The following is a 144179-nucleotide window of genomic DNA, read 5'->3' as shown; positions in this document are numbered from 1 at the left end:
CAACATTACAAGGTATTGTTCAAAATTCATGTATAACTCTGATCCACCTCAGTTGCATTTAGCAGATTAGAGTCGGCCGATAATATAGTAAAAGTCCCCCTGCGGTGAAAATCAAGTTTTTAATGTTGTTTATGTGTCTATGTGGTGTTTTTAATATGCTTTAAGACAAACCATGTGTAAATTCATAATTCGACAGCATTGCTGAGTATTTTGTCCTTAAAACTGCAGTGAACCAAAGACAGTCTCAAAAACACGGTTTGAAATCGCTGGTGTTTCGGACGATACACAAACTACCTTGTAACCAATCAGATCAACGTGTGATCGTCAACGAGTGGATCTCTGAGCTGAGTGTGTGATTAGAGGCGGGGCTCATTTGCATATTCATAGAACCGCACATGCACTAAATGAGGGAAGTGGAGTTACATTTAAGATATTTTAAGGCATGAATAAATCTTTTACAAGGAAAAAAACATTTAAATATGTAATTTTGGTGATTAAAAATTAGTTTTAAGGGATAAAACTATTGACTACAGGGGGACTTTAAATTTTGCAATGATAAACAATCAAGCAGTTGAGATTTATTATATTATATATCGCTTAACATGAGTAAATTTTGCAATGATAAACAATCAAGCAGTTTAGATTTATTATGTTATATATCGCTTAACATGAGTATATACTGTATGTATGGAGATAAAGTTGAACATACATAAATAGCTTTATGTACGTGTACTGCATGTATTCAGATAAAGTTGGATTTAATATATGTCCAACTTTATATAGAGCTGTGCAATAATACAGTTTACATTTTGCAACTATATAAACAACCACGCAGCAAAGATTTGCTATATAATATATATTGCTCTATACAGAGTTTTTTGTGAGACTATGGACAATAACATATATTGTAAAACAACACAGTCAAAAGTATTGCAATTTCCCTATTGAATTTTGAAGTAAAATAATTAAAAAAAATTTTTTTTTACTAATTTCTTCACTTGTAGGAAGATAAACCCTTGAGCTTTAACTTTGGCGGAAAACACCATATAAGTTAATGAATGCTGTCTAGAGATCCTGGTACCATTATTGTGTTTTAAAAACCATTAAAAACCAAAGAAAAATAAATAAATGAATAAAAAAATGATAAAAAAAATAACAGTGTTTGTTCTGTCGCTTACCAGATTATCCAGCATCCTCATCAAGGCCTCAAACTCCTGCTCCCCGATCTGCCACTTCGGGTGCGAGCTCGACCCGTCTCCAGCCGGCTCCAGGTGGCGTGGGCGAGATTTATACTTGCTTGGGTCCAACATAACCAGGTTATCAGGACCGCCCGCACTGGCCAGGGTGCGGACCTGGAAATTCAGACCGGAAAAATGGACATTTAACCCTATAAAGCTTAGTGCATCAACTAAGGTGATCAAAGCTTTGCTGTAAAACCTGTTGCACACAATCTACTACATTCCTTCTGTTGTCTGATTAAATAGTTTAGCCGTTTTCTAGCAGGTAAAAGGCCTTTAGTATAATTTCCTGCTTGTGGCTCACGTGCCTTTTTGCTGTGATTTTTATACAGTAAACAAAATAATAACTTCGATATTGTTAGTAATATTACAAGATGAACACTTAATGGACTGAAGAAACTTTGGTTTACTTGATGATCCATACATCATTTTTAGTATCAAATATGATCATCAGGATTTTGAGGAGGGTTTATTTGTTTATCGCTCAATCATCATTATATTTCACAGCATTATGTGTTTTAAAACTACAGAGATTTGAAACTAAGCACTTAAATATCATCTTACTAAATATATATATATCTTACTTGTATATATAAAATGTCATGCAAGTAGTTTGCTGTTATAAAGATCTCATTAATTTACATTACAAGCCAAAGAATCATCTTTTTGTTCAATAAATATCAGCATCTGCAACAAATTACATATATTTACTCAGGTTGGGCCATATAAAATTGAGCTGTTTTTTCTCTCTCTCAATATGGTCACTAAATTAGACGACTTGTGCCATACAAGCCTGCTGTATCAAATATGATACACACACAAAAAAAAAATGTATGACTATATTATGGCAAGCTTTTCAGGGTAAAAGCCCTGCTGGAAACACAATAATTTCACACATTAAAGACGCTAAACTGATGGATACCTGAATCTCACAGGCTGTGACCAGGTTGTGAATGTAGTAAAACGCCTCTTCAACGGTTTCTCCAACAGACACCAGACCGTGATTCCTCAAAATCAACACCTGAACACAAGCAATTATTTCATTTACACAACATAAAACCAGATAGAGCTCAGGATTATAGTCGGACAGAAATTGATATAGCGGTTTAATCTCGGTGTATATATGGTACCTTGCTCTTGGGACCCAGGTTCTTCTGTATGAGGACGTTCTCCTCCTCGTCCACCAGGATACCGTGGTAATCGTGGTACGCCACCTCGCCCAGCGCCAGAGCTTCGGGTGAAATGGGCAGAAGACCACATTTCATAGCAGACACCTGGAGGTCCAATTATTTAAATTAATAATATGAAGGTATATAACAGTTAAAATTTAAATAAATATACCATGAAATAAATTTATCATGAAATATTGCAATGAAATGAGTGCATAAAATAATTAATTCTTGAATAAATGCATTTTGCAATATTTATTTAACGAAATGGGACGTGAAACACATCCAAATACAACAAAATTCAAAATTAAATGATCAAATACTATGTAAAAATGCTGCAATTTGTAAATAAAAATGAATGAAATGCATGTAATTCTTCATTTTAATTCTTCATTAAAAAATCTCTTTATGCTAATAATGCTATGGAAGCTGGTTTCCGCCATGGAATAAAACAATTTAAAAGATAATTGCAGCAAATTTTTTTAATAAACTTGCAATTCAGAGAAAAAGAAAATCAGAATTGTGAGATAAAAAGTCACAATTAACTTTTATCTTTTATTCAATGACCGAAACAAAATTCCATATTATGCTAATATTGACTGTATAAAATCGTTTTAGGTAAGAGGGTCTTAATTTAATTAATTAATTGGAAAGTTGGTCCCACTTTTTATTAAGCGTCTTTAACTACCATGTTCAAACATTTAAATGAATCATTTGATAAATGCACTAATTGTTTACATGTTGTACTTACATTTAAAAAAATACCTAATTAAATTCTGTAATGACATCTATAATTACACTGTTGACCCTTCCCTTAGCCCTTAACCCATCCTTAAACTTACCCGTACCACCAAACCTGCCCTAACCATACCAGTATCCCACATCAAGTGTTTTGCAATACAACATGAACACACTAAATACAATGTAGCTAACACATTTTTCAATGCATGTACACAGTAGTTAAAGACATCTAACAGAAAGTGTGACCCAGACGTTTATTGTGAGATGATTGTTGAGTTTGTCATGAACCGGCTCGTACCGCGGCGCCAGCGGGCGTGTGAATATGCACTATGCACTTGATGTCGGGCCGGGCCGCGTAGATGGCGGAGTGGAGGGTGAAGCCAGCCTGGTTTACGCCCAGATTCGTGCTGCCTCGGTCTACGATCTCACCCTGAAGGTTGATCTTCACCTGAGGACACATATAATGCTGCTAAATACAAGTTACAACTGCTGGCTACTCTAATTATTTTCCTACAGGTAATACACTATTTAATAATAATAATATCAGTAAGCAATCAGATGATTGAGGTAAAACAAGGGCAGGGTTACCAGACTGGAGGCCGTGACTTCACTGAACAGAAGACCGAACGGGACAATCAGAAAACGCTCCTGTTCAGTGTTCAGCCGGACCTGAAGAGACAGAGAGGTTTAAATTGTATTACCACATATCAAACGTCATGAGATGTGTTGTAAGTATACATTTGTGACACACTCACAGTCAGGTGGTTGTAGATGAGCTGAGACCAGCCGAAGAGGTCGGCCAGGCGGTAAAACGCAGCGAGTTTACAGCGCAAGAGCTTCTCTCCTTTCTCATAAGCGATGGAGTCTGAACCTCTCAGGTCATTGACTGGAGTCACCATCCCCAAACCTACACACACACACACACACACGTACGTTAGGACTGTTCTGCCATTAATACATAAACATATATAGGTGTAGAGTTCTTTAAAACACTGAAGTTGATGTTTAAAGTAGCATTTTACTTTCAGTGTGGAACACCAGGGTTATCATTAATTCAAACTAAAAGCATTAAAAAAAAAACATTTTCTTTACTTGAACTAAAATAAACATTAACTGAAATTAAACAAAAGTTATTTGCCAAGGCATCATTTCTCTAATTTTCATTTAGCTTAACTAACTAAAAAGTACTAGAATTGAAAAACAAAACAAAAAACAAATTAAATAATACAAATGACAAAAACACTAAATAAAAAAAATACATTTTGCACCATCTCTTTATGCTAATAATGCTATGGAAGCTTTTTTCCGCAACGGAATAAAACAATTTAAAAGATAATTGCAACTTTTTGTTAATAAACTTGAGATATAAACTCGCAATTCAGAGAAAAAAAAAATCAGAATGGTGAGATAAAAAGTCGCAATTACCTTTTATCTTTTATTCAATGGCGGAAACAAGCTTCCATATTATGCTAATATTTGACTGTATAAAATCGTTTTAGGTAAAAGCGTCTGAATTAAATACATTAATTAATTGGAAAAGTTTGTCCCAAAAACAAAACAAAAAACAAATTAAAAAATTATACAAATGACAAAAACACAAAATTACTAAACCCAACTAAAATTAAAATAAAAACAGAAAATATTAAAATAAAAAAATGCTTTAAATATTAGTACTAAGTACGAAAATGACAAACTGAAAATAATTACATAATAAAAACCAATTAAAAAAATGACACAAAATGACTAAAAATAACAAATAAAAATAAAAAATATAAAAATTGTTTAAAAATATTACTACTAAGTATTAAGTACTAAAGTTACTAAAAATATAAATAATAAAAATGAAATATACATATTTTAAAAAACTATCAAATTACAGACACAACAAAATGAATAAAAATATGAATAAAAATTATACAAGTATATAAATGAATAGAAGGTCGATACGTCAAGGCATGACAGTAAAGTGGAGCAGATTGTATATTTTAGCTTTTTGGATTCATTATTAATTTGTTAATGTTGGATTTATGTTTATAAAAAAAAAAAAAGACGTCATGAGTGTGATGTGATATATCATGATCGTTGCAGTGCCCGTAGAAAGTTTGCACGCTCAAAGTCTAGAGTGACCGTGGCTTAACGCTGTTGATTCCCCCACAAACACACACACACACTCACTCATGTTGAGGGCAGCCATGCCTCCCTGCGGGGCGGCGGGGTACATGGTGGGAACGCTGGTGGTCATGAAGTCAGCGATCTGCTGCAGGGCAAGCAAACTGGTCGGGGTTTTCCCCTTCTTCATCTGATCCTGGATCAGAGACTCCAGCTCATCACAGAACACCTGAAACACAGGAGAACACACAAGTCAAGTCAAGTTAAGTCACCTTTATTTATATAGCGCTTTTTACAATACAAATTGTTTCAAAGCAGCTTTACAGAGATAACAGGAAAGTAAAGTTGTAATAGTATTGTTAAATTCAAAATTAAATGTTAAATGTCCCCAACTAAGCAAGCCAAAAGCCAATGGCGAATAAAGGCGAAAAAAGGCGACAATGGCAAGGAACCAAAACTCCATCAGTGACAGAATGGAGAAAAAATCCTTGGGAGAACCCAGGCTCAGTCAGGGGGCCAGTCCTCCTTTGGCCAACGAACGAACAGTGTATGATTATGATTTAGGCGGCATAGTAGGTCAGAAGTCAGATTGGATCAGAACTTTCACGATAATTATCCAGTTCATCTGGTTAGGGGTCGGAGTCATCACGCCGGTATGGAGACGAGTTTGTTGAGGTGTCCATGAGGTCTTCACAGCCTTCACACACACACACACAATTATACGGTCCAATTCTATATATGACTCGAGGAATCATTCGTGTCTGTAGCACAAACAGTACGGGACGAGTTACACACTAAATGGTTCTTGATCTGCTACCTGGAATCTCAAAACTTGCAATACTGTCGTTTTTTGACATTTTTATTTGCCTGAGATGCTCCATTTCCCAGAGGTGAGCATCTAAAGTTAAGCACCTTCGAACCATAGGAAATGTACTTGATCTTGACTTAAAGATATTTGCTCAATGCTGAAGAATATTAGAGGGAACATTGACAGCGACTACTTGATCGAAGATGGTACTTGGCCTGAAAAGCATGAGAGCTGAAAATCAGCTGCCTTTCCTTCACTCCCTGAATTTCTGCCTGGATAAAGAGCATCTTTATTCTTCCGTTGACTGTCCGCTTGCATAAACAGAATCCCCTCTGTGCTTACACATACACACACACACACACGATTGCGCGGCATATTAAGAAATCAGTCACGAGGGGGTTTATTGAGAGCTGAATGAACTGTATGGACACCACCAGAAATATGAAGCAGCCTAACGGCTTTCAACATTGATAATGATTTGATGCTCATGAAATATTTATTATCATGTTAGAAGGATTTCTGAAGGATCATGTGACACTGAAGACTGGAGTAATGATGCTGAAAATTCAGCTTAAATTTAAATGGTAAACTTAAATGGGAATTTAATTTACATTTCTCAATTTGACTGTTTTTACTGCATTTTTTATCATCTTAGTGAACAGAAGAGACTTAATTCGAAAACATTAAAGAAAACCTCCAAACTTTTGAGCAGTAGTGTATATGCTCATGCGCTATCGTGGTATTTCTGCAAGTGTGTGTTGTGTTCTCACTGGACTCTGCAGGATCATAGAGACTCTCTTCCGCTGCTCCATCATGTTGAAGTCCTGCCGCAGGTCGGGTGCCATGTTCCTCTCTCTCTGGTACTCTGGGCTGCTCTCGTCCACACGGTCGAAATAACGCTCCTTATGAGGGGGGTTGGTGGGAGGGGGGGCCGTCACCACCCCTGCACCTGAGTCTCCGTTCATCACACCTGCAACAGAGGTCAAAGTTCAGGGGGAATTTGCATACTTCAACTATGCGCCATTGTGTAAAGCTACTCTAGGACTTATTTGGTAACAGTGCATTTTATCTTCCAAATTGTGTTTTCCTGAGCGCACGAAACTTGTCACTTGAAAGCGAAAAACAGTGTTTGAGACTCGTCGCAGCAGATTCAAGCAGTTGTAGTTATGTACTTGTTTTTTTTTTCCAGCACAAACACAATATATTTGTGAGAAAATATTCTACAAGTGTGCAACTCATCGGATGAATTCAGATACGGATTTGCGGATGAGCAAAATTTCTCTGTGACTTCACATTTTTTGATGCGGGTGTTTAAATCTGTTTTGCACCATATTCCCTGCAGCAACTGTTGCAAAAATGTGAGCATACGAGTTTCTTAATTTGGGATTTGTAGAAGAGGATTTGTGCTCCTGCAATGAAGAATTTGAGAAGGTGTAACTGTTGTGTTGTGTTTGTGGAAGAGAAAAAAAAGTCTACAAGTTTGCAACTCTTGAAACTTTTCTGACTTCAAATTTACTGATACACGTGTGGCTATTCTCTACAACTACAAATTTCACTGTCACAGGCGTTCAGTTGATTTGCACCAAAAAGTCCTTCATACTAGAGACCCAAAAGTTACATAGTGAATCTTTAAACAAAATGCATCAGTGTTTCCCCTAACAGTGCTTTTTCAAACCGCAAAAAGACATTTAAATCTGAATCCAGCATGTTCTGTGTGAATGAATGGTGCAGACGACGTGCAGTTTCATTTACCTCACACACACACACACACACACTGAAGCACGTGTGATGCTCACGCAGTTTTTTTTATCTATATGAGGACACGAATGCATGAACTTCATCTCCAGACTCTGGATCCACTCTGAAAGTCACTTTGTGAGCATTTAACGGCTTAATTTGAGAAAAACTTTCGTCATGTCAAACACACAGAAACTCAAAATTCCCTTTCAGTCGAGAACGTCAGACGTAGTCGATGTCGGGGTGATGTTGTATAAGTTTAACAATTCTATAAGTTTCATTTTTTTAAATTAATTAGACATGCTTTTTGATTGCAAAAAATTTACACCATGTGGTCTACCACCCCCCTTGGGGAAAACACAGTGCATATTATTTACCTTTTTTTTTTTAAGTGAAATATAATCCGGACATGAGATTCAGCCACTGAGAGTCATTTTAAAAGGGCATAGGAGACAGAATGCTGCACAGCGGGAGTGTACGAGTGGTTATAACGGACTGTTTACTATCGAGTGTTCTGGACATAATGTGCTTTCTCAGTCCATTAAGCAGAGTCAAGAGTCAAGACAAACATGATGATCAGGAGGGGAACAGAAGACATTGGGACTGTTGAAGGGGGCATTGAGCTCCTAAACAGATCCTGCTGTTGTCTCAGCAACTACATCATCATTAGCAGCCACACAGAGTAATGTTCTGGGATCAAAACAAGTTAAGCTCTACATAATGCAGTTTAATATCACAGAAAATAAGACTCAAAAATCAGGATGACAGTAGCAATTGCTCTTATGATAAATCAGGGTTTCCCGCAGCACTTTGTAACTAAGGCGGCCGCCTAAGCAACACACGCCTGCCAACTTAACCACGTAGTGAAAAAAATTTATGTGAGCGATATCCGCCGTGTTACTCTGTTTTGTTTTCTCCCTTTCAATCTTTAAATATGTGATAAGCCTTCGTGTTCGCTTCAGTCTTGTTATCAGCGCGTTCTTCCGCAGCGGCGCCAAGCACGTCAGAACAAACAGAAGACAGGGTGGGTGTGTGTGTGTTCATCTGAGCCTCATTGGTGTGTCACTGCTTGTCAATGTCAGAATATTTGAAATGACCAATCAAATCAAAGTAGGCGGGCTTTATGTTCGCAGCGCGAATTTTAGCAGAACGACTCATAGACAGTAAAGGAGCCACTCGACGCGCTACAGTTTACGGTCGCTCAAGTGCGAGATAAGATGTAGGTTGCTAAACTAAACATTTTCTATTTGACAGTTTTTTTAGGTCATAAATGTTAAACGAATCACAAAAATAATCAGGCAAACGTCATTAAAAAGATATAAGACTCAAGTTTCAGTATTTGTCTTAATTTGTGTCCGAATTTTTGCAATTCCAAATCCAAATTCATTCATCAAAGATGAGTTTTAAAGGAGCATTTCACCCCTGGAAACCTTGATCTTCATTGAAAGTGGGTCATATATGTATTCGAAATCTGTCAAAATTTTCAAATTTGGTGCCTTTTTGACTGAGTTATGACAGAAAGTAACTTTATAGCGCATTAGTTTGGAGTCCCGCCTATACGAGAATGCATTACGCTAGCTAAAGTTACCACTTGAGTTTGAAAATCATTTGCGATCTCATTCTTGATTTATTCCTTCTTACTATTTATTTTGAAATGGTGAACTATTGTATGGTACCGGGATGTTCAGTCACCTCAAGGAAAGGTCCAAAAGTAAGTTTTCATGCCCTACCGAGAGAGTAGGAGAGTATCTAGGACGCCTCTGTCCATATGCGGTGCGAAACTCGGATGGTTCACAACACAACACTCCATGTCCGTGTCTGCCTCTGACATTTCTTCTAGAAGGAATTGGCATCTTAGAGATTCTTTGCAGCAGACAGACTCTAGCTCGGTGTCCATAGGCGCACAGTTACAGCACGAGCACCACCAATTCGCTACAGCGCGAGCAAGCCCGGGCTTCTCGTCTGCGCCGGGCTGGTCTCCTGCGGCGGCCGCTGCCGCAGCCGCCGCCGCCTCTTGTTCCTCCATCAGCCTCAGCTGCTCTTCGCTATATTGTGGCTCGTATAAATAGCCACGAACATCAGTTTCGAGCAAAAGATTTTCAAAATCCTCGTCTTCCATATCGTGTGTCGTAAATTCAGGCTTTATGGTAAATCTAACTCCTTGAGCGCTTGTTAGCTTAGCTTGCTGTCTTCCAAGCAAGATGGCGGATTAATAGTTTAGTTTCTTCAGGTTTAGTCCCACCCACTGATCTGTAATAGGCCGGTGGGGTGAGTGGGTCCCACGCCCTTGAATAATAATGAGCTAAAGGCTGTAGTTTTCTTAATATGCAATGAAATTTATCTTCCGTCCTATCGTGACGCAAAATGACGATATTTACGGCACGATAGGACGGAAGTAAAACACTTAAATCCTTTTTTCTCCCATCTCAGAAAAAAAACAAGCAAAATTCCACCATCATTATAATATATGACTGGGTTTCTAACAATACAAACCTTAATGCAAATGGGTGAAGTGACCCTTTAAGGGGTAAAATGATTGACTACAGGGAGACTTTAAGATTAAAACAAGATAAAAATTCTAAAATACATTCAGATTTCTGATTAGAATGCCGTTAGTGTCGTGTAGATATGCTCACGAGTATCTGCAGGAGAATCAATGACACTGTAAGGCAAAGGGAGTCAGTCTGTCTGACTCAGCATTATCGATCGTCTAACGTCATCTAAGTGGTTTTGTTTCTGATTGTAAGCTGATGTTTCAAAGCACAGGAACCACATTAACATGTACCTGGTGCTACAGAACCTACAAGACAAACTGCCCAATGTAACACATTATTACAGCATGAAGTCAACAAGCACAGGCTGCTCATTTCACCCCAGCACAGGAAATAACTGCAGCATTGAGTAATGAAACCCTGAGCTCCTGACAGATGCTCTGCTCTCAATCTGCAGAAACACCAGGAGTCTCAGACCATTCGTCCTCATTTCAGTTTAAACCTCCTAAATGAGCGCGTTCAATCACTACAGAAGCAGAACAATTAAAACATGTAAATAGTTTCTCTACATCTTAATGGCTGCTGAGTTAAAATGAACGACAACATATAATAATAGCTATAACTAAACATTTTTTTTTGCCTTCATTAAAGTTACAACTGTTTTAAAGGTGGACAGAAAGTGACAGGACGAAGATGTGGTAGGGCTGCAAAAGGATGTAGGAAAAAATCTAATTGTGATTTTTCTGATAAAAATTGATTTAAACTTTGATTTAAAAACTCCAGGTTTTGCTGTTCGTTGTCTGCAGGGCTGCAAAATAATTCTTATTAAAAATATGAAACGATTGTGCAAAGTTACTGCTAGATTGTGCAAAACGAAGTTACTGCTGTAATATTTCACTGTAAAAAAAAAGAAAGAAAAAAGAAGTGAACCATGATTTTTCAGATGAAATGCGATAAACTGCTGTGGTTGTTAGTAGGGCTGCACAATTGTTATTATTAATATTAAAAATATTAAACAAAATAAGAAAAAATATGAAACAAAATATTACTATTGTATACATTTCACTGTAAAATAAAAAAATGTGAATTTAGGATAAATAAATAAATTTTATTTTACGGTACAACTGTAATCAATACTATTATTTTATGACTGTCTAAATTTAAGTTCAGCGTTTATTTTTCTGCAAAAACCACAGGGAGCACTTACAGCTTCTCTTTTGTTGACAACAGCGGGTTTATAATCGCTTCTCATTACAAGTTTGAGAAGATGGCCTGCGCATGTTGCATGTTATAAGTGACTCAATCTCAGAGACGAGTCCATGTGGAGCAGCATTTATAGCAAACCATGACTCAAATGTGAAAAACAAACGTCCTTTAGAATTAGTGCTTAATACACCACAGCATCTGTCTCGCTCTCTATCTCTCCAGAGTTTCCTCCCACTCTCTTTCACGATGTGAATTACAGAGCAGCCCTTCTGTGTTCTTCTCCATGGCAACTGCACAGACACCGAGAGACGCTTCAGTTTCCAGCGCGATCACATAAAGGCCTCGGACGTGTTCAGATACAGATGCATAATTCTCTTCATGCATAATTCTGAATAAACACTGGGAGCTCAGCACAAATTAAACGTAATCTGAGAATAAAAGAACGCTAGTTCTCCTGCATGTTGTCTTTCACTTCCTGAGAAAGGAAATACAATGACACCCCTCACAGAGTACAGACAATGATTGGAAACTAGGGCTGCACAATATATCAAAAAAATATTGTTATCGTGATAGTAGTATATGCGATATTCGTATCGTAGGGAGGTGCGATAAATTGCATTTATTTTATAAATGCATTGGTTGTTTATCCAAATTTTACCAATCAGATGAGGCCTTATTATCTTAATACCCGCCTCCCCAGTAGGTGCTATTATGCTATTGGCTAGTCCGGCCCGAAGGGGAACCTAGTGGCTCAGAGAAGAGAGTGGAAAATAAAACTAATGGCGGGAGTGGAACGAGTAGGCGAGGAAAAGACAACAAGGAAGAACTTGTGCCTAAAAAGAACTGAACGTCTGAAATATGGCAATATTTTGCCTTCAAGAGAGAGGACTCGTCACAAATGCATTGTGTAAGGGGCCGTTCACATATCGCATCTAAAAACGTGTGGAAAGCGCTTGCGCTCGCGTGCCGTCTGTCATTGCTATGCAACCACGAACTGCGCTCTCCATGATGACGAGGAAGTATCAGCAAAGGATTAATTGATTTCTAGCCCTTGCATTAGCTTTACTACTAGATATATTTATGAAGATGAGAAATAAAAACCTGCCCTGTACAGCTATGAGCTGTTCGGCCGAGCTTTCCATGTTGTTTCGGAAAGGTTAAAACTGATTGGTTTTTTTTGTCACATGACCTGCGGTGCGCTTGCGGCATCCTGAAAAGTTGAGATGTTTCAGAGTCCGTCTATGGAGAGTCTTGGCTCTTCCTATTATCAACGTAGATTTTATTTTTTATTGAACGTGAATCAACGTAGATTTTATTGTTGATTCCGCAAGTTCAATATAGATTATAGACCAAAAGTCGAATGAACGAGTACTTATGTCCTTTCGATTTCTTACAGGTTAGGTCGTTGTTCTGCTATTCTGCTATTATGTGACGTCATCACATTTTTGAACGGATTTTTAGAACAGATAAGTGAACTTAAAGCAATTTTCAGCTGAGTGCATTATCTTAGCCCCCCCTTTTGAATGCAACTTTCAAATTACTTGACAAAAAATTACATCCTGAGAAAAGTGGATTTCTGGGGGTGAAACCCCATAGACTCCCATTCATTCTGCACTCGCCTGCGAGCACCCACGCATGGACAGAGACGTGTTACTGCAGCCAGTCCAGAAACCGGAAGTAACAAGACAGTGCCAATTCTCTGAGCGCGCTGGTCACCTCACCTACATTTGAGATAACGAATTTGCACACGCAAAAAACGCGATATGTGAACATTAGTGATGGTGTCTAAATCGTGCCGAAAAATTGTGGCCTGGTCGAGAGGAAATACAACTTATCTCCACAGTCATCTGGAACGCACCCTCAGGGAGCTATAATGAAGACTTCAAAAAGTGCAAGCCCAAATCTACCAAAACTGCTAATAAAATGCCAAGTAGCAATAACAGAGTCTCACAGACAACCATTAATCAAAGTGATGCAAGTGTAACTCCTCATGAGAAAACTGAGATATTCTTCTGAAGATTAGAATATCTATTACCTGTTTATTTTAGTATGATCATTACATATATAAATGATTTAAAAAAAAAAGCTTAATAAAAATAGCATTTCTCTAGGGAAATGTTATATCTCAAGAAATATCGTTATCGCAATAATCAACAACATCGCATATTTTCCCAGTATCGCGCAGCTCTATTGGAAACCACTCCTGCCTCTGTTTCAACCAAAATACTCTCATTATCTTGGACTCCTGATAATATCCTGTGACTATCAACACCAAACATTAAAAATCCAACCGCTCAGTTCCAGTTTTTCCCAGAGTCCACAGCCAACTTGAACTCTTAGTGCAGCGATTGGTTTTTCCGCTGTGCTTTTGATTGATTTTAGGCATTAGTTGCAGACAAATGCAGTGACCCTTTAGGACCGAACAAAGCTTTTATCCCTAAATGAATCACAGTACCATAGGAATCGGTCTAGACACAATTGTACCATGGAAAGAAGATCTCCAGTAAATGTAAAAGCTGTGATTCAACACACAGCAAAGACTTCAGCTGTTCTGCGCCGGCGTGTAAGGAAATACCGCTCTATATCAGCAGGTATCAACAGTCTATACTGGTCAGTCAAGGACTGCTGATATACAAACCATAAAGCAGCGCTTGCTTACCATTTTAAATATCAATGTTGATCACTTTTTCATTCCATGCGACTCATGTTATGAAAAAATATTTGAAATGCTCTTGCTGTTTTTTTCGCTAAACTGAACAGCCAATCAATGGGCGTTTACATGACTTTACAGAACTTTTAAGCACTTCGGCCGTTCATTTACATGACAAGGGGTGCGTGAAAATGCTAACTTTTGAAATCGGGGTTCAACGTGCAAGTCTTTTTAGTTTTCGTCTCTGTGTAAACTACAAAAACATGAGTTTGTGAAATGGCTGACGTCATGCACATGCATATTATGCGTTTGGTCTACAGTCATGCGCGAGTACTCAACCAAAACAATGTGTCAACTAAAAATGTGACAATACCAGCATTTCCCTCTAGCATTTTAAGCGCCTTAAACACCTCTGATTGGCGATTACGTTCACGCGTTGAACATATATGTCTGTGATTGATATGCATATAAAGCTACTATTGGTCAATAACGATTGACGCATGCTCAAACGGAGCAAGAAACAAGAAACCCATGAGATTTTTCACCTGAATATCACAATCATAAGGCATAAGGTTTCTTTAATAAATAATGATCTTTATTAACTCTTATAAAAAATATGAAAAGGACGTTTGAAAGGCTATTTTTCTTAACATTTTGAGCAAATTTGCATTTCCTGGTTGTGAAACTTCCATAGTAAGTTGGTTGTGCACAATGAATCACATTAAATGTAAACAAGCCTGTTTCTTTCAATACCTGGATCATTTCACATATTGAGAGTAAATGGATTGGTTTGAAAATAAATTCATTGGACAAACCTTTAGTTTAAAATTTGATTCAGAAATAACCTCAAAGCATTTTGCTGAGCTCATTTAACAGCAAAATCATCATATATCAGACAGAAGTGATGTTTATAGCACAGAGATTTTTACTATAGCGTTATATTAAGCTTGCATATGTGTAAAGAGCACAGAGATGTGTAGGCATGAATGTAGTCTCTATGGTAACAAAGCACATTTCCATGGAAACCTGTAGGATTATGTAATAGTATACGGTCACTCCTGTCCTGTTTTCTGCCCACTCACTGAAACACTTTGCACAGCTCACTCCTGGATGCTTTACAATTTTATTATCTTTGACTGTTTACAGCCTCTCAGCACCCCGTGGTCATTTTATCTTTGGTTTTCCCCTCTGCCTACATTTTAAGATTGCACTCTGGAACCATCTGGAAAGTTTCATTTCCGAGTCAACATCATTGATTACAACAACGTCTAAACAACGTCTGAATAAATTCCATGGGGAGAATGAGAAAACTCGAAACTTGAAAGTCCTGTAAAACCATTGTAAATGAGCCGGATCTCGCTGCATGAATTTCCTGCATCAATAATGGCTTCTTGACAGTTTCTGAATGGCAGTCAAATCCATTTCAGCCAAACAGCCGGCTCAAATGAAGGCCAAAACCCATCCGAACGGGCCAAAACCCGCTCCAGAACTCCCTGGCAGACGTTAAACCGGACAGCAGGCGATCAGAGAGTCTGTCGTGACTCAAAGCAACCAAACAAACCAAGCGCTCAGTTTAGAAATGCATATAACACTGGAACACCTGCAGAGTTGGAGGAAGTGTGTGTCTTTCATATAGAGAGAGAAAGACAGTGTGAGAGAGTCGTGAGGTTCTCAGAGGTCTGGACTACACAATACAATCTCTTAGTTGCAGAAGGCACTGTTTAAGTTAGCAGGTTAAATCCCTCATGATTCAGTGCCTGCCAGATTCACATCATTAGAGCATATTAAAGTTATTCGTTTTGTACATAAATGACGCCTTTTTCCTGTGTATTTTTAAGAAAATACAATTAAAAAGACTTTCTGAAAGGCATGTTTGTATTTAATTTTGTACTCATGTGTTTTTATAATAACTCCTTTTCTGAATCATACTTCAGATTATACAACCTAAAAATAACATCTTAACTTGTTTTAGTTGTCAAAAATAGTATTTAACCACTGTATGAACCTAGACGGGTAAATTTATACCAACAAAACTAATTTCATGAGTTAAATTGGGTAAAAATGGCTCTTTAAGGTACCAGATTATCACTTTTTATAGAGTACTTGAGACTGCAAATATGGTGGCTGTTATGATAAACAATTGTTACTTATAAGTTGCTTTGGATAAAACTTAAATGAATAGCCTAAATGTAAATGTATGCAATACAAATGTATCCATTTTTCACATATGGGAGAAAAAAAAATCATGCCTTTTGTAAATAAATTATGACGTACTAGCTACTAGGTCGATTTGACACGAAGTTGAAGATAATTGTGCCATTTTTATGTTTCAACAGAGTAAAGTGATGCAGCACATCAAAAAAACAGAGTGGTTCACACCACAAGTGCTCAGGGTTGTTTATGGTAATGATCTTTCAGAGCTATATCTATAATATTTTTATCTAGAGCCAAAAGTGCTTCATTCAAGCCCTTTACGCTCAACGCGCTGCGTTTTCTCCCAATAAAAACACAACACATTAAGACACATCTTCGCAGTTATTTTAACAACAGTTAGCAGAAACACAGTGAGCAGCAAAGTAGATACTTTCGCTAAAACACTGCAGAAAACGAGAACTCCGGTAGTACAATTATTTTTATCTGACATACAGGAGACTGTTTGACTAAACCAGGTTTGAGACAAGTTAACGTGGCGTCTTTAGACGTTTTTTACATATATTTAGCATAAGGCTATTAATCAGCATATAAAGAGCATTTCATGATAAACAAAATTATTTAGAGATTGCAAGGGGAAACAAAAAAACTGCCTGTTAAAACATCTGATCTAACATTTTATATTCATATCAAATATTTACTTTTTTGGTAAAAAATTCTTAGATTGTTTTGGCTCTCTGGGCCAAATTCTCATCTTTGATGATTTTTTTTATTTTTTATTTTAACAAAGTACTACGACTGCCTCGATGGAAATGTATAACTGTTCGGACCTACACTGGGAAGGAAATATAGTGAACGGACCTTTACTTTAATTGAATACCCCTGGTTTAAAGTGTCACGAAACCCCTGTTTATCACTGGTCGTTCACACCTCAGATTTAAAAAAAAAAGACTCAAGAAATGAGCGTGTAAACAAACAAACAAAAAACACAAAATTAAATATCAAACATCACTCAATGTATCAATTCTATAGGATCTGATAGACCTTATGCGTCTCGTAAAAGTGTTGAAACTCTATTTAAGCTGCATGAATTTGCATCTTATCACCGGCTCATGAGGTACTTCCTCATTGACCTAGTTTCCAGAAGAGAAGTGTGTGAATTATCTCACCCGTAACACTTCACAGATGTGAGGGAGGGTGTGGAGCAGTGATCATGTGACTGCGTGTATGTGTGTGGGATTGAGCGGCTGGCTGAGTGTTTATGTGGGTGTGATCATAATGTTTGGAGAGTGACGTTACAGATTCAAAACGTGAAGATTTCAGTTCTACGGTCAGTTATTTGCTTGGTCAATGTCTTTGTGGGTTTTGGTTTGTTTTGCTGTTGAAGGCTGTAAGAACCTTAGCAGCAAAATAATTGCACACCTAGAAATGCTCATCAGCCAATCAGAATCAAGCATTCAACAGCCTCGTAGTATAAGCAAAATTACCACCTACAAGCCACACTTCAATGCTTAAATGCTTAGGCCTATTCTATATTATTCACCAGCCAAAACTCTTCAGATTGGAGCCAATTAAGGGAAAATGTGCTATTATGATTATATGATTGTTACCTTCCCACTTCTTAAATAAATAGACATGAAATAGGGATCCTCCGATATGAACATTTTGGCAGATACTGATAATTCTTTATACTTGAAAGCCGTTAACTGTTCAAGAAATCTAAATCCAAATTTTTATATAATTTTTGAGAGCCTGATTACAAAAACGTCTCACCATTAAAATCCATGTCCCAAGCACACAATTACAATGATGTTCTCGTTATAACTGTATTTAGCCGATATGACAGACTTGCGCTGCACATGTTGCACTTTACTGTATTTTCCTTTTTGAAGTGATTCCAATCATATTTCAATCAATTCAAAACCATCATGGTGTACAGTGCATATCTGAAGTGTCTCAGCTGAAGGAAATTATCTATTATTTATCAGCTTTAATACATCGGCCAATTTTCTCATCGGGCCGATAAAGATAACATCAAAAATGAACATTTACCGATACCGATATGGTGACCGATACTTCGTGCATCCTTAACCTGAAATATTTATCTGAGTTTAATATATATATAAATAAATAAATAAAAAAAATACATCGGCCAATTTTCTCATCGGGCCGATAAAGATAACATCAAAAATGAACATTGACCGATACCGATATGGTGACCGATACATCGTCCATCCTTAACCTGAAATATTTATCTGAGTTTAATATATATATAAATAAATAAATTAATTAAAAAAATACATCGGCCAATTTTCTCATCGGGCCGATAAAGATAACATCAAAAATGAACATTGACCGATACCGATATGGAGACCAATACATCGTGCATCCTTAACCTGAAATATTTATCCGAGTTTAATATATATATAAATAAAAAAATAGAAATAAATAGAAAATGTATGCATGTATATATATCATTTTCTTTTTTCTTTTTTTTGAGAGAGAGAGCTGGGAATTACCCTAACTTGCCCTGAAATGTTATCTGAAATCCATACATTAACAAAGTTTGCCTGATAACATTAACCACACACCAGCTGTTAAACATCTCAAACGAATCACTTGGTGTGTGTGTTTGAGGAATGCCATGGCACTGGTCGTCTGCATTATTCCCGGCACACGGCGGGTCTAAATGTGGCCGTGGGCCAGAAGATCTGAATACTGCACATAAACCACATGCCTCACATTCACCAAACACTGAGAGATGGACCCCTACAAACAATATTCCTTACGCTATGCAAATATTTCAAATAACACCACTGGACTGCTAAAATAAAATACAGCTCTTTGCCTGATAAAATATTATACAACTATAAAATCAGTTTAAAAACAAAACACACTGAAAATCCCCCATATAGGCTAGTGCTGAATAATCAATCATAAAACATATGGGCTCTGTTCCAGTAACTAGTGAGATGCCTTGCTGTCTACGTAGATTACATCCTTCACGCTCTACATATTGACAATATAGACTATTATATATTTATCTGCTTAAGTAATACTTCTTTGTTATTGAATGAATTTATAAGTATTTTGATAATCAACATTTCTCTTTGTCCATCATGGATGGATTTCGCAGTTTGTCACAATGCATTATGGGATTTTTTTTATCTCAAGTATGCAATTCTGGCCAAGAATTTGGCCCAAAAAAGCAGCATAATCACTCCGCAAACATTTAAAATGGCCTTTGTGTCAGATTGTACTTTAAAATGCTGCCGATGGAGGTTTAGGCTTTGGAAGAGAGCCATGTTTTACTGCATATGTAGTTTTTATACTGTGCAAAACAAACGCTTAGCAAACAGCTGCACACGCTACACAAACTGTTTCCTGTTTAAAGCAACAAGCATTACACATATGAAAATTTGAGCAACCAAAAGGGAGGAGAGATGAAGAGGGGAAAAAGTTCAACAATGTGAGAATGAGAAACACATTGTCGTCCCTCTAGAGGGTCACGGGCGAGAGAATGAGCGTCTCAATCTCGGCTTTCACCATCGCACTGTTATTGAAAAAGTTCTGAAATATAAATAACTGATAAAACGGACCACTTCTTCAACACTAAACTCCTGATTGAATGAGCCATATTCAAAACCATTGTAATATGTAAACACACACCTGTGAGCGCTCATTCTACATTAAAGCTCCCAAATTATGCTATTTTAAAGGTTTCTAATTTTGTTCCGGAGTCTCCTACAACAGGTTTATCATGCCAACAAGGCCATAAAACACTTTAATTTCACATAATCTTTCATTTCAATCTTAATTTTGCACATCACCTCATTTCTCATAGTCTGAAACGATTTGTTTGAAAATTCAGTCTCTAAACCCTGCCTTTCTGAGAGCTGCTCTGCTCTGATTGGTCGACCCTTTTACGTAGCACTTTGGAAACTAAATGGCCATTATCATATCTGAATCTCAGCTAATGATACACAGTGATACGAACAGTAACGATAGCGTGGGTTTTACCGTATCAATCTCCAACTTGATTTGCTTTGTTAGCAGAAAACAGCGTCTTCACGACACGAACCAAACTCTTCCAGTCTCAGATAAATTAGTGTTTGAGGGCGGAGCAAAGAGACGCCGATCAGCCAATGAAACCATAGGCTTGCATTATGCAAAATTATTACAAACATACATAGGTTTGTAATGAGTGAGACTGGAATTACTGACTCGTTTCGGCAGTTTATAATCGATTCTTTCTTTTAGAAGACAATAACTATATTTGTCGTGCACTATGATCTTTAAAACTTTGCAGACCTTTTCCAGTCACAAACAGCTTTATTACACACTGCATGATAGGTATTACTCAAAAAAGCACAATAACATCATCAATTGGCAGAACAATTGTTTTGATCATGATCAATAGTAACTTAACTGCTTATTGATTATTGGCCTTATGTATCAGTGATATTGCCACGGTTTTATTCAAGCAATAAAGCTACTAGAAAGATCTGCAATGTCCTTATGCTACAAACCAGCAGACAGACGCTTCAATCTTTCTCTCTCTCTGACTGACAGACTGTCAGAAACACCAGTGACACAAACATGAGCCCAATCTGTGACCAGCACAAAAACACACACATCCCACAACACAAGATGCCTTATGATAATAATAATTTGTTATTAACCCATGATAAACTGATATATCAGCCAGACACGGTCTATAACTGTCTGGATGGCCACTTAGTGTCCCTTCCGAGTTGAAAGCGCACATTTTCATTTCACACACACACACACACAAAAACGTATGGCATGACTTTTGTATATTAATATTGTAGATAACCAGAACCAATATCACTTTAAAACCAATGAAAATAAGATGCGTTATCGCCATTCTGTCTAATGTCAAATACATGCAACAATAATTACCACATTTTGCAGAACACAAAGTATTTTCAACTTTGAAAGTGACAAAGACTTTTAGTATTTTAATTTGTGCGCGTGCAGAGTTGCAGTGGCCCTGTCCGGTGCACGCGCGCGACTGCTCTCTCCTCTTTCTACAACATTATAAATGTTACCGAGAGTCCCGCTTGTGGCAGAAAACGCTCAAGTGACCTCTAAATCACAATAAAAATCAGAACATGTACGACAAACGAGTTCGTCCTGCAGAAAGCGAGCATTAACGCCACTAGCTCGCTCGCTAACACTGAGGCCGCGCGATTAAAACCCTGGGGAGAATAATCCAGAGTGAAAGGAAAGTAAAAAACAAACTTACGCGATTTTGGGGTTTAAATGTGCGGCTGGAATCCACAGCGACTCGGGGACAGGCGGGGAGCTTAACGTTTTTCTCCGTTAGTGGGATTCTGTCCACTGTTTCTTTCTGCAACCGTTTGTTTCTGTCGGTGCGCGTCTCACAGACTGGGGCGCGGCGCTGTGGACTCACGGAGGACAAGAGGCTTCTGATTGGTCAGCGTCACACGACGCCCCACCCACAACTCAAAACAGAGCCTTTGAAGTGAGCCGCCTACATACACGATGGGCGGGGCCTGTCTGTCCCTTAAAAACAGTGAGCTCGGCGTGTGTAATAATCTGTTGTTTTTTGAGAGACTACTGGGTGGGGTATGTATAGCCTAGGCTATGTTTTCCAGTAAATTAGTGTTTTTTTAAAACTAAGCATCTATTATTGAATAGCTTATTAATTTGAACCCTAATATTCTGTAATACATAGCCTTTAAAAAAAATCGACATAGTGCAGTCAAGTCACCTTTATTAATATAGCGCTATTTACAATACAGATTTATTCATTCATTCATTCATTATTTATTTGTAAAGCACATTTAAAAATAACCCATGGTTGACCAATGTGCTGAACAGGACAGAATAATCAGTACAAAGATAATACGATATAATACAATTTCAATAAATCGATACAATTACAAGCAATAGAATGACTAATACATTAAATATAATGCAATTGAAGGTTAAGAGAGTGCATTAAGAATCCACATTAAGAAAGTGTTTTTTAAGCTTAGACTTGAAAGTGGCAAATGACGAAACTGTTCTATGTACAATTTAGTTAATTTATATATATAGCCGCTCTGGAGAAAACCGTGATGTCATCGTCCAGCTCAGTACAGTTCTCTGGTGTCAATGCAGGCAGATCAGTAATATGTTGAATATTAAATGAAATGTTCACAACTAAGCAAGCCAAAAGAAAACAGAGAACTTCCAATGCATAGAGGTGAATTCTGGTAAATTGGGACACATTTGCCATTGAGATGACTGGGAGAGAATGTCCTAATTCACAATTATCCTGAATTACCAATATCTTTCAGAGCAGGTGCCTGTATAATGCAGTTTTTATATAGTGTTCACACCGTATTCTGATTCTGGTAATCCTGATAAAAATTGTAATGTGAAAAATGCATGGCACTTTCAATTCCAAGGTCATGGGTTTGATTCCCAAGGAATGCATGAACTGATCAAATAGCTAAAACTTAAATACAATGTAAGTCCATTTCAATAAAAGCCTATGCCAAATAGGCATATACACATTTTTTTTCTGTGATTTTTGAAACATGAGCTGGATATGCTTTGTAATATTAAAGGGATAGTTCACCCAAAAATGTAAATTCTGTCAGTATTTACTCACCCTCATGTTGTTCAACCCCGTAAGACCTTCGTTCATCTTCAGAACACGAATTATGATATCTTTGATGAAATCTGAGAGCTGGATCACTCCTCCATAGGCTTCTTCTAAGGGATTGACACTTGCCAGCCCCGAAAAGTTATTAAAGACATCGTTAAAATAGTCCAAGGGACTACAGTGGCTCAATCTTAAGTTTATCAAGAGACGAGAATACTTTTTGTGCGCAAAAACAAACAAAAATAACGACATTATTTCAACTATTCATTTCCTTCTCTGTGGGCCTCGAGTCAGTTCACTAGTGGTTGTACGTCAGGGTCGTGAGGGTCATGCTGAATTTCAAACCGTGAAAATACTCAGCTATGGTGTAGACTCATGAATTTGCACATGGCTTAAAGCATATTAAAAAACACCACATATAAACAATATTAAAAGCTTAAGGGAGAAAACCACAGGGGGACTTTAGGCCATTTTTTGAAGGTTTTGGTCTTGTCTCGGTCTCAGACTAAGAGGACTTTAATATATGACAGATACAAGCAAATGTGCATCTACTTGTGTTACTTTAATTATAATTTTACATAATATCCAGTATAATATGAGAAACCTGGAAAACTGTGGTGTTGTTAAAGTAGCCTTACTGACATGACTGTGGAGGCTGGGAAACTCTATAGCTATGGCCTACAAAATAATTAAAGCTACAGTCCGTAACTTTTTGGGGTTAAAAAGTATCCAAAATACATTTTTGAGCAAGTACATAACCAGCCAGTGTTCAAAACGGTATCTGTACACATAAAGAAGGAGTCTCGGGCTCGGCTAGTAGGCGATGAGTGTGAGGATGTTGGAGGTGGAAATGTATAGCCTTTTCTCACAGCACTTGATATAATTAAACTTATCAATTTAATGGCGAATCCAGAAAGGTTCAAACGACAATCACCAGTGACAACTAGAGATTCACCCCTTGTAAAATGCAAAAGACTTCGGAGTGGCTACAGAAAAAAAGAGACTGCAACCGGCCCATGCGAAAACAAGGACAAATATCGGAAGGGCATTCCATGTAGTCACGCAATGCTAATGTTGTTAACATTACCAACGTATAAATTTGCATGGCTTGACGTGATATAAGCAGCGATCGTTAGATTTAATAAGAGCGATTTACTGCAATGTTTTTCCGCCCTTAGTTGGTCAGAACTAAAGTAGATGTTACTTGTTCAGAGGACACTTCCCGGTGAAAATCTTTATGTTGGTCATACTCCCAAAAAGTATAATCTGTGATTGCGAATGCCAGTATCCACACCGGCGCGGCGACTGACAGCTCTCCTCAAAACACTGTGTTCATCCGCGCTGCGCCGGGCCGAGGCACAACCCACGTAAAGTTGATAATTCCAAGAATAACTGCAATTGCAGATTTCGAACAGAGATGGCGACAAAGAGGAAAAACTAATGACTGCAGCTTTAAGAAATTAAGAATGACACACTCACACCAGCCTAGCTTATATACATTTTATTAGGGCACGGATACATTTGTAGAGGTTTATTTCAGGCATTGTTGTCAACAGGCTACTAGTTACCAAATGCCAACATGGTAGGCTACTAACCAAACTATTCAAATTAGATGTAATGCCTCACAACTGAAATAAAAAAAAAAGATAAAGACATCAAAGAGTAAAAAACTGTATAGACAAGTAGGTTATTCGCTCATTGTTTGCTCTGCTGTATCCACCATATTTATCTGAATGTCTGTAATCAATCAGGTAAAACAGCTCAGACGATTTATATTACACAAACTATATTGTTTTGAAAATGGGAAATGTTGCAGTTAATGCTTAACATTGAAACTTCCTTGCCTTTTCGAAATTATCCATTAAACGAGTTGCGATTTGAGGAGGGTGCACTAATATTTTCAGTTTTCTTCGTTTTGTGAGTTGTCTCAAGGCTACGCCCATAACAGGGGAAATATCATGAATATTCATGTGAAATCCACCCACTGGAACAATTTTTCACAGAAACATTTTCACACAAAAACAGCGTGATTGCAATAGTAATTTTAACATGCTATAAAAATACCTGTGGGTTATTTTGAGCTGAACAAGCTTCACATAAACCACTGTTCACCTGAAAAACCTTAAACAATGGTTTTGCATTCAAATATTTCTAAAGTAAAGTTTACTAAAGTTGAATCATATCATTATAAATCATGTTACAGCGGTTCAGAAAAGAGAAGGGCAACACTTGATCAAACTATTACCACATTCAAACTTCAATACTAATTTAACCCTTAGATTTAATCACTCTATTAAAACGATTTCAATTTCAAATTATTTGTAAGTACAATATTTGTAAATCATGGATGTGTATGTGAACTTTGCTCATTTAGACGAGAAGACTTCAGGCAATGCTTTTTCTCATGATACCGTAGATTAGATGATCGGCTGAAACTCTTCCCACATGAAGAGCACTTGTACGGTTTCTCTCTAGTATGAATTCTCTGGTGTCTTTTTAAGTCGCTGGATGTAGAGAAACTCTTCCCACAGTCAAAGCACACATAAGTTTTCACACCAGTATGAACTCTATGGTGTGTTTTTAAATCATTGGATCTAGTGAAGGTCTTTCCACAGTCAGAGCACACATGAGGTCTCACACCAGTATGAATACTCTCATGCTCTTTTAAAGTCTGTAGTCGTGAAAAACTCTTTCCACAAAAAGAACAAAAGTGAGGCTTCACACCAGTATGGACTTTAAGGTGTGTTTTTAAGTTTGATTCCAAAACAAATGTTTTATCACACTGATCACAGCTGAATGATCTCAATCCAGCATGACGGCGTAGATGATCTTTGAGATTATTGTTCTGAGCGAAACTCTTTCCACACTGAGAGCATGTGAACGGTTTTTCTCCAGTGTGAATTCTCATGTGTACATTAAGGTTTCCTTTCTGCGTGAAACTCTTTCCACACTGAGAGCAGGTGAAAGATCCTTTGACTCCAGATTTTCTAGCTCGTTTTTGTGTGAAACGAGTCTCCGAAATTACTCCGTTTCCATCTTGATTTGTGAAATTGTTAGGAATTTGAAACTGATGTTTTTTGTCTTCATTCACTTCCATCGAGTCTAAAATAAACATATCCAATTTTTAAAATTCAAGTAAAGAATGAGAAATGAGAACAATATACTAGGTTAGTCACAATTAAGCAAAACATTTAGTCCTTTTTCAGTTTTCATCTTAATGTTCCTCATTAGTCATTAAAGAGAATGAAGGAAAACACCAACCTATTTGTTCCTCTGTATCTTCATCTTTTATTCTGCAGGGTTCTTCCTTAATCTCCATCTTTACAATAGTGTGTCAGTAGTTTCTCCTGGAGTAATTCCTCCTGCTTGCTTCTTCTTCTCCTGTGGGAAGATGGGAATATTCCCAGCATTTAAACTCTCATGAACGGCTGTGGGAGCTTCACTGACTGAAGGAGTGAATTGTGGTCGTTGTTGCTCATTTAGCAGATGATCATCACACTTACAAACACTCGCAATTATCCAGGTGCAAATGTTTTGCTCAAATAGTCGTTTAGAAACAATTCCATGATTTTTTTTGTGGAGAAATTAGAACACAATATATGAAAAAAACAAATAAACCATGTCTTTTAAGCTTAAATGGAAAAAAAGATAGAAAAAAACCCCAATTAACCAATGACAGAAATAAGCTCAGTTAGAACAGGAAATATAATAGATTGTGAGTATATTGTTTCAATAGAACGTCTATCTTGACAATTAATTGAGTTTGCACATAGTTCAATGAGCCTTAGATTTCCAGCGCTGTTAAACTATAAATCCTGTAATTCAGTTCATAGAGAAGCTGAATGAATATTGATGAGGGTTCATTGCTGTAATCAGACATCGAATAAACTTGTGAATGTGTGCAAATTACTGACAAAGGAATCGTTTGCAATTCAGAGATACAGGCATTTAATTTAAAAACTGAAATAAATCACATCTCCCTAAACATGCAATTCATTCTGAGGCTCCTATTGTCCAGACACTTAAGAAAGATGTCCATATCGTCCTTAATTTTGAAGTGAAACACTAAATGCTCTTTGGCCAGTTGTCCGACATCATCGTTTCAGCCTGTGTAAGTTGAAGGGCTTTTTCCTGGTCTTTCTCTTTCAATTTCAGAAAGGCTGAACAGTTTCTAAACATGTCTCTCAACTTTATATTAAAGGTCCCCTATACATGAATATCAGATGATGTCACCAACGTCTCCTCACTGACGTCACTCAATTCTAAAACTTGTCTTCCGCCATCTTGAGTACCTGATTCGGCAATATCGATACGTCAGTCAGAAGCATTTAAGATAGACTCCCCTCACTGCTCAAAACCTCTATGCTCAAAACGGACTTTTTGTTCAGAGCTCTGTATGCTGACAAATCCTCTAATTGTAACAAACAAAGTGTATTATGAGAGATTCATTGTGCAGTCAGCTTAATTGATATTAACAGAGATGTGAGATCGCGATTAACTGATGTCAGCTTTTTAGGAATTATTAAGGGAGCGCACTTTGCGGCATTCATTCAAAATCCTTCAGTCATATCATGCCCAACCATGCACGCAGCTGCTTGCTTTTATGTTATAACAGTGGTTTGTGTGTGCAAACTCTCTGTGCAGTGTTCATGTTGTCTGTGGTGAGTGGATGTAAATGATAATGAGCTTACGCTAGCTTAGGGCTGTGCGATATCACGATTTATGATCGTGGATTAAAATATATCCACCATCTGCTTTTGAAGAAATGTCGTAGTATCGTGCATTCTATCAGTTGCAGTTCTGGCGCCTCCGTCTCAGCATAGGCTACAACGCGACGTGTATTCACATCAAATGTTAATGCAGAGGAACGGGACAATGCAGTTCACATAAGTTCATTATTTGCATGTGCTAACAAGTCATTCACGTGTTGATGCGCGGTTCTAACGAGCGCATTTCTGAGTGCGTACACCGCTTCGCACGCGCACTAAGCCTGTCTAACAACAGCGACAGGTTACTGAACTAAGTTATCTTTCTAGTCTTATTGCGCGAATACTGTCAAATACACACAGGGTTTACATAAACAAAGTTGGTTATGTATACAGTGAAACAAACAGAGAAAATCTGCTTCCTAGCTATTGCCGTCAGTATTGTAGACAGTACTCGGCAGGTACTCAAGATGGCGGCAGTCAACTCGAAAAAGAGCGGATGACGTAAGAGGTCATGTGACTGATATTCATGTATTATGCCCCTTTTCACAAGAAGTAAAATAAGTCTCTGATGTCCCCCTGAGTGTGTATGTGAAGTTTTAGCTCAAAATACCCAACAGATCATTTTTTACAGCATGTTTAAATTGTCATTTTTTGGTGCTCAGAAAAACGCGCTGTTTTAGTGTGTGTCCTTTAAATGCAAATGAGCACGGCACAGGGGGCGGAGCTTCAAAAGCTCACGCTCAGTGTCAGGACAATTTCATCTCACAGCATGATGATAATAATATCAGAAACTCTCAATAACGGTGTTCATTTCGACCCGGAGTGTGTACGTCCGGCATTTGGTGTACGCCCGGCATTAGACCCGGATGGCAGCAGAGTAATGCTAGGCGTACACCAAAGGATTTTCACAGTCCCAGACTAAAGACCGGCAGTCTTTAGGAATCTTACTGGAGTCTCGGCGCGCTCCCGTCGTCTCGATCGTTAAATGTGAGGTGATAATCTGCAGTCGGCGACCCGATTTATCCCAGTCTTTCTCTAGTCTTTCATATCAAACATGTTTGATATTATCGCAAGTCTTTAGTCTGAGACTAAAAACTGTGAACCCAAGTCTTTAGATGTGAGCTGATAATCTTATAAAGTCTTTTCTAAATCTTTTCAAAGTCTTTAGGTGTACAGAGAGCATTACACTCATTTCAACATAGCCTACTACGGTTTGGGATGTACTAATTCTATTTTCGAAAAGAAGGACGGATAGTATGCGAATTGGGACGCACCCAGGGATATTTGACGATCGTTAGAGAGTTCCGTGAGTTTTGTGAGTTTAAGAGAAAAGATAGCGAATATAGCCACTGAATTAGTGTGTTAAACGTCTTTTGTTTGTTTTGCTTGCGTTTTAGTCTGTCCAAAAGTTTGACTGTTATTGACCCTTCTTATTTTTACTTTGTACTTACATGTAGTAAGTGAAGTTTTGGGGTTTTATACTGTTGTTCTGTTTTGAAACGAACAAAGTGTATTATGAGCTACTGACCCCATCTCATTCATACCGTGTCTGCTGTCATTTATATAAGCTCTACTATTTGTCGAAGCTGTAACACCAGCTGCCACACCTCATTTTTAGCTGGACTTTCAATCTTATCTCCAATCAAAACTGGAAGCATCCTAAGTAAACACCAGTTTTGCACTGCATGACCAGACAGTTTATCCCCCCTGGAGCAAGCTCAGCAGGTTTGTCATTGGCATCACAACCAAAGTATGAGAACTGACTTATTCTGGAATTTAATTCCTGGTAAGTGAACTGCTTATCCACAGTCACAAGGTGTTTTATGTATAACGCTACATCATATGATGCAACACCTTCAAATATGTCATGGCCAAGACAAGGTGGTAATCCAGGTTGGCATACATGAAAGCTATTGAACAAAGAGTCAAATTTGATTCCTTGAACTGCACATGAAGCGGAATCACTCTCAGTAGGTGTTGCATCATATGATGTAGCGTTATACATAAAACACCTTGTGACTGTATATGAATCAACAGAGCGATTAGTACCTCTGGATAGAGGAGCTTCTCGAAAGCTCTCTCTCGCAATGTTGCAATATCTGCAAAAATGAACACTCTTGGAGAAATTCTCTACAAATCCACCTATACAGTGTGAGCACAGGTTGTCCCCACAAATTGCAGTTAATGTTCCCAAGAACACTTGTCCGTCGGGCAAAGTAACACCACTTATCTCAAGATCTTTAAGGTCTTTGATAAGTGGCTGGAAGATTTTTTCTTGCCCGAAAAACTTGAAATCTTTCTCCCTACAAATAAGAACAAGTTGCATCTGGCCAATGCTTGACCTATGATGCGGAGGAATGTCTGTAAGGGTGGCGTATACACAGAGTAATTTGTGTTTTTTCCTCCCAGATCCAAGAGGGTTGGCAACTTCTAATGCATGGTAGAGAATTATGCCAAAGGACGAGGGATCATTCTTGAGCAAACTATTTTCTCTCATACTGTTGCCATCCCACATGTCCCGAAAAACATCTTTACGAGAAACACTGTAGTACATTTGTTTATGGTGTTCCCTTACTGTGTCAATTTGTAACAGAGAGCTGACAGTTTCCTTTATTAGAACATCCCACATGGAAAGAAACTATATGAGGATATATGCGCATATATTAAACCTATATGCAGTTTATATGCTGCATATATACAGCATATATGCACATATATGCTAATATATATGCTGCATATATGCATATATATGGCACATATAGGCAAAACTGAGGTGCATATATGTGCATATACAGGCCATATAGGTCTCTATTGCTTCTTTATATCCACATATAAGCCCTATATGTGCATACATGTCTCCTAGCTCATGGCAGGATCTGGTCATTTTGTAGCTCATACCTCACTTTGGCAACTGTCATACATGATGCCTAGCTCATATTTTCTATTATCAAGGCAATAAGAACTAACTAACTAAAAGAAATTATGCAAGAACTGTATGTTTGAACATGTGAAATTGGTATCACATGTAATTGGCATGTTATGGAATTTAATTATGGCAATTAAGTGAGAAGAGATGGAAAGCTATGTGAAAGCTACATTTACATGGTCAATTCTTTCTTGTATGAAGATAGTGGAAAAGAAGGAAATAAAAAAATGGTTTGTCGTTTTTTTATTTTGTCAATGAAGCCCTTTTTCCAATTTCAAGTCACTTCCAGATTCACATTACAGCATCCACACCGTTACATCCACCAAATGCAATGCAAAATGCAATGTTTTCTGTATTGTCTTGATGCAGTTTCTAGATGAATATGGCTGAAAGGTCATTACAGTCTAAATGTAGCAACAACAAAAAAAGAACATAGAACATACATTCAAGTAATCATAATCATCATCATCATCCCATCTCTGAGCATTTCACTGCGATTAATGAATTTGAAGACAAGCATGTATTTTGAGTCTGTAAAGTTTTTAAAAAATCGAAAAGCCCAACGATCTGTATCTCTGCTAAATGGATTTAATATATGTTTGCGATGCCATTTATCTTTTTTTTTCTTTTCTTTTATTTAATTTTTGTCCAAATTATTGTTGTTTCAAGTTATACTTATCAAATGTGAAAATGTGTAAAAGAAATGTGTCAAGGACTTGATATCAAACACTGTAATTTTGAAAATAAAAAAAAATAAAATGAAAAAATCTCCACTCTGCTGCTACCATGCCTGCTACAGCGCCGCGTAGTTAAGTCATGACGTCACCCGCCTGACGTTTGACGATTCGCGCCGAAAGACAGCGGCTGGGAGTAAAAATGGCGATATCAGCGTTGGAGATCTGCTATGTCCTACTTATTATCAATCGTAACAAGTATTCCTAATTTTAATATTTATTAGCAGGGTTTTTTTCTGGAGATGGATATTGCGGTGGCAGAGAAGTATAAACTTAGAAATCGTATGGGCTGAAAGTTTAACACGTGTTTGGCAAAATAAATGCTATGTTGTTAGCTGGTGGTGTTGGTGCTCATATAGCCGTTGATAAGATTCAAATTAGAATTATATTTATTTGTCTCTTTCTGGAGAAATTCATAGAGGGTTCACAAAAGTCATGGCCTAGAGAATATAGTTCATGAGTAACTTAACGTTACATACACTTCTCTGCCTTCAACGGCTCAAGAAGGCAATCAGCTCCAGAAAAAAAACTTGGGGAATTTGAATTTGGGAGAAATATATATATTTTTTAATTGCGTTCACAACCAGGTTTCCTCTGCAGAGCCTTATGAATGGGCTTTGGAGGGTTGTAGCTTGCGTTCACAGCTGCAGGAAATGTCTTTCGAAGAGTAGAGTTGCTGGGTGCTATTTTGATTTAGTGATTGTAATTGTTTTTTCTTTATATAACCTCTTTCTAGAAATCCCTCAAATGAAAAGTGACCTCGCCATTATTGCTCAAAAGGTAAGTTCCTCTGATTTTCATTGCTTTTTAAAATTGTTTCTCAACCAGATCTGTAGAGACTTGTGATGTTGGGCTGATTGATAGCGTTAATAATTTGATGTATTTGACCTTTAATTTATTGAAGAGAATAACTATATTTTTCTTCTATGAACAAGACTGGAAGGAGTCCTGTGGAGGATCTAGATTCCCCCTTCTCGACTTTTGGAGAAGTGCAACCGGTGAGTAACCCCCTTGCATTTGTATTTATTTATTTAGTTTACTTGTTACTCAAACAGAGCTATATGGATTTTTATGATGTTTGGCTGATTACTTTTATGCATGTAACTTTAATTTATTGACATTATTAATGTTTTCCAAGCCCCCCCTGTAAATAAAAATCTATAGTGGCTTGCTTGGATGAATAAAAATTGTTGTAGTTTTACTAAGTTTCTTTCTTCTCTAAGACTCCAGAGAGGAGACCGAGCCATTTAAAGAGAGTCCCATGGTGACTGAGTGCTTTCGAGAGACACCACAGGTGTGTGTAACCCTTTTATACCTCAGATTTTTCTGTACTTATTTTATTCCAACTGAGCTATAGGGATTTTTATGTTGGGATAGTTGGTGGTAATATGTAATTTACTTGCCCCATATGCTTAAAATTGTTGAAGTTTTACAATTGTTGAGTTTAACAATGTTTTTCTTCTCTAACAAGACTGCAGCAACAGCTGAGACATCAGCGAAAACACAGGTGAGTAACATTATTTAGTAAGGATGGGTATAAACTGTGTGCTTGTAGGAGCCAATTAGGCCCCGTCCACACTACTGCGTTTTCGTTTAAAAACGGAGAATTAAAACGAAAACGATCTCCGTCCACACCAGCGTTTTAGCTGCGTATTAGAATTGATCTCCGTCCACATTAAAACGACTGAAAACTCGGATCACGTGACCATTCTCCAACACTGTGCATGCGCGTGCCGGTGTAAACAGGAAACGGATGGACTATTCCTCAGATTTGATGAGGAAGCAAGTAACGTTAGCTACCTCTGCAAAGATTAGAAAATGTCGAAGCTTAACCCAAAACCGACGCTCCATGTACGGTTGATACCGCCGCTGCACACGGGAATTGTCATAGATCGCTCGAATAATAGTTTGCCTCCGGCGCATGTAGGCAGTTATAGCATTGTAAAATGCAGAATTTGCTTGCACAACAGCTGCTAACAAAGACATCAAAGTCAGTAACGCTTGTAATTCGTTATCCATGTTGCACTCACTAACATCAGCTACGTAGTCCAGGATGTTTTTGTTTGTTTTCTTCCGGTGACGGGACATGTGATGGGTGGCTGACGAATCAGGGAAGGATACGTCATGGGTGATGACACCCAATCATAGAGCCGAGCGTGACCTTCTACGTCATCGTTTTTAAACGAAAACGCAGTAGTGTGGATGGGGCCTTAGTGGTATACGAGACAATCATCCTTTCCTCCGGCCCCCCTTCGCTCCTCTCCACCCACTGTCTTCTCCTTCCCTACTCTCCATCCAACCTCCTCCTCCAACCTCCTCCTTCCCCCCACCCTGTCCTCTCCTTTAATAACGTTTAGGGCAATGATTAATTTGTTTCATATCTTTATCATTAATCTGCATTTATATATCATAACCTATTAACTATTGGGAAGCTAAATATAAGAATCAATATGAAACATGAAAACCTTTCTAAAAGTTGCCAATAAATTAATATTGTGATGTGAAATTATTTTTCAGGTTGAAGTTATAAAGGGCTCTGGGGTGTTTTGCCAGGCAGAAGCGTGGAAACCAGCCCGCCTTGCCACCTCTGCTACTGCCATGGTGTGGAATCTGCTGCTGGGCACCTTTTGATTTGGAGACTTTGCTGAAAAGCAACCTGAATGGTACAAAACATGTTCCTAATCTCTTCTGTCCTTGAAAAAAAAAAACAAGTCAGTGCGGGCATACCATCGCTTTTTTACTTGCCATTTTTGTATTTCCTTGCACCTCAAGTAAAAGTGATGTGTATATAAATAATCTCTTGTTTTCACCACCTTCATTTTACCCCCCTTTCATAATAATTTTGAAATATTACTTTAAGGTGGGAAGCCAACCAGAGGGGATGGGGAGCAGCTGGTCGCCCTTGACCAAATTAAAAAGGTAGCCATTATTGGTGAGTAAATGCAAAAAAAAATGTTTTCCCTTCTCAACGCATTAAGACTTTATAAGTTCACCACTTTAACCATAGCTTACTTGTATCAATGTTTATCAGGCATCAATGGAGACTGTATAAGATAGGGCACCCATTATTGTTACTGTATCTGCTTGGAACCTATAATACTAATTCATTGCTTGCTCACTTCTTGATCCTACCTTTCCTCTTTTTCTGAATTTTTCCTATCCATGAATTTTCTCTGCTTTGGATGCACATGATTGACCGTGTGACTGTTAACAATGCAGTCCCCATGACGGACATGTGCATATGAAAGAATGATGCAGCAAAAAAAAAGGGGGGTGATGTTTCCAATCAGAATTTCTTTCAGATTAAGCAGAATCCAATCAGAATCTTCCAAATGACGTGTTTACATGACGCATTTTTTATTATGATCAGCCCTTTATCCAAAACATGTGTCCAATCGCAGCTGTACTGTAAGCACTTTGGGTTCCTGATGAAGCACTTTATTATTATTATACTGTCTTATTATTTTTGTCTTCTCTAGATGCTACATTGAAGAAGTGGCCGGCAACCAGCCGAGGACAGATAGGCACATCTATCAATTCGAAGCTCACAGAGCTGAGAAGATCAACAAGATAAATTGGGTTTTTTTCTGTTCAGTTTTTTGTCTTATTTTTGTTCTTGTAATATTTGATGGTTCTTAAGTAAATAAATAATTAAAATGTCTACATCTTGCGCTATTATTTATGTTGCCTAGTAGCTATGGATTTTAATAATTATACTAATATATAGGTAACATATAGCTGCATATATATGTGCATATATGCACCTATATAGGTACATATATGCACGTATATATGCACCTATAGGTACATATATGCACGTATATATGCACCTATATAGGTACCTATATGCACGTATATATGCACCTATATAGGTACATATATGTGTACATATATGCACGTATAATATAGGAAAACGGCCAATTTTATATATGTCACATATATTAAAATCCTATATCAAAACCTATATTAAAACATATATGTTTATATAGGTTCTTTCCATGTGGGATATTTTGCAAAACACTCTTTGCCTGCTTAATTTTCTCCAAGACGGACTGGAACTGGTGCTATGTGGTTAAAATTACTTTTGAAGTAGGTTTTTCGTCTCTGGTCAGTATTAAGTACCTGCGAATTGTAAGTCTGAAAGAGGTCACCACTTCGCAAAACATCAATAATAGCACATATATCCCTTTCAGCAAGCTGTAATGCAACTAATTTGTCTCCTAATAACTTGAAAAGCAGGTGTTCCTTACTCATGTCATGAATTTCTTGAAAGTGACTAACAATTGTTTGTATTACAGATGATGGAAGTAGACATTTAGCTTGTAATTTGAGATAAAATAAAGCAAGATGTCTCAAAAACAATGCTTCGTCAACACTTTCTTCACTGTCATCTTGTTCCATACTATGGCTTTCATCACATGGAGCCTCTTGTAGTACTTCTGACAGGTGGTCAGAGCTCTCAGACATGCTACCAGGATTAACAGAAACAACCAGATTTCTCTCAGAACAATCACAATGTTTTCTAGACAAGTGTGCAGTAAATGTGGATACGTAGGAAAATACTTTGCCACATCCCTGAAATGGACATGGAACTATTTTCCCCTCCTTAATATGCATCTTTATATGCATGCAAAAGCTTTTCAATGACTCACACCTGACCCGACATAACTCAGCACATGTTAGGTAAAATGTGGTGAAGGACCTAGCACTAGACTCCGTTTGGCCCATTCGCATGTGCCTTACAAATGCATAAATGGTACTGCATGCTTGTGCACAAAGTTTGCAAGGATACATGGTATGAAACTTACCAAAGATTAGGGCTGTTACTGTCTCAGTAAAACACTTATCAAGTGAATGATTCCTAGAAAAAAAGAAGACAATAATTATTTCTAAATCTTTAACCAAGCAAAGAAATCAGTGCACGGAGAGCATTGAATAGTAGAATTCCTCAGCTCTTGAGTCTGTCTGCCTGCAAAAACGCGTTTCGCGCCGAAAAATGCAGTCAAGAATATTCGTCTCTGCCTCGTCTTTCAAAAACAACCTCTTTGACTTTTTTATATGTGAATCTCACTAAAACTCAGACTCGCACCACTAAATCGATATATATATATATATATATATATATATATATATATATATATATATATATATATATATATATATATATATATATTTTTTTTTTTTTTTTAAATTACTATAATGGATCTGGATATTTCGAGTAGTTTTGTAATTATTCTCCATCTTGTATGCATGATATTATTCGAATAACGCATCTGGTACAATTCGCATTGTGTAACTTAACGTTACTGAATCACAAATTCATGTAAATCGAGTTAAGGATTACTACAAAAGAAAGCCAAAATAATTTCTAAACGGTAACTTAACTTTAACCAAGCAAAGAATTCACAGTAATAATCGGAGCTCAGAGAGCATTCATTAGCATGCGAAATGCCTCAACCGTTGAGAGCTCTGTCTGCAAAAAGCGATTCGCGCTCAGAACTTAAGCACAGTCAAAAATACCTCGTGAAAAAGGCGATTTAACAGGTTGGAAGTAACATAATTGAATAACAACAAAGAAATAAATTTACCTTGAACAGTGTCCTTCTTGAAGACAGCCAGAGGAGTGTTCTGAAACAAATCTGTTTTTTGCTGCTTTCTGTTCGAAAATAGACGCGTTGAACTTTGCCCCTCCCCATGTGCTACTTTTTACAGTCCAAGACTGTTTTTCTCCAGGAACAAATGGGTTTACACATAAATGCTGTAAATTTACCGTAAGTAATTAATTTATGGAACATAGACTGTAAATTTACACGATTAAACTCTTTATTGAAATAACAGTATTTTACTGTAGGAAATTGACTGTATTTTTACATCAATTTTTAACAGTGAACATGAAAGCACACAGATAGTGTTAAATACAAGCTGTGTGTTACACAGTACAAGACAAAACAGGAGTGTCAGGGCTCTGTCACAAAAACAAGAAATAGATTAGACAGAAGTGACAGAACCCCGACAGCCTCGTTGTGTTTATAATCACACTTTTGCAAACAATTCTGACACAAACTTACAGGGAAAATGTTTTTAAATGAAGACCGAAAGAGTTGTCAGAGTTTAATAGTGGAGATGTTGCAGTAACTTACGGTTTAGCTTAGTAAAATACATGATCTCTGCAGCGCTGTATATTGACCTTATTCACAGCAGCGCCATCTTTGATTTTTACAGGAATAAAAGTGAGGCTCTGAGGACAGACATTCATCTCTTCAGTGTGTTGTACTTTTATTTAATTTTAATTTAATTTAAAGGGGAACTTGGCCACTATTTCAACTTAATAAAACCATTTAGAAATCATTTGGATGGTTAAATAACCTGTTCTGGTGAGAATGGTGACTTTCCCCGCTCCCCCCAACGTTCCCAGGTGGAAAACCAACCTTGCAACATGAGGATTAACGTCCCGGTAAGTTGGAAATAGGAATTCTCGTGAGAAGCGAGAACGAGCGAGAAACACAAACTGCTTTACGGCAATCCAACATAAACACACACGCCGCCCTCAATGTGTATGATGTATTAACCACCTCGGTAGACACAGCTCCACACGATAAAGTTGGCCGGCTCCGATAATAACGGATGCACATGAGCAGCGGTAGAAAGGGGGAGGAGGGGCCGCAAGTGAGTTTTTTTACGAAAGTGTTGTGAAATATACGCCCAACAGCTGTAGGGGAGCTCGTTGAGAAAACTTGCGACAACAAAAGTGAAAATCAGCGAAGAAATGGCTAGAGTTGCCAAATGCCCCTTTAAGCAAAACCACTGGCTTCCTGTCCGTTTCAGGATTGATTTAAAGATTTTATTGCTTGTTTTTAAGATTTTGAAAGGATTGTTGGCGTCTTCTCATTTATCAGAACTTTTACACGTCCACACTCCTGTCAAAGCACTGAGGTCGTCCAATCAGATGTTCGTCGATGTTCCTCAGGGGCTGGTCCTAATCTCTGGAATAGTCTACCGGTTCATATAAGAACCGCTCGGACTGCTGAAATGTTTAAGTCGTTGCTTAAGACCACCTGTATTGCTTAGCTTTCATCTCGAGTTGAGTTGAGTTTTGCTACTGCGACATTCTCTATTGTGTTTGTTTTTTGTTTATTTGTGTGTATCTTGACATTGTTAAGCACTTTGGTCAACTGTGGTTGTTTTAAAATGTGCTTTACAAATAAATTTGACCTTAATGTGTTTTGGGTTGTTCTGCTGATGAAACACTTCAAAACATCTTTGAGAGGTTTGAATAGTCACAAAACTTCCAGACAACATGAGTTGTGGAAAATTATTAGTGATCTCGGAGCTTTATTCAGCTTTTTACAGTAGATGCCACTGAAAACACAGCAAGTCTTTTCCTCGCAGCCTCGCTTTCATACCCGTCACAGCGCTGCTCTGAATAAGGTCTATTGACCTTCAGAATAGATTTGTTGTATTTACAGCCTAATGCAACACTGTATGGCTGTTTTATGATCATTTATTTTATTTAACGAGCTGATGACATCAACAACTGCACAACATTTTTAAACAAAAAAACATTTTGCAATAATGACTTTGCAATAACCCGGACTACAAAAAACAGTAAAAATGAATCTCACTAATTCACCAGACAAATTTTAGAAATATTTTAATGCAAAACAAGTGTTTGAAGTTCAGTAAAGTTGAATCATATCATTATAAATCACGTTACAGCAGTTGAGAAAAGAGAAGGGCAATACTTGATCAAACTATTAGCAGGTAAAAACTTCACTACTAATTTAACCCTATATTTAATCACTATTTAAACAATCTGAATGTCAATTTATTTGTAAGTACAATATTTGTAAATCATGGATGTGTATGTGAACTTTGCTCATTTAGAAGACTTCAGGCAATGCTTTTTCTCATGAGACCGTTGACTAAATAATCGAGTGAAACTCTTCCCACATGAAGAGCAGTTGAACGGTTTCTCTCCAGTATGAATTCTCTGGTGTGTTTTTAAGTCATTGGATCTAGTGAAGGTCTTCCCACAGTCAAAGCATATATAAGGTCTCACACCAGTATGAATACTCTCATGCTCTTTAAAAGACTGTAGATGTGAAAAACTCTTTCCACAAAAAGAACAAAAGTAAGACTTCACACCAGTATGGACTTTAAAGTGTGCTCTTAAGTTTGACGAATAAACAAATGTTTTATCACACTGATCACAGCTGAATGATCTCAATCCAGCATGACGGCGTAGATGATCTTTGAGATTATTGTTCTGAGTAAAACTCTTTCCACACTGAGAGCATGTGAACGGTTTTTCTCCTGTGTGAATTCTCATGTGTACATTAAGGTTTCCTTTCTGCGTGAAACTCTTTCCACACTCAGAGCAGGTGAAAGATCCTTTGACTCCAGATTTTCCAGCTTGTTTTTGTGTGAAACGAGTCTCTGAAATTACTGCATTTCCATCTTCATTTTTGAAATCGTGAGAATTTTGAAACTGATGTTGTTTGTCTTCATTCACTTCCATCGAGTCTAAAATAAACATGTCCACAATTTTTAAAATTCAAGTAAAGAATGAGAAATTAGAACAATATACTAGGTTAGTCACAATTAAGCAAAACATTTAGTTTTCGAAACATTAATGTTCCTCATCAGTCATTAAAGAGAATGAAGGAAAACACCAACCTGTTTGTTCCTCTGTATCTTCATCTTTTATTCTGCAGGGTTCTTCCTTAATCTCCATCTTTACAATAGTATGTCCGTAGTTTCTCCTGGAGTAATTCCTCCTGCTTGCTGCTTCTTCTCCTGTGGGAAGATGGGAATATTCCCAGCATTTAAACTCTCATGAACGGCTGTGGGAGCTTCACTGACTGAAGGAGTGAATTGTGGTCGTTGTTGCTCATTTAGCAGATGATCATCACACTTACAATCACTCGCAATTATTCGTTCGAACAGTCGTTTAGAAACAATTCCATGAATTGTTGAGAAAGCATGAATCAATCTCAATTATTCAGGTGCAAATGTTTTGCTCAAATAGTCATTTAGAAACATTTACATTTATTCATTTAGCTGACGCTTTTATCCAAAGCGTCTAACAATTGCTCTATTTCAGAGGTCCCACACCTCTGGAGCAACTAGGGGTTAAGTTTCTTGCTCAGGGACACATTGGTGTCTCACAGTGGATTCGAACCCGGGTCTCTCACACCAAAGGCATGTGTCTTATCCACTGCGGCATCACCACCCCTTTCAGAACCAACTCCATGATTTTTTTGAGGCATCATTCAGGACACAATATATGAAACAACAAACTTCATGAAAAAACTTTAACAATGTCTTTTAAGTTTAAATGAAAAATAAATGTATTAGATAGATTTATTAGATAAATAAATATAAATAAAATATATTAAAAAACTAATAATACCAACATATGTGCACATATTTAAATCCACAAGCATACATGATGCAAACCAATGACAGAAATAAACTCAGTTAGAACAGGAAATATAATAGATTGTGACTATATTGTATTCCAATAGAATGGCAATCTTGACAATTAATAGCAACTAGTTTGCACATAGTTCATAATATATCATATAGTTTAAAGTTCAATACAAAGTTTAATAAACTTTAAAAAAAGGTTGTGTGAAATAATGATACTATGTTAGGTTAGTTGTTCTCAGAATGTTTTACAGGAGACAGAGATTTGTTTAAATACTTTCTTTAAACCAACTCTAAAAAATTACAAATAATGAATTTATCTTCCTATAAGTGTTGTTATAAATATATAACAAGATGCTTTTGCGCATGCGCGTGCGATCTGTGTTTGTGTTTGGAGCTCCGTCGAATTGATTCATTAATCGCTGATTTTCTTCTTTACCACTCATTTATAAACAAGCACTTTCTATTTTTATATCATGTGAACTTATCCTCGACACTATTCCTTATAAAAAACAATCGGATTGCTTTGATATCGCTACTTAGATCCAACTTTCCGAATCTCGGCTACTAGCCTTTAGCCCGCTAGCATTTCACGCGTGGCCTCGCGCCTATCGACCCTCTCATTTTACACCCGTTTGACTGAAAGGATACGTGTTATATCCATCATTTCAGTCCTAAATTAGTAGTGATATTGGTAGTATCACTACTAATTTACTGTTCATCTGTTATAATGGCGAACATATCGGATGTGTGTCTAACGTTACCTCTGAGTGCAGGTGAGGACACATTCGAGCTGGTTTCGGTACGATTGGAGCTGGAGTCGGTGGAGAAACAGATCCGCGTTCTGCTGGTGAAGCAAGCCGAGCTGCGAGATCGGCGATCAACGCTTGAAACATCACGCGCCGATGCTCACAAGTCAGTGGTTAGTAACTTTTTGACTCCGACTTCGTCTACTCCGTGCGTTTCTCTGCCCAGGAGGACGCGATCATCTCTGCCTTCATTCACTCCGGCACCGAGGCAACACCACGGACCCTGGGTGATCCCACAGCGGAAGACACGAGCCAGGACCAGACCAAGGACTTCCCCCCCCCCTCCCGGTCTTCGAGATCTCCACCCGGAACCGCTTCTCCCCTCTTCGCGAGCCGGAACGTGACGCCGCCGTGATCATCGGCACTTCCATGGTCCGTCATGTCCGTGCTACCTCAGGTAAGCGTAAGGTGCGCACTCACTGCTTTCCTGGTGCTCGTGTTCTTGATGTCGCTGCACAGATTCCCGAGATCCTGAACGGTGACGAGCGCGTCGGAGCTGTGGTCCTACACGCCGGGACGAACGACATCAGGCTGCGGCAGACGGAGGTTCTGAAGAAGGACTACAGAAGCCTGATCGAGACGGTTCGCAGCACATCGCCTGAAGCAACGATCATCGTGTCTGGACCGCTTCCCACGTACCGACTAGGACAAGAAAGGTTCAGTAGATTATTTGCTCTAAATGAATGGTTAATGTCATGGTGTAATGAACAGAAACTGCTCTTTGTAAATAATTGGAATCTGTTCTGGGAGCGACCTAGGCTCTACCGCGCTGATGGCCTGCACCCCAGCAGAATCGGAGCGGCTGTTCTGTCGGACAACATCTCCAAGACGTTACACACCATATGACTAGTAAGTCAAAGTCCAAATCACAGTCTTTGCTGTCCCAACTTAATTGATATAAGTAGTGTAGAACATTATATAGAAACTGTGTCTATTCCTCGCTTAGTGAGGCCAAACAATAAATCTAGTGTAGGATCTAGCAAAAATCTTATTGTAATTAAACCAGAAAATCTAAATATCAGTGAACAAAAACAATTTCTAAAGCTAGGTCTTCTAAACATTAGATCGCTCACACCTAAGGCGGTTATTGTAAATGAAATGGTCACAGATAATAGTTTCGATGTACTTTGCCTTACTGAAACCTGGCTTAAACCAAATGATTATTTCGGTCTAAATGAGTCCACTCCACCAGGATACTGTTATAAGCATGAGCCCCGTCTGATCGGTCGTGGCGGCGGTGTTGCAACAATCTATAGAGATATTCTTAATGTTACTCAGAAAACAGGTCACAGGTTTAATTCGTTTGAAGTACTTGTGCTAAATGTTACGCTCTTAGATGCAAGAAACAAATCCATATTATCTCTAGCCTTGGCTACCCTATATAGACCTCCAGGGCCCTATGCTGATTTCCTAAAAGAGTTTGCATACTTTCTCTCAGATCTATTGGTCAATGTCGATAAAGCAATAATTGTTGGAGACTTTAACATACACGTAGATAATACAAATGATGCGTTAGGGACTGCGTTTACAGATTTATTAAACTCCTTTGGGGTCACGCAAAACGTCAGTGGTCCCACTCATCGTCTAAATCATACACTAGATTTAATTATATCATATGGAACCAATCCAACTGATATAAATATTATACCGCAAAGTGATGATCTCACTGATCATTACATGGTAACTTGTATAATACGTACTGCTGAAATTTGTCACGTTGCGCAACGTTATCGACCAGGCAGAACAATCCTTCCAACCACTATAGATAGATTCTCAAATAGCTTACCTGATCTATCTCAGCTGCGCAGTGCACCCAAACAAACAGATGAACTAGAGGAAATGACTAGCAGTTTGAGCACCATGTTCTCTAGTACACTAGATATTGTTGCACCAATTAGATTAAAAAAGGTAAGAGAGAAAACTAAAGCACCATGGTACAACAGTGCTACGCATGCAATCAAGAGAGAAACTCGTAACTTAGAGCGTAAATGGAAACAAACTAATTTAGAGGTCTTTAGAATCGCGTGGAAAGACAGTATGTCACGTTATAAAAAGGCTCTAAAAGCAGCAAGGGCTGAGCATCTCGGCAAACTAATAGAAAATAACCAAAATAATCCAAGGTTTTTATTCAACACCGTGGCTAGACTAACAAATAAACAAACATCACCAGAGCAAAATATTCCATTACAATATAGTAGTAATGATTTTATGAATTACTTCAATGAGAAAATAGAAAGCATCCGAAACACAATTGTAAATATACAATCCTCTATGATGTCTTATGATTCAGCCTCAATTATGGCCCCTCTAGAACAACTACACCGCTTTACAACTATAGGACAGGAAGAGCTAAATAAACTTATCATTGCATCGAAACCAACAACATGTTTATTAGATCCAATACCCACTAAACTACTGAAAGAAGTGTTACCTGTAGTCGAAGAGCCTCTTCTTAATATTATTAACTCGTCTTTATTTTTAGGTCATGTTCCAAAAATATTCAAGCTGGCAGTAATAAAACCTCTCATTAAGAAACCGCAATTAGATCCAAATAACTTAGCAAATTACAGACCCATCTCAAATCTTCCATTTATGTCTAAAATACTAGAAAAAATTGTGTCCGCTCAATTGTGCTCTTTCTTACAAGAAAATGATATCTATGAAAAATTCCAGTCGGGATTCAGACCGCATCATAGCACAGAAACTGCGCTAGTTAAAATTACAAATGATTTACTTTTAGCTTCTGACCAAGGCTGTATCTCAATACTAGTTCTACTCGATCTAAGCGCTGCGTTCGACACTATCGATCATAAAATACTCCTGGATCGACTACAAAACTACACTGGTGTTCAGGGACAGGCATTAAGCTGGTTTAGATCTTACTTATCAGACCGTTACCATTTTGTCTGTCTAAATGGGGAAAAATCAAAGATAACGTCAGTAGACTATGGAGTGCCGCAAGGATCGGTGTTAGGCCCTCTGCTATTCTCAATATATATGCTGCCACTTGGTAATATTATAAGAAAACATGGAATTAATTTCCACTGTTATGCTGATGACACTCAATTATATATCTCATCACGACCAGATGAAAACACTAACTTATCTAAATTGACAGAGTGTCTAAATGATATAAAATGCTGGATGACGTGTAATTTCCTGCTATTAAATTCAGATAAAACGGAGGTATTACTTATTGGTCCAAAAAACTACCCACAAAATCCCTTACAATACAACTTTAATTTAGAAGGATGTCCTGTTACTTTATCCACTACAGTAAAAGACCTGGGTGTTATACTAGACCGCAACTTGACTTTCAAAAATCATATTTCATATATTACAAGAACAGCCTTTTTCCACCTTAGAAACATTGCTAAGCTACGCAACATGCTATCTGTTTCTGATGCAGAAAAGTTAGTTCATGCATTCATGACCTCGAGACTAGATTACTGTAATGCTTTATTAGCTGGCTGTCCTACATCCTCAATCAACAAGCTACAGTTAGTGCAAAATGCAGCTGCTAGAGTTCTTACTAGATCAAGAAAATATGATCATATAACACCTATTTTATCATCTCTACACTGGTTACCTATTAAGTTACGTATCAATTACAAAGTATTCCTACTGACCTATAAAGCCCTAAATGGTTTAGCTCCTGTGTATTTAACAGACCTTCTATCGCCATACAATCCATCGCGCTCTTTAAGATCACTAAATTCGAGGCTTCTGGTCATTCCTAGGATATCTAAGTCCACTAAAGGAGGGAGGGCGTTCTCGCATTTAGCTCCTAAACTCTGGAATAGCCTTCCTGATATTGTACGAGACTCAGACTCGCTGTCCCAGTTTAAAACTAGATTAAAGACGCATCTCTTTAACCAAGCATTCACTTAATGCTTAACCTTTGATACTGCTGAATCAGTTCGAATGCATTAACATTATGAACATCAGCTATGCTAATTATTTCCCATCTGCCTTTCTGCTGTTATCTCGGGACGCTAGTCCCGAGGTAAATAGCGTTCGTCAGCTCCAGTTTGTATCCAGCCTCTCACGGAGACTTCAGATGCCCCAACGCCTGTGAAGAGACGACTCGACGCCTGTGAAGAGACGACTCAAAGCCGGCGATATGTTATGCCATAAATTAATACTTGATTAACTAACTGTATTTTTCTATGTACATTTCCGAAATGCAATTTCTGTAAAGCTGCTTTGAGACAATGTGTATTGTGAAAAGCGCTATACAAATAAATTTGAATTGAATTGAAATCACAAATTAGCTCTACATTTCCAGCTCTGTTAAACTATCAATTCTTCAATTCAGTTCAGAGAGAAGCTGAATGAATATTGATGAGGGTTCATTGCTGTAATCAGACATCGAATAAACGTGTGAATGTGTGCACATTTCTGACAAAGGAATCGTTTGCAATTCACAGAGACAGGCATTTAACTTAAAAACTGAAATAAATCAAATCTCCCTAAACATGCAATTAATTCTGAGACTCCTTTTGTCCAGACACTTAAGAAAAATGTCCATATTGTCCTAAATTTTGAAGTGAAACACTAAATGCTCTTTGGCCAGTTGTCCGTCATCATCCGTTTCAGCCTGTGAACGTTTAAGTGCTTTTTCCTGGTCTTTCTCTTTTAATTTCAGAAAGGCTGAACAGTTTCTGACATTTTCAGTGTGTCTACAAGCTGCTAACACGACACGAGCTGTTGAAGCCCCGCCCTCTTCTTGAAAGTTGGCCGTTTTTGAGCGTCGGCCAACGTATGTTTTCCGGTGTGGCTCTAGGGACGCCATCGGGTTTTTGTGAGCCGATTCCACGTGTTGAATTATTGTTATTACCGTGGGTGAAAGAGGGAACTCTGATTGGCTATTCAGCTTAGTGAACGAGTCAGTGCGCGATAATAATAGCAAAACCAGCAAAGAAGTCAAAACGGTACAGATAGAAGTCTGTTCTAATGTTACGTCATCTTACCGGAGTGTTATAAATAATGAAATAATGTATGCGGCTGCAGTGGGAGGAGTGAAAAAAGTGCAGGCAAGCCGGACAGTTTTCTCTTCTCGCAGTGGATTTGACACCTGCGAGATCAAAGATGTATATCTCACGCTCATGCAGTGTTGCTAATAAACTGGATGTAATTTAAATTAGGCTATGTTGCTTTTATATGAAAATAAATATAATGAACAAGACACCCAAAGTACTTGTTATTTAATTCCATTCCAAATACGTGTTTATAAATTATTTTTTCTTTAATACAGGCATATGTGTTTTTTATTGTTTTAAAAAAAATAAAAATTACATCGCGTACCCCATAGAATCGCACTGTCAGAGAATTTGGGAATATTCACACATAAGGTATACACATAAAACATGATATCAGCGTTTTAAAATCAAACATTTTAAAAGAGAACACCCAATCAGAAGCTTGGCCAACCCTGGCTCCACACTAGAGTTCTCAACGGGCCTGAAAATTACAACCCGACCCGACCCGGCCCGTGGCTTTTAAAGCCCGGACCCGATGTAACCCGACACATCAACATGAATTATCTGCCCGAACCCAGCCCGACGCCGATTTTTTTTTCTTCTTTTTCTCATACACGTATTATCATGACCAGCAGACGGGAATTCAAAACAACCTTTAATGTTCACGTCTTTTAACAATAGCCTACAAACAATACAAACAACTGAAACAAACCTATATAAATAGGCTACTAAATAAATAAAAAATCTTCTGGACGACCCTGTTTTTTTGCTGTCATATTTCATCAGCACCTTGCATTTTGACCATTGCACATAACCTGTAGAATTTCCATCAGAATCCAGCACCACTCCAAACACTTTCCAGACCTCTGATTTTCCCACTCCTGTAGTAGCGACGGTGAATTCACCTGCGGAAAGTTTACTTTTCACCAACTCCATCTTCTTCTCCAGGCTAAAGGCGTGCACGCAGCGGCGTCAGGTCTGCCCCGCCGAGACAGACTTAGCTCATTAGCCGCGTTTCCACTGTCGGGCCAAAAGCGGGCGTGCCAGGGCCAGTCGCATTTCCACTGTGACTTCCGGGGCTTGATCGAGCCTCGTCTGGGCTTCCTCGCGGCCAACGACCAGGGTTTTCTGGCCCGCCGATTACCTTGGTCCAAAGCGGGCCAGCTCGGGCTCGAGGAGTGGTTGCGAACAGTTTACCTGAGTCTGGAGACGGCAGCGCTGGATGATTCTGTCAGCATTAACGACTTTTAAAATAATTTAACTCAAAACTCACTTTCATGTTTGAATGCCTTCTGTTTGTGATACGATGTGGATTCTGATCACCGTATAAGGTAGAAATAGTCAGGCCAGCTGACAGTCTTGCCTGGGCCCGGGACAAGATAATCTTAGATCAAAAGTGTGCTTTCACTTTTAATTAGCTAAGCATGAGCAGCGCAGCAAAAATAGACTCGGATCTGGCCCATTATCTGTTCACCGATGCCGACAGTGACGCATTTCAGCCGGCTTTTTATTTCTCATCTCCATAAATATATCTAGTAGTAAAGCTAATGCAAGGGCTAGGATTTCAATGAATTCTTTGCTAATACTTCCTCATCATCATGGAGGAGAGCGCAGTTCGCACCGCTTTCTTCTTTCCACAAGCGCGTGCTCTCCCGTGGCGTCTGTCGTTGCTATGCAACAATGAACTTGCGCGCCAAAATATTTCCATATGTGGCTCTTTCCTCCTTTCTTATCAACAAGTGGATTTACAGCCACCACATCAGCAGCACCGCCGGTCGCCATGTCTCAGCACTTTTATGAAGAGGTCGCAACTGCACGCGCTTCGGGCATGCACGCGCACAGGGATTAAAGTGAAAAAAATTCTTCTGACTGAACTTTTTTTCAGGCCAAGTCATATTCCTTTAACTTTATTTAAATTGTCGAGACCAATAGCGTTTTAAGGGGAGATGTTTTAAACCGATTTAATATTGCCAGTTTGCGTATTTTAAAATCTATTTTAATCTATGAAAAAGAATTACTTAGCTTGACAAATAATCAACCATCTACATAACTTTTCAGTGCATGTTTTTATTTATTTTATAAGACCAAACATGCTGTATTAATATATAGTTTGTTCCATGGCAAATCGTTTTGGCTGAGGGCAAAGTGAAGTTTCATAACTTTATATATTTAGGCTATTTAACTTTAGTCAGCTCTCTAATAGGCTACAATGTTAATGTTTGACTGAATTGTTTGCTTTATTTCTCATTGTATAGCTTCTTATAGCCTACCTATTAGGCTACTTATACTTTTATACTGGATATTATTGATCATTAAAACTGACATTGAACAAAAAGAGACAGGGTTGTGTAATGTTATATATTCTAAAATATATAAAATATTATTTATATATATTTTAATATGCATTCTCTTCACTGTATGTGTACATGTATAATAAAATAAAACGATACAACCCTGTGTTTGTTAAATGTCAGTTTTAATGATCAATAATGTTTGATATTTTTAAAATGAAAACAAAAAGCAGCAGGGTTGTGTTTTATATTTCGTGTTGTTATAAATAGATGCAGTCAAGATAATCAATGTGCGTTGCCTGAACCACATTTGTTTGGCCAATATGTTTATGATAATATGTTCTTTTATAATGAAAAGAGGTGTTTTATATAAGTTACATTTCGTTGTATTGTTGATGAAAAGAGGCAGAGTTGTATTTTATACCATATTTCGTTTTATTGTTGCCTAAAATATACATAAAGACATAACCGGAGTAGCAGAGCAAGCTGAGTGACGCGATCAAGAACGCGCTGTTCCATTTGCAGAATAACCGGACTCGCGTCCTCTCGTCCTCGGGAGTTCGTTCTCCTGAGTCGAACTTGGCAAGTCTGAACTACCAAGGACGCAAGTCCGAAGTTTGCGTAGGTTACTTGGTATTGAGAAACGGCCAATATTGACCCGCGTTGTTTTCTAGCATGCGCCAAGTTGAGTGTGAAACCAGACCAACGCTGCGGGGGGCTCCGGGAACAAACGCGCTCGAATTCGGACCGCAGCAAACCAGCTGTAGCCTGACATGCACTTCTCCAAAAGTGAACACGGAGCAGTTTTTCCGTGCGCGGGATTTGAAAACCTGGAGTGGACCAAAAGCGAAGCGATTACAAAATGCTTAGAGTGGATGGAACGTGCATTCGCTCCAATCCAGGCTTTATCACATCCTCCTCAGCAGGGTGAATAGGCCTACACCTCGTCTTTCCTTAATTTAAGACCTCTGCAAACTAAAATTAAGACATTTATCACACTATTTGAGAAACGAAAGCCTATTTACGGCCTTAAAATTATGAAAAGTGAATTTAAGGCATGGACAGACGGGAACCCTGCAATTGACGGAAATCCGTCATAGACTCGCTGCAATTAACGGAAATCCGTCGTAGCGGCGGAGAACTTTAATCCCTGCGCGCATCAAGTACCGGGTTTGAGAAAACCTGGTACCGTGGCGTGACGTTTAAAAAAAAAATTAGTACCGACTTGGTACCGAAGTACCGGGTCTTTGACAACACTCATAGACGTTGGCTGCGCTGTTTCTTACCTTGCTCTACGTTGACTTTAAGTTACTAATGTTAGTTCCAGCTTCACCTTCACCACCTTTTTAAAAATATTTGTTTAGGACATCTCGACTCGAAGGCCTCTATTTTCTTCTTCTCTTTTCTTTTCTGAACGCTGGACTTGTGCTGACCGGACATTTTAAGCGTAACGTTAGCCTACTGAACTTCAAATCAAATGACAACATCAAATTTCGATCAGTGGCCAAACCATTTTTGTTTTGGGGGTGGGGGGGTTCTTGACCACTATTTAAAGGACAATTAGGAAGAAAACAAATAAAAAGCTTTTATGTAACTCAAATATTAGATATTTTTTCGACAAATATGCCTATTTTATTTATTTTTTAACAATTATTCCATAATTTAATGAGGGCCCAGTTCTGTTCAATCATGTTTTTATTTCATCTGTCAGGCCATCCTTAGAAATATTCTTGTTTGCCGTAACCCGACCGACCCTGTCAATTTAGGACCGACCCAATTATTATTATTTTTTTCCCTTTTAGTCCGACCGACTTGCCGGTTGTAACTTGCATTAAGACCGACCGATTTTTTCTACTCTTCAAACAACGAATACAATTTAAATAAAATAATATTAATTATATCTTAGTTAGTATTGTGAAAGTTGCTTATGCCTACATACAAACGTAGGCTACGTTCTTTCTTTTAAATAAAAACCCGTGCGCCGTGATCGTCATCAATGATTGTTTACACCATTGGTCTATGCCTGTCACACTATGGCTTGTACATTTGCTTCGTTTCTTTCACTGTTCGCGCTTGGTAATGATTAGGGATGAGTACCGAAACTCTGTATTAAACAGGCCCCGGGGCTGAATTTCAGCCATTTCCATATATGATAACATTAAACCATTTGTCTGTGATGCAATTTTGCTATTCGCAGTAGGCTTGCTACGGTAGTCGGTGTTACCGGTGTTACACGGTGTTCAGTCGCAACACCGGTTTCATCACTTGCCCACCGTGACACCGCCAAAAAAAAAAAAAAAGTTTAAAACGTTAAAAATATTTAACACAATTACGCAGTATCCGTTAAGTCCTGCCTATTACACACACACAACCCACAGAAAAGATGCGCGGCAGTATCGAGTTCTCTTTCGGGCTTGAACAAACCATAACACACCAATTATGCCAAAATGTCTGTTTTGTTGAGTGTCCTCATAAGAGCAGTCTTAGATTATTTAAATAAAGTCTTAAATGAACGTAGAGATTTGTGAGAGAAACCATAGTGGACGTTATTGAGTGCAGTTATTCAATACCACATTGCACTGCATTAACGAATGTACAGCTTATGTACGCTCAACGGCTGTCCGAATTCGCTCACTCATTCACTCCTTCAAGTGAACTGTATTAGTGGACTAACGTAGGGATAGGCCTAACTTAGTGAATGAGTGATTTCGGATTCAATCCATGTTCTCAAGAAGTGAAAAATAGAGGACACTGACAACGCGCTGACAGACAGGACCGAGCAGGTCATATTTAATATGAAACAAAGGCTCAACTTTCAAATTTGGTCCAAGAAAATGAAACAATAAATAGGCCTACTGTTTTGTGGCTCTTTAATGTGTCATGACAGATTGCCTCAGTTAAAGCCAAATTCAAATCCGCCGACGTTAATCTACTAACTCTCCCGACGACTTTGTCGGAGAAAAATTGTGGATTTTGATTGGTCAGATCGCATGTCAATCAAACTCCCTGCGAAGGATGAATTGACTCTAATTTAAAAGTTGAAGTGAAGTGCACACTGCAGCACCAGCTTTTTATAAGCGATGTAAAAAAAAAGTAGTTTCGTTTTCAAAATAGCGTCAATTCAGGGCTCAATAACAAAACAGTTCTGCTCCTCACGACCGCATCATTATGCATGCCCGTGCAAACGCGCGCATTTTACGTTTGCCTTTAAATTAGTGCTTTAAAAGCCCCCGCCGGTGATAACGGTATTACCAGTGTTGTCATGCGTCGATTAACCGGTGGGAAAATATCCTCACCGTCACATCCCTAATTCGCAGTCCAGAAGAGAGAGAGAGCGATCTCTCACGCAGAGCCACAGCGCTCACAACATGACAGCCCTGCTTAATGAGTGACAATGAGGACAGAACTAAACATTCAAACGTGGTTACACTTTAGATCTGGGATATTATTCTAATTTTATTTTAGATTTCGGCTTTCAAAGATTAGAAAAAAAGATATTTGAGATGAAACCATTACAACTCATTCTGTCTAGCGCACCTTCCTTCCCTTCACAGCGATACCCTGTCATTTCTTCCTAAAACCCAAACGTACCGTCAGAATCAGCACGATCGGTGATTGTTGTAAAATGCAGACTCTACTGTTGCTAAATTGCGGACGCGTTTAATCATTAAAAGAGCTATTAAAAGCACAAAAATCTGCGCAAGAGACGCTGTTCACAAGGCGACGCACGCTCCGAAATGGACTGCAACGAGACAAGAAAAGTATACTTAACTTTGGGCTTCATGTGCGCATCTAAACTATCAAATATTCATAAAATATAAAAATGACCAGCTCTGAGATTCACTGAAACACACTTTATGTCTTAAATGGACGTAAATAGTTGGGAGAAAATGATGTTGTTAGGTTGTGTGTTGGCTGTATGAGACTAAGTACGTTAAGCTAGATCAACATTAGAATAACATACAGATCATATTCTAACATTTCATCACTAAATAACACTAAATAACATTGATTAACATTTGTTTTATGTACATTTGCTCACCTGTCTAAAAGTACATGCAACACTCGCGTCTCTGTCAAGTCGAAGTTAGTCGCAGACGTGGAGCTCTCGGCATCTCGAAAGATGCTGATCTTCGTTTTAATCCTCTTTTTGTCTCAAAGACTGCTTGCCATGGTCCAAAACGTTTGAACAAAACAACAACAGCGTGAGCGTCCTGCTAGGCATAACGGGCCAGTTGTCAACGTCTGTCGCCATGGTTACTATGGCAGTACGAGGTCAAACCTAACATAAGATTGTTTACAGATAAACTGAGTAACATATCAAACACCTTCTCACAACTGCATTGCAGACACAAGATAATATAACACACACACACACAACATATATTGTATAACACATACAGATACAACATAAAGACATAGGTAAACATATGTAGAGCATATAACAACAAACCAAACATGAAAAAACGGAGCAGGTAGAGTTCACGGTGAACATAGGAATAAAGTTTAGGCAGAGGGTAAAGCTAGGTATAAAAATAGATCGCCTGAACTTTTTAACCTAAAGTTAGATTTGGCGAAATTAAACAAAACAGCTTTCAACTGCAGATAGGCCTATTGCTTATTTATCGTCTCAACCCTGGCTCACTAATAGTAACGTTATACCAGTCGACACCAAAGTTACACTGTCATAGCTAAGCCAGTGTAACGTTAGTTATGCTACGTAACGTTAGGGAGCTATATTAGGTAGCTACGTGTGCTAGTGATTCATGCTTCATGAAAAGATAAATGCCATCAAAATGAAAACAGCAAGATACCTGTCCAGCAGAAATAAAACAATGATGGAGTCACTTTTCAGCCCTTTGAGATCCCTCAGTTGTCGCCACCGCTGGAAAGCCACGCCGATATTGAGTCTCGTATGATTTCTTTATTTATCCAAAGACTTTTTGTTCATAGCCTTTTCAAATACTGTCTTCCTTTTTTTTAACTTGTTTGACTTCACTGCCTCTATATCAGGGGTGGGGAACGTTGATCCTGGAGGGCCATTGTCCTGCAGAGCTCCAACCCTAATTAAACACACCTGAAGCTAATCAAGGTCTTCAGGATGGCTAAAGTTACAGGCAGGTGAGTGTTTTTTTCGGGGTTGAAGCTAAACTCTGCAGGACAATGGCCCTCCAGGATCAACTTTCACCACCCCTGCTCTATATGCAGGTAACGTTTCTGAGAATTTTGACTGTTCTTTCTCTGCCATAATTGTTATTACCAGTAACGTGCGGTGAAATCTCGTCATCGGCTCATCACCACAGGTACTCACAAGTCAGGCAACCAACTGGACCTGGTCTACACACGCAACTGCATCACAGACAACATTTTGGTGAAACCTCTCCATGTTTCAGATCATTTCCTCATTACTTTCAATCTACAACTCACTATCCACACTCCACCAACTCCCCTACCAGTTACCTTCAGACGAAACCTGCGCTCACTTTCTCCCTCCCGTCTTTCCTCTGCTGTGTCATCTTCTCTTCCCTCACCCTCACAATTCTCATCTCTAGATATGAATACTGCAACGGATACTTTATGCTCCACATTAACTTCTTCTTTAGAAACTATCTGCCCTCTCTCCTCCAGGCCAGCACGCGCTACCCCCTCTAACCCCTGGTTATCTGAGGTTCTTCGGGAACACCGGACTAAACTCAGGGCAATGGAGAGGAAATGGCGCAAATCAAAAGATACATCTGTTTGTACCAATCTCTGCTCTCTTCCTTTTCTGCTGATGTTCAGGCCACAAAATCTTCATATTTCCATAAGATCAACTCCGCCTCTAACACACAAACACTTTTCAAGACATTCAACTCTCTCCTCGGTCCACCTCCACCACCACCCACCTCCTCGCTAACTGCTGATGATTTTGCTAACTTCTTCACTAACAAAACAACAACCATTAGCAGTCAGTTCTCTCCTCCACACACAGGAACCTAGTCCAACCTCTCCCACAGCCAATAACCTTCTCTCCTCTAACCGAGGAAGAAGTATCTAAACTTCTCCTCTCCAGTCATCCTACCACTTGCCCTCTAGACCCCATCCCCTCACACCTTCTTCAAGCCATCTCTCCCACACTTCTACCAGCACTCACACACATCAACTCATCCCTCCATACTGGCATTTTTCCTACAGCATTTAAGCAGGCTCGGGTAACCCCACTGCTTAAAAAACCAACTTTAAACACATCACTTCTAGAGAATTACAGACCTGTCTCTCTCCTACCTTTCATTGCAAAAACACTTGAACGAGTTGCTTTCAACCAAGTATCATCTTTCCTGTCTCTGAATAACCAGCTGGATGTTAACCAATCTGGCTTCAAGAAAGGGCATTCGACCGAGACCGCATTACTTTCAGTCACAGAAGCCCTGCGGATCGCCAAAGCTGCTTCCAAATCATCAGTTCTCATTCTCCTAGACCTGTCTGCTGCCATTGACACTGTGAATCATCAGATCCTTCTGTCCACCCTCTCATCACTGGGCATCACTGGATCTTCCCTCCACTGGTTTGAGTCCTATCTCACAGGTAGGTCATTCAGGGTCGCATGGAGAGGCGAGGTATCCAAAGCACATCGACTGACCACAGGGGTTCCCCAGGGGTCAGTCCTTGGACAGTCCACATCACTGGGACCCATCATACAGGCACATGGTTTCTCTTACCATTGCTATGCTGATGACACCCAGCTCTACCTCTCATTTCAACCAGACGATCCCACAGTAGCTGCACGTATCTCTAGCTGTCTGGCGGACATCTCGGCATGGATGAAGGAACATCACCTGTAGCTCAATCTGGCAAAGACTGAGCTTCTCGTTCTCCCTGCCAATCCGTCTCTACAGCACGACTTCACTATCCAGTTAGACTCATCCTCAATCACCCCATCAAGGTCAGTCAGAAATCTTGGAGTAATCTTTGATGACCAGCTAACCTTCACAGACCACATTTCAAAGACAGCTCGATCATGCAGGTTTGCAATGCACAACATCAGGAAGATCAGGCCTTTCCTAACTGAGCATGCAACACAACTTCTTGTCCAGGCCCTGGTTATTTCTAGGCTTGATTACTGCAATGCTCTTCTAGCTGGTCTTCCATCATGTGCAACTAAACCCTTACAATTGATCCAGAATGCTGCTGCTCGTCTTGTCTTCAACGAGCCCAAAAGGGCCCACGTCACTCCGCTGTTCATCTCCCTGCATTGGCTACCACTCGCTGCTCGAATCAAGTTCAAGGCGCTGACAATTGCTTACAGATTGTCCACCGGCTCAGCTCCCTCCTACTTTCACTCGCTCCTACGGGTCTACATCCCTACCAGAAGCCTACGATCGGCCAAGGAGCGACGGCTCGTGGTGCCTTCACAGCGAGGCACAAAATCACTGTCCAGAACATTCTCATTCACGGTTCCATGCTGGTGGAATGATCTACCCACCCTCGTCCGTAATGCAGAATCCCTGACAGCATTCAAAAGACAACTGAAAACTCATCTCTTCCGTGAGCACTTAACATAGGAAAAAAAAAAAAGAAAAAAAAAACTTTTTCTTGAAATCTTCGCTTGTCTGGTTTATGCTACTCTGAGCAATGTTTGAACTTTGTATTCTGAGCACTTCTTGCGTTGTTTTTGCCTCTCCACGATGACTCGCTTGGTTTAATCCTCAAATGTAAGTCGCTTTGGATAAAAGCGTCTGCTAAATGACTAAATGTAAATGTGGGTAGGCTGTGACCTATCAATGCATACAGTATATGTTCACATATTCATTCATTTAATGTAGCAACCCAAGTTCATATCAGGCATCATCACATCGCTGCCTGCATACAGCAAAGTCAGTCATATGTGAGGCTAATGCACAATCAAATCTAATAATCAAATTAGCTTTAAAGTACAAAAACAGCTTAAATTCGCTCCTACAAACTGCGCTAGGCGCACACACCGACACACAATGAGCGTCTGGCGACTGCACATGCCAGGATAAAAAAAAAAAGAGAACTACAAAACAGCATTTTAACCCTTACAAAATGCACCATAATCGCACAGATAGACCTACAGTACAAATGTGGCAGAGGTGACGGCGCACCAGGGTATGGAAGAGAGAACATTTTGGTGTCAGCGCACAGCAGGCCTATAGCCCGCCATCAGACAACACACACAAGCCAATATAAGGTTTTTAAAAATAATAAATAAATGAATAATTTTCGTTTTAAACGGGGTGCTTACTTTTATTTCTAGACGAAACTCCCTTTTCCTCGATTTACTGAAGCCTATTCAGGGCCTGAATTTTGTTTTGGAAAATGGGGGGGAAATCCCCCTTTATGTCATTCTTATGGGGGGGATTTTTTAATTTGAGGGGGGAAGTTTTTTTAGACACTTTTTAAAAAATACGTTCAGCTAAATGTTTGCTCACTCATTGTATTTGTGTTTTTACAATGGGGTCATTTTTTTTAGTTTACACAACAAAAGGAAGCTTGATTTCAATCTTTGAATTAAATTGAAAAAAGTATCACAAATAAATACATGAAATAAAGAGAAAAGTTTAGGTTTAAAGTTTAGGGCCTATTCAGAAATGCTAGAAACGGAAAAAAGCAATCAAATGTAAAATAACACGGAATAGTCTTTTAGTCCTGTATAATTTGAATACATAGGCTATTAATCCTGATTCCTTACAATTAATGCTATCTTTTGTTGTTTTATATACAATAATGACAGACACATTTTAGGCTACTCTCACTTTAAGAGCTAGGGCACGGATCCACGTTCACATGTTGCGTGTAAAGCGCAGCCCGCGCCACTTTCTCCTCTTTTAAAAAGGGCTCCCTTTTGCTAAGCAATCATGAGCCACGTTCTCCATGAAGACGAAGACGTTTCAGTAAAGGATGAACGCGCAAAACACGTAACGTGAACGGCCCATACTGTTTTCATTATAGTGTCACATGCATTTTCTTTTTGTATTATTTTTTTAAGACATAACCGATTGTGTTTGAGAGGATACTCCCCAAGACCGGAATTTAAACAATGTTGTGTGCTTTTGACCGTTAAAGCGCTATAATTCAAGAAAAATAACTCAGTTTTGTAACTCACAAGCTGTTTGTTATGCGGGTTAAAATCGCTTGAATGTTTACATAGGCAAGACTTAAAAAGACGCACAAATTATAAACAATAGTGACGATGCAATGGCCCGATTGTGCAAGTGACATTTCCATCAAATGTCCCGACTCCTGAAACGCGAGAGTCTAGAATCACCGCCTGCAGCTGCAGCGCGATTGGCTTGCCTTGTGCAACCTATTTTAAGAGACAGAGAAGACGCGACATTGGCAAAATCACTCACGCTGTTTGTGAAATTGCGTCTCGCAGAATGTTTTAAAATGACTGATTTGATCTTAGAATCTGTTAGGTTAAATTTACTCATAGGCCTACATGCTAGATTGAATGAATGTTTGCGGGAATATCCCGCATTATAAACGCAAGACCTGCGGTAATGATTAAAATGATGCGCAATACCCGCAATCCCGCACCGAAATTCGAGCCCTGCTATATGTAAAACGCATTTGCAGCTGCACAGCTAATGTTAGCACAGCGAGCGTATGGCTTGCTCATAGGCTGAGCTGCGGCAACTGCACATCCAATGGCGCGGGCACCTCTGACGTGAATGGAGCAGAACAGACTTTCCTCCTTGGCTCTTATTTCCATTGAAAAGGAGAGACTCATGAAATTGAGAAATGCACCCAACAAAGAGGACTTTTACAACAAAGTAATTGACATCTTTGTCCAGAGGGTTGGACGCATGGACTATCCCTTTAGCGACCACAGCTCTTTTTCTTCATAGAACGCTGAATTTTCGGCCTTGAATTTTCTGCATGAAACAATGATTTTTAGGATTAAAAATTAATATTTGGAATAAAATAAATGCAATTAATAATGTGGTGAATTAATAAAGCTCTTGGAATTAATAAATGTAATGTCAACATTTCCTTTGGTGAGGCACTGCCTACCCTGCCCGCAGGTCCCTGGTTATTACTAGCTTCCGTGCCTCTTCAAACGGGTGCGCGCATTTGGGCTGCTCCTGTATCAGCAGAGGTGGTATCCATGGTAGCGAGGGAGAGTGACAGTCACCCCAGCCAATAATTTCTTTCGTCCCGAATGGAATAATGAGCTGTGTTTATTACAGTCCTGAGAGGACTACAGACACTCGATTTTTATAATTTCTTTTCCAGAGTACTTACATTTTAATTAAGCATTGATATATAAAGGCAGTTTAAACAAATTTGGAAAAAAGTATATTTGGGGATTTCTATCTACCCTGCCTTTAACACATGTATTGCATTAAAATAAAGTAACAAGAGGAACGTCGCCCAACGTAACAAAGTAAGAGGTACAGAAAACTTCAGCAGAAAAAAAAAGTGCGGTGATGACCTTACACCGAGGTAGGCATCTCATTCACGCGATATTGCAGTGGTGCGGTTATCGTCACACCCCTACATACAAAGAAATAACTTCATCACACAGACAGTACATGAATACACACCTGTAATCCATAACCGGTTTCACAAAGGCAATATATGAGTTACATATTATGTGCACAGAAGAATGAGTACAGAATAAAACAATAAAGATTCACAAAGCTGTCACTCTTAGGTTACTCACATAATCAAAATATTCCCAACAACACACGTGTCGCTAAAACGTAAATAATAAGAAAAATACATAAACTAATATCTGAAACCCTCACGCTTTTCTAAATACACCAATTCACTCTCATTGCCACGTGTCACACATTACGGACACATGCACGCTCAAAACACTCAAAATGGCGATAGAATTATTAACGCGACAAATATACTTAACTATTTAATTCAGACACAACTATAACAAACAACCTCGCATTACCAATGCGATCAAACATCACAACAATGCCGTATGTCTTTGAATACTTTTGAATGAGCTAAATGATTAGCCTAATCTGTTTGCATCTGTGACCGTCAAGTTAATCAAACGTATAAACACATTAAAACATGAAAAAGTTACAAAACACTTCACAATTACTCCCTTAAACCTTCTCATCATCTTATGAACAGTTAGAAGCATGTTTAAAGTGTATCTTATTTACCTGTGAAATAATAAAGAAACAGACAAAATGAGTGTCATTCCCTTGGTGCGTAAGTTTACTTCTGAGATCTCACCCGGGAGGAAACTAGTCTCAATAGTGTACTTCACAGGAGCGCTCAAGCGCCGTCCACTGGTGTGGCGGTGAACTAATTCTAAACTATCGGTGTTTACATTAAAAAAAATAGGGGGGTGGCAGTTTCCCATTAATTATTTGGTAAAGCTTTTTTATAACACCCTTTACATATACATAATGTAAAAATAAAATTGTAAAAAATAACAATGGCGAAAAATCTTATGTAATCTTATACTATATTACCAGACGTGAGAATAATTCTTAAGAAATACAGCATTTCAGATTAAATTAACATTTTTAGTTTGTAACAGTTTTCTAAACTGAGCAAAAAGCTGATGTTGTAAATGGTATAGTGATGTAAATAGTTACTTTAAAAGACCAGCCCCTTTTTTTATCAAATCTAAAGGTACTTAATTGATACAAGATCTGTTAAGGGGTAAAAAAAAAAAAAAATTAAATTACAAATGCAAAAAGAGGGAATTAAAAAATAAGCATGTTAAACATTTTTATCTATATCTATCTATCTATTATTTTTATAATTTCTTTTCCAGAGTACTTACATTTAGATGACATTACATCTTACATTACATTTATCTATCTATCTATCTATCTATCTATCTATCTATCTATCTATCTATCTATCTATCTATCTATCTATCTATCTATCTATCTATCTATCTATCTATTGTGAGGGAATAAACAGCAGGATGCAGTATGCAAGTAAAACTCAGTTTAATGGATTATATGGACGGAAACAATGAAGCAGGCACAAGTCGGGGACAACACTCAGATGGACAGTGAAGCAGGGACGAGATGGCGATCCGGTGGAAAACAGGTGATGACGTGCTCGAGTGAATCCCAGGGAAAGTGAACATCCAGATGACACGACGAACAGACGAACATCCAGACGACACGACGAACGAAACTCCAGACGGGGAACAGCAGACGAGGAACAGCAGGCGAGGAACAGCAGACGAGGCACGAGCACAGGAAACACACCGGGGAACAACCACAACGATCTGACAACAAGGGAGAGAATATGCTGGGTATATAAAGGGAACTGGAATGGAAGACAGCTGGTGACACTTAATCAGCACAATGAGTAACCACACCCACACAATACACTCACGCAGACACATCAGCGTGAGAGAGCCGATTCAAAAACCGTGACAGTACCCCTCCTCCTAAGAACGCCTCCTGGCGTTCTCAGACTCCCTTACCTGTCGATTGTAATCATCGATAAGGGAGTGATCCAGGATGTCTCTAGCTGGTACCCAACTTCTCTCCTCCGGACCGTAACCCTCCCAGTCCACCAAGTACTGAAATCCTCGTCCCCTCCGTCTCGAGTCCAGAATGCGGTTAACCGAATATGTGGGTTCCCCATCTACGAGTCGCGGCGGGGGGGGAACCGGGGCAGGCGGATTAATGTGAGAATGAAACACGGGTTTGATTTTAGACACATGGAAGGCGGGGTGAATTCTCCTGTACGCAGGAGGGAGTTTGAGTCGGACTGTCACCGGACTAATAATCTTGGTGACAGGAAACGGGCCAATAAATTAAGGAGCTAACTTGTTAGACACGGAGCGGAGAGGAATATTCTTGGTAGAAAGCCACACCTTTTGACCCACGACGTAAACGGGAGGCTTTGACCGGTGGCGATCGGCCTTGGCCTTCATGCGCCTCCCTGCTTGGAGTAGAGTCTCACGGGCTCTAGTCCAAGTACGGTGGCACCTCTGGACGAATGCGTGAGCGGAGGGGACCGCGACCTCGGATTCCAGACTCGGAAAAATTGGTGGCTGGTAACCTAAACTACACTTAAATGGCGAGAGGCCCGTGGATGACACTGGTAATGAATTGTGGGCGTACTCCACCATAGAAAGCTGTTGGCTCCAGGACGACGGATTCTTGGCAACCAAACATCGCAACATTCTCTCGAGGTCCTGATTGGCTCGCTCAGACTGGCCATTACTCTGGGGATGATAGCCCGAGGACAGACTGACCGTGGCCCCCAGCAATTTACAAAATTCCTGCCAAAATCTGGATACGAATTGGGAACCCCTGTCAGAGACCACGTCCATCGGGAGGCCATGTAACCGAAAAACGTGATCTATGACAGTGACCGCTGTCTCCTTGGCTGAAGGTAATTTGGTCAAGGGAATGAAATGTGCCGCCTTCGAGAACCGGTCCACTACGGTTAAAACAACCGTCATGCCATTGGAAGGCGGGAGGGCGGTGACAAAATCTAGAGCGATGTGGGACCAGGGTCTCGAAGGGACAGACAGCGGTCGAAGTAACCCGTCTGGGGGTTGGTTAGATGTCTTACTAGTGGCACAGACTGAGCAAGCCAAAACAAAATCGTGAATGTCGCGAGCCATCAATGGCCACCAAAATCGTTGTTTAACTAGAAATCTGGTGCGAGTCACTCCTGGATGACAAGCCACGTTGGAGCAATGACCCCATCTAATAACGTCGGACCGTAACCCCTCCGGAACAAATAATCGGCTCGGTGGACAACCAGGCGGAGGCGTTACCCCTTCTAAGGCTGTCTTGACCTTCGACTCGACCTCCCATACCAGAGTGGAGATGACAACTTTCTCAGGTAAAATACACTCGGGAGTCACCGGGCGTTCGGATGGATCAAAAATACGAGATAAAGAGTCGGGTTTGATGTTCTTGGACCCGGGGCGGTACGAGAGAACAAAATCAAAACGACCGAAAAAAAGAGCCCACCGAGCCTGCCTGGAGTTGAGTCTTTTAGCAGATCTGATATATTCAAGATTCTTATGGTCGGTCCAAACAATAAAGGGAACCCCCGAACCCTCTAACCAATGACGCCACTCCTCCAACGCTAGTTTGACTGCCAACAACTCTCTATTACCAATGTCATAATTACGTTCGGCAGACGATAGTCGATGAGAAAAAAACGCGCAGGGATGCATCTTGTCGTCTGAGGAAGCGCGTTGTGAAAGCACTGCTCCTACTCCCACCTCTGACGCGTCGACCTCCACCACGAACTGACGTGTGGGATCAGGGGTGACAAGAATTGGAGCCGAAACGAAGCGACTCTTGAGGTTGTTGAACACTGCCTCGGTAGTGTTCGACCACCTGAACGTCGTTCGGGGGGAGGTCAAGGCAGTCAGAGGTGCGACTAGTTGGCTGAAATTACGAATGAAACGTCGGTAAAAATTGGCGAATCCCAGAAACCGCTGTAGGGCCTTACGGGAATCTGGACTTGGCCAATCTACCACAGCCTTAACCTTGTCAGGATCCATGCGCACTCCCTCAGAAGAGATGATGTACCCTAAGAAGGGAACAGACTGTGCATGAAACGAGCATTTCTCCGCCTTGACAAAAAGCCCATTCTCTAACAACCTCTGGAGCACTCGCCTGACGTGTTGAACGTGTTCCTGGAGAGACGAAGAAAAAATCAATATGTCATCCAGGTAAACATATATGAACTGATCTACCATGTCTCTCAACACGTCATTCACGAGTGCTTGAAAAACCGCTGGGGAGTTGGAAAGCCCGAACGGCATAACCAAATATTCAAAGTGCCCCCTAGGGGTATTAAAAGCGGTTTTCCATTCATCCCCCTTCCTGATGCGAACCAAATGATATGCATTACGTAAGTCCAGTTTCGTGAAAATGGATGCTCCCTGCAACCTCTCGAAAGCTGAAGACATCAACGGCAAAGGGTAAGAGTTCTTTACCGTGATGTTATTCAGCTCTCGGTAATCAATGCAAGGTCGCAGAGAACCATCCTTCTTCCCAACGAAAAAGAACCCCGCCCCCGCAGGAGAAGAGGAAGGTTGGATGAACCCAGAGGCCAGAGAATCAGAAATATATTTCTCCATGGCCTCCCTCTCGGGAACAGAAAGAGAGTAAAGTTTGCCCTTAGGCGGAGATTTACCTGGCAGTAGATCTATCGCACAGTCATAGGAACGATGCGGAGGAAGAGAAGCAGCGCGAGACTTACTGAACACCTCCTTCAGGTCTTGGTACTCCGCGGGCACGTTAGACAAATCCGCTGCCTCACTCTGAAACATAGAACCAGACACAGAAGGACAGGCAGACACTAAACAAGACTCATGACAGTGGTTACTCCATGTGGAAACAGTGTTAGTGCACCAATCGATCCGGGGGTTGTGCCTGGAAAGCCACGGGTGTCCCAAAACCACTGGTGCAAGTGGTGAGTCCATGAGAAAAAATGAAATGAGTTCTGTGTGATTTCCAGAAGTGATTAGGGTAATGTCTTCAGTAGCATGTGTAATAAGAGGAAGTTCTTGACCATTGAGTGCGTTGACTGTAATCCGGTGCGAAAGAGGAGTGACGGGAATCTGAAGCTTAAGTGCAAGTTTGAAGTCCATGAAATTACCCTCCGCTCCCGAATCCAGTAGTGCGTTGGTGCAGTGCGTCGACTGTCGCCATCTCAGTCTTACCGGGAGGAGGGTTGATGATGGTGATGAGGTCTTCTCGGCGGAGATCCCACCCGATAGTAGCCTCATACTTACTACCGGGCTTGCTCTTTTACCGGGCAGGAGTGGATGAAGTGACCTGCCCGGCCACAGTAGAGACAGAGTCCCTGGGATCTCCGCCTCTCCCTCTCCTCCCGGGAAAGCCGAGCTCTCCCCACCTGCATGGGTTCGTGGTCGAATGCGGGGCTGACCGCGCTCGCGCCACCGGGCTGGTGGTCTTCCGGGCTGGACTGGAAACGGCTGGGGCGCGTCAGTCTGGTCACACGATTCAGGCGCGAGTCCACTCTCAGCGCAAGTTCCACCAGTCCGTTCAGTGTCTCGGGTAAGTCCATCGCGTATATCTCCCTCTGAACGCGGTCAGCCAACCCATGCAGGAACATATCCCACTGCGCCTCCTCGTTCCAACGGCACTCTGCGGCCAGGGTGCGGAACCGAATAGAGTAGTCCGCCACCGAGCCTTCTCCCTGTCGCAGTTCGGCGAGTAATCTGGCCGCCTCCTTACCCGCCACTGCACGGTCGAAAACCCTCTTCATCTCCTCGGAGAGTGCCTGGAACGAGGTGCAGCAGTCGTCTCCGTTCTCCCACACCGCCGTTCCCCAAAGTGCTGCTCTCCCTGACAGCAGGGTTAGCACGAAGGCTACTTTGGTCTGTTCGCTCTGGAAAGTGCGTGGCTGTAAGGCAAAATGCATAGAACATCTTGTGAGGAATGCTCTGCAATACTCCGGTTCACCGGAATATCCCTCTGGTGTGGGTAGGCGTGGCTCTGGTCTCTCAACTGCTGCAGGCATCGGTGGGGGGGGAACGGACGGTGTGGGGGGCGCAGTGGGAGTCTGTAAAAGTTGTACCTGTTGGGTGAGCTCGGACACCTGCTTCACGAGTGCTTGCACCGCACGACCTGTGCCCGAGATATTCTCTGCTTGTTGGTCCATACGTGAGATACTGTGAGCGATGAGATCGTTGAGCTGTGATGAACTTGCTGCATCCATGGTTGGTCAGATCGTTCTGTGAGGGAATAAACAGCAGGATGCAGTATGCAAGTAAAACTCAGTTTAATGGATTATATGGACGGAAACAATGAAGCAGGCACAAGTCGGGGACAACACTCAGATGGACAGTGAAGCAGGGACGAGATGGCGATCCGGTGGAAAACAGGTGATGACGTGCTCGAGTGAATCCCAGGGAAAGTGAACATCCAGATGACACGACGAACAGACGAACATCCAGACGACACGACGAACGAAACTCCAGACGGGGAACAGCAGACGAGGAACAGCAGGCGAGGAACAGCAGACGAGGCACGAGCACAGGAAACACACCGGGGAACAACCACAACGATCTGACAACAAGGGAGAGAATATGCTGGGTATATAAAGGGAACTGGAATGGAAGACAGCTGGTGACACTTAATCAGCACAATGAGTAACCACACCCACACAATACACTCACGCAGACACATCAGCGTGAGAGAGCCGATTCAAAAACCGTGACATCTATCTATCTATCTATCAATCTATCTATCTATCTATCTATCAATCTATCTATCTAACTATCTATCTATCTATATATATATTACTAAACAGTTTCAAAATGTATACAAAAAATATAAAAAATGAAGAAAACACAAACAAACACCCCTAACAATTGCCTGATAAAACATGACTTAGCATGTATGATATTAAAACTATATCAATAGACATGAGACTAAAGCGTTTCAGACAACAAGATTAAAGGACATTTCTTTCACTTTATTTGTGAGAAAGAATTTCTGCTGTAAAGAGCAGATTTATTTTCCCCCAATTAAGGTTAATAAATAAATTATTCCAAAAGGAAATTACAGGTGGAACAGAAATCAAATTCTTAAGAAATAAAGATCTTATTTTACGGTTTTCAGCTTTCAACTCATAAAAACAGATTTGACCAACAGGAGTATCACAAGGTTTAGGAAAGGATGCCGTAGATACTGGAGAGAAGTAATTACAGTTTTTAAAAAGCATACATAAACCAGAGGTAATAGCTCACATTACTGTAACAAATTCTTTAGGGGTTATTGATATTTGGAAAGAAATTCTGAGTATCTGAACAAAAGACCTCCTTATTAAACAACTGCTCCACCAAAAAGAAACCATTACTGAACCAATTATCATTATCACACATGAGACAGGGGAATTCTTCCTCTTTGGAACAATCTTCCTACCATTGTCCGGCAAGCAGACACACTTTTTCAGTTTAAATCTAGACTAAAAACACATCTCTTTAAACTGGCATACATACAGAACATTATACATTCCTATTATTCAAATCAGTTAAATGATTATTAGGCTGCATAAATTAGGTCAGCCGGGACCGGAAACACTTCCTATAACACTTGATATACTCGTTACATAATAATAAGAATGGCATCTATGCTAAAGTTAGTCTTTCTGTTTTTCCCAAGGTTTACTGTAATCAGCCGGATCCGGGCCGTATCCAGATCAGATGGTGGACCTGCGCCTGGACACGACCACAACGCATCCCTGAAGTGTCAGCAGAGATTGTCAACTAGACCCTCCCCTGTGAATGCCTCATCGACACGACAGTCATCGGCACTGATCCTCAACAAACCCGTCTCCATACACGCGTGATGATTCCGGTCTTCAACCAGATGGAACTGGATAAATATTCTGAATGTTCTGATCCAATCTGATCACTGTCGCCTTTAGCTTTTGGCTTGCTTATTTGGGGACATTTCAATTCAATTCAATTCAAATTTATTTGTGTAGCGCTTTTCACAATACATATTGTTTCAGAGCAGCTTTACAGAAAGTCCATTTCATAAATGTATATAGAAAAATACAGGGTAACACTTTATATTACGACCCGCAAACAACTGTGTAAGTACACCGAAATTACGGTGTACGTTTCTGTAATTATAGTGTACTTCCGTGTAGGTATAAGGGAACAATATGTTAAGTTTTGGGTAATAAAGGGGTAACAAGAAGATATACAACCTGCAAAGAACTTCGTAAGTAAAACCTAAATTACGGTGTACATTTCTGTAATCATAGTGTACCTCCGTGTAGGTATAAGGGAACAATATGTTAAGTTTTGGGTAATAAAGGGGTACAACCAGATATACAAGCAAATTATTTATAATGTAATTATTTTAAAACTAACAGGTACCTATTCTGTTAATATATTCCAGGCAAACATTGTACTGTTGTACAATTTGTATCACATTTCTGGCAAAATATGTTCTTGTGCAATGTAGTTACAGGGTAATTTTGACATCTGTGGGTTGTAAATTAAACATATATATATATATATATATGTATATATATATATATAAACGTTCACATTGTATTGCAATGACACTTAAATGTCAGGGCAAATATACTGTGTAATTAAAACGTTTTTTTGTTTTGTTTGTTTTCTTAATAAGAATACCTTTCTCTGTAATTACTGTGCAAATAGTGTTGTTTGTTACATAGTAAGTAGTGTTTGTTACCCGTTTCAACTGTGTATTTACAGGGTAAGTGTAACTCCTGCGGGCTGTAAATTAAAGTGGCGGTTTACTTTGAAATTTTGTTTTGAATTTTTTTTGTAAAATAAAAGTCAGAAATTAAATGGGATCCTTTATTGTATATTTACTGCACTTACCCTGTAACTACACAGAACAAGAGGGTAACAAGCGCCACTTTAATTTACAGCCCACAGGAGTTACACTTACCCTCTAAATACACAGTTGAAACGGGTAAGAAAGACTACTTACTATGTAACAATACGAAACAACACTATTTGCACAGTAATTACAGAGAAAGGTACTCTACTAAAACAAAACAAAACAACGTTTTAATTACACAGTATATTTGCCCTGACATTTAAGTGTCATTGCAATACAATGTGATAAGGTAAGTACTAAGTACTACATGGTACGTTCTAAACTAAAATCATAGAAGAAACTTTTTTTTTTGGCTTAACGTTAAGTAGTTTAGTAAGAAAAGCCAATAAATTCAATTTTTATCACTGTGCATACATACAGCCATTTATATATATATATATATATATACGTTTAATTTACAACCCACAGATGTCAAAATTACCCTCTAACTATATTGCACAAGAATATATTGCCAGAAATTTGATAAAAGCTTTTATATACAACAGACATACAATTATATGTATATTATATATATTGTTGGGATTATATATATACAAAAAAGACATACATACAAAAAAAATTATAAATAATTTGCTTGTATATCTGGTTGTACCCCTTTATTACACAAAACTTAACATATTGTTCCCTTATACCTACACGGAGGTTCACTATAATTACAGAAACGTACACGTAATTTCGGTTTACCTATGAAGTTCTTTGCAGGTTGTAAATCTGCTTGTTACCCCTTTATTACCCAAAACTTAACATATTGTTCCCTTATACCTACACGGAGGTTCACTATAATTACAGAAACGTACACGTAATTTCGGTTTACCTATGAAGTTCTTTGCAGGTTGTAAATCTACTTGTTACCCCTTTATTACCCAAAACTTAACATATTGTTCCCTTATACCTACACGGAAGTACAGTATAATTACAGAAACGTACACCGTAATTTCGGTGTACTTACGCAGTTGTTTGCGGGTCGTAATATAAAGTGTTACCAAATACAGTTAGTTAATCATGTATTAATTTAGGGCATAACATATCGCCGGCGTTGAGTCGTCTCTTCACAGGCGTTTAGTCATCTTATCGCAGGTGTTGGGTCATCTGAAGTCTCCGTGAGAGGCTGGATACAAACCGGAGCTGACGAACGCTGTTTACCTCGGGACTAGCGTCCCGAGATAACAGCAGAAAAGCAGACGGGAGATAATTAGCATAGCTGCTGTTCATAATATTAATGCATTTGATCTGATTCAACAGTGGTATAAAAGGTAAGCATTATATGAATGCTTGGCTAAAGAGATGCGTCTTTAATCTAGTTTTAAACTGGGACAGCGAGTCTGAGCCTCGAACAATATCAGGAAGGCTATTCCAGAGTTTAGGAGCTAAATGTGAGAACGCCCTCCCTCCTTTAGTGGACTTTGATATCCTAGGAATAACCAGAGCGACATTTAATTTAACATTTAATTTACAACCCCAAATCAGAAAAAGTTGGGACATTTTGTAAAATGCAATAAAATCAATAATCTGTGATTTGTTAATTCGATTTAACCTTTTATTAACTGACAAAAGTACAAAGAAACGTTTTCCAATGTTTTCACTGACCAACATAATTGTATTTTGTAAATATTAACAAATTTAGATTTTTGATGGCTGCAACACACCCCAAAAAAGTTGGGACAGAGACATGTTTACCACTGTGTCACTTCACCTTTCCTTTTTATTACACTTTTTAATCATTTGGGGGTTGAGGATACTAATTGTTGGAGTTTTGCTAGTGGAATATTTGCCCAATCTTGTCTGATACAAGACAGCCGCTCAACAGTCTGTGGTCATCATTCCCTGATCCTCCTTTTCATGATGGGTCATACATTTTCCATAAGAGACATATCTGCAGTAAACAGGCAGGCACATCTCTTCTATGGTGCAGAGTGTCTAGATACCACTCAGTTTTAGCATGTGCAGAATGACGCCTGGCATTGTCTTGCTTCCCAGGAAAGATGTCATCTTGATGGCAGTTTATGTCTCTGTACAATCCAAATATAGGCCTCCATGTCAATGGTACCATCACAATAATGCAAGTTATCCATACCGTTTGCAATGATGCACCTCAATACCAGTACAGATGTGTGCTTTTGCACCTGTCGCTGGTGAAAGTCTGGTTGGTCCCTTTCGTCTTTGTGACTGAGAACTCAATGTCCATTTTTTTCCAAACTCATCTGACCACAGCACACATTTCCACTGTCTTCTATACCATCTGAGATGAGCTCAGGCCCAGAGAACTCGCCGGCATCTCCACATAGAACTGATGTAAAGCTTTCTCCTTGCGTAACAGAGATTCAAGTGGCATTTCTTAATGCAGAGTCAGACTGTCTTCAGTGAAAACGTTTTTCCACATGACTCCTGAGCACATGTGGCTGTATTTAACAGATTAGCATGATGGTACACTGAGAAAAACAATAAGTAGAATTTACTCAATTTATTTATCATGGCTACGAATTAGGAATTTGAGAGTAACTTATGCCTAAGCAGCTCTCCGCACCGCTTCACTAAAGATAGGTGCTAAGTCTATTTTCAACGGACGCCGCGTCCAAGCCGCACCGTAATATAAAATAAAAGTAAAGAAACACTGTAAATTTTAAAATAAACACCCTGCAAGGACTCCCAATTGTATTGCACACCAATATATCCTTGGTAGAAACCATAGACTGTAAGGTAAAAAACCCCAAATCAAGAAAAATCACATCGGACAGGCAAATCACATGGTCTCGCGCATCCAGTCGCGTTGCTTCTGAAATGCTCCTGGTGTGAGTTGGCACCGCGTGGAGGACAGAATAAAATCTTGTCGGAGCCGTAATGCACTGCAGACGTGTGCAGTGTACAAAAGGGGTAAAGTCGAGAACAGTTCAGACGGTTCTCGTTTATAGTTATCTTATTCATAAGTTTTTAGAAAAACCCTGCACGAACGCTCAGTCACATAATCATCATTCAGATCACCGCTAGGGGGCCTTGAGATCATCATAGGGGGGGCTAAGCCCCCCCAAGCCCCCCCCCCCCCCCCCCCCCCCCCCCTTTGACGCCGGACCTGGTTAGACAGTTGAACATTCCCTGGAGTTCAAATTTTTCAACTTGCGCGGAAGACGTTCGCGGCAAACGCGTCGCCCAATTCGCGATGCCCGGCACGAATGATGCGTCTATTCGCATCTTTGAATTGACTTTGTATGTAATCTACTCGCGCAAATAATTAAATTCGCGTTCGGTGTGAACAAACCGTTAGACCTATTTGTTAATTCGTAGCCACGATATTTGTCATCTATACAGAAAATTGCACACAAAATAACAAATATTCAACGAAAAGATCATGATTTAAGTAACATATTCATGGTTTTAGGCGTAATTTACTTGTGTAAAACGTAAAGTTTAAAACTGAGGAAAAAATAGGCCTAAGGCTAACGTGTCGAAAGCTAACGAAGCTAACTTGTCATTAAGAACATTAAACTTTTCAAATGTATAGAATTAAGTGATGAAAACACAATGGTTGATCGTAGTTACATTTACTGAATAAATTACATCTAAAAATCCGTAATATACTGCAGTTTTTAACTGTTGCTTACCTGAGAGCAGATGGAGTGGAGATTGGAAATCCAAATCCCTCAATGATCGCGGGTTTTCTTCTTTCCGCGCATGCGCAGATTCCTTTCTTCAATTACGTAAATTTTACTTGATTTTTTAAAAATTTGCTTCAAGTACTTAATGCGTGTAAATATGCTAGAGAGTCAGAAGTCAGATTTACTTGTCTGTTGGATGTATAATATTTACAAGTAAAAATTGAGTATATAATTAGGATTTACTTAATATTCTAAAGGTTTCATTTTTACAAAATTATTCTTAGCAAAGATACATGATTTTTCCCGGTTTTATTTACTTTGCCATAAAATTATTTTTTACAGTGTATTTTGTGCAATGCCATCTGAGGGCTCAAAGGTCACGCACATTCAACAGAGGTCTCCTGCCTTACCCTACACAGACTGAGATTTCTCTGGATTCCCTGAATCTTGTGACAATATTATGTATGGAAGATGATAAAAGAAAAATTCTTTGCAATCTTGCATTGAGAAATGGGATTTTTTTAATTGTTTGACAATTTTCTCAAGATATTTGGCACAAAGTGATGAGCCATTGTTATGCAGGTAAGTGAGGACCCAAAAGCGTTTTAACAGGAACAGAATCTTTTAATGACAACACAGGGTAGTACACAGATCTTCTTCTTGAATGATAAAGGAGAAAACAAACAACCCGCAGAGAGGGCGATAACAGGAACATAAAAAGTCTCTCAGGTAACTTCAAAAGCTTTAGACAGCAGTAGAGAATAGCCGAGTAGCGGCGACAGGCTGCAGGTCTCTCAGAGAGGTCGCGGGTCGAAGATAGACTGTGACTACCAGGTCTCTCGTAGCATCGGATGAACTAGACAGAGTAAATAAAGATGATTAGCTGAGAACAGATTGCACTTGCCAGGCGGATGCCAACAGGACAGGACAGGACAGGACAGGACTGGGCTGGACAATGTAGAAATGAGCGAGACAGAAGTTTGCTTCTAGCATGAGAAACTCAAATGAGAATCTGACAAAGAAAGCAGCAAGAACAGAGAGGGAAATAGAGACCTAATCAGAGGAGAAAGGGAACAGGTGGGAAGAGAGTGAACGAGGTAGTTAGAGGAGATAAGGAACAGCTGGGAGAGCAGAGAAAGAGAAAGTAACCTATGATGACCAGCAGAGGGGGACAGAGTAACAAGAACCAGACACAACATGACAAGACATAACAGTACCCCCCACTCAACGAGCGCCCCCTGGCGCTTCCGAGGAGGGAACCTGGCGGCTACGGAGGAAATCATCGATCAGCGAACGGTCCAGCACGTCCCGAGAGGGAACCCAACTCCTCTCCTCAGGTCCGTACCCCTCCCAATCCACCAGAAACTGATGACCACGGCCCCGAGGACGCATGTCTAGAATCCTGCGAACCCTGTAGATAGGAGCGCCTTCGACAAGAATGGGGGAAGAAGGGGGACGAGCGGGGGCGCGGAGGACGGGTTTAACACAAGAGACGTGGAATACCGGGTGGACGCGACGAAGATAACGAGGGAGAAGAAGTCGCACCGCGACAGGACTAATGACCTGAGAAATACGGAACGGACCAATGAACCGCGGGGTCAGTTTACGAGAAGCTGTCTTAAGGGGAAGGTTAAGAGTGGAGAGCCATACTCTTTGACCGCGACAATATCTAGGGCTCTTAGTTCTACGCTTGTTAGCGGCTCTCACAGTCTGAACCCTATAACGGCAAAGTGCAGACCTGACAATACTCCAGGTGCGCTTACAACGTTGGACAAAAGCCTGAGCGGACGGAACGCAGGACTCGGCGATTTGAGACGAGAACAGCGGAGGTTGGTACCCGAGGCTACTCTGAAAAGGCGATAGACCGGTCGCAGACGAAGGAAGCGAGTTGTGTGCGTATTCTGCCCAAGGAAGTTGCTCTGACCAAGACGCAGGGTTACGGAAAGAAAGGCTGCGTAGGATGCGACCGACAGTCTGATTGGCCCGTTCGGCTTGACCGTTAGACTGAGGGTGGAAGCCGGACGAGAGACTGACGGAAGCCCCAATCAAACGACAAAACTCCCTCCAAAATTGAGACGTGAACTGCGGGCCCCTGTCCGAAACGACGTCCGACGGAAGGCCATGAATTCTAAAGACATTCTCGACGATTATTTGTGCCGTCTCTTTAGCCGAAGGGAGCTTAGCGAGGGGAATAAAATGAGCCGCCTTAGAGAAACGATCGATAACCGTAAGAATAACTGTCTTACCCGCCGACGAAGGCAGACCGGTGATAAAGTCTAAGGCGATGTGTGACCACGGTCGAGAGGGAATAGGAAGCGGTCTGAGAAGGCCGGCAGGAGGGGAGTTCCCAGACTTAGTCTGCGCGCAGACCGAGCAAGCGGCCACGAAACGGCGCGTGTCACGTTCCCGAGTGGGCCACCAAAAACGCTGACGGATGGAAGCCAGCGTACCCCGAACACCGGGATGGCCAGCTAACTTGGCAGAGTGAGCCCACTGAAGAACGGCCTGACGAGTGGGAACGGGAACGAAAAGAAGATTCCTAGGACAAGCGCGCGGCGACGGAGTGTGAGTGAGCGCTCGTTTTACCTGCCTCTCAATTCCCCAGACAGTCAACCCGACGACACGCCCCTTAGGGAGAATCCCCTCGGGGTCAGTGGAGACTTCTGAAGAATTGAAGAGACGGGATAAAGCATCAGGCTTGGTGTTCTTAGAGCCCGGACGATAAGAAATTACAAATTCGAAACGAGCGAAAAACAGAGCCCAACGAGCCTGACGTGCATTAAGTCGCTTGGCAGAACGAATGTACTCAAGGTTCCTATGGTCAGTCCAAACGACGAAAGGAACGGTTGCCCCCTCTAACCACTGTCGCCACTCACCTAGGGCTAAGCGGATGGCGAGCAATTCGCGGTTACCCACATCGTAGTTACGTTCTGACGGCGACAAGCGGTGGGAAAAATACGCGCAAGGATGGACCTTGTTGTCTGAGAGCGATCGCTGAGAAAGAATGGCACCCACGCCCACCTCTGACGCGTCAACCTCAACAACGAACTGTCTAGAGATGTCAGGTGTAACAAGGATCGGTGCGGATGTAAAACGACTCTTGAGGAGATCAAAAGCCCCCTGGGCGGAAGCAGACCATGTAAAGCGCGTCTTGACAGAAGTAAGAGCTGTGAGGGGAGCAGCCACCTGACTGAAATTACGGATGAATCGACGATAGAAATTCGCGAAGCCGAGAAAGCGCTGAAGCTCGACGCGTGACTTAGGAACGGGCCAATCAATGACAGCTTGGACCTTAGCGGGGTCCATCCTAACGCCTTCAGCGGAAATAACGGAACCAAGAAAGGTGACGGAGGAGGCATGGAAAGTGCACTTCTCAGCTTTCACATAAAGACAATTCTCTAAAAGGCGCTGGAGAACGCGTCGAACGTGCTGAACATGAATCTGGAGTGACGGTGAAAAAATCAATATATCGTCAAGGTAAACGAACACAAAGATGTTCAGCATGTCTCTCAGGACATCATTAATCAACGCCTGAAAGACAGCTGGAGCGTTTACGAGACCGAAAGGAAGAACCCGGTATTCAAAGTGACCTAACGGAGTGTTAAACGCCGTCTTCCACTCGTCCCCTTCCCTAATGCGCACGAGATGGTAAGCGTTACGAAGGTCCAGCTTAGTAAAAAACCTGGCTCCCTGCAGGATCTCGAAGGCTGAAGACATAAGAGGGAGCGGATAACGATTCTTAACTGTTATGTCATTCAGCCCCCGATAATCAATGCAGGGGCGCAGGCCACCGTCCTTCTTCTGAACAAAAAAAAACCCCGCTCCGGCGGGAGAGGAGGAGGGAACTATTGTACCGGCATCGAGAGCTACAGATAAATAATCCTCGAGAGCCTTGCGTTCAGGAGCCGAGAGCGAGTATAGTCTTCCCCGGGGTGGAGTGGTCCCCGGAAGAAGATCTATACAACAATCATACGAACGGTGTGGAGGGAGAGAAGTGGCCCGGGACCGACTGAACACCGTGCGCAGATCGTGATATTCCTCCGGCACCCCCGTCAAATCACCAGGCTCCTCCTGTGAAGAAGAGATCGAAGAAACAGGAGGTACAGCAGACATTAAACATTCCACATGACAAGAGACATTCCAAGAGAGGATAGTATTCCTAGACCAATTAATAGAGGGATTATGACGAACTAGCCAGGGATGGCCCAAAACAACAGGTGAGAAAGGTGACTGAAAAATTGAAAAAGAAATGGTCTCGCTATGATTACCAGAGACAGTGAGGCTTAAAGGTAGCGTCTCTCGCTGAATCCTGGGGAGAGAACTACCGTCCAATGCGAATAAGGCCGTGGAATCCTCTAACTCCTGGAGAGGAATGTCATGTTCCCGAGCCCAGGTCTCGTCCATAAAACAGCCCTCCGCCCCAGAGTCTATCAACGCATTGCAGGTGGCAGACGAGCCGGTCCAGCGGAGATGGACCGAAAAGGTAGTGCAGGATCTTGAAGGAGAGACCCGAGTAGTCGCGCTCACCAGTAGCCCTCCTCTTACTGATGAGCTCTGGCTTTTACTGGACATGAGTTAACAAAATGTGCAGCAGAACCGCAATAGAGACAGAGGCGGTTGGTGATTCTCCGTTCCTTCTCCTTAGCCGAGATGCGGACGCCTCCCAGCTGCATGGGCTCAGAACTCGAACTGGCGGAGGGAGATGGTAGTGATGCGGAGAGGGGAGCAGCGGAGAAAGCGAACTCCTTTCCTCGAACTCGACGGCGAAGGTCGAACCGTCGCTCGATGCGAATAGCGAGTTCAATCAAGGAATCCACCCTGGAAGGAACCTCCCGGGAGAGAACTTCATCTTTAACATCCACGCGGAGACCCTCCAGAAACCGGGCGAGTAAAGCCGGCTCGTTCCAGTCACAGGAGGCAGCAAGAGTGCGAAATTCTATGGAGTAATCTGTTATGGATCGATTACCTTGAGTTAGGGAAGACAAGACCCGGGAAGCTTCTTCACCGAAAACAGAACGGTCAAATACCCGAATCATTTCCTCCTTAAAGTCCTGATACCGGTTAGTGCACTCAGCCTCCGCCTCCCAGACTGCCGTTCCCCACTCTCGAGCCCGTCCAGTAAGGAGAGATATCACGTAGGCGATACGAGCTCTGTTCTTGGAGTAAGTGTTGGGCTGGAGAGAAAAGACAACATCACATTGAGTGAGAAACGGGCGGCATTCTGTGGGCTCACCCGCGTAACACGGTGGGTTATTGACTCGGGGTTCAAGAGATTCGGAAGCCCTGGAAGTGACCGGTGGATCGAGGCGGAGATGATTGATCTGTCTTGTGAGATCGGAGACTTGGGCGGCCAGGGTCTCAACTGCATGTCGAGCAGCAGACAATTCTTCCTCGTGTCTGCCAATCATCGCTCCCTGGATCTCGACGGCTGACTGGAAATGATCCGGAGTCGCTGGGTCCATCTTGGTCAGATTCTTCTGTTATGCAGGTAAGTGAGGACCCAAAAGCGTTTTAACAGGAACAGAATCTTTTAATGACAACACAGGGTAGTACACAGATCTTCTTCTTGAATGATAAAGGAGAAAACAAACAACCCGCAGAGAGGGCGATAACAGGAACATAAAAAGTCTCTCAGGTAACTTCAAAAGCTTTAGACAGCAGTAGAGAATAGCCGAGTAGCGGCGACAGGCTGCAGGTCTCTCAGAGAGGTCGCGGGTCGAAGATAGACTGTGACTACCAGGTCTCTCGTAGCATCGGATGAACTAGACAGAGTAAATAAAGATGATTAGCTGAGAACAGATTGCACTTGCCAGGCGGATGCCAACAGGACAGGACAGGACAGGACAGGACTGGGCTGGACAATGTAGAAATGAGCGAGACAGAAGTTTGCTTCTAGCATGAGAAACTCAAATGAGAATCTGACAAAGAAAGCAGCAAGAACAGAGAGGGAAATAGAGACCTAATCAGAGGAGAAAGGGAACAGGTGGGAAGAGAGTGAACGAGGTAGTTAGAGGAGATAAGGAACAGCTGGGAGAGCAGAGAAAGAGAAAGTAACCTATGATGACCAGCAGAGGGGGACAGAGTAACAAGAACCAGACACAACATGACAAGACATAACAGCCATGACCCATCTTTGCTTAAAAAGACTGAGAAGCACTTTTACACCCAAACACGAAACCCTTAACTATTACCAGTTCACCTGCTCATTGTGGACTGTTTCAAAAGAGTTGGATAATCTAATTTGGATAATCTTTTCACTTTTATTTTGTCTCTGTCCCAACTTTTTTGGGGTGTGTTGCAGCCATCAAAATCAAAATTTGTTCATATTTACAAAATACAATTATGTTGGTCAGTGAAAACATTGGAAAACATTTGTTTGTACTTTTGTCAGTTAATAAAAGGTTAAATAGAATGAACAAATCACAGATTCTTGATTTTATTGCATTTTACAAAATATCCCAACTTTTTCTGATTTGGGGTTGTAACATTCAACATTATTATTGATATGGCTGCATTGACACCATTAAATGAGAACTGAACGATGACATCACGGTTTTCTCCAGAGCGGCTATATATATGTGGCCTGGGGAGTCAGGTACTTGAAGGAACTGTAAGACGCACCAATACTTATACTAATATTCGACTACGCCACCCGGTGTATAACGGGAACTACCGGCCCCAGAATAGGGGGGCGCACAGGTTCGTTACCGAATCTGGGTGAGCAGAGAGACATAGGTCAGGGAATACAAAAGATGGGGTAGCTTTATTCAAATTCAAAAAAAAAAAAAAAAGTTAAAACACCAACTGCACAATATTCACAGGTCAAAAAGAAACCAACCCAAAGAAACCCTTTAGACAAATATATAAATAACTACAAACAAACAAAAGAAAGCTTTAAAGGAGGGGAATGGCCTACTGTAACCCCCAATTCACACACACCACACTTAATACCCACACACACCCACTCTAATGAGGTCAATTCCAAGAAGCATGGCACTCAAGTTGAACACCTGTAAATATAGTAGCCAATTACCCCTCCCCGATACACTCTCCCCACAAATACTCAGCTGGTACTAACCAGACTCAAATAAAGCAACAACATAATAAACTTTTCACAAACAAAAAACAAAGGAATTACAAAGACAATCTTCAATTCAATCTCCCCTTGTAACTCAAAACAAGTTTAGACCTACAAAATAATTGACATTAGGGGAGACCGGGGACAGTTGCAACATGTAAATTTTCTCCAACCAGAAACAAGCTAGACTGATGCCACTCACACTGCACATGCTCGATTGGATGCCTCCCCTTGCAGAGAAAAATCAAGGAGATTCTTGAGCTTCTCCAGGATTTATTGAAGAAAAATTGTTTTTAAAGTATGAAAGTATTTATTTTCTTGAGCTTTGTTTTTGTTAATCTGTTGTCACTGTTTTTGTGATTCAGCTCAAACTTATATGGTTTAAATTAGTGATATGTTAACTTTAAGCTAGTATGGTTAGCATGTAATAAGGTCAATTGTTTAGCTAGCACAGGAGGTTTTATCATGGCTTACAACTGTTGCAACTGTCCCCGTACAATGCATAAATATAAAAACAGACCACATTGCAGTTATTTTTAAAAAAAAATTCATAAGTTTTTACTTTAATATAATATAGTTCATCAAGTTGGAGCAAGGACAGGTTTATGTTTATGTGTGTGTGCATGTGCGCGCACGTGTGCAGATGTCTGTGACCATGCGTAACATTGTTAAAATGAAAAATTATAATATAAAATATAGTTTTTTAAAAATGTTTTACATGACAATAGGCTAAATAAAAGTCAATTGCCTCACAAATTGTTCCATTCTTCCTATGTCACTAAAAGCCTACTGTATTTTATATCAATTTGAATATTGGACATTGCACATAAGGCCTACTCATCTAGACAAATCTATAATTGTCATCTAATCAAAGCTGATGAATAAAGAACACTGTAATATTATTATAACTTACATTTTTGGTAATAATCATTTTGCTAACACTGACATATATTGCAATATAGTGTATTTGTAACATGTTGCAACCATCCCCAAACAATGTTGCAACTGTCCCCGGGTGACAGTTGCAACATCTGACTCCTTACATTCTAATGCAAATTGTGAAAAATGTAAATTCTGTAATTATCTTTAAATGGTTTAGACTATTAACATACAGATGTAAGTTTATTGTATAAACAATTGGTTTGTCTAATACAAACCGTCTCTGAGTAACAGAGCCAAATGCAAAAAGTGTTGCAACTGTCCCCGGTCTCCCCTACATACAATACTCTGTAAAGAATAAACAAAGCAAACAAACAAAAAAAAGAGAAATATCCAATCATATTTCGCAACAAAACAGAAAACAACAACAAAAAAAAAGATAAAAAGAAAAGACAAAGAAACAAACAGGGCCACGATCGCCGCACACTCGACGGCAAGCCAGCCAGAAAACAGCCACATTTCCTTTTCTCACTCCGTGGCGGGCAATCGTGCCGGCCCGCTGTTTTAAAACACACCCAGACTTCACTCCACAAGACAACAACCAGAATAAGGCCCATGACTAGTATGACCACCCGTCCCGCGTAGCGCGTGCGCGCACAGCATTTGAAGCCCAATTCATGCGTCCCGCAAATTGAGACCGTGTCACGCATAATCAATGCTTGATCAAAAAAAAAAGTTGGTCGCTCTATATCCTCGAGCCCCAGGCAGCCAAACGAACATTACTTGACAGTTCAGCACACTACTGTTGCCACACCCAGGTGACCCACCCCTCAGTTGAACTGCTGACTAGGTTGTTGTCAACTTTTTCGTTGTTGTCATGACAGCGCACGCACGTGCATACCCGACACACTGGAACTTTTGCGCGCTTTCCATTTCAAAAATGGAGAAAGAGTCTGAGGCACCGCCATCAATTAAAAAGAGAAGGTCTGGGTACAAGAAAGACTGGGGAAATGAATATTTGTGGCTGAAAGGTGTTGAGGGGGATACCGAGAGGGCTTTTTGTGACATTTACAAAACGTCCTTCTCAATCGGACATGGAGGGGAATATGATGTCAAACGACACAGACTCACGGAGACTCACAAGAAACGTGTCCAACAGAAAGAGACGTCCAAATCTATGGATGCTTTCCTCCGACCTAAAAACGACTTTCTAGCTGACAAAGTGACTGCTGCAGAGGTGACGAGTGTGTATCACACTGTCCAACACGCTACATCATATCGAGCAGGAGATTGTGGCACAAAGCTAGCAACAACGATTTATCCGGACTCGGACATTGCCAAGAGGATGGCCTGTGGTCGGACGAAGGCAGAGGCCATTGTCACAGATGTGCTTGCCCTGCCTCCGTCGAAGATTGCTTGAAAGTCCTTAGAAGACCACTGAATGAGCAACGAGAGACAACAACCAAAGGTAAAGTTAAAGTTATGTTCATGGATGTAACATTGTTGTGTGTTAGCTATTTGTCTAATGTTAGCTAATCATCTTCTTATACTGATATGTTAAATGTCAACTTTTCCTTCAGTTCACTGAAATTGCATCAGTAGGCCTAGCTAACGTTAGCTAACATAATGCTGCTCATTCGTGCCTTCGTGAAACCAGGCTCTGTGTATCCTTACATGATTGTGAGCAACATTTCACTATTCGTTATCTCCCAAACTAAACAAACAAAAGCAACTATAATTTTTGAAAAGGTATAAATATTTCTATAGATAATATTATAAATAATAATATTTTTATAAAATCAATAATGATCAAAACAGTAAAGAAGTATCTTGTATTTTTTATAATAATCGGTGGTATTTTCAAAGTATGAAAATACAATTATTAAACAATTTTATACTACAGGGCTGTTGAACGCTTGATTCTGATTGGTTGAGAACGTTCTAAGGTGTGCAATTATTTTCAGGGAAACGCACGGCAGGTTTGACCGCATTACAGTTCCATATCACTGCGCGTAGTTAACTGTAATAACGGAAAATAGGATCCAATTCATAACAAGAAAAAACATGCAGCCCCATGCACTTGATCTGCAATTTACGATTTCTAACCTTACAATCAAAGGACACATGCAGTTTAATTTTAATAAATAAAGTATATAGAAAATTTAACTGAATATATAAATAAATTGATAGTCCTGCTGCACGGGTTTTCGTAATTATTCCAGATAATATAACAAACAAATAATTATTGATAGGCCTACTTATTAAATGGGCTTTGTGTGTTTAATTTATTAGGTTATCTACTGTTAATTATAGAAAACAAGAACAAATTAATTAAAACGAATTTAATTATCAATTAATAAATAGCCTATAATAATATTGACGCGCATGCTTATTGCAACCTCTCTCTCTCTCTCTCTCTCTCTCTCTCTCTCTCTATCATAACTGCATTAATAACTGCATAAAGCCGGGACACACTTACTAAGGCCAGTTATGAATGTAATTTGATACTTATGTTGTGACTGATCATGCCCAAACCCGTGTTCAGCGCGTTCAGTCTGTGTTCACAGTCGGTGTTTAAGACCTGCTACAGTCGATGGAAACAGTCAGTCTTCGAATGTTTCAGCGAGTCGTAAGTGTGTTCCCATCATTAGTCTGCTATCAGTGGCTCAAACCTCCGTTACTAAAATGACGTTTTGGAATTAGCAACGGAGGCATGGGATTAGATGCGTAAGAAATTAGTCCTACATACAAGAGCGTTTTAATGGCAAAAGCTTGACAAACGTCTTAAAATGCATCATCTGAACAACGTTTTGAGGTGTGGTCACTGTAGTATAAGCGGAATAATTGACTTCAGGCCGTTGAATTACTAGAAAAATAATTCACACCCGAGGTGTAACGGCCACTCCGCTTCGCGTCGTGACCGCATTACCAACTCGGGTGTGCATTATTTTTCTAATAATTCAATGGCCTGTCGTCAATTATTCCTTACATATAGATATGCTTTTAAATCAAGAATAAAGCATTTATAGCTGTATTTATAAACTGCTTATTAATGTCTATTAATGCTATATAAATGATGAATTAACTGTTTACTAATGCTTAACTAATGATTGTTAGCGTGCAGTTATTATAAAGTGTTACCTAATCGTTTTTTAGAGAATCTCTTTTAAGTTCATCCCATCTGTGTGTGTGTCTCCACAGCCCACACGCCATTCTTCTCAGTGGCTTCAGATGCCTCCAATCATGGGACCACCAAGCTCTTCCCACTGTCAGTGCGTTACTGGACGCCAGACTTGGGAGTACAGACGAAGGTCCTTGATTTCTATGATGACAGTGATGAAACATCTGCCGCAATCCACAACCAGATAGTCACCAAGCTGGAGGAAAACGGACTGGGACTAGACATGATATCTGCGTATTCCGCTGACAATGCTAGTCTGAATTACGGGAGATACAACTTTGTCTTCCAGAAACTGAAAGAGCACAACAATTGCCTTTTGAAGGCAAACTGTGTGGCCCACATCGTTCACAACAGTGCAAAACACGCAGGAGATCGGCTAAATATTGACATCGAAAATGTTGTCACCAAGACCTTTAGCCACTTCTCCTCATCTGCCAAACGCACTGAGGAATTTAAGTCAATTCACACCTTTGTGGAGATAGAGTACCAGTCCATGCTTAGACATGTGCCCACAAGATGGCTGAGCTTGTGGCCTGCAGTGAAGAGGCTTCACGACAGCTGGGCTCCTATCAAGACCTACTTTCTCTCATTGGGAGAGGACCAATGCCCAAAGTCACTATGGCGGCTGTTCAAGGATGACCAGGATGGTGAGGGCAACCCCCTTGATCTACAGGTAATTAATTTTAATTGCACTCAACTTTTTTTTCATCTAAATATTATTACATGAAACAGGGATTAGAGAAATGATGATAATGCAAACAGTGCCAGCACACAGCATCATTGACTCTCCTTACTTCTTTTAGGTTTACCTGTCCTTCCTCAGCAATGCGCTGAAGATTTTCCACGACACTGTGCTGGTGCTGGAGCGAGAAGATGGGACTGTCTGTGAGCTCTATGATATGATGTTCACCCTAAAAACCAAGCTACAGCAACGACAGAGTGATGGTTTCTTTGGGGCCCAGACGGGTGTACTCCTCCAGCAGTTTCCAGACAGACAGGCAGCTGTGCTCAGAGAGGACATGTGCAACTTCTACCAGTCCTCTCTCACCTACCTGGAGCAGCGCTATGACTTCTCAGACTCCAATTACCAGAAGAAAGTGGCTAGCCTGGCACTAAAGAAGAGCCCATTCAACTTCTCCCATCTCTGTGAAGCTGTAGAGGTCCTGCAGCTAAGCAAGAAGTTGGACGTGGATGCCCTATATGATGAGTATTGTGTCGTTCTGCCACACCAACAGGCCATCGTGCAGTCTGGAGCTCCAGTCGTGGAGAAGTTTCGTGAGAAGCCACCTTACTCAAGCACACACACACACCAAACATGACAGCATTAGCTTCTGTCCTCTTGAGTGTACCAATCACCAATGCTTCAGTGGAGAGGGTCTTTTCACTGATGACAGGATGCTGGACGGACACAAGGAACAGATGTTCGGTAAACCTCATCAAGCCAGAAATCCAGGTGAAGAGCAACTTCACATTCAGTTGCAAGGACTTCTACACTTATGTAGTGAAAGAGAAGGTTCTCCTCAATGCTGTATGCTCCAACAAGAAATACAAGTTCAAGAAGAAACCTGAAGGTAAGAAACCTAGTTATGTAAGACCCCATTTGTCTAAGATGAAGTTTGATTGATTTTGAACAGTGGTGGACTGTTTATAGGGGTGCAAATGTGTCACTTTTAGGAAACAGTAGCCTTTTAGGTCAAAATATGTCATTGTTTTGCATAGGATTGTATCTTGGCACCTTTGTGTATTGTTGTCACCTTGTGATGGTGATGGGTTTGCACTCCTCTGTCTATACTGGAAAACCATTTTTAAGCTTATCATAAAAATGAATGTTGCTTTAATTCTGTCTCTTATCTTTCTTCCTTATTTGATTCAGATGCTGGTGAAAGGTTTGAGTCCTAAAGGTGTCCCCAGAACACTGAACAGTTTTTTTTCCTGCGCCTGCCTTTACAAGTTTGCAAGTTCACCATCCTTCCTCCCCTTCTCGTTCCGTGAACCTCTGGAGTTGTTAGTTAAGAATTCCTGTTAATCCTAGAATTTTATATTATAATTTATTTAACGTGAATAAACTGTAATGAAAAATAACAATATATATATTTAATAAGTGGAAGTGCATCTGTCAATTCATTGAATGTTCAAAATATTATGAATCTTTATTTAGAAAAAATACACATTGGTTGGCCTGTTCATGAGCATACATCAGCCATTACACATGTTTAGGGGAATAGGGCATTATTAATATACCATGTAAGGTGGTATGTGCTAGAAATGGGTAAACCACTATCAGTGAATCTGCCCGTGGGGTGGGGGCACCGCCGCGCCAGGCAGTGTCCCACATTGTCCCTCATAAACATACCCCTTGTCCCCCCTTGGGCTTATTAGCAGGTGGTATTAGCAGGTGGTCACCCTACCCATGACACACTGGCTGCGTGGCGTGAGCGTGACGTTTCTGTTGCGCGTCAGCTGCGTCGCGTTTTCTGTGTCTTTGCACACCAGAAACGTGTCTGACGCGGCGCTGCTGACATGGATCACCCTTGTTCGACATATGGGAGAGAGTTGTGGAAGGCCAATACTTTGTGTTAAGCATACATATACCGCCTACTGATAAAGACACTGTCAGCAGTATTGACAGCAAAATAGACTACAGAATATTTCGTTCTGTATTGACAGGTGCAATATTTGAAAATTGACGCTTACGCCACGCAGCCAGTGTTTCAGCCCAGGCAAGACAGCAGTGCGTTACAAAAAGACGCGCATCTCGTCCCGAAAAACAGATGAAACCCTTGATTGTGTCACTCAACCTGTCGAACATGAAATAGAAGAATTAGGATGGCGCGCCAAGATGCCGTCTGAGTAGCTGAACCGTTTCTGTCTCACATAAACTTTTGTGCAAAACTTTGTCTGCTTTTTCCTTCCTTGATTTTTGCGTTACTTCTACAAATGTCTTTATGTTCTGAATGATGCTACGACGTTTCTAAGCTGGAATTGAGAATATTTGCCTTCTGGGACTGTTAGAATTGAACGTCTGTCGCGGCCTGCCGAGTGCGTTGACTGAAACTCACGTTGCTGAAACATAACCTGAGATAAATGGAAGGAATGGCGGAAAGTGTGAAGCCGAAGCGTGTGCATGATTATGCTAAACTCACCCCCGAAGTCGAAGATGATTTAAGTATGGATTGTTTGCCATCTTCAGACACCCTGATTAACAGCCCTCTTTCGAAGATCCGACGGCAGGTATCTGAGCCTTCAAATACGGAAATACTAAATGATATACTAAAGGCGATTGAGAGGTTGGGAAAAAAGCAAGATGATTTCATGGAGAAGGTACTGGAAATTGAAAAGTCTGTTACATCAAACTCGACCCTGATATCCCAACTCACCACCAAAGTTGATTCAGTTGCCGACAAAACGGAGAGGGCGGTAGCTAAAGCTAACGAACTAGGTGTTCAAGTAGCGGCTGTGGTCACTGAAAACAAACAGCTGTGGGAAAAAGTCGACGAACTGGAGGCATATAAAAGAGTTTGGAATTTGAAAATGTCTGGTATTCCGGAGGAGGAGGCAGGAGAAAACGTGAAAATGATCGCAATGGATATTGTTTCTCGAATCTCGCCGGGATTGAGAGACGTTCTTCAGACTTCCATTGATGTTGCACACAGAGTCGGCCCGAGAGCAGGAGGCGCGAGTCCACGGAGGATTATTGTGCAGTTTTTGTCACGCACTCATCGGGATCGCATCTGGATGGACGCGAAAAACTCTGAAGTTCTAAAACAGAAAGGCATCAAAATAACAGAAGATCTGACACAACGGGCGAGGGAGGCACGGAATAAACTGTGGCCACTGGTAAGTCAAGCCAGGAAGGATGGAAAACGAGCTGGGTTCAAGGGATCTTAACTAATGATTGTTAGCGTGCAGTTATTATAAAGTGTTACCTAATCGTTTTTTAGAGAATCTCTTTTAAGTTCATCCCATCTGTGTGTGTGTCTCCACAGCCCACACGCCATTCTTCTCAGTGGCTTCAGATGCCTCCAATCATGGGACCACCAAGCTCTTCCCACTGTCAGTGCGTTACTGGACGCCAGACTTGGGAGTACAGACGAAGGTCCTTGATTTCTATGATGACAGTGATGAAACATCTGCCGCAATCCACAACCAGATAGTCAGGCGCGAGACTTTTAACTTTTCTTGTTTTTCTCTTAATGTTCGGGGGATTCGCGATCTTACTAAAAGAAAAGCTTTATTTTTATTTTGTAATTCTAAAAAAAGAGATGTTTATTTTCTACAAGAAACTCATTCTAGTGTTAATGATGAGTCATTTTGGTCAGCACAGTGGGGAGGTAAAACTTTATTTTCACATGGATCTACTCACTCAGGGGGAGTTGTAATTTTATTTAACCATAATTTTAGTGGTAAAATTCTTGAGTCACACTTCTCCTTAGAGGGTAGATGGATAATGGCTGTTGTTCAGTCTGGAGAAGCTGTTATTATCTTTTGTAATGTATATGGCTTTAATAGCTCTAACTTAAACCATATTCTTTTCCAATCTTTATCTACAAAATTACTTGCTTTAAATTCGAAATTTCCTTCAGCAGCATAAATAAATAGTTATTGTGGGAAGGGATTTTAATGAAGCCCCTGATCTACATTTACATAGATTCCCCCCAAGACTTAATGTTAATTCTCTTAATTTAGTAATAAATGATTTTTGTAGAAAAAAAAAGAAAAAGAAAAAAAGAAATAGAAGAATTACTAAAGGTGGGGCATGTGATTTTCTTTTTTGACCATTTTTTCAAAATCACTTGAAATCCTATTCCTGACCCACTTGCTGGCTGTAAATTAGAAGCACTGAAATGGAAATTAAGCAATTTAATCATCTGTGGAACGGGCAGGACTCGAAAAACTCCAGCCAATCATTTTCAAGACCGTCTAGAATCATTGGACAGATGTAACAGTTATAGCCCAGCAATATGTAGAACTAGCTAGCTAAACAACCTGTTTGGGGAGGAAGCTGATGTGAGCGATTGTATTTATGTATAGGCATCTGAGTTTTCGCTCGTGCTTGATTGCGCGTCCATGTTTTTCGAATGGGTGGAGTCAGAGCCAGCGTTGAAGGAGAAGTAGGTAGGACCTTATGAGTTGTGTATTTTCAAAATCTGCCTGCCGTTTTGCAAATCACATACCCCACCTTTAATAAACCAATTCTCTTGGTCGGCGTTACGTCACAAATCATGTGACCTGCATAGCAACAAGCCGCCGCCGTGTTTGAAGGGTAAAACAAACCGAAGGCAAAGCCCGAGGCAAATCAAAAAGGTATCTATTCACAGATATGGATACTAACGGACTACTTTGTATTAATGATGAATGATATCTGTGTATGCGAATGTATGTCGGTGGTGAGAAGTGAATGTAATAAAACACTCATGTAAACCACTTTGTGACTAGCAAACGTTACATGTCTGTGAAAGGTGCTAGCAGCTATATGAATACAGATCTTCTTCTTCTTCTATTACAGAATGTCTTATCAATATATAGACAGTCTCCTAGCGCCTGGATTGACCAGGTACCACAGAAAGCTGTGGCTTGTAGGTTTAGCATTAAAATCTTGTCCCTATCGGCATCCAGCTGAGTCCTGGGAGAACAACCCAAAAGCATGGCCCAGGCTCGAGTATCCAGACTTATACAATTACCTCATCAAATCCCCTGGTATGAACACCATGTGTACATACCATGTGTCCTACACTTGCAGTCATGTTTAAATACCCATTAAGCATCGATTACATTAACTATGTAATCGATTTTTTATTCATTAAAAAAAACAAAAAACTGTTCATTCAAAAGCATTGTGTTACAAAGTGGCTGTAATGAGCTCAATCTGTCAGTGGCACAGCTTGTACAATGTCAGTGAGGTACACAGTTTTTTCAAAAAAAGCCAATAAAGGCTAACTGCATAAATGTATCTCATTCCCCACACAACTAGTGCATTTCATTGTTGCTTATCAGAGTAGAGCTGCCGACCATTAAGCAGAGCAATGTCATAACATAGCAACAGAAAATTGAGTGGCCATCTCTGCAGTGGTATTATTTTGTTATTCTTTGATTTGTCCCTCAATTTGTCCATTCATTTGAGATTACATTTCTATTTAGATTTAAAGTAAAATGGTATGTGCATACCCTATATTCACTTTTTGTATTAACCAGTCATCAGATTAAATTTTATTGAATGTAGTGTCTAACGACAACAGCTAGACTTTAACATTTGTAATGAGAAATTGTTTCTTAGACATTGTATAAGTTGTGAAATACTAAAAGGCGTGAAGATTGACATGAAAGCATTTGTATCATTTACTTGATGGTAATCTGATGTAGGCCGCCATAGCTTTGTGCTGTGTGAACTAACACCTTAGCCGTTTCTCAATGTCAAGGATACTTCCTTGGCAGGATTGATCCTTGCAAGTCATTTCCTTCAGAGGCTAGGCAAGGCTCCTCTTTAGCATTCGGAGAACACGTAAATGGAACAGGCTAGCAAGTGCACGTCATTGCGTCATTACGTCAGTGAAAAGGTCCGCTTTTGGCGCTGCAAAAATTCAAAAAGATCAAAAAGTTGTGATGTACACTAACGTTCAAAAGTTTGGGGCCAGTACGATTTTAAATGCTTTTAAAACAATTCCCGTCTGCTAACCATGTTAAATTACTTTGTACAACTTAACTAGTTATTTATAAAAGAAATGCCGGTGACGGCAACCAAGCTAAATGAAAGGTCCGGTTCAGTTAGCAATCAATAACGTAATTTGTATATATTTGTATAATTTGTAATATCAATACGGTAGTAATTTGTACTGGCACTTAAACGTTAAACTTTACTTATATGTACAACGGTTATAACAAATGTATGGTAACTTACATGTACAAGCATAGTGCCCCGTTATTCCTCCGACTCCGCTAACGTCTGACATTTTTTATTTTTTGAACAAGATAGCAAAGCCGGCGCATAGGATTGTGGGTGATTTGAGAGCGCGAAGGCTACACATATGCATCCTTTCCTGTGTATGGGATATTTTTCGAACGAAGGACTCAGTCCTTGGTTGAAATTCTGAGGATCCTCGACATTGGAACAGTCCTTCGACGGATGTCGCTGACGTAGCATCCTGGAAATAATGGCTTCCGAGGATCCTTCCTTGACATTGAGAAACACCTCTTGTCCAATCGCCTGGAGCCATTTCTCTCTCCTTTCTGGCTCAGTTGTGAAGGAATACAAATTTATTAAAAGGTTTAATCTAACTTCTAATACTATCATATATAAACTGAGAAAGTTCTGTTTGTTGAAGTTAGCATTTCAGGTTAGGATGGTAAATGATATCAGCTGTGAAACAGTTTCCAGCAAGAGAATCTGGCAAATCCTGTTTTCTCCATTGTAAGTTAAATGAGTCTGATCACTGAGACTTTCTTTAATGGCTCTGGGATGGCTCTTGGAACCAGAGTTCCTGGCCACTATCAGCATTTGAATAGTTATGCTGATTCCATTGGATTGGTAATGCCCTCAGAGTAGGGTGTGTTCGTACTACATTTGCATGCTTTGTTTGAATTTGTCTCCACCTCCAGAAGTCCCTCCTCTTAAAATGCCTATAATATACCATGTAAAGTTACTTTAATTTAGACTTGATTGAGATGACTACAGCGACGAATTAAAGAACTTATACCTCAACAATCTCCTGGTCTGCAACTCTATCTTTTCTACACTTGAGAAGAAAAAAGTTTCACTACAGTTGCCTTGCTAGGTATCATGTAAAATGAGAGGTCACTCCTCTTTACGCTGTTGTTTGTGCAACTAACAACACAACTGTTTTTAGGCATGATTCTCGGCGCTTGTTTATCTTCCGCTTTCGTGTTGCTTAATGGCGGACACTTGTTTGTTTTACCCTTCGCCGCGTTGCTATGCGCGCGCAGTGCATTATGGGAGTAAAAGTCCCGGATGTCCGACCTTGAGAATAAAGAAAAGAAAACAAATCACGCGAATGCCTCTTGTACGTACCGAGAGATATCCACAACGTGAACTATACGTGGTCGCCGATCATAACATGCAGTTTATTTGTTGATGAGCTACACAAAAACACAATATAATAATCAGGCATCCCATTAACAAAAAAATCCTCGTCACAAACGCACCAACCTCAAAGCCAGGGACAGCCCATTCACAGCAGCACAACGCAGAGACGATCTCATTCCGAAGCCGCAACTTCCGTAAAGGGGCGTACGGTACGGGCGACAACGCATCCCAAATGACAAAACCCTCCCTATTTTATACTATGACATCTAACTGCTGATAGGTTCAATGTTTTTACATGACACTGGCCAATGGCCAACAATGGTACACTTTACCCTGTTACATATAAATAAAGTAGATAAATAGCTTTTTTTTTTACAACAAACCATCACTGAACCTACGTAAGCTTGACTGCGTTGCTATTTTCTTCAAGAAACAAACTTTGTTGCATTTGAAACAAAAAGCTGCTTTGAAACAATCTGTATGATAAAAAAACATAGCTTTAAGTAAAAGTGACCTGACTTGACTACAACGTGCTTCTTTGTGGGTTGATGACATCACTAACCCTCAAATTTACATAAACCCCGCCCCCAGGTACACTCAGTAAAGTGTGTAAGGCCACATTGGCCTGCTTTAGAGAAGAGGAAGAGTTGTTGTAGTAAAGCACAGTTGTGAGTCTGCTCAAGCTGTCACATCCATCTTTTCACATTTATTGCAATACAGTACGTCACACAAATGCAATAGCATTTCATAAAAGCAATATGACGACATAAGTTATAACCGTAACTAAACTACCGTAAAACTTCAAATCATAGCCGAGTCCCAAATAGACGCCTGTCTCTATTACACGCCTGGTGTGGCGACAGGTTTGTTAAATAAAGGCCGGTCTCAAATAGAGGCCGGGTCTGTTTTTTAGTTTCGGGTTGTATTTAATCTTCTAAAACCCGTCAGATCGTCCGCTTTTTGGCGGCCACCAAAGCAAATTTGTGTCCCGCCAAAGCGTTTTTTGATCGGTGAGTGACATAGATTAGAATGACTGCTGCGCTTGACAGGGCGGGAGCAGCAGCTCATTTGCATTTAAAGGGACACACACAAAAACAGCACTTTTTGCTCACCCTCGTAAAGTGACAATTTTAACATGCTATAAAAAGGATCTGTTGTGTATTTTGAGCTACAACTTCACATACACACTCTGGAACATAAGAGATTTTACATCTTGTAAAAAGGGACATTATAGAACCCCTTAAAGCAGAAACAGAAAAAAATGAATCTCACCTGTTCACCTGAAAACCTTTAGAAATATTCTAATGCAAAATAAGTGTTTGAAGTTTAGTAAAGTTTAAACATATCATTATAAATCATGTTACAGCGGTTGAGAAAAGAGAAGGCCGATGCTTGATCAAACTATCACCAGAATCAAACTTCAATACTAATGTAACCCTTAAATTGAAACACTCTATTAAAACTATCTCAATGTCAATTTATTTGTAAGTACAATAATTGTAAAGCATGGATGGGAATTTGAACTTTTCTCATTTAAAAGACTTCAGGCAATGCTTTTTCTTATGATACCGTAGACTAGATGATCGGCTGAAACTCTTCCCACATGAAGAGCACTTGTACGGTTTCTCTCCAGTATGAACTCTCTGGTGTTTTTTTAAGTCACTGGATCTAGTGAAGGTCTTCCCACAGTCAAAGCATATATAAGGTCTCACACCAGTATGAACTCTCTCATGAATTTTCAGGTTTCCTATATGAGCAAATCTCTTTCCACAGTGTGAGCACTTGTACGGTTTCTCTCCAGTATGAACTCTCTGGTGTTGTTTTAAGGCACTGGATGTAACAAAGCTCTTCCCACAGTCAAAGCACACATAAGGTCTCACACCAGTATGAATACGCTCATGAACTTTTAAAGACTGTAGTTGAGAAAAACTCTTTCCACAAAAAGAACAAAAGTGAGGCTTCACAGCAGAATGGACTTTAAGGTGTGATTTTAAGTTTGATTCCACAACAAATGTTTTATCACACTGATCACAGCTGAATGATCTCAATCCAGAGTGAGTGTGCAGATGATATTTGAGAGACCCATTGGATGTGAAACTCTTTCCACACTGAGAGCATGTGAATGGTTTTTCTCCAGTGTGAATTCTCATGTGTCTGTTAAGGCTTGATTTTTGTGTGCAAGTCTTTCCACACTCAGAACAGGTGAAAGATTTTCCAGTTTTTCGAGCGCGTTTCTGAATGACTGTGTTTCCATCTTCATTTTTGAAATGCTGAGGTTTTTGAAACTGATGTTGTTTGTCTTTATTCACGTCCATCGGGTCTAAAATCAACATATCCAATTTTAAAAATTTAATTAAAGAACGAGAAATGAGAACAATAAATTTACTAGGTGAGTCACAATAAGCAAAAATGTAGTCATTTTTTCAGTTTTCATCTTAATGTTCCTCATCAGTCATTAAAGAGAATGAAGGAAAACACCAACCTATTTGTTCCTCTGTATCTTCATCTTTTATTCTGCAGGGTTCTTCCTCAATCTCCATCTTTACAATAGTATGTCAGTAGTTTCTCCTAGAGTAATTCCTCCTGCTTGCTTCTTCTTCTCCTGTGGGAAGATGGGAATATTCCCAGCATTTAAACTCTCATGATCGGCTGTGGGAGCTTCACTGACTGAAGGAGTGAATTGTGGTCGTTGTTGCTCATTTAGCAGATGATCATCACACTTACAATCACTCGCAATTATTCAGGTGCAAATGTTTTGCTCGAATAGACGTTTAGAAACAATTCCATGATTTTTTTTTGAGACATCAGGACACAATATATGAAACAACAAACTTCATGAAAACTTCAACAAAAAATCATGTCTTTTAAAGCTGCAGTAGGGAGTTTTGAGAAAATGTTGACTTAGCCTGAAAATTTGAACAAGCACAACTTACTTAGTTTTATTCTCATATATTTATTTTTTTATTCTTATAATTTGTAGTATTATGTTTCATGTTGTACTTGTATTTGTATATGTCCACTGGAAGCCTCAGTACCAAAACAAATTCCTTGTGTGTGCAAGCACACTTGGCAATAAAGCTCCTCTGATTCTGATTCAACCCCCTTGCTCTCTGCTGAGAAATAATAATTATTATTATTACAAACTTGGTCCTCAAATCATTATGTATTTGGCAATACATGTAACTTTATAACGTTGCAGTCTTTCTATAGGTTTTAAATAGCTAGTAAGATAACATTAATATAACGGTAACTAACGTTACAGTATGTAAGTAATTCTTCTAGCGATATGTAATGCTAGAAGGTTTGCTAGTACATTATTTCAGCAACATGACAAGCCAGTGAATTAGCAGGTTTCAATTGTTGCTTAGCACAGTGCCTGACATTTTATCTACATGTTATGCGGCTAGAGTTTTCACACCGAGTCAATGGGCTCTGTCTAATTCTTTCTTTTTCGCTTGTTTCTCGTCATCGGTCTTTTTCATTTTACCTCTTTGTTTTATGAGCAGGTGCCACTCGAGAAATTGGCAGTTTAGGTTGTTTCTGAACCATTAGCACAGCTGCTGCACACCGGCAAACTTGAGTTTGAACGACGGTACGCGCTCGCGCTGTGCAAGAGAGGGGTGATCAGCGCGTACACGAGCGTGATTGACACTGCTAAGACATTCCTCCTGGCTCTGATTGGTTGTTTCTGACCGGGAGCGGTGTATTTCTGCAAATGGCAATAGGACCACAGGGAGGAGCCATAGGAGTTTGATTTTTTCACAGATTATCTCTCTCATATTCTACTGTCAGGACATAATGACAGTTTTAACAAATATGTAAAAAATATTATTTTTTTACAAGTTACCTACAGCAGTTTTAAGTTTAAATGAAAAATAATTTTATTAGATACATTTATTAGATACATTATTAGATAAATAAATAGAAATGAAAAAAATATTTAAAAAACTAATAATAAAAACATATGTGCACATATTTAAATCCACAAGCATACATGATGCAAATAAATGACAGAAATAAGCTCAGTTAGAACAGGAAATATAATAGATTGTGACTATATTGTATTTCAATAAAACGTCAATTTTGACAATTAATTGAAACTAGTTAACACATAGTTCATAATATAACATATAGTTTAAAGTTCAATACAAAGTATAATATAACAATATTAACTAAACTTTATAAAAAGATGTGTGAAATAATGATACGATGTTGGGTTAATTGTTCTCAGAATGTTTTACACGAGAGACAGAGATTTGTTTAAATGGGTGGTAAAACACGATTTCACTTTTCTAACTTTAGCTGGTGTGTAATGTTGCTGTTTGAGCATAAACAACATCTGCAAATTTACAGCGCTCAAAGTTCAAAGCAAAGGGAGATATTTGCTTTTAAAAAAAAAACAATTTCTAAGGACTACAGCAAACGACCGGTTTTGGACTACACGACATTCCTCCGGGTTTGCTGACATCTGCAATTCCCATTATTTACATAAACCCCTCCTCCGAGAATACTTAATAAGCGGGGCGAGGCCATTTTATATTGCTGTTTTGGAGATGAGTTGTCGCAATGCCGTCGAAACGCTGCTGTTATTTTCATCCCAGTTGTAGGTCCACTTTGTTCAGCCTTCCTAGGGACGAGGGAGTTAGGGATCAATGGTTAAAATTTATTTTTAACTCGGTCCCTCATAATTATGACCCAAATCTCGCTCTCTGTGCTGCACATGTTACGGAGGAAAGCTTTCACAATCTTCACGAGCTCAATGCAGGATTCGCACATCGGCTTGTCCTGAAAGATGGAGCAGTTCCAACTTTAAAAAAAGAAGCTGTTGTTTACGGGCCACAACCTGTAAGTTTGATTTATTTTTCGTCAATGTGTTTTCCTGTAATAGTTTGTATTGTTAATTGTACGTTGTAGCAAGGAAGTAAACAAATGACAACGCTGTTTGGCTCTGCAAACCAGCTTGTTAAATGCTCATTCATACTTAACGATAAACACCTAACGTTACAAACTTTTTTTTAATCTCAACAGCGAACTTGGAATTAGTGTAAATTATTCTTTGATTAGAGCTTTTATGTTTATCTACAGGCATGCTAAACATGGTTCTGTGTTTGATTTGGCTACTGTAGTAAAGCCAATGTTTAGTGTTCGTTTTGGGTTAACGTTAATAGTTCTGTCGACAGATATTTGCCTACAATCGTTATAAAAATACAAAAGTAACGGTGGCATACATTCAGAAACGATAGATCCGCAGTCTTTACTCAAAAAAATCCCTTTGAGAACTGTAACGTTAGTATAATTTGTTAGAACGATTATATGAAATTCTTGTTTATGAAGCTTATTTTTTTGTAATTCTATAATAATTAGTACAATTAAATAACAGCGTATCTAAAAAGTAATGAGAGAACAACAAAAAACAAACCTTTCTGAAACGTCGTTTAACAGCCGTTCTTGAACAGGTTCTGCTCGATCATCTTCACAAACGTTTCCCCGGGTCCGATTGGTTTTATTGACGCCATTGTTTATAAAACACCAATGCACAAATTGGCTACCGGTAAAGGTAAGGGTTGTGACGTTTCCGGAAAACGTGCACTAGGCGGTTAGCGAATCACAACACACTGGGCCAAGCTAACCAATCTGAGCCCATTACATAGTTTTGAGGGACTGGCTTCATAGAACCCAGGAAACCATCAGACCGTTTTTACAAGGAGGGACAGAGCAGTGTAGAATAAAGGTAAAATATATGAAAAATAATGCAATTTTTAAAAAACGAAGCATTAACACGTTACAGTGCACCCCACAAACACAATCAAGCCTTCGAAAAAATGCGTTTTACCATCCCTTTAAGTACTTTCTTTTTACCAACTCAAAAATTACAAACAAATAATGAATTTATCTTCCTAAAAGCGGTGTTATTATCAGAAATTAGCTCTACATTTCCAGCACTCTTAAACTATCAATTCTTCAATTCAGTTCATAGAAAAGCTGAATGAATATCGATGAGGGTTTATTGCTGTAATCAGACATCGATTAACCGTGTGAATGTGTGCAAATTACCGACAAAGGAATCGTTTGCAATTCAGAGATACAGGCATTTAACTTAAAAACCGAAATAAATCACATCTCCCTAAACATGCAATTCATTCTGAGACTCCTTTTGTCCAGACACTTAAGGAAAATGTCCATTTTGTCCTTAATTTTGAAGTGAAACACTAAATGCTCTTTGGCCAGTTGTCCGTCATCATCCGTTTCAGCCTGTGAACGTTTAAGTGCTTTTTCCTGGTCTTTCTCTTTCAATTTCAGAAAGGCTCAACAGTTTCTAAACGTGTCTCTCGACTTTATATTAATGTAAAAATACTTTAGATATTTTTAAATACTTTATATATTTTTAAAAAAAGAACTTAACTGTGCATTATTCTCCACATATTGCACGTTCTGAACCCTAAACACGTTTTGTCACAAAAGCCGGTATTGTTCACTGTCAAGGCATCGTGAGTCCATGTTTTACAGCAGAAACCAGCCTTAAATTTAAACAATAAAACTTATAAATGGTTGATTTAACAAAGTTTATCATTAGATTGAAGTTGTGGGGTGTGGCATGGCTCATTAATGTAATTCAAACTTTAAGAGTGCATTAAAATAGAAACAATAAAAAGTCCTTGAGCATGGAAAGCAATAGAAATTTAATAGCATCTGGCTCTGAGCTTTGAGAGGGCTTTGGGACAAGAGCAGAGAAGCTTGTCTCATATCTTCATGTTTTCTCCCAATATTCCAAAGCAAATTGAACTGTTTGTAAATGGTCAGAAAATCAAATGAGATCTTCTGCATGAGCAAGTACAGCATCCCAGTGCTTTTATATTAATCTCGCCACACTTTAATGCAACACTGTTTTCTTTTCTCCCTGCAGTATCTCCAGAGTCCAGTCAAGTCCAGTCCGATGGACTATGGATAATGCCATTTAAATATTTTTATTTTATTTTTTATTACTCTCATGTCTAGTTTTAGGTTTTGTTTTATATTTCATTATTTTGAAGTTTAATCACAGTTTGTTCTATGTTTAGTCCAGGTTTATTTTCATGTTAATTTCATATTTCAATGTAACCCAAGTCTGTTTCGCTTGTGTCTGTATCTTGGAATAAACTACACTTTGGTTCACTTCATCTCGCCTTCAGTGGACTACATTACACATATTATAGACATGATTCATAGGTCTTTTTGTTTTTAATTATATTTCTAGATCTTTTTGTCTTATTTTTTGTCTCATTTTAAAATCTGAATGGTTCTCTTACGTTTAAGGTGCTTTCATAAAATGATTGTCATGTATTATATACATTATATGCAAACACATTGAGAATGTTTAAATAAGTGTGGAACGTTTTTCGTAATCTTAGAAAAACATTAAGAGAACGTTTATATAACGGGATAATTGAACGTTCTAATAACGTTTGAATAACGTTATTATAACCAAGCAAGAACGTTAATACAACGTTTATATAACAAGATAATTGAACGTTCTAACGTTTTGAATAACATTCTAATAGCAAAGCAATAACGTTAATACAACAACGTTTATATAACAAAATAATTGAACGTTCTAATAACGTTTTTAATATCGTTCTTATAACCAAGAAATAAGGTTAATACAACGTCTAAAAAACTGGACGCTTTTAACGTTCCTAGAACATTCAGAAATAACGTTTTCATAACTTAATGGGAACGTTATGGAAACGTTCTTATAACCTAAAATTGTAAGCTGGGCAGTACCTCATAGTACACTTAGTTCCTTTCAAAACACGAACAACAGTATAAAACGCCAAAACTTCACTTACTACATGTAAGTACAAAGTCAAAATATGAACAGTAAATATACACGCATGAATACCCCCCCCCCCCCCCCCCACACACACACACACACAACACACAACACACACAAAACATACACACACACGTCAAAATAACCCACCCTGTTGCTGGGGAGCGTTGTGGCCTCTTCACTCAAATGAGCCGAAATAAATCAACAGATCACCCGAACGCCTGTTTTTCAGGCAGAGGAACTCTGCGATTTTTTTAAAATCTTGTACAGAGTATAAAACGCAAGCAAAACAAACAAAAGTTTTTAAAACACGAGACGTAAGTTTAACACACTAATCTTTTAAACTCCCAGAACTCTCTAGCGATCGTCAAATCTCCCTCTCTTCTTCTTCTTCTTCTTCTTCTTCTTCTTCTTCTTCTTGTAGGATTCCGGTGAAATAGTCGATTCTGTTCCCTTCAGGCATTCCTGTTCCCTTTACGCAATCATACTACAAGTCATGCGTAGTTGCCGAGTTACCATACGTACCATCAGAACTGAATACGAGCGAGAAGCACTACTGGATGTACGGGAAGCCAAAAGGTTAAAAAAGTATTGTTTTTTTTTTTCGAAACTTGAAAGTGAGTTTTTCCCATCTCTCAATCCTTAAAGGGATAGTTCACCCAAAAATGAAAATGATGTCATTAATGACTCACCCTCATTTCTCTCCAAGCCCGTAAGACCTCCGTTCATCTTCAGAACACAGTTTAAGATATTTTAGATTTAGTCCGAGAGCTTTCTGTCCCTCCATTGAAAATGTATGAACGGTATACTGTCCTTGTCCAGAAAGGAAATAAAGACATCATCAAAGTAGTCCATGTGACATCAGTGGGTTAGTTAGAATGTTTTGAAGCATCGGAAATACATTTTGGTCCAAAAATAACAAAAACTACGACTTTATTCAGCATTGTATTGTCTTCCGGTTCTTGTGTTAGCAGCATGTGTCCAAATTTTAATCTTAACCGTTCGATTTAATCTGAAACGATCTTAAAACAGGGCTTTACTTGTAAAACGCCGAACTTACCCTTTAAGTCAGAACAGCCAATCATCAGCCGGTCACACACTCAAAGCCGGTGTCATGTCTGAGAGGGAGGGGGAGAGGAGGCAACCAACCCGCTGGAAAGGTGCTAAGTGATTGTTGGGAGTATACACAACAACAAAAAATGTAAAGGATTTGGTTGGAATATTTCTACAGTAGCTGAGGAATATGGAGTAAACAGGGTAGAGTATGAACCAAACACTGCATGGATATTCCCAGTGCCCAAGGTTGACTCTCATCTTATAGAACTGAAGAGAGCATGGGCTGCAAGGAATGCGGATAATATTGGATGTTTGGTTCATAATTATGTGGAAATTAATTATTATAATTACATGACAATATTTACCGACGGATCTAAAGACCCAAGGAGTGAGCATGTAGGAGTAGGAGTATATATACCGGAGTTTAATGTTGTAATATGCAAAAGAATTAATGATGGAGTATCTGTATTTACAGCTGAAATTATTGCTATAATCCTAGGATTACAATGGATAGAAGAGGTAAGGCCGGAGAGAGTTGTAATTGTTCAGACTCTGCTACACTTCTTAGTAGCTTAAACTCAAAAGAAACCTCTAGAGATGATTTATTGTTGGAAATATTTACAACACTGTTAAGAATACAAAGAACTGATGTACAGTTTTGTTGGGTTCCTGCTCATGCTGGTGTAGAGGGAAATGAGAAGGCAGATGAGATTGCAAACAGAGCGTTGAATTTAAACAAGAATAAAATTATGAAAGTTCCATTTGGAAAAGGTGAGGCCAAATCATTCATTAAAAAGGTTGTGAGGGATTTGTGGCAGAAGTAGTGGGACTCAGATAGCAAAGGAAGACACTATTATAATATACAAAAATCAATCATGGTGAAAACACATAAAGGAAAGTGTTGCACTCTTGCAAGACTAAGACTTGGACACACTGGATTAAAGTCAACTTTGTATTTAATGGCAAAATGCATTTCTGATAAATGTGACAGTTGTAATGTATCAGAAAATGTTGAGCATGTTATTTTGTGGTGTAATTAATATAGTGCTGAGAGGATCATTTTACGTGACAAAATGTACGGATTAGAACGTGGATGGAATTTGGAAGGGATTTTAGGAAGGAATGAGAAGATGAGGGATTGTTGGGAGGCTCTCTTTCTTTTTCTAAGAAATACAGGATTAGATAACATTATATAGGTTAGGTATAGTTATTTTGAGTTAGTTTCTTTTGCATATTTGTGTGTGTATGTGTGTTTGTGTGTGTGTGTGTGTGTGTGTGTATATATGTGTCTATATATGTGTGTGTGTGTGTGTACATATATATACATATATATATATATATATATATATATATATATATATGTGTGTGTGTGTGTGTGTATGTATATATTTGTGTATATGTGTGTGTGCTTTTAATAAATTATTATTAATATAATACATTTTTTTACCTGAATTATGTAAAGCCCTGATACACACTCCTGTACAGTAGGTGGCGGTATGTACCTATAAATGCTGGTCTGTGATCCGCCATTAAACTAGTGTAGTTTTAGTCGATGAAAACTGATGACATTTTATTCTAGTTTTAGTCGACGAAAGACATAGTCTAGTTTTAGTCAATGAAAATCGTATTTTAGTCTCTTTTTAGTAATGCAATTCTATTTAACCCAGTCAATATAGTAGCTATAAGTAGCCTACCTAGTATAGACGAAACCAAAATTTTCTTTAAGCCAAACCCATTTATAACAATATTATCTTATTATAGTTATCTTATTATATTATTGTTACCTTTCTCTCAGTTCCACTCTCCCTAATAATACATGGACATCTACTTCTCTTCCTAAGCTCTCCTTTGCAATGTTATCCACCCGCTCATTCCCCCTCACCCGAGCGTGTCGGGAACCCATGCAAAACCTGATGTTGCAAGCAAATAAACACATTCAAGATGTCATTTACAATGTCAGGACGTGCTTTAGATTGTCCTACTCTTGAATTTTCTAGAGCAGCTGCAGAATCAGAGCCAATAATGACTTCTCTATGTTTTACTTCCTCAATCCACCATAGAACCCATAAAATTGCCATTAATACACACCACATACACCCCACATCCAGTTCCCCACTAACTGGATCTCTAGATCCATCTGTAAAAACAAGAGTACTCTCACTGATTGAATTAAGATATTCCTCTATTTTTGGTGCCACTTCCCACTTATCTTTTTCCTGTAGAAAACCACGCTCAATACTCAAATACTCAAAACACAAATAAGGTAACCAACTAGTGTGCTCTACAATACCTCCCTGATCCTTGCTCATCTTCCCTGCCCACTGATTTACTGACAAAAAATGTATTGTATCTATTACCTCCAGCAACCTTTAGTAAAAGACACCTTGCTGGGAAGGTATGATTACACCCAATAGTTTTACGCAGTACTGTAACCCTAACTTAATGCGTCTTAAAGGAGTAGTTCACTTTTTAAAAAACTTTTGCTGATAATTTACTCACCCCCATGTCATCCAAAATGTCCATGTCTTTCTTTCTTCAGTCGAAAAGAAATTAAGGTTTTTGATGAACACATTCTAGGATTTTTCTCCATATAATGGACTTGATTGGGTACCAAACGGTCCAAGGTCCAAATGACAGTTTCAGTTCAGCTTCAAATGGCTTTAAACGACACCAGGCGATGAATAAGGGTCTTATCTAGCGAAACGATCGGTCATTTCAAAAATAAATAAAAAAGTTTAAGTTTTATAAGCACATATGTTCGTCTTGCTCTGTTCTGTGATGCGCGTTCGCGATCCTGTTCGAACTCGTTCATCAAAATGAACAAATCTTTTTTCAAGTCATTTCGTTCGTTGAATGAACTAAATTACTCGAAAAAAGATTCGTTCATTTTGATGAACGAGTTCGAACAGGAGAGTCACGAACGTAGATAATTACGAAGATAATTGCAGTGATTGTAAGTCTGATGATCATCTGCTAAATGAGCAACAACGACCACAATTCACTCCTTCAGTCAGTGAAGCTCCCACAGCCGTTCATGAGAGTTTAAATGCTGGGAATATTCCCATCTTCCCACAGGAGAAGAAGAAGCAAGCAGGAGGAATTACTCCAGGAGAAACTACGGACATACTATTGTAAAGATGGAGATTAAGGAAGAACCCTGCAGAATAAAAGATGAAGATACAGAGGAACAAACAGGTTGGTGTTTTCCTTCATTCTCTTTAATGACTGATGAGGAACATTAAGATGAAAACTGAAAAAAGGACAACATTTATGCTTAATTGTGAGTATATTTATTGTTGTTCTCATTTCTCCTTTATTTGAATTTTGAAAATGTGATATGTTGATTTTAGACTCGATGGAAGTGAATAAAGACAAACAACATCAGTTTCAAAAACCTCAGCATTTCAAAAATGAAGATGGAAACGCAGTCATTCAACAGACCGAAAAGTGTTTCACACAAAAACGAGCTCGAAAAACTGGAAAATCTTTCACCTGTTCTGAGTGTGGAAAGACTTGGACACAAAAATCAGGCCTTGAGAAACACATGAGAATTCACACAGGAGAAAACCCGTTCACATGCTCTCAGTGTGGAAAGAGTTTCACTCAGAACAATAATCTCAGAGATCATCTGCGCCGTCACGCTGGATTGAGATCATTCAGCTGTGATCAGTGTGATAAAACATTTGTTGTGGAATCAAACTTAAGAAGACACCTTAAAGTTCATACTGGAGAGAAACCGTACAAGTGCTCACACTGCGGAAAGAGATTCTCTCAGTCAGGAAACATGAAATCTCATGAGAGAGTTCACACTGGTGAGAAACCTTATATGTGCTTTGACTGTGGGAAGACATTCACTACACAATGCCGCTTAAAAACACACCAGAGAATTCATACTGGAGAGAAACCGTACAACTGCTCTTCATGTGGGAAGAGTTTCACTGGATTATTTAGTCAACGGTCTCATGAGAAAAAGCTTTGCCTGAAGTCGTCTAAATGAGCAAAGTTCACATTCACATGGATGATTTACAAATATTGTACTTGCAAATAAATTGACATTCAGATTGTTTAAATAGTGATAAAATCTAAGTTCTAACATGTTTTAACATGTTGATTGTTTTGCATTAAAAGATTTCTCAAGTTTTTCAGGTGAACTGTGGTGAGATTATTTTTTTTCTGTTTTTTGTTTAATGTCTAGTCTGGGTTCATCTTTTGCAAAGTCATATTACATTTTTTTTTGTTTAAAAATGTTGTGCAGTAGGTGATGTCATCAGCTCATTAAATAAAATAAATGATCATAAAACAGCCATACAGTGTTGCATTAGGCTGTAAATACATCAAATCTATTCTGAAGGTCAATAGACCTTATTCAGAGCAGCGCTGTGACGGGTATGAAAGCGAGGCTGTGAGGGAAAGACTTGCTATATTTTCAGAGGCATCTACTGTAAAAAGCTGAATAAAGCTCCGAGATCACTAATAATTTTCCACAACTCATGTTGTCTGGAAGTTTTGTGACTATTGAAACTTCTCAAAGATATTTTGAAGTGTTTCATCAGCAGAACAATCCAAAACACATTAAATAACACAAAAATAAACAACATCTCCACTATTAAACTTTGGCAACTCTTTCAGTCTTCATTTAAAAACATTTTCCTTTTTTTGTCACAATTGTTTGCAAAAGTGTGATTATAAACACAACGAGGCTGTGAAACTGCGCAGACCCTGAACGACGTAATCGGCAACGACCGTTACTGGGAAACTTTGGCTTCATTTTGTACAGTGGAAGAAGCAGAGACGCACTGTCCGTCTTTGTACAGTCTGTGTTGTGAAAGTAACTAGTGAGTAGATGTGGATGTGCTGTTTAATATCCACTGACAATCTCTGTAGCCCCACTTCTCAACAACTGCCTTATTCTAGACAAGTAAAAGCTTTAACAAAATCACAAGCAGGTATTGATAATGTTGTAGAAAATAATGTGAAAACATCTTGAGCTTGTGTTAAAAAGACATCTTAAAATCCATACTGCTGTGAAGCCTCATGTTTGTTCTTTTTGTGGAAAGAGTTTTTCACTACTGAAGTATTTAAAAGTGCATGAGCGTATTCATACTGGTGTGAGACCTTATGTGTGCTCTGACTGTGGAAAGACCTTCACTATATCCAGTGACTTAAAATCCCACCAGAGAATTCATACTGGAGAGAAACCGTACAAGTGCTCACACTGTGGAAAGAGATTCACCGAATCATCTAATCTACAATATCACGAGAGAAAGCTTTGCCTGAAGTCGTCTAAGTGAGCAAAGTTCACATAGACATGATTTACACATATTGTACTTATAAATAATTTGACATTCAGATTGCAGATTGAGTGATTCAATCTAAGGGTTAAATTAGTATTATGTGTATCTAGTAATTCTGTGCCTTTGGGAACTCCAAATGATCCTTGTGGTAGAAAGAGGATGACAGTCACTGTGCGTTCACACCGCCGCCGGCGAGAGCGTCAAAGTGGCCGGAAGTCATTAATTTTCAATGAGAGCCGGCGGCGAGCTCCGGCGAGAGCGGCGCGGCGCGTCTTGGACGGTGAGAGCGGCGAGGAGAGTTGAAGTCAGGTCAACTTTATGGTAATAATAAGCAATGACGCGGACCGGCGGCAACCAATCGGAATATAGAAGTGCTCCGTTTGAGAGGAGTCCAGAGAACGCAGTCCTGTAAACTTTGTTTCCGACCACATTAGTTCCCAAGGAAAATTGAGGAGGTTGATCATTTGAATTTGATCAAAAGGCGCACAAAACTATTTAGGCAATATTTTCGCGCTAGAACGCTTGTTTTTCAGCGGGAATGCAAATTATAATAGCACTTAACCATGAACACAAAAGCCACACCACACAAATGGCTTTTAATTTGTTTATTTCATTAGCAAAGTTTTTTCTAACGATCAATTTTCTGCAAAAAAAACTATCGACATGCTTGTTTGCTTTGTGGCCCCTTTAAATACAGTTGTAAAAAAGACCACGCGCTGGATCTACGTCAGAGCATCAGAGCGTCCACGAATCTTTCCACGGCGTCGCTGGCAGGGCGGCGAGAGCGAATTTTGCCGCTCTCGCCGGCGGCGGTGTGAACGTACAGTCAAGGGAATGTCCTGCAAAGCAAATGTTCATTTCAAATGTCTTGGATTATTTTCAATCCTACAATTTTTATTAGATAAATTATTAGATAAATAAATAGAAATAAAAAACTATTAAAAAACTAATAACAATATATATGTGCACATTTAAATCCACAAGCATACATGATGCAAACCAATGACAGAAATAAGCTCAGTTAGAACAGGAAATATAATGCAAACATCTCTGTTATCCGTGGCTCCTTAAAATGGTCTGAAATGTTGGATGTGTCTTTAACAATACCTTGTGTTGTAGTCAGGAATAACAAAGTTTTGAAGTTCTGTTTTTCTCATGTCTATATTTGAGACATAAATCATACCCTGCCACTTATAAACTGTTTTATTCACACTGAGCTTAACCCCGGGTTAACGTCGATCTACGGATCTACGGTTTAACCCGTTTAAAGTAACATTTCACGGTTGTATATTTACATGCTTTAGACAGTCACTGCACAGCATATTTTTGTAAAAAACGGAGGTAAAAGAGTTTTTTAAATAAGGTCTGTGATCAACACAAGCTCAAGATGTTTTCACATTATTTTCTATGACATTATCTTTATGTAACCCTATTACGAGGTAGTAATAATGTACATAGATGTAGTAGCCTAAAGTAGTCTTAGATAATAATAGTAATATGAATTTGGACCAGAATCAGAAGACGCTAAATTGTTAAGAGCCTGAGAATTGAATGGCAATAAAAGGAATACCACACCAGAATGACAGTTTGCATAAACTGTATTAAATACACAGGGCTGGTACATACATATAAGAACACATTTCTGAAAAATAACAAATTAAAATAATAAAGTGTGCACGTAATCAAACGCCTTTTTTTTAGGTTCTTTGAGCTCAGTTCGTCCTCGATTCCTTTACTGACAAGAGTTCAGTTTTTACTCGTTGGGGCCCTTTTTAGTTTGTGTTAGTGTTTGTCCTACCACCATGAAGATGAAGAAGATGATCCTGGCAATCCGTCTAAAGTCAGAGTCACAAACACGGTTGGCACGCCACCCCGACTGGGAATGTATAAATCTCTGGGAGAACGTCTGGATCTGTATCACTCTGTGGAAGGGATCTCTGCTCGATGTTTCCAACTCTTCACCAAAACCTGACCTATAAATAAGGCCAAATCATTTCTCTCAATTACCATTCAGTGAATAAATGGACTTCTACAGGCTACTATAGAATAAAATGAGATAATTTCAGTACACCTATAATGCAATATCAAAATCTCTCTCTTGTTGTACAACAGCTCTTATGTTTCTTCTCACATATCAAAACTATATGAATTTCTCTCCAGTATCAAAAGTAGGCCTATGTTTACATCAGAAATTACATCCTTCTTAAAAACACACATTTCAAATTCAAGTTTTATAAAACCTTAGTAACATTACCAGTATTAAGAATAAAACTGCACGAATTGTATGTAAACATTGATCAACTTGTATTAGCTTAAATTCAGGGCTGCCAACTTTTGAGTTTAGCTTGGCGTGAGACTACTCCAACGGGGGGGGTGGTCTGCACACGCAAGGTCTCTCGCTCGCTTACCTCTGCCGTGCGCGCGGTTTGGAGCACAATATCTTTACTCTAGATAACGGGATATTTAACTAATTTGCGGTATAACTAGTCGATCGCGAGTGGCTCAACAGGTAGATATATAGATAAACTCATCTTTCAGGCATTTTACCTACCGGGTTGACACTTAAGCGTGAGAAATCGGGGGTGTGGCGTGAGAGCGTGAGAATTGGGTCAATTGCGTGTGTCTCACGCTCAATGCGTGAGAGTTGGCAGCCCTGTTAAATTAGAGGCATTAAGGCATTAGCGTGCTTATTTATCCTATATTTATAAAGAATGCACCCCTCCAGTAAACATTTAAATCCACAATTTTTAACATCATTATTTAACAAACTAACATTTAGCAACAGTATGGAAAGGTAACATTTCTTTTTATAACCCACAAACAAAATAATTTGTTGTGTTTCACTGGCATTAAACAGTACGCCGCTAGCCAATTGTGGCTAAGTACCCTATTAGCATATGCACACAGCAGGCTCACCACCTTAGCTTGACACAATCAGCACCTTTGCATTGCTTTACCCATTAGCGCCGATTAGCATAAATGCTAGCGAACTCATAGTAAACGCAGCAGGCTAGGTTAAATACAAATGGGCATCAAAAGCCTGAGGCCTGTTAACATGAATGCTATCGAACTCAGAGGCCTAACGCCAGGTAAACAGAATGACTTCAAACGACTTCATGACCACAGACGTGAGAGCGACAGGTCTGTAGTCATTTAGTCCAGTGATTTTTTTTTTTTTTTGGGACCGGAATGATAGTGGAGCGTTTGAAGCAGCAGGGAACTTCACACTGCTCCAATGATCTGTTGAAGATCTGCGTGAAGACCGGGGCCAGTTGGTCAGCGCAGGCTTTTAAACAAGCAGATGAGATGCCGTCTGGGCCTGAGGCTTTCCTAGTCTTCTGTTTTTTGAAGACTCGGCTCACGTCCTCCACACAGACCTTAAGCTCAGGTTGGATGGCAGGAGGGGGGGGGGGGGGGGGTGCAGGAGGTGATGGTGAATGTGTGAAGTGCAGATCAAAACGGGTGTGTGGTGTGAGACTGGGTTTTTCAAACCTGCAGTAGAATGAATATAAATCATCAGCAAGTTGTTGATTGTCCACAGATCGGGGGGATGGTGACTTGTAGTTGGTGATGTTCCTCAGGCCATTCCAGATTGATGATGGGTCGTTGGATGAAAACTGTTTTTTCAGTTTTTCAGAGTAGCTTCTTTTAGCAACTGTGATTTCCTTTGTCAGTCTGTTTCTGGCCTGGTTATACAAGATTTTATCCCCACTTCTGTTAGCATCCTCTTTTGCATGACGAAGCTGTTTGAGTTTCCCAGTAAACCATGGTTTATCATTAGTGAATGATAAGAATGTCCTGGTAGGAATGCATGTATCCTCACAGAAACTTATATATGATGTTACAGTATCTGTGAGCTCATCCAGATCATTGGTAGCAGCTTCAAAAACAGTCCAATCAGTGCAATCAAAGCAGGCCTGTAGATTCTGCTCTGCTTCATTAGTCCATCTTTTTACAGTCCTTATTACAGGTTTAGCTGATTTCAGTTTCTGCCTGTAGGTCGGTATGAGATGAACCAAACAGTGATCAGAGAGCCCCAAAGCTGCCCGTGGGACGGAGTGATATGCATTTCTTATTGTGGTGTAACAGTGGTCCAGTATATTACTGTCTCTGGTGGGACATGTAACGTGCTGTCTGTATTTTGGTAGTTCACAGGAGAGATTTGCTTTGTTAAAATCCCCAAGAATGATTAAAAGAGAGTCTGGGTACCTTTTTTCCGTTTCAGCTATTTGTTTAGCCAGCTGTTGTAGCGCCATGCTCACACACGCGTCTGGAGGGATATACACATTTACGAGAATGAACGAGGAAAACTCCCGAGGCGAGTAGAAGGGTTTGCAGTTTATGAAATGTGCCTCTAAATTAGGAGAAAACACCTTCTTCAGTATTGTTACATCTGAACACCAACTTTCGTTGATGTAGAAACACAAACCACCTGTTTTCAAACAGAGTAAGAAAAATCCTTGATAATGTGGGTAAGGAGAAGAAGTTCGTACATTTTGTTAGGAAGGGATCGGAGATACGCAAGATGAATACTTGGGAGTGCAGTGCGGAGGCCGCGCTCGCGGAGTTTAACCAGCGCACCGGCACGCTTCCCGCGTTTGCGTCTGACCGAGCGTTTGAACAACAACGCTGCACCTCCGACAAGAATGTCCAGCAAAACGTCTGAATAATCAAAATCTGTAGAAAAGTTTTCTGGTGTGTGTTTCCTAATGTCCAGTAGTTAGTCTTTGGTGAAACTGATAGGAAAGGAATGACTAAACGCAGAACAAACGAACAAAAACAACACAATAGCTGGAGAGCTCCACACCGAGGCAGCCATCTTGATGTATTTTGTGCCATCTTGAAACAACTCACCATTTTAGCGGAATTCACTGCCTTTAGCTCCGTGACAACAGTGGATTTAGGCACAGCTCTCTTTTACACTCTATATTACAACAAGGTATAGTCAGTATAAGCAATAATGATTACAGAACTTGTTTAATTGACTCCGTGTTTTTTTTCATCTTACCAAGTGGATAACGCAGCCTCCTATGCTCAAGTGCCAGGGTTAAAAGAACGTGCAGAGATGCACTTATTAATTTACTTTTATTTAATTTTTATTTAATTTAAAGGGGAACTTGGCAACTATTTCAACTTAATAAAACTGTTTAGAAATCATTTGGATGGTTAAATAACCTGTTCTGGTGAGAATGGTGACTTTCCCCGCTCCCCCCAACGTTCCCAGGTGGAAAACCAACCTTGCAACATGAGGATTAACGTACCGGTAAATTGGAAATAGGAATTCTAGTGAGAAGCGAGAACGAGCGAGAAACACAAACTGCTTTACGGCAATCCAACATAAACACACACGCCGCCCTCAATGTGTATGATATATTAACCACCTCGGTAGACACAGCTCCACACGATAAAGTTGGCCGGCTCCGATAATATCAGATGCACATGAGCAGCAGTAGAAAGGGGGAGGAGGGGCCGCAAGTGAGTTTTTTTACGACAGTGTTGTGAAATATACGCCTCACAGCTGCAGAGGAGCTCGTCGAGAAAACATGCGACAACAAAAGTGAAAATCAGCGAAGAAATGGCAAGAGTTGTCGAATGTCCCTTTAAGCAAAACAACTGGCTTCCTGTCCGTTTCAGGATTGATTTAAAGATTTTATTGCTTTTTTTAAAGATTTTTAAAGGTTTTCATCTTCTCATTTATCAGAACTTTTACACGTCCACACTCCTGTCAAAGCACTGAGGTCGTCCAATCAGATGTTCGTCGATGTTCCTCAGGGGCTGGTCCTAATCTCTGGAATAGTCTACCGGTTCATATAAGAACCGCTCGGACCGCTGAAATGTTTAAGTCGTTGCTTTAGACCACCTGTATTGCTTAGCTTTCATCTCGAGTTGAGTTTTGCTACTGTGACTTTCACTATTGTTTGTTTTTTGTTTATTTGTGTGTATCTTGACATTGTTAAGCACTTTGGTCAACTGTGTTTGTTTTAAAATGTGCTTTACAAATAAATTTGACCTTAATGTGTTTTGGATTGTTCTGCTGATGAAACACTTCAAAATATCTTTGAGAAGTTTCAATAGTCACAAAACTTCCAGACAACATGAGTTGTGGAAAATTATTAGTGATCTAGGAGCTTTATTCAGCTTTTTACAGTAGATGCCTCTGAAAATATAGCAAGTCTTTCCCTCACAGCCTCGCTTTCATACCCGTCACAGCGCTGCTCTGAATAAGGTCTATTGACCTTCAGAATAGATTTGATGTATTTACAGCCTAATGCAACACTGTATGGCTGTTTTATGATCATTTATTTTATTTAACGAGCTGATGACATCACCTACAGCAAATTTTTAAACAAAAAAACATTTTGCAATAATGACTTTGCAAATGATGAACCCGGACTATACATTAAACAAAAAACAGTAAAAATGAATCTCACTAATTCACAGGACAAACTTTAGAAATATTTTAATGCAAAATAAGTGTTTGAAGTTCAGTAAAGTTGAATCATATCATTATAAATCATGTTACAGCAGTTGAGAAAAGAGAAGGGCAATACTTGATCAAACTATTAGCAGGTTAAAACTTCACTACTAATTTAACCCTATATTTAATCACTATTTAAACAATCTGAATGTCAATTTATTTGTAACTACAATATTTGTAAATCATGGACGTGAATGTGAACTTTGCTCATTTAGAAGACTTCAGGCAATGCTTTTTCTCATGATACCGTAAATTAGATGATCGGCTGAAACTCTTCCCACATAAAGAGCACTTGTACGGTTTCTCTCCAGTATGAATTCTCTGGTGTCTTTTTAAGTCGCTGGATGTAATGAAGCTCTTTCCACAGTCAAAGCACACATGAGGTCTCACACCAGTATGAATACTCTCATGATCTTTTAAAGTCTGTATTCGTGAAAAACTCTTTCCACAAAAAGAACAAAAGTGAGGCTTCACACCAGTATGGACTTTAAAGTGTGCTCTTAAGTTTGATTCCAAAACAAATGTTTTATCACACTGATCACAGCTGAATGATCTCACTCCAGAGTGAGAGAGCAGATGATCTCTGAGTTTACTGTTCTGAGTGAAACTCTTTCCACACTGAGAGCATGTGAACGGTTTTTCTCCTGTGTGAATTCTCATGTGTACATTAAGGTTTCCTTTATGCGTGAAACTCTTTCCACACTCAGAGCAGGTGAAAGATCCTTCGACTCCAGATTTTCGAGCCTGTTTTTGTGGGAAACAAGTCTCCGAAATTACTGCATTTCCATCTTCATTTGTGAAATTGTGAGGATTTTGAAACTGATGTTGTTTGTCTTCATTCACTTCCATCAAGTCTAAAATAAACATGTCCACAATTTTAAAAATTCAAGTAAAGAATGAGAAATTAGAACAATATGTTAGTCACAAGTAAGCAAAACATTCAGTCCTTTTTCAGTTTTCATCTTAATGTTCCTCATCAGTCATTAAAGAGAATGAAGGAAAACACCAACCTGTTTGTTCCTCTGTATCTTCATCTTTTATTCTGCAGGGTTCTTCCTTAATCTCCATCTTTACAATAGTATGTCCGTAGTTTCTCCTGGAGTAATTCCTCCTGCTTGCTTCTTCTTCTCCTGTGGGAAGATGGGAATATTCCCAGCATTTAAACTCTCATGAACGGCTGTGGGAGCTTCACTGACTGAAGGAGTGAATTGTGGTCGTTGTTGCTCATTTAGCAGATGATCATCACACTTACAATCACTCGCAATTATCCAGGTGCAAATGTTTTGCTCAAATAGTCGTTTAGAAACAATTCCATGATTTTTTGAGACATCAGGACACAATATATGAAACAACAAACTTCATGAAAAAACTTCAACAATGTATTTTAAGTTTAAATAAAAAATAAATGTATTCGATACATTTATTAGATAAATAAATAGAAAAAAATAGAAAAAAAACTAATAATAACAACATGTGTATAACTAGATTGTGGAAGCTTTCCTCCGTGTGCAGCACAGAGAGCGAGATTTGGGTCATAATTATGAGGGACCGAGTTAAAATTAATTTTAACCATTGATCCCTAACTCCCTCGTCCCTAGGAAGGCTGAACAAAGTGGACCTGCAACAGGGATGAAAATAACAGCAGCGTTTCGACGGCATTGCGACAACTCATCTCCAAAACAGCAATATAAAATGGCCTCGCCCCGCTTATTAAGTATTCTCGGAGGAGGGGTTTATGTAAATAATGGGAATTGCAGATGTCAGCAAACCTGGAGGAATGTTGTGTAGTCCAAAACTTAGAAATTTAATTTTTTAAAAGCAAATATCTCCCTTTGCTTTGAACTTTGAGCGCTGTAACTTTGCAGATGTTGTATATGCTCAAACAGCAACATTACACACTAGCTAAAGTTAGAAAAGTGAAATCGTGTTTTACCACCCATTTTAATACAGGCATATGTGTTTTTAATTGTTTTTTTTTAAAATAAAAATTACATCGCATACCCCATAGAATTGCACTGTCAGAGAGTTTGGGAATATTCACACATAACGTATACACATAAAACATATCAGAGTTTTAAAATCAAACATTTTAAAAGAGAACACCCAATCAGAAGCTTGGCCCACCCTGGCTCCACACCACATAACAGCCAATCACAAATTTGGTGCGATATTCAATTCAGCTCCAGATTTGTTATTTTCTGTTTTCCTCCTAACCTCCTCTTTTTTTCCCCGCCGAGACAGACTTAGCTCATTAGCCGCGTTTCCACTGTCGGGCCAAAAGCGGGCGTGCCAGGGCCAGTGGCATTTCCACTGTGACTTCCGGGGCTTGATCGAGCCTCGTCTGGGCTTCCTCGCGGCCAACAACCAGGGTTTTCTGGCCTGCCGAATACCTTGGTCCAAAGCGGGCCAGCTCGGGCTCGAGGAGTGGTTGCGAACAGTTTACCTGAGTCTGGAGACGGCAGCGCTGGATGATTCTGTCAGCATTAACGACTTTTAAAATAATTTAACTCAAAACTCACTTTCATGTTTGAATGCCTTCTGTTTGTGATCTGATGTGGATTCTGGTCCGATGTGGATTCTGGTCCGATGTGGATTCTGGTCCAATGTGGATTCTGGTCCGATGTGGATTCTGGTCCGATGTGGATTCTGATCACCGTATAAGGTGGAAATATTTATACCCAATCCAAAATACTATGCACGCTAACCATTATAGTATACATAGTAAATATGAACGCTTGAAGAAATCAGGCAAATCATAAAGGCTATCACAATCATTTTTCTATTTAATTTGTCAGTAGCCTACGTCTCGTCTCTTTATACCGGATACCATAAAATAAAGCAACTTTTTTTTCGGGAGCTTTACTGTGTTTCCCTCACTGAAAATATAACTAGTACTGGGAGAGAGTGCTAAGCACCTCAGGTTGTGTTTTTGGTGGCATTTTTGTAGAAATTATCATTCTTTCTAAATGTGATGTAAATATGTCCTGTAACTACCAAATAAACAGAAAAAGCCTCCACTGAATAAGTGTGTCCTCTTTCTTTTGTGAAATAGATCGAGCAGTAAAACACTTTATTTCTGTGTGACTAATGTGCAATTTTGACACAAATTAATTCATTATGATCAATCTATCATTTTGTATTGTAAACCTGTGATACAATATCAATGTTTGGATTTTTTATATTCAGGTAGCCTAAACAACAAAAATGCCAGCAAACTTTTATACACAATGCTACAGCTGATGCCACAGTGGAAGTGAAAAATTACCTGAACGATGCGTATTTGCCCAGAACTCATGATCGCCTAACTTACTGGAAAGAGGAAGCAGTAATATTTCCTCATTTGTATGTCCTTGCTAAAAAATATCTTTGCATGCCAGCAACAAGTGTCCCTTGTGAGAGGATTTTTTCAAAGGCTGGAGAAATGATCTATAAAAAAAGAAGTAGGCTAAGTCCTTTGACAGCAGAGAAATTAAGATTTTTGAATAAAAATCTATAAAAAACTGAGACATTGTGGCTTGATTGTGGCTCAAGTGCAGAAAAGAACTGCAAAATCTCCTCTGCTTCAAACAGAGGAGAAAAAGCTGCGGGTAGCGCATCGGCTAGATAGTTCCCCCCTGTGGCCCGCAGAATATTTGGGGCCTAATGGTAACAGAGTTGGACTGGTAACCCAAAGGTTGCTGGTTCGATTTCAGTACCGGTACACTTGGAATATGACTCCTTCAGCAAGGCACCTAACCCCCAATCGCTCCCCGGGCGCCACTGAAGGCTGCCCCCTGCTCCGGGTGTGTGTATCCACGTTTGCAGTGTGTGTGTTCACTACTCACTACTCTGCTCCTAATGTGTGTGCACTTACTTGGATGGGTTAAATGCTGAGGTCAAATTCCAAGTATGGGTTACCATACTTGGCCATCACGTGTCACTTTCACTTGATTTCTTTTATTAATATTCATTTTTCATGACCAAAATAACATTATGCACAGTGTGTAGCCTACAGGTTACAAGCTTCACATATTCGAAAAGTACAATAATAAAAAAACAACACATTTTTTAATGGCTCGTTGTCAAGGTTGTTTCATGTCAACACCTCCAAATGACCACTAGGTGTCACCGTTGAGACAGATGTCGGATTGTTTTGAAGCCTCGACACAATATGGCACATTTGCTTCAACTGTTTCATTGTTTCACGAAGCCTCGATCTGCCCACCACTAGTGAAATGATGGGTTAGTGTGACGTTGTTCCAGAAAGGGGTGTTACCGGCGTGTTTTAGTAAAGCGCTTCTTGGCTTCTGGCCCGACAGTAAACGCAGAAGATTTTAAGCCCGGTGCTACCATAGACAGTAAAAGAAATGGACACAGCGAGTCCCTTGATTTCAACGGAGAAAACTGAAGCCCGATTATTGTAAGGATGGCTGACGCGAAACAGACGTTCCGAAGCTTTGCGAGATCCCGAAGCGCAGATGTTTCGAAACACTGATCCGAAGCGTGATTCAAAACACCCATGTCACGTGACTACGGCTAAATGAAGCTTCTGAGTGTTTCGACAGGTGGCGTGCTCCGCCGATTCAGCGTTTGATTGACAGGGTCGGGAACAGACAACACAATCGCACATCTGTATAAAAAGAGAAGACAACTCATCTTGACCTCGTGGGTTTTTGTGAGAGGATTTTTTCAAAGACTGGGGAAATTATTTGTTAAAAAAAATAGGCTAAGTCCTTCCAAAGAAGAGAAATTAATATTTTTCATAATAATCTCTAGAAAAAGTGAGACATTGTGGCTTGATTTCTTTTATTAATATTCATTTTTCAGGACCAAAATAACATTCTGCACAGTGAGGAGCCTACAGGTTACAAGTTTCACATATTAGAAAAATAGCTACAATAATCAAAAAACACATTTTTTAATGGCTCGTTGTCAAAGTTGTTTCAGATCAACACCTGCAAGCGACCACTAGGTGTCACCGTTGAGACGGGTGTCGGATTGATTCGAAGCCTCGACACAATATGGCACATTTGGTTCAACTGTTTCATTGCTTCACGAAGCCTCGATCTGCCCACCACTAGATTATTGCACTCACTTCCTGATGGCTGAGCGACTGCGCAGGCTCAAACTGAGCTTGACGACAGTCTGACAGTTGTAAATCTTCTAGTAGCTGTGGCAAGACAAATCTGAATCACCTAATTCCTCAAACATGTTGAAATATTTTGTCCTGTTGCTTTTAGGGACTCTCTATCTATGGGCTTCTCCCTTGACTTTATGCCTCTATGTCCCTACGATTTCCTCATAGACAGTTAAGTCAAGATTGCCTGCGAGCTTCTCCTCCTGTCTATACGGTAATTTCTCTAAAGTGCGACACAGAGTCGCGTGGTTATGACGCAATCGTTAGCCTATTTTTACAAAAACGGCTTCTACGGGACCATAACGTAAGATACAAAGTAATGGAGCCTTTTATACATTGTCGTGTTTCTTTAGAAATAAATAATGGACAAATTAAGTCTTTGGACGCCTCAGATGTAAAGTTATTCGCTGTCAAAGTGACGCCAAAATGAATGGGAGTCAATGTAATGCTAACAGCAGGTGAAGTTCGGCTACAATGGCGGCTCCCGCGAGGCTTCAGTTTCCGGCTGATGGATTACAGCCTTAGGTGCTAAATGGGTGGGACTTTGAGCCCAGCATGGCCCGATCAAAGCCTGGCTCGCACAGGCCCGACAGTGGAAACATGGCTATTCACGTCGCTACCTTTGAGGTAAACGGACGGGGACATTCTAAAACGCTTAACGTGAAAAAGGCTTAACGTGGCTTAATGTACTAAGACAGTAATATTAAAAGACCAAACTCAGTAAACATTATATTAATAAGCTAGACTATGTACACAAAATCAGATGAGCCCAGAATATGAACACAACGCGTTTAATGACACGTTAAGCCTTTTTCACGTTAAAAGTTTTAGAATGTCCCAACGGACGTGCTGAATTATGAAGCATTATAACAACAGTAACAGCCAATGAACTTTATTAGAACTATTAGTGAATTTGAAAACCACACTCTTGTAGCCTAATAAAACACAACATGCACAGATTTCTTGTTCCGAAAGGACAAAAGAAAACTACTTTAGCTCACCAGGACACAGATGATGAAATAAAGGATCAATTTTACAATCAACTTAACACTATCCTACAGGCCAGGAAAAGGAAGGACGTCATGATCTTGATGGGGGACATGAATGCAAAGATAGGGGGAAATAACAACGGCTTTGAGACAGTAATGGGAAGAGAAGGACTAGGGACCATGAATGAGAATGGAGAGAGGTTTGCAGCAGCTTGTGCAGACAACAACTTGGTCATTGGTGGGTCAGTATTACAACACAAGAACATCCATAAAGCCACCTGGGTGTCTGCTGACCACACCACAGAAAACCAGATAGACCACATCTGCATAAGTCAGAAATTTAGACACTCGCTGCTGGATGTCAGAGTCAGAAGAGGAGCAGACGCAGGATCTGACCACCACCTCCTCACAGCAAAGATCCAGCTGAAGTTAAAATGAATCAAGCATAGGGAAGAAAGGGTCAAATTCAACACACAGCAATTTCAAGATATAGGTACATCTGAACTATACAAAGTGGCACTGCACAATCGGTACCAAGCCCTAGAAATAGAAACCACAAGAAAAGTGGAAGAAATATTGAAAGGTCTGAAAACCTTGTGGAAAGACACATGTAAAGAAATTGTAGGGAGGAGGAAGACAGACAACAAGCCCTGGATATCCAGTGATACAGATAGCAAAGTGAATGAGAGGAGGAAGAAAAAAGAGGCAGTAAACAGAAGTAAAACCAGAGCGACCAAGGCGGCAGCACAGAAAGAATATGCAATAGCAAATAAATTAGTGAAAAGAAGTGCAAGGAGAAAAAAAATTAATGTATTGAGGATCTAGCACAATAGGCAGAAGAAGCAGCAAGAAAGAACAACCTGAAAGACCTATACCTAACAACAAGAAAGATCACAGGCAAATTCAGACACGAACAGGCACACATTAAAAACTCACAGGGTGTACTCCTCCGAACCAGGGCCACACGCAATTTGCGGACTTTTTTTGTAATTTCTGTGCAGAATTATGCGGAATGGTTTAAAAAAAATAAAAATAATAATAATAATAAAAAAATAATAATAAAAAAAAAAATATATATATATATACGATAAAATATATTATTGTTTATAACAATATTACAAATCTTTTGTTTTTAATTTTTGGAAAAATCTGTGGAATTATTTTAAATGTGTTAAAAAGAGAATTAGAAATGAAAACATTACAAAATATTCACTTAACTTATATTTGAGGTTCACAATACAACAGAACAAACAAAACTTTTATTTTGACGGGTTTCTGAGTGTATCTGACGATGAAATGCTGGAGATGAATGCGTACTTGAGTATGTGTAGTACACGAACCTTCGGCGCTCATTTTCCCTTTCTGTTCTTGTGGCGAGAGGATTTGAGATGCTCCAGTGCCGGCTGTCGCCTCAGGTAATCAACATAGTGTTGACAGTCTTTACAAAACATAGTTCCCCCATCCTCATAAAAGGCGTTAGCAAATTCTTTTGCTCTGTCCTGTGCAGTGATTTTTGCAGACAAGTGACGTTTCCTTAATTCCTCCGCGTTCAGTTTTATTTTAGACATTTTAAACATTCATTTTCTCATAAAAAAAAAGTAACATCAATCACCGCAGCCCATGGCGCAGCCTACTACCCCTGACAATCGCGCACGCGCAGGTTGTAATCGTCAATGACGGTCGGGCACTACAATCTGCGGAAATCTGCGGAGGTTTCTGCGGGCGCGTATTCCGTGCGGGCCTGCTCATAACCAAGGAAGACCAGGTAAAGAGATGGACTGAACACTTCAGAGACCTGCTCAACAGGCAGCCTCCTCAACTGACTGCAGATATTACAATTGCCCCAAACCCATTGGAGATTAACTGCAATCCCCCCACCAACATGGAGATTAGAAAAGCCATTAAGGCCTTGAAAGGAGGGAAAGCAGAGGGACCCGACGGGATTCCAGCAGAAGCTCTTAAAGCCGACACTGAAACCTCAACCAACATGCTTCACCAGCTCATGAAAATCATCTGGGAGGAAGAAAATGTCCCAGCTGAATGGAGAGATGGCTATATCGTGAAAATCCCCAAGAAAGGAGACCTCCGGCAGTGCAAAAACCACAGACGAATAATGCTCCTCTCAACACCTGGGAAGGTGCTCAACCATATCCTGCTCAAGAGGCTCCAGAAGGGGGTCGATGAGAAACTGAGGGAAAACCAGGCTGGCTTCAGGAACAACAGATCCTGTGGAGGCCAAATTGCCACCCTCAGGATCATTATTGAACAATCCATCGAATGGAATTCGCCTGTCTATGTGTGAATTTCATAGATTTTGAAAAAGCCTTTGACAGTGTGGATAGGGAAAGGCTGTGGAAACTGATGGCTCATTATGGGATCCCAACAAAGATCATTAACATATTGTCTTCGTTTCCTGTTTACAAATCTTGGCTTTGGGGTCCATATGATCCCAACAATTGATAGAGTAATTGTACAAAAAATATACATTTTTAATCATACAAATAACACATCATTTTTTTTGTTTACTTCTCATCTATTCATTAATGCTGTGTTTTGGGGGATATGAAGTACTTTTTTACCTATTTACTGCAGAATTCCTCCACTACACCATTAGCATATGTATGAAATATTAATTTTTTATTAAAAAAACGCATTAATGATGATCAAATTTAAATAGGAATTGTTTCTGGATATTGATATAGGTGTTAGATGCATAATTCTGCCATCTGCTGGTTAGCTGTTTTTTGTAGATAATATATTTTAAGCCTGGAATTGTAATTACCATATGCATCCAGCAGAGGCCCCATAGAGATCCATTCATTTTTCTGGATGTGACTTCCTGTTCTTACAACAGCTTTTGTTATGCATATATATATTTAAACGTTTAAAATACATTAAATCAGTATTTTGTCAAAGTTTAGAATTATTTTTGTCGTTGTTTGAGGTCTTTTGAAGTATCTTGTTATTGCAATAGTGCTATATAAATGTGCCGTAATGCCAAATAAATTTGCAATAATGCCACATAAGTTACCACTAAAAGAAAATACTTAATTGCAATTACATATTTCAATAATCAAAATGTACAAAATTATTAACTTTAGAATAAAAAATTTATTTTTAAAAAGTAAATAAAAACAAAAAACAAACAGCTATAGGCAGATATGAACAGGAGTGAAGAGTAAACACACCTGTGTGTCTGTGTGTGTTTGTGTGTGTGCATGTGTGTGTGTGTAATCATGCTCATTCCACATTGTTTTTTTCTCTAATGCCTGGCCTTCATTTATGTGTGAACATTTTTAGATTCATGCTGGAATTATTGGTTTTATTTCCCAATTTCTATAAAAAAGCTCTCTTTTGCTGTCGCACCTGTTTGTTTGTTTGTGTGTTTCTCTGTGTGTATGTGATCTGTGTGTAATCATGTTCTTTCCATATTGTATTTGTGCTCTCATAGCATACCCTCATTTGTGTGTGAAAGTTTTAGATTTATGCAGAAATTATTGATTTTATTTCCCAATTTCTATAAAAATGCTCTCTATTGCAGTCACACCTCTCTCTATCTGTGTGTGTATTTGTGTCTGTGTGTGTGTGGGCGCACGTCTGTGTGATAATGTTCATTCCACATTGTATTAGTGATCTAGTACCAGGCCTTCATTTATGTGTGAGAATTTTCAGATTTATGCAGGAATTATTGATTTTATTTGCCAATTTCAATAAAAATGCTTTCTATTGGAGTCACACCTGTGTGTGTGTGTGTGCAAGTGATCATGTTCGTTCCACATTGCATTTGTGCTCTAGTACCAGGATTTCATTGCTGTATGGAAAGTTTCAGATTTATTCTGGATTTATTAATTTTTTTTGACAAATGAAAAAAAAAACTTTTTTTTTCCCGATTTTCCCATTCATTTCAATGTGGGGTCATATTGACCCCGAAGACAAGAAGTGTAAATTTTTTTTTTACATGCCTATAGAACAACTGAATCAAGCCCATTTTTTTGTGTGTGTATAGATAGATAATGTAGGAAAATGAACAAAATCTTATTCCACTGAGATGAAGGGAACCATTTTTTTTTACTAAGGAAAAGTCGATTGGGGTCATATAGACCCCAGTACCAAATTCAGGGTTAACATCATAAGGAGCACCTACCAAGGGGCGAGATGTCAAGTCCTCCATGAAGGATGTATATCGGAGGCATTTGAGGTCCTGACTGGTGTGAGGCAAGGGTGCCTGCTCTCACCCTTACTTTTCCTCCTTTGCATAGACTGGGTGATGAAAGAAACAACCAACAATACATGAACCGGCATACAGTGGAGCTTGACCGAGCAGCTAGAAGATCTCGATTTCGCTGATGATCTGGCATTACTAGCTCACACGCACCAACAGATGCAGGAAAAATCTGGAAAACTGGAGGAAACAGCTGCTCTGCTTGGTCTCAAAATAAACTCATCAAAAACTAAAGTATTGCGTATCAACAGCAAGAACAACACACCCATAAACATGGGTCAAACTGCACTAGAGGATGTAAATAGCTTCACATACCTTGGTAGCATCTTTTCAAGGGAAGGTGGCACGGAGGACAATGTCCAAGCCAGGATTGGAAAAGCAAGGACAACATTCAACATGCTAAACAATATTCAGAAACCTGGAAAATTACCACCACCATACTCAATAAGCTGCAGACCTTCACCAGCAGGTGCCTCAGACGCCTCCTAGGAATATACTGGCCCAACATCATCTCTAACGCCAAAATGTGGGAACTCACCAAACAAGACCCAACAGAAATGCAAATACGGAGGAGGAAATGGAACTGGATAGGGCACACACTCAGGAGAAAGAAATCAATCATTAAACAGGCACTGACGTGGAACCCACAGGGCAGGAGGAAGAGAGGCAGACTGAGAATCACCTGGAGAAGAACCACAGAACAGGAGATGAAGAAAGAAGGGCTGACGTGGCAACATCTGGAGAGGAGGGCCCAAGACCGGAGAGGATGGAAGAGTTTGGTCGATGGCCTATGTTCCTATGGGAATTTAAAGGCTTAAATAAAATAAATAAAAATCACCAGGGTAGGGTTGCACCAGCCGTTCGTAAGTTCTTTCTTAAATTGGAACGTAAAGTCCACACTAGAGGCTTAGTAACTACTAGCTAGTTTGTAACTAACTCTGTACTATATTCCGTTGCACCATTTGTTCGTAAGGCAGAACGTAGCTAGTAGGTCGTAAGCTCTCCGTAAAGTAATGCGTAGTCGCATATTATGACGTTTAGCCTCGATGATCCAGTAGCAGCCTTCAAATACGTGAGCAGAAGTTGTGTTGAATTGCCGTGAATTTCAGTTTATCCTTCATTCTAACAACTTTTACCTCAGGTTACTAACGGTAAAAATAAGTTTCCATTAAATACGATACTTGATCATAACTTAAGTGTTTTTATATGTAAATAACATTCAGAAACTGTATTTGAAATGAAATAAGCATCAATAAATAAATATTGATACAAAAAAACATAAAATATTAGTACGTTTATGGATTATGACTGATATTTGACATGCACAACATGGACTGATGCACACAGCAGCGCTGTTTAGGACGGGTTGGTGTTAAAGAGCTGGTAACAAAGTTATCTTTTCACATAATGTTCTCTCTCTTAAAATGTAAGCGAGTGTAAATGTCAGCATTATCATATATGTCTAAAGAATTTAAGTCTGTCAGGTAAAAGAAGAGCTTATTGATGCAGTTTAGTCTGTCTGATATTTTATTCCAACCGTTACTCCTGATCGGAGGCTGCCGTAAATATTTAGTTGGAACGTAGAGTTAAGTATAAACTAAGTTTAATGGTGCAACGTAAAAATATTTAGTAGTTCGTAAGTTGTAACTTAGTTCCCATTTACGTCAAAACTAGGCTAAGTTGTAACTTACGCACAGCTGGTGCAACCGGCCCCTGGACACAGCTACCAGAATTTTGACACCATTCCGCCGAACAATGCTTAATGAGAGGGAAAAAAAACCTTGTGCTTTTAGCTCATGAAAAAGCAATAACACATGAACTGCATAGATGAGTTTGTAACAGAATTCTCTAAAATTAGTAGAAAGCTAATGCTGTAAATATTATAGTGATATATGTAGATATTTTTTAAGACCAGGCCTGTTTTCCTCAAATCTAAAGTTACTAAACTGATACAAGATCTGTTCTGTGGTGAAAAAAGAAAAAGAAAGAATCTAAATATACATAATGTAAAAATAAAATTGTAAAAAATAGCAATGGCACAAAAATCTTATGTAATGTTATACTATATTACCAGACGTGAGAATAATTCTTAAGAAAAACAGCATTTCAAATAAAATTACTAAAGTTTCAAAATGTATACAAAAAATATATAAAAATGAAGAAAACACAAACAAACAACCCTAACAATTGCCTAACATGTATGATATTAAAACTATATCAATAGACATGTGAGACTAAAGCGTTACAGACAACAAGATTAAAGGACATTTCTTTCACTTTATTTGTGAGAAAGAATTTCTGCTGTAAAGAGCAGATTTATTTTCCCCCAATTAAGGTTAATAAATAAATTATTCCAAAAGGAAATTACAGGTGGAACAGAAATCAAATTCTTAAATAAAGATCTTATTTTATGGTTTTCAGCTTTCAACTCATAAAAACAGATTTGACCAACAGGAGTATCACAAGGTTTAGGAAAGGATGCCGTAGATACTGGAGAGAAGTAATTACAGTTTTTAAAAAGCATACATAAACCAGAGGTAATAGCTCACATTACTGTAACAAATTCTTTAGGGGTTATTGGTATTTGGAAAGAAATTCTGAGTATCTGAACAAAAGACCTCCTTATTAAACAACTGCTCCACCAAAAATAAACCATTACTGAACCAATTATCATAAAATAGAGATTTATTCTTGAATAAAATGTTCTTATTGTTCCAAATAAAACATCTCTGTGGTGAAAAGTTATGTTTATAAATGAAAGCCCATGCTTAGAGAACCTGACGATGAAAGTTGGAGAGTTTGATAGGGAGTTTGGATATATATCAAAATTACACATTAAGAGAAAATATTGCCACCAAGTTGTCTGATTTTCTCATATAATGAGACTTATTTTTCAATAAGAATTGTATTAAAACCTCATTAATTAATTTAGATATCGGCTTGTCCACAAAAAGAGACTGAGCTGCATAGGTCAAACGAGACAGACCCTCTGCTTTAGTGAGCATCTCTCATCCTTTTGAGGGCAGATCCCTTTGTAACCATTGCATTTTTGTGTTTTGGTAATAATAGGTTTGAAGTTTGCTGAACACACCATTCAGTAATTTGTATACCTAGATATGTTATCCTATTTTTAAGAGTAATATTCTCAATTGAAGTAAGAGAGCAATTTTTAAATGGTAGCGATGAACTATGACATCCGGGCGTTTGTCTTTCGCATCTGGCAGAAGGTGCTGGCAAACGTTGATGATCTTATCTCGGACATCTTGACTCTTTTGGCCAGTGACTCAGTCACGCCGATTTTGACTTTCAATTCTTTTACTTTGGCACTCATAAAGTTAATACCATCTTTTACTCCAGAAATCTACCTGGTATTTTCATTGATTGTTTCTTTCATAATAGCGATCACACATGAGTTTTCCCCTACCGCCTTCTCCAAAGCAACCGAACGATTCCTAATCAGCCTCGAAAGCTCCCCGAGCTGTGAGAGGATGGCAGTTGTGTCAGCGCTCTCGTCTTGAGTTGTTTGATGGCAGGGGACTTGCATGGGGTTTCTGGAAGACAGGGGAATTCTTCCTCTTTGGAACAATCTTCCTACCATTGTCCGGGAAGCAGACACACTTTTTCAGTTTAAATCTAGACTAAAAACACATCTCTTTAAACTTGCATACACACAAAACATTATACATTCCTATTATTCAAATCAGTTAAATGATTATTAGGCTGCATAAATTAGGTCAGCCGGGACCGGAAACACTTCCTATAACACTTGATATACTCGTTACATAATAATAAGAATAGCATCTATGCTAATGTTAGTCTTTCTGTTTTTCCCAAGGTTTACTGTAATCAGCCGGATCCGGGCCGTATCCAGATCAGATGGTGGACCTGCGCCTGGACACGACCACAACGCATCCCTGAAGTGTCAGCAGAGATTGTCAACTAGACCCTCCCCTGTGAATGCCTCATCGACACGACAGTCATCGACACTGATCCTCAACAAACCCGTCTCCATACACGCGTGATGATTCCGGTCTTCAACCAGATGGAACTGGATAAATATTCTGAATGTTCTGATACAATCTCATCACTGTCGCCTTTAGCTTTTGGCTTGCTTATTTGGGGACATTTAATTTAACATTCAACAATATTATTGATATGCCTGCATTGACACCATTAAATGAGAACTGAACTTAACTGGACGATGACTTCACGGTTTTCTGCAGAGCGGCTATATATATATATATATATATATATATATATATATATATATATATATATACATACATAAATGAACTAGATTAATTGCTTTTTTTTTTACAAAAAACATCACTCAACTAACGTAAGCTGGACTGTGTTGCTATTTTCTTCAAGAAACAAACTTTGTTGCATTTGAAACAAAAAGCTGCTTTGGAACAATCTGTATTGTAAAAAACCCTATAGCTATAAATAAAAGTGACCTGACTTGACTCTTCATGAGTTGATGACATCACTAACTCTCAAGTTTACATAAACCCCGCCCCCGGGAAGACTCAGTAAAGTGTAAGGCCACATTGGCCTGCTTTAGAGAATAGTTGTTGTAGTAAAGCAGTTGTTAGTCTGCTCAAGCTGTCGCATCCATCTTTTCACATTTAATGCAATACAGTACGTCACACAAATGCAATAGCATTTCATAAAAGCAATATGACAACATAAGTTATAACCGTAACTAAACTAAACCTGTTCTATCTTCATGCGGTCTCTGGCTTATAGGCCTCTTACAACAGTTCCCACACGAGCGATTTATACATTATCATGACAGAATCTGCTAACCAATGACTTGAAGATAGTTAACTCGACATCAGCTACATAAATTAATCAACTAACCATCCAGAAATGTCCTGTTGCATTCTACATGTTGTCACTTCTTCTTGAGTCTCTCCATCATTGTCAGACTCCGGATTGAACATAAAAGGCTGTTAACACAAGAGCTCTTGAAGCCCCTCCTTCTACTCGAAAGGGGGCGGGAGCAGCAGCTCATTTGCATTTAAAGGGACACACAAAAACAGCGCTTTTTGCTCACCCTCGTAAAGTGACAATTTTAACATGCTAAAAAAAGGATCTGTTGTGTATTTTGAGCTACAACTTCACATACACACTCTGGTACATCAGCGATGTTACATCTTGTAAAAAGGGACATTATAGGACCCCTTAAAGCAAAAACAGAAAAAAATGAATCTCACCTGTTCACCTTTAGAAATATTCTAATGCAAAACAAGTGTTTGAAGTTTAGTAAAGTTGAATCATATCATTATAAATCATGTTACAGCGGTTGAGAAAAGAGAAGGCCGATGCTTGATCAAACTGTCACCAGATTCAAACTTCAATACTAATTTCACCCTTAAATTGAATCACTCTATTAAAACAATCTGAATGTCAATTTATTTGTAAGTACAATATTTGTAAATCATGGATGTGAATGTGAACTTTGCTCATTTAGAAGACTTCAGGCAATGATTTCTCTCATGATACCGTAGATTAGATGATCGGCTGAAACTCTTCCCACATGAAGAGCACTTGTACGGTTTCTCTCCAGTATGAACTCTCTGGTGTTTTTTTAAGTCGCTGGATGTAGTGAAGGTCTTCCCACAGTCAAAACACATAGAAGGTTTCTCTCCGGTATGAACTCTCTCATGATCTTTCAGGTTTCCTATTTGAGCGAATCTCTTTCCACAGTGTGAGCACTTGTACGGTTTCTCTCCAGTATGAACTCTCTGGTGTCTTTTTAAGAGGGTGGATGTAATAAAGCTCTTCCCACAGTCAGAGCACACATAAGGTCTCACACCAGTATGAATACGGTCATGAACTTTTAAAGTCTGTAGTTGAGAAAAACTCTTTCCACAAAAAGAACAAAAGTGAGGCTTCACAGCAGAATGAACTTTAAGGTGTGATTTTAAGTTTGATTCCACAACAAATGTTTTATCACACTGATCACAGCTGAATGATCTCAATCCAGAGTGACAGCGCAGATGATATTTGAGAGACCCTTTGGATGTGAAACTCTTTCCACACTGAAAGCATGTGAATGGTTTTTCTCCAGTGTGAATTCTCATATGTTTCTTAAGGCCTGATTTTTGTGTGCAAGTCTTTCCACACTCAGAACAGGTTAAAGATCCTTCTCCAGTTTTAAGAGCGCGTTTCTGAATGACTGTGTTTCCATCTTCATTTTTGAAATGCTGAGGTTTTTGAAACTGATGTCGTTTGTCTTCATTCACGTCCATCGAGTCTAAAATCAACATATCCAATTTTCAAAATTCAATTAAAGAATGAGAAATGAGAATAATAAATATACTCGGTTAGTCACAATTAAGCAAAACATTTAGTCCTTTTTTCAGTTTTCATCTTAAATGTTCCTCATCAGTCGTTAAAGAGAATGAAGGAAAACACCAACCTGTTTGTTCCTCTGTATCTTCATCTTTTATTCTGCAGGGTTCTTCCTTAATCTCCATCTTTACAATAGTATGTCCGTAGTTTCTCCTGGAGTAATTCCTCCTGCTTGCTTCTTCTTCTCCTGTGGGAAGATGGGAATATTCCCAGCATTTAAACTCTCATGAACGGCTGTGGGAGCTTCACTGACTGAAGGAGTGAATTGTGGTCGTTGTTGCTCATTTAGCAGATGATCATCAGACTTACAATTACTCTCAACTATTCAGGTGCAAATGTTCGCTCAAATAGTAGTTTAGAAACAATTACAAAAAATGATTTTGTTTTGAGAAAGGAGGACACAATATATGAAAACAGAGAAAAGCATGTTTTTTAAGTTTAAATGAAATATAGATAATTAATCTCTCCCCTCTGAGACAGAATGGAGTCTGCGTCCTGAACTACCTCGACGACCGGCTCGTACTGTACTGTGCGTTCACAGATGGACTGCCTGGGACTCAGGATCAACATTTCCAAGAGCTCGCTGGCTTCCAACCAATGAATCTCGTACCTGGGAGCGGTCCTCAATTCAGCCCAAATGCAGGCCACGCTCACACCAGAACGAGCCTAGACGATTCAACAGCTTGTGGCGTCTTCCAAGGTCGGGGTTTCATCCCTCCTCAGAAAGTTTCAGAGGATGCAGGGGCTCTGCATCATCAGTGCTGGGCCTGCTGCATATGTGGTCCCTACAGTACTGGCTGAAACTCCAGGTTTCTCCGGTAGTGGGCGGGACTTATGTGCAAACGGCAATCTCATTGGCTGGCGCTCATCCCCGTTTTGAATTCAGCAAATCAGTTTGAGTGAATGCTGACAACATGATTAATATTCATGAACCCAGCAGCTCATTAATCCTGAGATTGTCAACTAGACTCTCCCCTGTGAAGGCCTCATCGACACGACAGATCCTCAACAAACTCGTCTCTATACCAGCGTGATGAATCCGATCTTCAACCAGAAGGAACTGGATAAATATTCTGAATGTTCCAAACCAATCTGATTTCTGACCTGCAATGCTGCCTCAATAATAATCATACACTTCATTCGTTGGCCAGAGAGAACGGAGTGACTGAGTCTGGTTTCTCCCAAGATTTTTGTCTCCATTCTGTCACTTATGAAGTTATGGATCCTTGGTACTGTCACCTTTGGCTTTTGGCTTGCTTATTTGGTGACACGTTATATTCAACAATAATATTGATCTGCCTGCATTGACACCATTATATGAGAACCGAACTAAGCTGGACGATGACATCACCGATTCTCCAGAGCGGCTTTATAGATAAACTAAATTAATAACTTATTGACAACCGAAATGAACCATCACTGAACGAACTTAAGCTGGACTATGAAATTTCTTGTTATCACAGTAAATCTGCTTTGAAACAATCTGTATTGTAAAAAGCGATATATAAATAAAGGTGACTTGACTTGAAAGATTGACTTAATTGTTCCCAGAATGTTTTACCACAGAGATTCATGTTCAAACATTTTCTTGCAACAGGCTCTAAATAGTGACAAAGAAAAACGCCATCCTTGTCCTTCAAGAAATATATTGGGCAGTGAGAGTTGTCTTCTGAAGTGAAGGGGTCGTCCTCTGCCCTCCCGAAAACACTCCAAATTGTGTGAACCATCTGGGGATGGAGTGTCTGCAAGCGCAGATTGATTTGTGCCCACAAGAGGCGGCGTCTGGCTGGCTTGTACAGAGGCTTCGATCTGAGCCGCAAGCTGTTGAATCATCAAGGTTCGTTCCGGTGTGAGCGTGGCCTGCATTTGGGCTGAATTGAGGATTGCTCCCAGGAACGAGATTCGTTGGTTGGAAGACAGCGAGCTCTTGGCAATGTTGATCCTGAGTCCGAGGCAGTCCAAATGGCTGAGGAGCAAGGATCTGTGAACGTACAGTACAGTACTAGCCAGTTGTCGAGGTAGTTCAGGACGCAGACTCCATTCAGTCTCAGAGGGGAGAGAGCCGCATCTATAGAGATGGCTAGAGAGCTACAGACGCTCCAAATGGAAGGACAGTATATTGGTAAGCCACCTGCTCGAACGAGAATCTAAAGAACAGTCTGTGATGGGGGGGCAATTTGGATATGAAAGTAGGCATCTTTCAGATCCACTGCGAAAAACCAATCCCCTGGACACACCTGTGAGATGATTTGTTTCAATGATAGCATCTTGAACGGCCATTTCAAAGGCGCGATTCAGATGTCTGAGATCGAGGATGGGCCTGAGGCCGCCAACCTTCTTTGGAAAGAGGAAGTAGCGGCTGCAAACCCTGACTCGCGATATTGTTTATTTTTGAAACTTTTTTTCATGACCCTTGTTAATGAAAGAAAATACTCCTGACTTAAGCCATTTAAAGACTTTTGTTCCTTTATTATTGAAACAAATTCTACAAACAATGCAAGTATAGATCTGCATCACCTCTTAACAGCCAGACTAACTAAATTAATTTGTACAGAATATGGATGGAGATAATTAGTTTCACTATATTTACACTATATTTACTCCCAAATATTAACAAATAAGCATTTCCATCTAAAATTGGAAGAATTTGTGTTGCAAGAAATTCCATCTGTTTATTTATTACAATATCAAACTATTACCATGAAAGTGATTCCGCTAAACATTTTGCTTATTTAGGAAACTTCAGGCAACCTTTTTTTTTATGATACTGTAGACTAGACGATTGGGTGAAACTCTTACTACATGAAGAGCACTGGTGTGGCTTCTCTCCAGTATGAATCCTCTCATGTTCTTTCAAGCAATCTGACCGAGCGAAACACTTTTCACAGTGTGAGCACTTGTACGGTTTCTCTCCAGTATGAACTCTCTGGTGTTTTTTTAAGTGGCTGGATGTACTAAAGCTCTTCCCACAGTCAGAGCACACATAAGCCCTCACACCAGTATGAATACTCTCATGATCTTTCAAATACTTCAGTAGTGAAAAATTCTTTCCACAAAAAGTACAAATGTGAGGCTTCACACCAGCATGAACTTTAAGGTGTGAATTTAAGCTTGATGAAAAAACAAATGTTTTATCACACTGATCACAACTGAACGACTTCACTCCAGAGTGTCGATGCAGATGATCTTCAAGAATACTTCTATATGCGAAACTCTTTCCACACTGAGTGCATGTGAACGGTTTTTCTCCAGTGTGAATTCTCATGTGTCTGTTAAGTTTTGATTTATCTGTGAAACTCTTTCCACACTCAGAGCAGGCGAAAGATCCTTTGACTCCAGTTTTGCCAGTACTTTTCTGTTTGAAATTATTTTCAGTCTGTGAAATGTTTCCATCTTCATTTGAAAAATGAGGTCTTCGAAACTCATGTTTCAAAACATTCACATCCATAGGATCTAAAATTAAATTCCCATAATTTAAGGAGGAAAAATTAAAAACAAAATGAAAAACAAATTTGTAGTCATAGCAATACCAATAAATAAATGAAATTAGTTAATTATTAATGCTATTAATTATTGTATATAATTAAAATATAAAAACATAGACATGTAGTCAAGTGTTATATTAAAAGGAATGAAGGAAAACACCAACCTATTTGTTCCTCTGTATCTTCATCTTTTATTCTGCAGGGTTCTTCCTTAATCTCCATCTTTACAATAGTATGTCCATAGTTTCTCCTGGAGTAATTCCTCCTGCTTGCTTCTCCTGTAAGATGGAAATATATTATTATTATTATTATTAATATTATCCAACATTGATAAAAAATGTACATTTACACACAAAGTGATGACCAGCCGGCACTTTAAGATGCCATATTTATTTTTCTAGCTCAACTGTCACAGAATGAAAAGCACAGAATTTTGTGGGATATCAAAGGCAGCGAAGGATACATCTATGCTGCCTTCAAAAATTTATCAGATGAAGGCATCTCAGTAGACAAGATGTGAAACTAACGTTGCATTCAGACGTGCCTTGATTCCCTTTGACTTTGGAATCAGTCCTACGGAGGCAGCATTTATCAGTTTTCAGACGCAGCCCAAGACTATGGCATCCACTATCCAGTGGGCCAACCTCTGCTTAGAGACAGCATTTCCCTTCTGCTGGCCTCCATAGCTGACAAAGAGCTGGTTTGAGTTCCTGAAGCTCTGCGTTCGGTTGACATATGGACGCAAAGTGAGAACGGGACAGAGCAAAGCAAGGGCTGGGTCTGCCTCCTCCAGGGGCAGCGCTTGCAGGTTCACCACCTGATCCCTTAAAGGAGTGATGGCAACCTTGGATCCTGGGTAAGTAATCTCAGGATTACTTGAGGTTGCTTGTCCGAATTTTATGCACGGCTCACTGAGAGAAATGCATACTTACGTAGTCCCCAAGGCCAGCTGTGAGCCAGCGCATCCGTGCCAAGGGTCCCCTCGATCAGGGAGTAAAACAATTGGCAATGGGACATGTCCAGAGCGACAAACTCTGTGTCTACCTGTGTGGCCCTGACGTGTCTCCAAATCAGCTGGACCTTCTGGGGGTGGAGTCGCCATTCTCCCGGGAGTGTGAGCTGATGTGAGAGCTCGTCGGCTGCACGTTTGAGCTCACCCAGAACATGAACGGCACAAAGCGACCTGAGATGCCTCTGACTCTAAAGGAGGAGATGGCAGGCAAATTGCGTCATGTGACGGGAGCGTAGACCACCCTGATGGTTGATGTACACAACAGCCACAGTGTTGTCTGTCCGGACCAGTACATGCTCGTCTTATAACAGTGATTTGCTAGCAACTTGAAGGTCCTGTCCAGGATCCTGATGCTGGAACCCATTGCACAAGGCACCGCAGTCGGTAGTGAAGGCATCTGTTGAGACAACAACATGCCTGGACACTGGTTCTAAGGGAGCTACTGCCTGTAGATATGCCTAAGGTCTGACCACAGGCTGAAGGTTTGGCGACAGGCCGGAGTGATTGTCACCCGGTGGGTGCCGTTTTGCCATGCCCATCTCGGGACTCGACCGTGAAGCCAGTGCTGAAGTGGTCTCAAATGAAGCGATCCAAGCGGTGTGAGCCATATGCCCTAGTAGCTTCTGAAATTGTTTCAGTGGAACCGCTCTCTTGTCCTTGAACGAATTCAGGCATTTCAGCACCGACAGAGCACGTTTGTTCGTGAGATGTTCTGTTAGGTTGACAGAGTCCAACTCCATACCGAGAAAAGAGATCCCCTGCACAGGGGAGAGTTTGCTCTTTTCCCAGTTGACCCGAAGCCCCAGATGGCTGAGTTGTTGGAGCTCCAGGTCCATGCGTTCACACAACTGCTCTCACGAGTAGGCCAGTATGAGCCAGTCATCAAAATAGTTGAGAATGAGAATGCCTTGTTCCCTCATCAGAACAAGGGCTGCCTCTACAACTTTCGTAAAGACGCGAGGCAACAGTGACAACCCGAACGGGAGGGTTTTGTACATATATGCCTGAACCTTGAACCTAGGAGCGGTCTGTGTCGAGGAAGAATCGAGACATGAAATTACGCGTTCTGGTTAATCGCTGCAAACCAATCTTGCGGTTGAATGCATTTGAAAATGTGTCTCTTGGGTCAATATTTTGAAAGGGAGCTTGTGAAGGATCTGATTCAAAATACGCTGATCCTACCGCCTTTTTGGGGTACAATGAAGTAAGGCACGAACAGGCAGGGTGGAGACAATATTGAAAGTAAGCACAGATTCGATTAGTGATTTATACACCACTATCAGAATGTCCTTTTCAATAATAAAACTCCTCAATTTCCTCAATTGTGGGAGGGTCCCGTAAAAAACAATTAATCCATGAGATCCAGGTTTGATCAGAATCAGAATCAGAATCAGAAAGAGCTTTATTGCCAAGTGTGCTTGCACACACAAGGAATTTGTTTTGGTACTGAGGCTTCTAGTGGACATATACAAATACAACAATAAACATAATACTAGGGCTGCAACAACTAATCGATAAAATCGATTATAATCGATTATGAAAATCGTTGTCAACGAATGTCATTATCGATTAGTTGGTCTGCTCACGTCACGGGGAGCGTTTACTGGTACGCAAACACACGCAAGGTCTCTCTCCCTCAGGCGCTCTGCCGAGCGCGCGCGCTACACGGTTTGGATCAGTCTCTTCTGTCTCGCATGTGCGCTCTTGCTTGCGCGCTCTAGATTTCGGGAGTTTGAACTAATTCGCGGGCATCAGGGAGCCGCAATCAATATGCGGGAGACTCCCGGGACTTCCGGGATCTTGGGATGTCTGTATTTTGTCTCGAGCATCAGGTTGTGCAATCAGTTCGCTCGCAATGTAAGTGATGGATTAACATAGCGCTACCGCAGAAATAGGTTAAATTAAAACGGTGTTTACAAAGTGAAGCATTAAATACAAAGGCAGTTAATAACAGCAGCAGTAAAATATTGTTTTTTAGTCACTGTACTCAGTGGTTTTCAGCGAATGCTTGTGCATTAATGCATAATTTCTCCTGTCCTTTACTCAAGCCTGTTAGCTTGCTGGGTAACGTTACCTCCATTCCGTTCTCTTTTTATAGCATTTGTCTACTAAGTTTTAATTGTTTTTCAAACGCGATCTACTGCGGCTCTACGTTCACACAATTGTTTTCAGTCTTTCTATATTTATTTAATCAATTTATCCTTATATTATTCTTTTATATATTATATATAATATATATTATATTCTTTATCCTTATATTCCTTATATATAATTAATTTTAAATAAAAATTAAATGAATTATATATTTTAGATGTTTTTAGTTTGTTTTTAGTTCAGATATTCACATCTGAACAACATGTCTGTGTAAATTTGTTTTAACAAAAATTGTGTTAAAACATAATATGTTGGATATCATTTTTTTAACAATAATCATGTTTGTCAACTTGCCATCAGCAATTATCATTAAAAACAATGCAAATATTGATATTAGTAAAACTCAATGTGTGGCTTTTGCACTTTTTAAAGTACACTTTTACACATAAATACCCTGATTTACGGTTTTATTTAGTTATAATAAAAAAAATCTAATTTAATTTCCATCCGATTAATCGATTAATCGAAAAAATAATCATCCGATTAATCGATTATCAAAATAATCGTTAGTTGCAGCCCTACATAATACTACAAATTATAAGTATAAAAAATTAAAATATAAATATATGAGAATAAAAGTATCACTGTTGGGTTTAGTCAGAATGGACATTTTCAGATTTACAGATTATGAACATATTTACAGTGTTTTGAATATTATAAATAAATAAATCTACAAATAAGTATCACCTGATTTGTAGGGTATTGCACTAAACAGTGGGAGTATTGCACTTAAGGCATATGCCTTGGGAGGAGTGTTAACTGTTCAGGAGGGAAATGGCCTGTGGGAAGAAACTGTTCCTGTGCCGAGATTTTCTTGTGGCCAGTGATCTGAGTCGCCGTCTTGACGGTAACAGTTCAAACAGGTGGTGTCCAGGGTGAGTGGAGTCTGTGATGATTTTACCTGCTCTCTTCCTCATTCTGGAAGAGTACAGGTCCTGGAGGTTTGGCAGGGGGTCACCAATGATCCTCTCCACAGTCCGGACTGTCCGTTGTAGTCTCCTGATGTCTGATTTGGTAGCTGAACCAAACCAGACAGTGATGGAAGTGCATAAAACAGACTCAATGACGGCTGAGTAGAACTGAATCAGCAGCTCCTGTGGCAAGTTGAACTTCCTCAGCTGGCGAAGGAAGTACAGTCTCTGCTGGGCTTTTTTCACAATGGAGTCAATGTGATTGTCCCAATTCAGGTCCTGAGAGATGGAAGTGCCCAGGAACCTGAATGACTCCACTGCTTCCACAGTGCTGTTCATGATGGTGAGGGGGGGGGGGTTCTGGGCTGTTCCTCCTGAAGTCCACGATCATCTCCACTGTTTTGAGCGTGTTCAGCTCAAGGTTGTTATAACTGCACCAGACAGCCAGCTGTTCAACCTCCAGTCTGTAAGCAGACTCGTCACCGTTTCGGATGAGACCGATGACAGTGGTGTCGTCGGCAAATTTCAGGAGCTTGACAGTGGGGTCTTTAGAAGTGCAGTCATTAGTGTACAGGGAGAAGAGCAGTGTGGAGAGAACTCACCCTTGGGGGGCACCAGTGCTTGTGGTGAGAGTCCTGGATGTGTGTTTCCCCAGTCTCACTCGCTGCTGCCGGTCCGTCAGGAAGCTGGTGATCCACTGACAGATCGAGGATGGTATGGAGAGCTGGGTCAGTTTGGCTGTGAGAAGACCAGGCATGATGGTATTGAAGGCCGAACTGAAGTCCACAAAGAGGATCCTTGCATAAGTCCCTGGTCTGTCGAGATGTTGCATGATATAAAGCAGTCCCATGTTGACTGCATCATCCACAGACCTGTTTGCTCTGTAAGCAAACTGAAAGGGATCCAGCAGGGGTCCAGCGATGTCCTTCAGGTGGGCCAACACCAGTCTTTCAAATTACTTCATGACCACAGACGTGAGAGCGACAGGTCTGTAGTCATTAAGTCCAGTTATTTTGGGTTTTTTGGGGACCGGAATGATAGTTGAGCGCTTGAAGCAGCAGGGAACTTCACACTGCTCCAATGATCTGTTGAAGATCTGCGTGAAGACCGGGGCCAGTTGGTCAGCACAGTTGGTCCCTCCCAGTTGGGAGTGCAGGAGGTGATGGTGAATGTGTGAAGTGCAGGTCAGAGCCGGTGTGTGGTCTGAATTAGGGCTTTTCAAACCTGCAATAAAATGAGTTTAAATCATCAGCCAGGTGTTGATTGTCCACAGATCGGGGGGATGGTGACTTGTAGTTGGTGATGTTCCACAGGCAAGTCCAGACTGATGATGGGTCGTTGGCTGAAAACTGGTTTTTCAGCTTTTCAGAGTAGCGTCTTTTAGCAACTCTGATCTCCTTTGTCAGTCTGTTTCTGGCCTGGTTATACAAGATTTTATCCCCACTTCTCTAGGCATCCTCTGTGGCATGACGAAGGTGTTTGAGTTTCCCAGTAAACCATGGTTTATCCTTAGTAAATGATAAGAATGACCTGGTAGGAATGCATGTATCCTCACAGAAACTTATATATGATGTTACAGTATCTGTGAGCTCATCCAGATCGTTGGTAGCAGCTTCAAAAACAGTCCAATCAGTGCAATCAAAGCAGGCCTGTAGATCCTGTTCTGCTTCATTAGTCCATCTTTTTACAGTCCTTATTACAGGTTTAGCTGATTTCAGTTTCTGCCTGTAGGTCGGTATGAGATGAACCAAACAGTGATCAGAGAGCCCCAAAGCTGCTCGTGAGACGGAGTGATACGCATTTTTTATTGTGGTGTAACAGTGTTCCAGAATATTACTGTCTCTGGTGGGACATGTAACGTGCTGTCTGTATTTTGGTAGTTCACGGGAAAGATTTGCTTTGTTAAAATCCCCAAGAATGATTAAAAGAGAGTCAGGATACCTTTGTTCTGTTTCAGCTATTTGTTCAGCCAGCTGTTGTAGCGCCGCGCTCACACACGTGTCTGGAGGGATGTAAACATTCACGAGAATGAAAGAGGAAAACTCCCGAGGCGAGTAGAAAGGTTCACAGTTTATGAAATGTGCCTCTAAATTAGGAGAAAACACCTTCTCCAGTATTGTTACATCTGAACACCAACTTTCGTTAATGTAGAAACACAATCCACCACCTCTCGTTTTCCCCGTTAGCTCCGCGATGCGATCCGCTCGGAACAGCTGGCAGCCCGGCAGATTTATTGTGTTGTCCGGTATGGCTTCACTCAGCCAGGTTTCAGTGAAGCACAGAGCAGCAGAGTTTAAAAAATCCTTGTTAGTGCGTGTGAGGAGAAGAAGTTCGTCCGTTTTGTTAGGAAGGGATCGGAGGCTAGCAAGATGAATACTGGGGAGTGCAGTGCGCAGGCCGCGCTCGCGGAGTTTAACCAGCGCGCCTGCACGCTTCCCGCGTTTGCGTCTGACCGCGCGTTTGAACAACAACGCAGCCCCACTGACGAGAATGTCCAGCAAGACGTCCGAATAATCAAAAACTGTAGAAAGGTTATCTGGTGTGTGTTTCCTAATGTCTAGTAGTTCGTCTTTGGTGAAACTGATAGGAAAGGAATGATTAAACGCAGAACAAACGAACAAAAACAACACAATAGCTGGAGAGCCCCACACCGAGGCAGCCGTCTGCGGCGCCATCTTGGCACTACCAAGCTCCTCCAGACCCCTATGTATTTATGTATTTATATGTATTTATATTCACAGTATTAAAGGCAGAAGAAAAGTCCATTAATAAAATTCTAACGTACGAATTTGCCAAGTCCAAATGCTTTACAGCCCTGTCCAGCAGAGTGAGGGTGGCATCTTCAACTCCACGCCCCATTTTATAAGCAAATTGTAAAGGGTCAAGTTTGCCAGTCATTGCCTGGGAGAGTTGCTGACAAACCACTCTCTCCATACACTTGCAGAGCACTGATGTTAAGGCCACTGGTCTATAGTCTTCAAGCACCTTAGCAGGAGCCTTTTTTGGTAACGGGATGATGGAACTTTCCTTCCAGGACTGTGGTACAACACTCAAGTCAAGAGACAGCTGTAAAAGTTGTGTCAACACACCCCTCAACTGAGATGCACATTCCCTCAGTACCTTGCCCTTTTTTCCATCCGGCCCCAATGTACAATTCTACAAACAGAATTACACTTAATATACAATTAAAACTGTCATGTGCTCAATTGTTCCCCCTTCGTAAAACCAACCCCACCCCACACCAACAGACCTGTTCTATCAAAATCCCTACCTCTCCCAGTACAAACACACACACACACACACACTATATACACACACACACACACACACACACACACACACACACACTATATACACACACACACACACACACACACACACACTTCATAAATGTGTACAGTTTTGTTTTAGGTTTGAGGATTTGTACATGAAATAAGGTGTGTGGGGAGAGTATTCATCTGAGTTATGGCCACAAAAGAAAAGGCTGATTTGCCAAATGAGGTTTTGCAATTGGGAATACTGGACTCACCTCTAGTGGCCGACCGAGTAGCTCTTTTTTTTTCTGAATTGAGCACAATAAATTGTTTTAGAGGAGGAGGGTCAGCATTATGAATGATTTTAAAAACTAAACAAACATTTGAATGCATTATCAAATTTCCAAAATTTAAAATATTGTACTTAGTAATTATTTTACAGTGGTGATATTGACATGTTTTTTTATCATGGATCTTGAAAACATGTTTAACAGGAATAGCACTATCTACACAAAAATCTATGTACCCAGATATGGAAGCATTGAGCATATCTACATCATTTCCTTAAAAAATACATTCGAATCCGTAACTTCAAAGCATCCTTTTGGTTTTTCAGTGGAATCAAAGTCCCATACCTGGATAGTCCTAGTTTGCACTTTCTCAATTTTTAATTTTTGCCTATATCGAGGTAGAAGCAGAACAACATTATGATCGGAACGACCAAGAGGCGGGCATGCCTTGGAGATGTAAGCAGTTGGTATATTTCCATAGCACAAGTCAAATGTTTTGTCCAGCCTAGTGAGAGACGTAACATATTGTTCCAGATTCGGCAGGTGTGTAGCAACGTCATATCGATTAAAATCTCTGAGCAGAAACACCGGCTGATATCCAACTTTATTTACAATATTATTAAAAATACCTGCAATGCTTTCAGAAGCTAACATAAAATCAGGTCCCAGGACGTACACCAGTATCTCTATTATTTGAGTAAATTCTCGATGTAGATAATGCGGTCGAAAGGAAACCACCATGATTTCATAATGTTTTGAACAAACGATTTCCCTCAGCGTAAAGTTTGTGGCCCATTTGTTATTCACAGCCCACCACCAACAGTTTTCTGGGTTTTGAAAGTATCTCGATCAAACCTGCTGTTTCCTGGGAGAGCCATGACTCAGTAAAACAGAAAAGGCTTGTGCGATGATAATCTTCATCATCAACGCAGACACCTCGTCAATTTTATTTCTCAGGATCTAACATTTGGTAAGGTGATAGCAGGTAAGGGCACTCTACTACCTCTTCTCCGTAGCCTTTTGAGTACACCTCCTCTACAACCCCTTTTCCTCCATTTCGCTTTAAACTTTTTCCAACTGATGCCAACCAAGAGACATTTTTAAAAAGTGTTGAATCCGTTGTCGGCAGAACAGCAAGCGGGCACAAATCCAGCAATAGTCCACGTGAATAAACCAGATTTTTCACGTTTGATATACATCCTCCGGTCTGCGTCGTCGGCATTGTCCAAAAAGCCAAAATTGGTTGAGAAATGAACACCAAAAGTCCCAGAATTGCCCAGAAGTTAGTCATCCTTTATATAAATAATAAATAAGCAAAAACTACAAAACACTTGATATAAAACAAACATCAAAGACGGAGCCTGTGTAACGAGTTGCACGAGCAGCGTTGCGCCCCCGAATATATTCCAATTGTATATTATTAATTTATTGAATTTACAGCAAAGGTACTATATCATGACTGTTATCGAGATATGAGATGACTTATACCATGATATGAGATTTTGGTCATATCGCCAATCCCTAGACTGAGTGAAAATATTACCAGTGATGAGATTTAAATACAATTAATATTTGGTGGCAATGATTGCTTTTATTTTTTTAATTGTAAATAATTGCTTAGTGATGTTGGATAAATTGATTTATAATTACACGATTTTCTCATGAATTCATGCAATTAATCACAATTACATACCAATATTTGCTGAGAAAAACACCTTCAATGCCCCAAATAAACAAAGATTAATTATTGTTGTAGAAAGGGGCATATAAAACAAAAACAAAAAGGGCCTTTAAAAGTCAAAAGTAAAAGTTGTCACTCATCATTAAAGGGATACTTCAGGATTTAGCATTAAAGGGTTAGTTCACCCAAAAATGAAAATGATGTCATTAATAACTCACCCTCATGTCGCTCCAAGCCCGTAAGACCTCCGTTCAACTTCAGAACACAGTTTAAGATATTTTAGATTTAGTCCGAGAGCTTTCTGTCCCTCCTTTGAAAATGTATGAACGGTATACTGTCCTTGTCCAGAAAGGACTAACGTTGTGCTTACTGTTTTGTAGACAATAATCGCTTAGCCTACCGTCAGTTTAAGCAATGGGTCCTGCAAGGTGAGAGACTTGGTAAAGGCTATCGTCTCGTTTTGGCCACCTGTGTTGTCAAGGATATCAGACGGAGATATCCAGCTCCTGACGGGCAATACTGTGGATATAATAATAATAATAATAATAATAATAATAATAATAATAATAATGCATTTTATTTAATGGCGCCTTTCATAACACCCAAGGTAACATATAAGGAAACAGCTGAAGCTCTGGAAGGGCTTTGAATGTAAAAGTGTTAATATTAATAATTTTTTTAATTAAAAGTTATAACTCACATTGTTTATGGTTCTTTTTATAAACCTTTACTGTCACTAAAGTATGTATTAGCCTAAAGAATGTGTGGAGCAATTTTTCAGATACTGCCGCCTGTAACCGGTAGGCGTGGTTTGGGAGTGGCCTGGCCTCCTAAGGGCAGCAAAGCAAGTGCATTCTGGGAGTTGTTGTCTTTCAGCCACGTGAGTAAAAAAATAATTTTCTGCTTTTTCTCAGTCTAGAATGCTTCAATTTTAAAAATAATTTCACATTTCTACTATATAAATGACCACTATTAAACACACATGCATCTTCCCAGAGGTGAAGTATCCCTTTAACTCAGCACACACAGCAACACAATTCTTGTATTCTGTCGGGAATATATTTCTGCATCACATCTTGCTCTTTAAAAGGAAACCACCATTAAATGAAAAATCTTTTTTTGACCTTTGATGCATGTAAACCTACTGTGAGAAAATAGCATAGGCTAATAGGGCCGCTTTAAGAGAATGAAGGAAAACACCAACCTATTTGTTCCTCTGTATCTTCATCTTTTATTCTGCAGGGTTCTTCCTTAATCTCCATCTTTACAATAGTATGTCCGTAGTTTCTCCTGGAGTAATTCCTCCTGCTTGCTTCTTCTTCTCCTGTGGGAAGATGGGAATATTCCCAGCATTTAAACTCTCATGAACGGCTGTGGGAGCTTCACTGACTGAAGGAGTGAATTGTGGTCGTTGTTGCTCATTTAGCAGATGATCATCACACTTACAATCACTCGCAATTATTCATGGTGTAAGCGTTTTACTTAAACTGTTTGAAAACAATTCAACTTCTCAAACTTTTTATGTTGCTCTCACATTAGATATAATTTACATGCATTAAACACTCTTTTTAACATGTTAAATGTGTCCATTACATAAAATAAAAAACACAACTCATTCTTCACAAATTGTAGGCTTAAATGTGAAAAAAACAGTTCAGTAACGAGTTTACGTTTCACGAGCGTAACTTAATGAACAACATCAATCGGTTGATTCGATTCTAAATGAACTGACTCGTTTAGTCGTTTGGATTTAGATTTCTCATATTAAATAAATAAAAAGAATGTACTCACAGTCTGAAAACAGCAGATTTAGAGCAGAATGAACGGCTGTGTTCCACTTCTCATGTTTATGTTCCCTCGCTCACTTCTCTTCTTCTCCTAGACTCGGATGTGTGTCATTGCTTCGGTTGCTCGAGCGCCTCTACTGGCGGAAACCATATTAAACTATCTAACATTCATAGATTAAATGTGCAATCTGTGATTTTATACAAACTCTTTTTATCTCGCCACGTGTGTTTGATTTGGGATAACAATGATAAAATTTTAAATATTATTTTAGAAATACCATTTACCGTTTACACAGTGGATTTACTATTATAGAGAATGTATAGAAAGGCATTTATTTAAACATAAAATAGCTACCAAAGGAGTATGCAATTTTTTTTATGTTGATGATTTGAAAACAAGTGTATAGGGCTGTTGAGAACCAGAACTAAACTGACCTGAGCCTGAAGTTTACATGCTTCCCTGTTATGCCTGGAGTTAAGGAAAAAATATCAAATTCACTCAGTGTTTACTTGATCTGTTCAACCGTTACTTCAATTACTAATAATGAACGGTATTCAGTTGTGTTGCATATTGGATTGCAGAAAAATGTTGAATCAAGTTTGACCTCACTAATGCTGCTGAGTTATTTTCAGCATGTGAAAAGGTTGTTTTATGCAAATTGTTCTGCACAGTTGTAGTTTGTTGTGTGGTTGGATTTCAGCTCTCGGAAGATCTGATCCTGAATCAACGTGAAAGGAAAAACCTTGACATTGAATTCATTTCTGAGCGACCAGATCTGGATTCATCAGTAGAGACGGGTTACACATGCAATAAGAAAATAAATGTTCCTGTAATGCAGAGAATTTTTGAAAATAGTTTTTTATTTGCTAATAAAAATGAGTGTCATCATCAGTGGACTCATCGGGTGATGTCATACATGATATTAAATGTCTTCTTGCTGTGGCCAAACTCTGTAATGAATTCAACTGGGTCATCAGTCATTGTAAAGTATTAACAAAGACAAGATGGATTTTAAAAGAAAAAAAAACAGGGTAAACCAGTTCAGGCTTTTTTTTCCATTTGCTTCATGCGTCACAGAAGCTGTTCAAAATATTTACTCAGTCATTTCCTGGTGGGTTCTGCTGTTCTCGGCTGTGATTAAAGTCTGAGGTTTTAGTAGCCGACTTCTCCAAAGAATTAAATGGGGGGAAAAAAACTGAAGCAGGAATTATAATAATAAGAAATACTTCCAGATCTGGATCTAGGTGAGTGTTTTGCATTTGTGTTTGTTTGGCATTTCTACATCGCGTTCAGATGGCGATAATTTATAGCTCTGGTTTAAAACAACTCTTTAAATTACAAACTATATTTCAGAA

General features: G+C 39.6%; 6 protein-coding genes and 1 long non-coding RNA gene across 13 annotated transcripts in view; 3 read left to right on the top strand and 4 right to left on the bottom strand.

Moving 5' to 3' along the window:
- add1 (adducin 1 (alpha)) overlaps positions 1-21730 on the bottom strand; it is a 40913-nt gene extending 19183 nt beyond the window's left edge. For all 5 annotated transcript variants that reach the window (XM_077233555.1, XM_077233558.1, XM_077233556.1 and 2 more), the window contains exons 1-9: positions 21571-21730; positions 6836-7035; positions 5324-5486; positions 3904-4055; positions 3737-3817; positions 3447-3596; positions 2369-2512; positions 2161-2259; positions 1179-1352 (exon numbers count right to left, since the gene is read on the bottom strand). In XM_077233555.1, the coding sequence (XP_077089670.1) occupies positions 1179-1352; positions 2161-2259; positions 2369-2512; positions 3447-3596; positions 3737-3817; positions 3904-4055; positions 5324-5486; positions 6836-7030 (1158 nt within the window). In that variant the 5' untranslated portion in view covers positions 7031-7035; positions 21571-21730. The remainder of the gene's footprint in view (positions 1-1178; positions 1353-2160; positions 2260-2368; positions 2513-3446; positions 3597-3736; positions 3818-3903; positions 4056-5323; positions 5487-6835; positions 7036-21570) is intronic.
- Positions 21731-24427: 2697 nt separating this feature from the next.
- LOC143741190 (uncharacterized) lies at positions 24428-26322 on the bottom strand. The gene is made up of 2 exons (XM_077233633.1): positions 26203-26322; positions 24428-26043 (listed from the first exon to the last, which is right to left on the bottom strand). The coding sequence occupies exons 1-2, from the start codon at positions 26258-26260 to the stop codon at positions 25283-25285; spliced, it is 819 nt and encodes a 272-aa protein (XP_077089748.1). The 5' UTR covers positions 26261-26322; the 3' UTR covers positions 24428-25282.
- A 5098-nt stretch (positions 26323-31420) lies between these two features.
- Positions 31421-34897, top strand: LOC143741202 (uncharacterized). Of its 2 annotated transcripts, XM_077233643.1 has the most exons (8): positions 31421-31501; positions 32047-32090; positions 32246-32308; positions 32782-32817; positions 33828-33919; positions 33960-33973; positions 34171-34242; positions 34790-34897. In XM_077233643.1, the coding sequence occupies exons 1-8, from the start codon at positions 31453-31455 to the stop codon at positions 34882-34884; spliced, it is 465 nt and encodes a 154-aa protein (XP_077089758.1). In that variant the 5' UTR covers positions 31421-31452; the 3' UTR covers positions 34885-34897. The 2 variants fall into 2 exon arrangements, with proteins under 2 accessions (XP_077089758.1, XP_077089759.1); XM_077233644.1 differs by lacking the exon at positions 33828-33919 and having other exon boundaries at positions 33949-33973.
- A 2218-nt stretch (positions 34898-37115) lies between these two features.
- On the bottom strand, positions 37116-99280 carry LOC143741187 (uncharacterized). Of its 2 annotated transcripts, XM_077233631.1 has the most exons (4): positions 98885-99280; positions 93407-93526; positions 39987-40106; positions 37116-39833 (listed from the first exon to the last, which is right to left on the bottom strand). In XM_077233631.1, exons 2-4 carry the CDS (start codon positions 93462-93464, stop codon positions 39187-39189), a joined length of 825 nt encoding a protein of 274 aa, XP_077089746.1. In that variant the 5' UTR covers positions 93465-93526; positions 98885-99280; the 3' UTR covers positions 37116-39186. The 2 variants fall into 2 exon arrangements, with proteins under 2 accessions (XP_077089746.1, XP_077089745.1); XM_077233630.1 differs by lacking the exons at positions 37116-39833; positions 39987-40106 and adding an exon at positions 91605-93244.
- Positions 92066-132058, bottom strand: LOC143740668 (uncharacterized). Its single transcript, XM_077232674.1, has 8 exons — positions 131899-132058; positions 130981-131702; positions 128317-128470; positions 127360-128151; positions 122527-122571; positions 112573-112692; positions 111680-112416; positions 92066-92361 (listed from the first exon to the last, which is right to left on the bottom strand). The coding sequence occupies exons 1-7, from the start codon at positions 131954-131956 to the stop codon at positions 111770-111772; spliced, it is 2538 nt and encodes an 845-aa protein (XP_077088789.1). The 5' UTR covers positions 131957-132058; the 3' UTR covers positions 92066-92361; positions 111680-111769.
- Positions 102816-105081, top strand: LOC143740669 (uncharacterized). The gene is made up of 3 exons (XM_077232676.1): positions 102816-102985; positions 103141-103777; positions 104793-105081. The coding sequence occupies exons 1-3, from the start codon at positions 102928-102930 to the stop codon at positions 105079-105081; spliced, it is 984 nt and encodes a 327-aa protein (XP_077088791.1). The 5' UTR covers positions 102816-102927.
- An 11874-nt stretch (positions 132059-143932) lies between the features above and the next one.
- Positions 143933-144179, top strand: part of LOC143741208 (uncharacterized) — a 1984-nt gene continuing 1737 nt past the window's right edge. The window contains exon 1 of the long non-coding RNA XR_013204961.1: positions 143933-144068. This is a non-coding gene — a long non-coding RNA (uncharacterized LOC143741208). The remainder of the gene's footprint in view (positions 144069-144179) is intronic.

This window comes from Siphateles boraxobius, unplaced genomic scaffold (assembly GCF_051911475.1).
Source record: "Siphateles boraxobius isolate OS27281-9 unplaced genomic scaffold, OSU_SipBor_1 18, whole genome shotgun sequence".
In the NCBI taxonomy this organism is placed as follows: Eukaryota; Metazoa; Chordata; class Actinopteri; order Cypriniformes; family Leuciscidae; genus Siphateles; species Siphateles boraxobius.
Note: the sequence above shows the minus strand (reverse complement) of the source record. Positions and strands in the feature narration are given on the sequence as shown.

Excerpts from the sequence above, each read along its gene's own strand:
- LOC143741190 (XM_077233633.1), bottom strand. The coding sequence starts at position 26,260 with ATGGAGATTAAGGAAGAACCCTGCAGAATAAAAGATGAAGATACAGAG. Across the intron at positions 26,044-26,202 it reads AGATACAGAGGAACAAATAG|ACTCGATGGAAGTGAATGAA; the intron begins GTTGGTGTTTTC and ends TGTTTATTTTAG.
- LOC143741202 (XM_077233643.1), top strand. The coding sequence starts at position 31,453 with ATGGCGATATCAGCGTTGGAGATCTGCTATGTCCTACTTATTATCAAT. Across the intron at positions 31,502-32,046 it reads TGTCCTACTTATTATCAATC|AAATCCCTCAAATGAAAAGT; the intron begins GTAACAAGTATT and ends ACCTCTTTCTAG. Across the intron at positions 32,818-33,827 it reads AGACATCAGCGAAAACACAG|GTTGAAGTTATAAAGGGCTC; the intron begins GTGAGTAACATT and ends ATTATTTTTCAG.
- LOC143741187 (XM_077233630.1), bottom strand. The coding sequence starts at position 93,464 with ATGGAGATTGAGGAAGAACCCTGCAGAATAAAAGATGAAGATACAGAG. Across the intron at positions 93,245-93,406 it reads AGATACAGAGGAACAAATAG|ACCCGATGGACGTGAATAAA; the intron begins GTTGGTGTTTTC and ends TGTTGATTTTAG.
- LOC143740669 (XM_077232676.1), top strand. The coding sequence starts at position 102,928 with ATGGAGATTAAGGAAGAACCCTGCAGAATAAAAGATGAAGATACAGAG. Across the intron at positions 102,986-103,140 it reads AGATACAGAGGAACAAACAG|ACTCGATGGAAGTGAATAAA; the intron begins GTTGGTGTTTTC and ends TGTTGATTTTAG. Across the intron at positions 103,778-104,792 it reads AAAAAGCTTTGCCTGAAGTC|ACATCTTAAAATCCATACTG; the intron begins GTCTAAATGAGC and ends TGTGTTAAAAAG.
- LOC143740668 (XM_077232674.1), bottom strand. The coding sequence starts at position 131,956 with ATGGAGATTAAGGAAGAACCCTGCAGAATAAAAGATGAAGATACAGAG. Across the intron at positions 122,572-127,359 it reads TTGCCTGAAGTCTTCTAAAT|GTGATTCTCAGTCTGCCTCT; the intron begins GAGCAAAGTTCA and ends GTTCTTCTCCAG. Across the intron at positions 112,417-112,572 it reads AGATACAGAGGAACAAACAG|ACTTGATGGAAGTGAATGAA; the intron begins GTTGGTGTTTTC and ends TGTTTATTTTAG.